Source organism: Pimephales promelas, chromosome 19, assembly GCF_988280905.1.
Source record: "Pimephales promelas chromosome 19, fPimPro1.hap1.1, whole genome shotgun sequence".
Taxonomy (NCBI): Eukaryota; Metazoa; Chordata; class Actinopteri; order Cypriniformes; family Leuciscidae; genus Pimephales; species Pimephales promelas.
The window spans coordinates 5,625,166-5,747,061 of NC_142787.1; the positions used below are offsets into that span (position 1 = coordinate 5,625,166).

Genomic DNA, 121,896 nt, shown 5'->3' on the forward strand with positions numbered 1-121,896 from the left:
AACGTCAGTTGACTTTTTGGGATGAGACTGTGTTAGTCTGGGGGGTTAGTGCGCGTGCACATGAATGGTGTGTGTGTGTGTGAAGGAGCAGCGAAGCATCAGAGGGAAGTTTGAAAAATTACCGACACACGACCAAAGAGACGTCGTTCTGAGGAACAAATTAAAAAGAAGAAGGAGTCGGATAAAGAATGTGCGAAGTTACGAATTTACATCGGTAGCAAAGCTTTTAAACGATGGCGAGAACTCCGGCGGCAGAAGGGCTTCCAGTCCGACAGGTGGGTAACGTTAAATTGTTTTTTTTTTCTTCTAAATTGACGCTTATGTTCGCCAAACCCACACAAGGATATAATTAGCTAGAACTATGCACGTTTACAATTATTTCAGGAAGCACGGAAGGGAGGGGGAGGGGGAGGAGATGAGATGCGGAGGAGGGAGGGTCTAGCTCCGATTTGTTTGAAAATATTCGAACGTCAACACCCAGGATCGCTTTGAGAACCTTTAACCACCCATTAATATTTAGTGTTTCACACCTGAGAAAGACAAAGACCCTCCCCTAATGGCCCTATTAGGTGATATCATTATGAGGAGCCTTGCACAAAGAATGACGAAATTAAAAAAAAGTATTTTAGATTATTTGGATTTATTTAGATTTATTGATTTAGCTGGCGCTTTTATCCAAAGCAACTTAGAATTGCTATATATGTCAGAGTTGCACGCCTCTGGAGCAACAAGGGGTTAAGTGTCTTGCTCAGGTACACATTGGAGACTCACAGTGGATTCGAATGCGGGTCTCTCACACCAAAGGCATGTGTCGTATCCACTGCGCCAACACCACCCAATACAACATAACACAACATAATCCAAAGATACACAACACATGACACAAAAGCACATTAGTAAACACACTGATCTAAAGACAGAGACTTGGTCAGTCACACACCTTTGTGCCATTCTGGAAACACTGTAGGCTACATACCTGTAGTCTCCAAGGTGTTTGATTTTTTACTTTACCATGTTCATAAACAGAGACTCTGTGGATGTTTAAGTCAGCAAGACTCATCAGTGGCATCTGGTCCCTTTAAAAAATATTTTTTAGAACCCCCCCCACCTGTTAACAAACTCGCAGCCCGTGCAGAGAACATTTACTGAAACAATCGAGACGCTCCAAACTATGAAACATTATTCTTACCATATTATACATATCTACATGTGAGCAGATATCCACAAACACAGTATTTAACAGCAAACATTAACCTAAAAAATTATATGATAATAATAGTGTCCTACTAGGGATGTCCCGATACCACTTTTTCACTTCCGATACAGATATCGATGCCGCAGCTTTGTCTTTTGCCGACACGACAGCATAACATGACAGCATAACAAGGGTCCCTACATTCAAACCGAAGCATTGAGAACTTTGTTAGTGTCCAAACAGTTTAATAAGAAGATATTATACACACAGTCAACTTCGCGAATACAGGAAGAAGCCATCTTTGAAAAATAGTCTCTACCAGTCGATCTACGAGCGCCGATCCAAGTGCGCTGAACTGTGCAGAATCTCATATAGTCCGTTGTTTCCAGAAGAAACACAAACACAAACCGTTTACTTCAATATATACTACTGTTCGCTTCAATATATACTACTCTTCAATATAGACTACTGTTCGCGCTCACCTTATCACATCTTACCAGCGCACTTGGATCGGCGTTCGTAGATCGACTGGTTGAGACTATTTTTCCAAGATGGCTTCTTCCTGTATTTGCGAAGTTGACTGTGTGTATAAAATACCTGCTTATTAAACTGTTTGGACACTAACAAAGTTCTCAATGCTTCGGTTTGAATGTAGGGACCCTTGTTATGCTGTTGTGTTAGTGTGGGGCTATTTTGAGCCTTTAGTGGTAATAACAAACGATTTTTATTTGTCATTACTCTATGCCCTATATACTAGCATTATACTAGCGTTATAGGCTAAACTGTTTTTAGAGATAAAACTATTTACATTCGGCAATCATGAAAACAAATCTCAGATAACGGTTGACTAGGTAACAATGTGTAATTAGACTAAAGGTTCATTTTGCGCCGGAGTTGTCCTTTAAAGCTAGCTAGCTACCAAACAGGTTTAAAGTTAAAACAATTTAAACAGCAGCATTCTACATTGTAAATACCAGTACAGTTTTTTAAAATCAAGTAAAATTTCAATAACTGTGTGTTGAACTGATTATCACTCTAGTGCGTGTTAAACACTATCTACTTAATACAGATAGCTTCATTATAAAGATAAACAACAAATCCCCCAAATATATGATCATAATCTATGACAAAAATGCTATTATAAACTAGATTAGTGAATAATACATATTGCTCTTTGTATTGTTGTAAAATACATTCATGAAAAACAAGATAACAAAAATGAAAAAGATAATTATTTTAGATATAGCCAAGGCTACTATAAAATTGAGAAATGTTTTAAGTGTATTGCACAGCTATTTAATGAGGCAGCAACATTAATAATTATTAATGTTAATAAGCTTTAATTGTATCACTGCATTATGATATGAAAGGCTCAGAACAGTGCGGCACAAAGCGCTAATGCGCATCCCGAGCGGACAATGATGCGCTTGAAGCCACGTGGAGTTACAGGGCGCAGCCATAAGTATGCAGTATGCACGCAGCGTGTCGAGTTCGCATTGAAAAGTTCAAAGCACAAAGGAAATACATATTGATGGACAGTGTATTATGCAGTATCTATCTATGCAGTCGTTTATTGAGTCTTTTCTTGTAACAGTTTTAAATTTCAGTTACTGTGCGCGTGAAGAACAATTAGTGCTCTGACTCTAGTGTTGTGATCTAACTGACAGCGTCCGACACCCGGTAGAGAGTAACACGATTGAGTTACAGCAATTAAGTCCTGCAATATACAGTTGTTTTATGCAAAAACATAGGCCTTTATCTACAGATAAAGTAAAATAGTATTAACATTGGATCATCTTGAAGATAGTTTCATCATTGACTGTAACCGAACGTGACACGGTGTCTGAATGCTGAATGGAGAATGTCTGTCAGCCTCGAGAGGGAAAAGTTTAATGACTTAAATATTAATTTCTGTCACACGTAATGGCTTCAGAACACTTATAATAGAGTGCACGAAAACGCTATGGTACTTTAGAATGTTTTTGTGCCTTTTGTGGGGCTTAACAATAACACATAATAGTATATCGGATTTGGATCGGCCTCGTCTGATCGATACCCGATCCCGCAAAAATGGCAGTATCGGAGTCGATACCGATCCTGAGTATCGGATCGGGACATCCCTAACTTAAAAATCGTTCTCATAATCAAATTGTGATCTTCTAATTCTTCTGAGGTAAATCCAAGGTAAACAGCACAGCACAAACAACTCGATGAAAAGCAGAGCAGGACTGAAGTCACTGAACCTTTGTTTTGAGATGATGAGGGCGGTAACAGCTCTGCGTTCATACGCGTGGCGCATTTGCATATGAACAGCTCGTGCGTGTGTGGGCGTGGTCACATTACCGTAAGTATGTTTCCCATGGTCCGGAGCAGTGTTTCCCAACCCTGTTCCTGGCGGCACACCAACACTGTGCGTATTCTTTGTCTCGCTAATCAAACACACCTGATTTAACTCATCAGCTAATTAACCCATCTGATTATGAGCTGATGAGTTGAATCAGGTGTGTTTGATACGGGAGACAAAGAATACGCGCAGTGTTGGTGTGCCGCCAGGAACAGGTTTGGGAAACACTGGTCAGGAGAACCATCAGATGTACCTGCCAATGACCACTGGTTCTAGGGCAGGGGCCAGTTCATCATCAGAAGAGGAAGGCTGATGCTCGGCACTCCGTTCCACCTCCGCACAAACCAGCCCGACCAGAAGGTCTGGCTTTTTACAATACATTCGGCTTTGACTGTCCTGCAAAAAGTTAAAGCTTGTTAACCCTAATAAGTTAACCCTTGTTATTGATTGCCTCCAAATGCCAACCAATTATAGAACTGCACCCACTTTTCATGCCTCACATTTATCTATGTGTAGTTCCACAGAGCCTGGTAAGGTTGGCGATCCCCCTCCAACTCTGCTCCTTGATGATGACCCAGTGTATGTTGGGCAATAAATCCTGAATTCGTCCTAAGATCGTCAACCACCCAGATCAGAGTGGACGGATCATCCATGGTGTCAGGTGTCCACTTTTTCTTCACTCCAGGGCTTTAGATGGTTTAAATGTTAAAATGTGATCGTTTTTTGATAATGTGAAAGTTAAAATTGGTTCATATGTGCATTGTGTTCAGGTTGTTTTGGTACCTGGCTGGCACATGTACTCCAATAACCAATCAGGTTTGATTCTGCCCTCCTTACCTCTACTTTCCCCAAATATGCGTCCATCAGTTGTACAACAGTGTTAAATGTACATCAAGTGTTAAAGCACAAATTTGAAGCGGTCAATAGCCGATTATTTTAATAGACAGAGTGAGGAGAGAGGAGACAGAGGAAGGACCATCAAGAGATCACAAAGGTGAAGTTGCAAGCAGGCCAGCAGGGAGACTGGGACAGCAATGGCTAACACAGTACCAGTGGTTGCGGGGATGCCATGCTGTTTATCTACTGGGATCAATCTGGCCCAGCAATTGCAGGCAACTCAAAACTTGTAACTGGGTAAATTTTGTTTAAGCTGGAATCTATAAAGATGCTCAATGACAGTAGAAAACACAAAACCTGCAGAGACCAGTGTATCACCCAAAGTTCTGAGCCTCTCTCCACTTCCTTCCAATGGGTAGATGACAGTAATCAGTCAGCGGAGCAAAGTGAAATGATTTTAAAATTCAACAAAAGGCCTACAACTTTAACAAAAGAAGAGCTACCATTCGCAAAATTTAAATCACAACATAACATATAAACCCGACCAATGTCAATAACATGGCCTGCGCCCAGATAATCTGTGTAATCTTGGACAACCACTTAAATAATTGCCTTCTCATCCAATCATTTATTATATATGGTGAAACAGACGTCTCCACCAAAGAATGTGAGATGTTCGTTATTTCCAATGGACCTTCAAATATTCATATTGAGGTTGAACATGTACATATAGAAGGTAAGGGGTTTCCATATAATGATAATGATGATGTTAGGTTTTAATGTTTTAAACATTAAAGGAGCATTTCACCCATTTCAACATTGAAAGTGGGTCATATATGTTGTCGAAATGTAAAAGAAATTTTGAATTTGGTGCCGTCTTGACCCGAGAAAAGATAGAAAAGAACTTTAGGGTGCATTTGTATGCACGACAACAACTTCCACATTGCACAGCTCCTCAAGCCACTCCCACTAATCCAGAAAAGCGCAAACATCAGAGAAATCACTCTTCCGTCTACAAGGCAAGCTGCCACCAGAGTTTGAAATTCATTTCACACAAAATTTCGAGTTAATTGGCTGTGGTGAGCAGGACGAGGCTGAGGGATGTGAGAGGACAAACGCGAGGCCGGAGGCATGAGTGCTAATGAATGACACCTGTGAGACGCACCGATCTTGTATCTCTCACAGAGGAGCGGAATCATTGAATGAGGAGCAACGACTGTGCAGATCGAGAGAGGAACAGGCCTGATTTTATGTTGTGTTTTGTCTCTGTTGTGTGTGGCCAGCAATCCTCTGTGAGGGCTTCTACTGTAGTTTTGTATTTGTTTATTTTATTAAACTATTTAAATGTTCGCCGGTTCCCGCCTCCTTCTTAACACAACAAACCCTGTTACATTGGCAAATTCATTAGTGAATTATTCCTTGTTTGTATTTCTTACTGGGATGTTCAGTCAGAACATATGCAGTGCGAAACTAGGATGGTTCACATCACAACACAATGTGTGCTCACAGTTCTGTCACAAGTCCGCAGTGACGCTGCTGACGTAACATGCTGCTGACGTTTATCTGGTGCGTCCGCGTATTCGGATTCAAATAAATATGGCTGCGCAAAAAAATACAAGTCTTCCTCCGTGTCGAAATCCTTAGACATGTTTGCAAAGATTGCTTTGTACAGCGTGCGTCTCCCTCAGACAGTAACCGAAGCTCGGACGCACCAGATAACACGCCAGCAGCGTTTTACGTCAGCAGCGTCACTGAACGCGGATTGACTACAGAACCGTAAAAGAATAAAATGCTGAATAAAGACGTAGTTTTGTTATTTTTGGACCAAAATGTATTTTTGATGCTTCAAAACATTGTAACTAACCCAATGATGTCACATGGACTACTTTGATGATGTCTTTATTTCCTTTCTGGACAAGGACAGTATTCCGTGTATAAGTTTTCAATGGAGGGACAGAAAGCTCTCGGGCTAAATTTAAAATATCTTAAACTGTGTTCCGAAGATGAACGGAGGTCTTAAAGGCTTGGAACGACATGTGTCATTGATGATATCATTTTCATTTACTTACCCTTTAAATTAATTCACAATTACCAGGGAGTCACATGACATTTTAACCAAGCTGACTTAAAGCGGCGCTGCACAGACCGTTCGTTTTATGACAAACGACTTCGGGAGCGATTCAAAAGCATATGGAGCAGTCCACTTTAAGTAGAACAAGTCTTTTGAAATTAGTCATAGCCATGTGTTTCCTGTTCCTGTCTTGTTCATGTGTCATGTTTTCATTGGTTTATTGTCTTATCTTGTTACCAGTTTGGTTTTGCCATTGGTTGTTTGTTTATATCATGTGAATACCCATTGTCTTGTTTTTAAGCCCTCAGGTTTGCCATGTGTCTTTGTCGTGCAATGAAGAACGTTTGATATTCCATTTTCCACAAATCAGGTTAGGGGGTTGATTGCGATTTCACTTTTTTCATTTTAAATAGTGTGTAATGTTGCTGTTAGTGCATGAACAGTATCTGCAAAGTTGCAGCGCTGAAAGTTCAGTGTAAGCAGAGATATCGTCTTTTAAAAATCGGGAAGTTAAATGCCTACAAAAACGACTCGATTGGGACTCCAGCTGGGTTGTAGACATCACTAACCCATACATTTACATCAACCCTCCCTCCGGGAATAAGCAAAAAAGGGCTTGCGCATATTTCTACGGCTTGTCGAGTGTGTTATGTTCATCCAGCTGTCAGGTCTTCTGTGTTCGAGCTTCCCACAGACGCTGTACTTCGTCAACAATGGATACAATTTATGTTTGATTATGTTCCTGAAAATGACTAATTTAGCTCTCTGTGCTGCACATTTTACGGAAGACAGCTTCCAGAATCTCCACGAATTCAACACCGGATTCAACAAGAAACTGTTACTAACATGAAGCAGTTCCAACTTTAAAACCAGAGGCAGCAGTTGTTGGGCCACAACCTGTAAGTAGGCTAAGACTTCATCATTTTAAAATGTATTTGCATGTATAATTCCAGACGTAGCCTTGTGTTTTATTTTTTCAAATGCCAGCGCTGGCTTTATATCCACTAGGCTACTAGTTATGCTATTTTGTGTCTACGACAAACGTGTAAAAACATTATGGACCTGAATTTTGTATAAGTACTAATGTTTTAAACGTATTTTTCATGTATATATACTTCATCAAGTTATTTTCAATTTGATCAAGAACGTAAACTAATGCCAACGCTGTTTGAGTATAACATTAGTAGCCAGTCAGTTTTGTTGTCAGTCAGATGCTATTGTTTTAAACAAACGTGTATAAAGTTAAAAAATGTAGCAAATTATTCAGAAACGTTTAGTAAGAGCCGTGTGTGGTGAGGTTCTGTGTACTCTCTTCATCGCCGCTTTCTTGGCCTGATTCTGCCTCAAACCAATACTGCAGTTCGACAACATTATTTACATCTGGACTGGAGCGCAGGCACATTTCGCCTGTAAAGGTAATGGGCGTTAATCTTCCGGACAACATGAGCGACAGTTTAGCCAATCACCACACACCAGCCAAAACTAACCAATCTGAGCCCACTGCCTGTTTCTGAGGGAGTGGTTTCATAGAATCAGGAAGTCAACCACTCGTTCAGGGGACAGAGGAGAGCGCCCCCATGATTGTACTTTGTTTTTTGTTTTTTTGGATTCTGTTCATGGTTTGATTCACGTCCTTGGATAAATAAACTGCACTTGGGTTCACTTTAACATCGTCTTTGTCTGCTTCATTGCCAAGCTAAAGTCATTAGGTTCTATATCAATTTGTTTTCTGTTGGCACCACATGCATTTGATTTTCTAAGTAATAACAAAGTCCTTTCAGGCAAGTCATGCCACTCGGCCACCATTTTGGCAACGCCTCCGGGCAGCTATTTCTCTAGATTCCGGGAGATTTTAACTAATTTGCGGGCATCAGCGAGCCTCTATCAGTCTGCAGGAGACACCCAGAACTTCTAGGAGACTTGGGATTTGTTATATTTACACAACGCACACATACACTGCATATCAAATCTGCCGCCTTTTCAAACAGTATCGTATTTAAATGTTTCCCAGCTTGACCGTTAAAAGCAGACAATTGGCTGTCCAGCGGGAGGGGTGGGGCATTTGCATACAACTGCCATCTTTGGTGTTACGGGTTTTCCCTTAAGGATTGAGGAAGTGGCATGTCTCTATATAAATAGTCTCCGGTAACAATTAAAAAAGATAAGGTTTTTCTTTTTGAGAATGTCTTCTTTTTGATTAAGCTTTTAATTCATTACGATATAAGGACGGTTGTATCACTGTCACATTGTTCACTTTTGGGTGAACTATTCATTAGACATCTTTCACCCAGCACACCATCATCCTCAACCGAAGACCATTTTGCAATTATTTATAGCTGCCTGCCCAAATGTAACAAAATTTGCAGAATTTTTTAAAGGGGCTGTGCTTATTAATGACCCATGTTTGCAGATAGAGAAGGGTGTCGTTGGATCAGTAATGACAATGTCTCACACAATAACCTGAAGGCTCTGTGCTCCCTGGTGCTACTTCACAGAGTCAAAGAACAGTGTGATTTCTTCTAGTTGGCCCCTGGAGATGGTTTGTATGCTTTTTCTCTCCAACGGCATAATTAAACATCCACATGCCCACGCCACACCCCATAATGAAGTTGTTTGCATGGGGGGAGTGAATCTACCCTGTCTCTTCATCTTAGAACACCTTCCCATTTTCTCTACATTAGACTCTGTCTTCTTTACCTTTTATATATTGGCGTATGTGGGGTCTGATGTAGCCCATCTGTCAGTGCTGGTAAAAGTCAGCAAAGAGATGAATGTGTAAAATTCCTTGCTACATGTGGACTGCTAACATAAAATTCAAAATGACATTCAACGATAATCTGGAGCTCAGATGGTCTTCAGATGCAGTCAAAGTATGATGTAACAGGAGTCTCATTATTAGCCAAGCAACAGTATGGCTGTTGAATTCTGTGAGTTTAAGAAAAACTTTCAAGGGTAAGTAAATGTGAAATTTTGTATTGGATAAACTGACGTGGTGGAAAAAAATACTGGGTAATAATTGAATTCTCTACTCTAGGTATGTTCTTCGGATTAACAACCATACTGCTCTTGCCGCAGTATATAGACTATTACGTATGCAAATATTCAACTGACCTACAATACTACAATGCAGCTTACAACAAGAGTGCACAGCATACAAAACTTTTTAGCACAATGCAAAGCTCTTGGCATGATCCTCCATATCCTGTGTGGTGGATTAACCGGAAGTTCAAATAAATTAAGGGTCAGAGAGAATTGCATTGTGGGTTACATTATTCTAAGCATTATCCTATGATGTAAACTGCTCATTTTGACAGATATTCTGTGTAGAAGATCATCTACTACATGTGCTTACTATGCACGAAATGCACAGCATCAGCAGGAACAGTACAGACACTACTTTTTTTCCTCTTTAAGGGGGTCATATGCACCAGACGAGAAGCGCAGAACCAATTGGTTGTTGATTTATTTCCAGCAATATATTGATTTATGTTGCACACAATGTTAGCCGATTTAATCTCCAAGTTTGTCTTTTCATACACTGCTAAATTACATATAAAACACATAGGCTGTACTCAGGCATCAATAAATGGAAGAAAATACGTTTTGTTTCATTTTTTGTTGTTTTAGGAAAGCAAAGTGTTTATTCAGTAGTAAAACACACTGCGGTTTCATGCATTTTCCAATTTGATCATTTTTAGCCTATGCTATTTTTAAAGAAAATCGCATTGTAATTTAATTTTTAGGACACTTTTGGTACATTCATCAGTTGTCCAATCTAAAATCTGAATCCAGAAGCAAAGCGTGAACTACGGATGTTATTCTTCTTTCCCCTCATATCCTACAGCAATCTGGGAACTTTACGCTGTAATACTGTGTCTGACGCCATACGAGTTAAATTTCAAAATCTTTGCAGTCGCACATTTACTTAACTGAATAGTTTATTATAGTAGCCTGCGTCGAATTCAACATGCAATAAAACACGCGAGTTTATTTACATTAAACGGAGCCCTTGTGCGCATGTCGCTTTCTCTTTACTCAACAACAGTCTAAAGTCTCACATTTTTTCGATTATCTTTTTAAGCAGATGTGGACTGATACGCGGACACTGGACAGCTGTTACTCGTTTTATCCCAAGATAGAGATGGTGTATAACCATATTTTTTTCTCAATTCGCTTGTATTTCGGTTTTATCCCGTAGACGTGCCCTTTGCCCCTATATTTACGGACTGAACTGCGCCACCCTGAATGCTTCTCTCTCACAGTCTTCATCTCTCCGTCGTTTGTTCCATGCATGCATATATCTGTCAAGAGATTTTCGTATAGTCTGTTCAGCTCGTTATGACGCGCATGCAAAAGTTGCGTTATAATATACGAAAGTTGCAGCGCTCGCTCAGCTCTCGCGACCGCTAGTGTGCATTAGCTAGCGCAGTCGACCCCTAATCAAACTCTTTAGTAGCCTACAAATATGCTTTTTATCCGCGGTTGACAGTATGTATACAGTGTCGTCGGTTTAAAATGACATCGAGGGAATGACATACGCCAGTGTTCACACAGCGTTTCTGTTTTAACCGCATCCAACTGTCCGAAGCGGCTGAATTTGTATGTTCGGTGACACTTTTGACATTAGCATCAGCTCGTTTGTTGATTCGGCGCGGATTTGATTAAGCTTTTATTGTGATTTGTATTCGAATGGCTGAATAGGGGTAACTTGTACTGGAGTTTTGTGTGTGTGTGTGTGTGTGTGTGTGTGTGTGTGTGTGTGTGTGTGTGTGTGCGCGCGCGCGCGTGTTTTAGGGGCGTTTACCGTGTTGAAGCTAGCAGAAGCTTTTTGACGGGTAGATCACGGGCTGTCGGGAGTTTGACAAGCTGCTTATGTAATGCTGGCGATTCCTCGCTCGACCTCAAAAGACGAAGAACAACAACGAGTATTCAGAGCGCGGCCAAGTTTATTTTGTGATACGACTTGTGTGCGTCGTCATAACGGCGCATTTAGTTGTTTTTGCGACTCGCTGCTGTTGAAATAGTGTCGAAGCTGCAGCTCGTCCTGTTAAATCTATTGACCATGCGGGAAGTTAAACGAGAAACTATTGTGAACGTCACCTAAACGCACGGACAGCTTTGGACTTGTATATGCATTTTTCGTCATAAATCTGTAAAGGTAAGTCTGTCTCACTCTCATGTACTTGGGTACGGGGTCATATTTGCTTTCCGTGCGTGGTGAATGCAGAGTGCATTTTTCTTAAATGCACATACCCTCTGCATATTTTTCTTGTTTTAATGACTTAAATTTCGAATAACAAACCATATAGCTGCTCTAATAGCTCTATATAGCCTATATGTTTCAAAGCTTCTCTTGCTGCCTTGAAAATTTGCGTCATTTGACCACTCCAGGCCTTTTTACGTTTTTTTTTAACACCCAATCCTTAAAATTGTTTTAAATTATCGTTTTGTAATTTACTACTGGCATTCTGTTTTATATTAATTTATGTTTAGCTAGCTTTAATTTACACTAAAGGGGTTTGTCAGACTGAAGTTCATTTTGGGTGCAGTGTTAAGTTCAACTGACAGGTGGCAGCACTGCGGTGCATCGACTAATGCAGTTGGAGGATTTGTATGAGTTTTAATGTCTCTACGTGCCTGAAGCCTTCATTATCTGAGCAAACAATCGCCTCATCAAGCTCCATTTTGTGGGATGAGTTTAAATGCTTTGCTGTAGTTTTATGAAACTGCATTTATTACTTCTGTAATGCGGACTATTGTTACAAATAAGTTGTCAGGAGAAATTACGTGTACAAGGGTCAAAACAACTTGATGTTTTGCTGAAAAGTCTTTAAAATCTGCATAACCAATTCCTTATATCACCTCAAGAGAGCTTTTGTGGCAGAATACGCATTGAAATGTAGTTTCATAGTTTCATTCTCTTTGGAGCTGAGAGGAACTTCATGTGGGAGTCCAGTCCAGACGTACGATTCAAAGTCTGAATATTATTTTCTGAATAAATGCATTATCAAATAACTTTGGGGGCCTTACACCAGCTTTATGTTAAGTGCTATGTAAAATATTATAATTTATTAACAATTCCTGCTCTATTTTATATGTAAACATATTGTAACTTTTTATCAAATTAACTGAGGTTTGCCCTTTTCTTCTCTCTGTCTATACAACAGGATTGAGATATGGATCGTGGACTGAAACGCAGCAGTAACAATACTGATAATTTAACTTTTGGGGAATGTATTGAGAGAGGCCTTGTTCCAGAAATTGGTGTCAATGCACCCGCTTTAAGTACATCAAAAGATTTCTCAAACGGACTGAGTGGTAGTGACGCTCAAAGAAGCCTGTCTATGGTAGATCCATCCTTTATGGGACGTAACACACAAGAACCAGATGTCAAAGTATTTAAACCCTTCAGAATGCAGCACCAGCAAAAGGCAAAAGAGCCCCTAAGTCTCAACATTGGCGAGAACTTTTCACTCTTGGACGAGAGCATTGCGGACTTAAATCGTGACTCTGACATCCAGGCTCTGGACGCTTTTAAAGTGAAAATGGAGGAGCTGTCCCCCACGGAGAAAGAGAGGCTGGACTTTCCACCCTATGGCCAAATGGAGAAGGAAATGGCGGGTCACGAGAGGGTCATTGGAGACAACACCATGGACATCCTAAAGGATCTGGACTTACCTGACTCACTCACTGACCTGAATGAGTTCTATGTGACAGATGAGACTGCCTTTCTCTCATCGCTGGCAGTGGATGATGCCCTGTTGGCAGAAAGCAACTTGATGAAGGATACCAGCCCTGTTGTCACTGGCAACAGTGCAGCGTGCACAAATGTGAACGGCACAGGGAAACGGCAGCAGATGGTGGAAGCCAGTGTCAACATGCCGGTCATAAAAACGGAGAAAGAGACAGACTTTATCCAGCTTTGCACACCGGGTGTTATCAAACAGGAAAGTGAGAGGCGGAGCTACTGTCAGATGTCAGGGATGGGTGGGTCTCACGGTGGGCCCACCGCGTTGGGAGATATGGGCAGCTCGGGATACCACTATGGAGGCAACACCTCCTCAGCTGCGAGTTTACCCGATCAGAAACCTCCGTTCGGCCTGTTTGCTCACTTACCCAGCTTTAGTGACGGCTGGGGTAGAGGAAATGGATATGGAGATTCATCTGGGATGCAGAGAGCCAATGAGACAGTACTTCCGTCCACCTATCCATTCAGCAGGTAGGATTGACCGTAAAAGGCAGCTTTATGATTATGAACGATGCTATGGATAGATAGTGAATAATTACATCTAAAATGAAATGAGGCTGAGGTTGTGCACCTCATTTAGCATATTTGCCTGTTTTAACACAAGGTTTTCCTACGCTCATGGAACTTATGGAAATGTCCCAGGCCTGAGAAAGATATGGAAAAGAATCCAATCTTTTCTGTAGTTATGCTGAGCTGTAAGAGATTTAATCAACTGGAATGTTGTGGCTTTTATGGGAAGTCCTGCGCTATAATATGGCTCATATTGACAAAATCCAGTTTGCGTTTTAAAACTGTGATTTCCAGACTTGTATGGAAATGAATACAATTTTCACAAGTCCAAACGTTTTTATGGTGAATATACACTGGCTAAAACCAAAAGTAGCATTTTGTGGGTGTCTTTTCAATAAATTGATTCAATTATTCATGATCCAGACAAGAGTGATGGCAATGTGGAGTCTGCCAGACTCATTTGCCTGGTAGTATTCTTTAAAAAACTGGCTACACAATTTCTCGTAACTGCATGATATTTGATAAAGCTGATGTTTGCAGCTTTAATTAGTTTGAACAGAGCAAGTGCTGGTCGGTTTCTTCTTCCAGGAGCCCATGAGTGTGTATCTGAATTGGCGCGTTGCCTGCCCTAAGCAAACACAGGGGCTTTGTGGAGCTCTCTTCGGCCCAGGACGGCACACACGCACACCTCTTCTTGTTTCAGGAGGCTTTAAGCTTCAATAAAATCATCGAGTGGAACACTATTGCTGTTGCTGGAGTTTGTGAAATTGTTTTCCTGTGTTCGTGGAGAGGACCAGAAGCTACGAGTCAATATGACTTAATATTCCCTGAGTAAATATGAAATTGATTAAATAAATAGTGGTGTTATGGCCAACCCTTCTACTTGGGTGTAAATGTATACGCTCTGGCAGATCCTAAAAGATAATCTGATCTGATCAGATTGATTTGTAAAGGTAAAGCGTGAAAAGAAGAAACTTTTTCCCCCATCCAACTTGATCCTCTCATTTGTGCAAGAAAAACCTTAACTTTTCCCATTGGCTGTCCTGAATGTTAACCTGGCAGTCTGGTTGGGAAAGCCAAAGTAGAGATATCTGGGTCAACATGATTCTGCCACTAAACCAACTTGGACTGTAGTTCTGTTAGGGGAAACGTATCAGTGTTGGTCTCATCTGACTCGTTTTTTTTTTTTTATGGATATCTTAGATATTTTTGCAGTTTTTACTTATTACTTACACTGCAATTTCAGTTGAAACAGACAGACTCCTTAGGTGTGCTATTTTGCTGTTGATTTTCATAGACTTTGTTCTTATGAAGACGTTTCACAAAATTAAAATCTGAAAATCTCCCCGACGTTCCTTGATTAATTGCTTTTAAAACGTAACCAGCAGTGATGCCTGCATTATAGCCTAACATTTGTGAACTGAATTACGATTGGTCTTACACCAGTTTGTGTGCTGAATTGTTATTATCGGTTGTCTTTCTTGCATATTCAACCATTTATAGCTGTCTTTACACACTGATTGATTGATACTTTATTTATCCCAAGGGAAATTTAAGGCATCCAGTAGCTTAGAAAACAGATTTCCACAAATATCACACATACAAAATAAATAATAAATAATACTAATAATACTAAAATACATGCATACTAAAATTTCTTAAAATTCCTAATAATATTAACTATGACTATTGATATTGGCTTTCGGCTATCAGCTGGCTATTAATCAATTAGAACAGTACATGACAGAATAAATAATACGCTAGAGAACTGCACGTTTTGTGTGCAGCAACAAAAACAAGACATGCTCTGACTGTCATGACAACAGCAAAGTGACTCTGATGTGACTTTCATTAACACAGAGCCCAAAAACTCAAACTATTCTTTCAGTGGCTTGTAAGCACTAGTATTTTGTTCAGGAAATCTAAGTATGTTTTTTAATGTTATGTTAATCGTGTTACCTAAGAAAACCCACCAAGACAATTTTGGTTTTTGTGAACATTTTAACTTTTTTAGTTATTAGTTCTTTTTAGTCTAAGTCTTAATTTGTTGATCTTGTAGACATTTTTGCTGCATTTTTGCTGAGTTTGCTTCGGATGATTTTACCATTCGTGCGGGTTTGTTTTGCTGGAGGTCAGGGATTGTGTTTTGCTTTCGCTGTAGTTTTTAACTCAATATAAGGCTAAGTATACATTAATCATGATACATTTGTTTAAAAACGGAATCTGTCCACATTAGCGTTTTCCAAAAGTGTCCCATCCACACTGAAACGTCGGAAAACACTAAATTAACCCTAGCTCACTGAGATGATACAGATGGAAGTCATGGAACAGACGTAATGAAGTTATCACGCTAATCTACGCTAGAGAATAGCATGCTATTAATGCTACTTCTATGTATAGCACTTTGAATTACCATGGTGTATGAAATGTGCTATACAAATAAACTTGCCTTGGCTTGCCTATTCTTCTGGCAGAATCATTTTATTTAGCAAAATATTTCACCATCCACTGTTTCATCCAGGTCTCACTTAGTCACCATGAAACTGGTCTCATGGAAAGAAAACGGAGAGAAAAATGTGCGTTTTCAAATAAAAACGTATCAGTGTGGAGAAGCCCAATGCTAAAAGTACTGATACCGCCAATACAGTTTAAATAGCTAATAGCCTTCAGTTTACATCACATTCATGGATCATTTTCTCATTGAAATTAGAGGTAATTTGGCACTTGCTATTAGTTGGAATAAATACAATTTTCTTTCCTGGTTTCCAGATGAGTCAGCAATATTTTTGTTCCATTTTCCTTGGAAGAGGAAGTCTTTACACGTTATTACTGTCAAAGTACAATTTGGAATATTTGTGGAAAAAAATACATCACATCCAAATGCTAAATGGTAGGTGTGTGGCGGCCAGATGTACTAGTTATTAACAAAGACATCTTGGTTTCATGGTTACGGTTTAATGTTTTATATTAGCCTATCCAGTTCAATTCAATGTATCATCATGACTGCATTGTTCCTTCGAAACATGAGTCTTGCTCATGAGCAGTGTGTTTTTCGAGTTAAACATGTCTTGAGAGCTTTTCCACTCATTTCAGTTGCATTCTGTGTGAACTTTTTAGTGCTGTGTGGCACTTTAATTTCTGGGGTGTCGATGCCAAAACTGCTGACAGTTTTCATGTTTACGCAATACTGTACATAACACTGTCTCTTGGAGATTTGATCTAATAAGAACCAGCTTAAAGGGATACTTTTTTTGGAAATACGCTCATTTTACAACTCCCCCAGAGTTAAACTGTTGAGTTTTACCTTTTTTTAATCCATTCAGCCGGTCTGGTGCACTTCAATGATGTATGCTAAGCTATGCTAAAAGTGGTACCGCCAGAACCGGAGATCGGCTGAATGGATTCAAAAAAGGTAAAACTCAACAGTTTAACTCTGGGGGAGTTGTAAAATGAGCATATTTCCAAAAAAAAGTGGAGTATCCCTTTAATAGATGCACTTTTGTGAGCCGTCAGGTTCTTTTGCTTTATATTGTGCCTATAAACACAATACTGTTTTGCTTCTAATTGCTGATGCAGTTTATATTATATTTAATATATATCAGCCCCTTATATTTGTTTTATCAATGTTTAAGTATTACACACTTTTCTTTACAGACACTTATGCTTTTTCGTTGCTTTGAATAATAAAAAATAAGATTTGAACATTAAGTAAAAATATAAAAAAAAATAAATGAACAGGACAAAAAGTTGTTCAGGAAATAACTTTTTGGAGTGCTTAAGTGGTTACAAAACTCTTCAGAAAGAGTCATAATAATTGTACATTTGCAGTGTGCAGCAAGAAAACTTGCTCTAATGTTTAAAACAGTAATCTCTTTAAACGGTGCCAGTGTTTGACTTAGACTTAGTTTTGTTAACTTTAGCGGTTTCCTAAATCACACATTTGATAATCTTTAATACCAACATCTGTTTTCTTAGGTTTGTCTCAACTTGTCTTCTAATCTGAGAATCAATGGAATTTCCAACAGCAGGCCTTAATACTAGTCGCTCTTTCTCATACTTCAGCAGAAAGAAATATCTTGTCCATACCGGTCTATTCTGCTCTCTTTCCTGTGGGCAACATACCGGCAAGTTTGTTGCTTCCCTTCACGTTGAAGCGTTAAATTTGGATATTAATTTCCACCAGATTGAAGTTCTCTGGAAAGGTCAAAGACAGTCTAGGTCTTCTGGGAAGGAGTCAAACAGTAGTTTATAATTGTTGGAGATCTAGTAAATAAATATCTAGGAATGGATCAGTGTAAATAATATCTCTGCATCTGATAATAATTTGTCAAATTTGACAGGGTTATAAACCCTAGGGTATAGCCTACCTTGCAGGTCTACCAAAATCAATGTTTTCATTTACCATTGGTGGAAACTAAGACAAACGATTTTTAAATCAGTATATTGACAGAAAACTGATTGAACTTATTTTTTAATTAATCAAATACTATTTAGTTCAAAAAGACATTTCAGGTTGCGTTTGCAACCCGGTTCCCTGAGTAGGGGAAGGAGACGCTGCTGCGTCTTGGTGTTGACGCTGTGAGGAACGCCATCAGCATGACTGATGTCTGAAGCTGGTGTAATAATCACACCAGTATTCATTTGCAGCCGGGAGACTGTGACGTCACACGCCAATATAAAAGGGTGCCCGAGCTACGCGTCACCAACTCAAGACAGTCTCATTCGCCTTCTCCGGGATCAGGTTTGTTTACGTGGAGCTTTGAGCCTTTGACGCTTTGTCTTGGTGTTGACGCTATGGGGAACCAATTCTCACTTTGCTATGCTGAAAGAATCCCTGCCTCACTAAGCTGTGAATAATGAGCGTCACGTTTCGCAACATACCCCCACTGACTCTCTTCATTTCTCTTCTACAGGGTGCATTCGTAGATTACAGCCCTCCATGACAACCCATGGGATTTCTAAATCAAGTATTCCTTGTCCCAGTTTTTGATCATTCTGAAAGTTTATCATTTATAAATAGCTTCTAGTGTCTTTTGCTGTTTTCATGTCTTTCACCTAGAATTTATTTTAGCACATTTTTGAAATTCTCATTTTTGTGTCACTTGTTTATTTGATTTGATATACATATAATATAGAGTAAAATTTTATTATTAAAAAAGTTATTTTATTATTATTAATAATATTATTAGTATTTTCTAATTATTTTTGGCCTTTTTTATTTCTGTTTGATAGAAACTATGCGGGAGGTGACATTAATTATACGGGGATGGGATCAGAAAATGAGCCGTCTGTGTAACTGATCAACAAGTTCTTTCAGACATATCATTCTTTATTCAATACTCATTAATTTATGTACTCTGGGAAATACCCACCATATTTTACGGCCTAAAAGAATGTGAGTACTGGTCTGAGTTTTTTTTTAATTTGGATTAAATTCTGGTGATTATTATTATTGTCCATTTAAACAATTATTGATGCACTATTTAATTTTTTATACACGTATATTGCGATCTTGATTCAAACACCTACGCAATATTGTTCCTAAATGACAATGTTTTGGTCTGGTCTTCCAGTGTCTGGTCTTCGTTTCCTGTTTACACTTCTGGGCTTCGGGGTCTATACGACCCCAACAATTGATTGAGTAATTGTACAAAAATATACATTTTTAATCATACAAATATATCTTTTTTTTAATTTTTTATTTTTTTACTTCTAATATATTCATTAATGCTGTGTTTTTGGAGATATACTGTAAAGTACTTTTGTATCCATATACCACACTAATCCTCAACTACACCATTAGCTTGCATATGAAATATTATTTTTTATGATACATTGCATTTATGCTCTAGTACTAGGCCTTCATTTCTGTGTAAAATTTTCCGATTTATGCCAGATTTTTTTGACGCATGAAGAAAATATATTTAGTTTTTTTTCACATTTCCCATTCGTTTCAATGTGGGGTCATATTGACCCCAAAGACCAGAAATGTAAAAAAAATTTTTTACATACCTTCAGAATCAAGCCCAGTTTTTTTGTGTATATAGATAATGTATGAAAAGTCACAAAATCTTATTCCACTGAGATGAAGGGAACTTTTTTTTTGTTAAGTAAAGTCGATTGGGGTCGTATAGACCCCATGACCCGATTGAGGGCTACATCTTTGACAAGTACAATCACAGCGCACTGTGTTCACGCTGCCACTGAGCCAGAGAGAGAAGTTTTATGTATGAAACAAACAGTTGTCTTTTCAACCACACAGAATTGTTATTTCTGTGTTAAAATCATTTCAATTAACACAGAAGTACTGAGATAAAAGTTAATAGTTTGGATATAAACGCTGATCTATGGGTCTATGGTAGCCTGACTTCGTCATACTCATATTCTATTCAGAATGCGAGTCTGATACTGCTCCATAGGGTTTTGATTATGAGGCGTGTCTTAATCGAACCAGGAATAAAAAACTACTCTGCACTCCATTGGATAGACCTACAACCAATCAGAGCAACGCAGTAAGTGAACTGTACGCACTACGCACTCTGGAGTATTTAAAAGAAAAGAAAAATGAGTGTTAACGACCTTTGCAGGTGTTGCAAAAAGATTCGTGGAGTACTCGAAAAACTTTTTTGAACGAAATAGAAAATGTGAATGTATATACGAACAAGTTAGATCTTGACAGTAAAGACAACAAATCTGCTCGTATTTGTTGGACCTGTCTCAACTCTATAACACGGTTGTGGCGTGACTTGACTGATTTTAATAAATGGAGAGATGACGAAAGCCACCAGGCTGAAGAAGCGTATTCATTTGAGTCTTCAGAGAAAAGAGACTGGGAGCCAAATTGATGTTTTAATTATGTATTTAATGATGATTTAAATACAAAACGATCGGTAGCATCATCTAATGATTTATTTTAAAAAATACAATGCTTATTAGGAGTACAGTGACTACCAGTATGTGCCACATGCGAGTAGTTTAACAAAGCGTCACCATTGTTTGATGCAGCGATGACTTTGACGGTGATGCCTATTCCGGTTCCTTCTTTTACTTGGTCTTCCATGAGTGCTACCAAAGGAGAAACCACAATGACAACTGGGTTTTCATTGCGTCCCATCTTCCGACCATTGGAGCCAGGTGATAAATTAAACTTTTGCCGAATCCTGTAGGAAAGACGGCAAACACATCTTAACGATCAACAAATGCCTCATGCAGTTCTCTGTTCGTCTTTTAAAATTAATGCGCTGTCGATTTCTTTTACAACAGACACGATAGCGGAATCCATACATCTCAGTTCTCCAGCGGTAGCCATCTTTGTAATCCAGTTTCAACCCAAGCGATCTTTGATGACGTGATGATTACGTAACTGCAGATCATCTGACCTTCATCGTATAAAGCCCGCCCTGGCAATTTGATTGGCCCGACCATTTTTTTACTGATCATAATTACTCCTCAAATCCAGACCGAACTGGATTTCGCGGGTTTGCGCCGGCATCCAGGCTTGGTCTATGGTATACTCTCAGAAAAAAAGTTCAAAGCTGTCACTGGGGCAGTACCCTAAGGTACAAAAGCAAAAAAGGTACATCTCTGAGTCTGTACCTTAATTACCCCCAAATGGTAGTCAATATTACCTTAAAGGTACATATAAGTACCTTTTAGCTTTTGTACCTTATGTGGTACTGCCCCAGTGACTGCTTTGTACCTTTTTTCAAAATAGCAGTAACGCTTCAAATAAAGATTGTATCATTACATGGCAACACCAGTAGTTGGCGACAAATGACGTAAAAAAAGGTATTTGTTCGTCCAAGAGATTCGTTCAAAAATGCTGATTCATCCACTAAGGAAACAAAACAAGTGAGTCAATAAATCATTCATTCAAAAATGATTAAAAGCAAAAATCAAATGAATTATTTTGTTTAGTTGTCTTTTCAGAATCATGGGAGAATCGCAATCTCTATTTTTTCTTATCGTGATTCTCAGTTGAATTGTGCAGCTCTGATACATGTACTTAACAGTGCATCTTAATTTAAAAGGACTGCTTGATATTTCAAAACACTGTAGTGCATATGGTTAAAACAGATTTGTTATTATTGGGTTTTCTCCAGAAACTGTAGCTTCAGTTTTTATTTAATAATCATACATGTCCTGTGTGAATCTGAATAGCTTGTATTGGGGCTTAGTAGGGCAATACTTTTCTGCTGAGCTGATTTCTTGGAACAGATTGTTTGATGCAAAGCTTTCTAAAAAGCTTTAGTGTACAGTAGAACATGACAAAGGGAAATGGTTCGGTTTTCGGAGCAGTGGAATGTGGGTGACTTTGGTGCCAGCAACAAACACACATCCTTTTTTTTGACTGCCTTTCTCACCCAATTTGTTCAATGCAGTACTTATTAAGCAAGAATAGAGCCATCAGTAGGCCATGTGCAGAACATGCACTTAATTTTTTTTTTGCAAATGCAATCTGTTATGTAATGCAATGGCTTCTGAGCAGCACTATGACAAGAATAGCAAGAGAGATCGAATTCCGCATTTATATGTCCATTGTTCCTCTTAGCATTATGAAAAAACACATTTTTATTTAAATTCTCAATGGATTATTTATACCCTAGTGTGCAAAGTGCGCTCCCTTTATAATCACTGAATAGCTGTTACTCATGTTATTTCTACACAATGAATCAGATACTGTCAAAGTGGTCAGTTTGTTATATCAAGGGTATCATCAATATTAGGGTTGGGAATTAATTGCCAGATGCCCTATGAAACGATATCATCACTACTTAAAGGAGTAGCTCACTTTTGAAAAAAACTTTTGCTGATAATTTACTCACGCCCATGTCATCCAAGATGTCCATGTCTTTCTTTCTTCAGTCGAAAAGAAATTAAGGTTTTTGATGAAAACATTCCAGCATTTTTCTCCATATAATGGACTTCAATGGGAACCAAACGGTTCAAGGTCCAAAAGACAGTTTCAGTGCAAAGTGCAAACTGTTCAAAGGGCTTTAAACGAGCAGATGAATAAGGGTCTTATCAAGCGAAACGTTCGCTCATTTAATAAATAAATAACAAAGTTAACGTTTTATAAGCTCAAATGTCCGCCTTGCTCTGTTCTGTGATGACGTTCATCCATTCAATATTTTAAATAACCAACAACAGCATTAAATTCTGGTTAGTGCCGAATTGAGTTAGTGTCACTGTAGATGGATTCATAGAAAGAGAATTACTGAACGTGAGCCGCAGTCAGACAAATCAGTTTAATGCCGACCAAATACCAGAGGCAATACGAAACGCAAAGACCTGTAAAATCATGTTTTAAAGAAGATTGGCTTTAGTAAGTGGTGGAAATAACCACAGCACAGAAACAAAACTCTGTGACATTTACAATTACAGACCAACCACTCAAAATACCTCCGTTATAGAGGAGTGTGTGGGTTTATGGGATGTTTAGATAACTATAGAAGAATTCTCATGTTCATGTTTTTATTTTATTTTTTTTAATTTAGGTATTTAGATCTGTTTAAATTTGCTCAAACGAGGTCTGTTGCCAACAATTGACAACATTGAATTGAATTTTATATTAGTCATATGAAAATAATTTAAATGTCCTGCATGCGATTTTTTTAATTTTTATTTTTTTAAATGTTTTCTTTTTATTATTATTTCTTGGTAAATGTGCTTCATTTAGTAATTTCTAAATAAACTGCTTGTTGTCAAAAAATATGATTTAATATCACCAAGTTAGATCAAGGGTCGAATCAATTAGCAATAGCACATTAAAGTTAAACGTTTCAACTAGGGATGTCCCGATACCACTTTTCACTTCCGATACCGATGCCGCACCTTTGGCTTTTGCCGATACCGATATTAGTCCGATATTTTTTTTTTCGTGGTCCGACGTGCCGTATACGGCCCACAGGGTGGTTTATAGGTTTAACTTTGTGAAAGACAAAACAAACACAAAAGTAAACATAATACATATCTTTGGAAAGCTGAGAAACTCGTGATTCGAACGACGTAAACCATTTTAAGATACAATCAACACAGCGGGCACAATCTGTCTCTTTGTCAGACCACCAACAGCCAAAACAAACCAACACAAACTGGAAGAAACTCACCAATTAGCCATCTGTTAGTCCACATTCCAACAAAAATGGTTTGGTTTCACTGTAAAGCGTCCATACAATCCAATTTGAAGAAGTTTTTAGTCCAAAACAATTGTATATATGAATAAACATCCATGGAATGTAAATAGTAGCATTTCGCATTAGCCGACAGCGCTATCACAACTTCGACGCACTAATGCTACGTTCACACCGGACGCGAATAGGGCGTCAGGCGCGAATGATTTCAATGTTAAGTCAATGCAAGAAAAATTCCTGCGGTGCGAATGAGGCGTGGAGCGCGGCGCGGAAGACGCGAATACGCCTCATTCGCGCGTCAAGTTGGCGCGAATGGAGCGTTGTGCATTCACGCGTTTGACGCGAATTCGCGTCTGCCGCCCGAGTTGAAAAATCTGAACTTTGGCGTGAATTCGCGCCGCGTTAACCAATCAGGAGCCTAGCTGCTTGCTCACGTGGTGAAGTGTCTGGATGTTTCAATAAATTATTTTGTTAATATGACTAAATGCATGGTGGGATTATGCACAACAAAGCAAATGTTTCATCACTTAAAACATTATTTCTATATGGAGACATGTTCATTTTGTATTGAATGTTATTCATTCCATATCTAGAAATAGTGTTATGTTGTAAAGACAGACATCCCAAGTCTCCCGGAAGTTCCGGGAGTCTCCCGCATATTGATAGCGTCTCCCTGATGCCCGCAAATTAGTTCAAATCTCCCGGAATCTAGAGCGAGACATACTGCGCGCATAACATACATAGCGCGCTATATATATATATATCAACATATGTGCATAAATTCGTGTCTGGACGTGAGAGAGAGAAAAAAAATCACAGGACAGGTTAATAACTTTTGAAGGCTGGCTCTATTTATTATCAAAACAAAAATAAATGACAGCTAGATTAGATGGATGAGGGGCCGGGCGAGGGTGATCCTCGCTCAGATGCGGGACAACAGGTCATCAAACTGGGCGCGTGACAGGCGGAAGTACCGCTGACAGCGGCCGTCATCCAGCGCAGCTCCTGGAGCGAGCAAATGGTGAAACTCGCCAAACGGTTCGGCTCCGAAGGGTCCGGTGGACACAAATATACGGCGACGATGATCCCCACGCCGCTGTTCTGCTATCCAGAGTAAATACAGAGCGGTAACTCTCTTGATGAATGCTCGGTCGACATAAAAACAATGACCGCCAACGGATTTTGATTCTGACGCGCGTCACGCGCGTAAATTTCGCTTCAAACTTTACGCGCGCCAGTTTCGCTCTCTCTTTGAGTGACAGTTTATCTATCCAGTTGCAATAGAGAATGAAATGACGCTATTTTCTGATAGCCAATGAATTTCTGAAAAGACTGAAATGCAGCTTTTGTGGAATCATCCGATTACATTAGAATCCGTGCGCAAAAGCGAGAGTGATTCTCTGCGCGCGTGTGCTTAAACACAACAATCATCACGTGACAGGCTGCGCCGCTAAACTGGATATCGCTCATATTTTTTTCTCCCCTCCGATCTCCGATCTAGCGTTCTGGGCCGGTATCGGCGCGATACCGATGCCGTGGATCGGATCGGGACATCCCTAGTTTCAACCTTATGATGTAACCACCTTTTGTGTGAACGTGCCCTGTACATGTCAGGTGTAAAACGTGTTTTTGCTCAGGTGGCCAAAATGTTTGCCCAATATAGAAAAGTTTTACTCAGCAAGAAAAAAAAAATAGAGGGAACATTGCTGATCGGGTAAGCTATACGGTCATGGTTTTTTGGTGATAAAAAGAGTAGCCAGAACATTCTTTAAACAAAAAATCACCTCAAAAGTGGAAGATAAAGTCACAAGGGTTTGGATTAAGTGTCATTTCTGTGTGAACTATTCCTTTAAGACCTGCGTTCTGGCTCTGCTTTTTAAGTGGGAGTCCTTGGCCTGGTTTCCTCGATGTGATTGGAGGAGGAGTCGAGCTGTACTGTACGTGGGCTTGGTGCCAGCTGGACTACAGTTGCAACTTCGCCCTCGAGCTCCGTGAATTCCTCCCCTCTCTCTGTTTGTTTTGAGTTTTCCAGAAGCTCGGGATGGATTTATTCTCGGGTGCCGAGTTATTGCACTCTGTGGAATGAAGTTCTCGAATCCTGTGGAAATCTCATCCATACTTTCATGGCAAACTCATTGAATTGTGGTTTGTTATTTACACACAATCGGTGTGTGTGCGTGTGTGTGTGTGTGTGTGTTTCCACCCCCATATGTAAAACCCAATCTGAAGATTAGTGCTTTGACAGATGTCCTCTGCTCTAAGTCAGGAAATGTACAGCAGGATATGGTTGTGAAAGAGAGAACATTCGAGAGGTGTTAATTAAAATTCAAATTAAAAACTTTTTTTCATGAAAAGTGGTCCAGTTTGAAACCACAATCAATAATAATAAGGATAATAATCGATCTGATAGACATTGTTATTTTTTTTTTTTATCAGTAAACAAAAAATGAGCCTTGAACATAAACATTTGCCTTCTCTGTTAGGCATTTCTTTTCCCTTATTTCACGTTTTGAATACAGTATGACCTTCCAGGGCACCTTAAGCTCTGTTGGCATCTGTGTGGATTTACTGGATAAAACTGCATGGTTTATCCGTATAGTGAATTACCTTTGCCATTATTAAATGCCATGAGTCTGCCTCTTCGTGTTTGCTAGAAGGAAAGCATGACTGAGAGAGCAACAGTAGTTAAGGAGGCGGGGCTTAGCAGTGGATGACACGTTATTATAAAGACATGCCTTCCTTTCAATGGGATTTTCACTGTTTTTTTTTTTTCTTTTCCACAACCGTACACAGATTTAGACCGGTTGAAAAATATTTAAGAACACATAACCAAGGTCCATGTGAAGCAGAACACCGATTGAATGTATATTTGAAATAATAAATGATTCCATTGCAGAAGCATCTCTTAATAAGCAACTAATGAAATCTCTCTCTCTTTCATACAGAGTGTTATTTCTCTTGCTCTCTGTCCATTTGTCTTTTAGGCCTCTGCTTATTCTGTGGCCTCTTTCACATGCAATTATTGTCAATGTTCTGTCCTGTCCTGGTCAATTTTGCACTGCTGCAGTGATTTTTATGAACATCTCGCTCGCGTCCATGACCTCTGACTGCGAAGAGCAACATTTAGCGCCGAATTACACTCCACTTAGCTTCGTTGTGTTTTTTTTTTTTCCACCACTAAATGAGACATGTTTTTCTCTGCAAAATTAGTTTTCCTCTTTTGGATCAAAAGGAGAAACTAGATTACCTGCATCGAAAAAGTACATCTTTGACTGAAAAGAGAAAAGTAAAATGTTGCCTTGCTTAAAAAGAAATAAAACACTTTTATCTGTCTTGTTTTTTATTTATTTAAAATTTGTAAAGGGGTGGTTGATTGCGATTTCACTTTTTTCATTTTAAATAGTGTGTAATGTTGCGGTTGGTGCATGAACACTATCTGCAAAGTTGCAGCGCTGAAAGTTCAATGTAAGCAGAGATATCGTCTTTTAAAAATCAGGAAGTTTAATGCCTACAAAAACGACTCGATTGGGACTACAGCTGGGTTTTAGACGTCACTAACCCATTCATTTGCATCAACCCTCCCTCCGGAAAATGCAAAAAAGGGCTTGCGCATATTTCTACGGCTCGTCGAGTGTTATGTTCATCCAGCTGTCAGGTCTTCTGTGTTCGAGCTTCCCACAGACGCTGTAATTCGTCAACAATGGATGAAATTTATGTTTGATTATGTTCCTGAAAATGACGATCGTAATTTAGATCTCTGTGCTGCGCATTTTACGGAAGACAGCTTCCAGAATCTCCACAAATTCAATGCCGGATTCAACAAGAAACTGTTACTAAAACATGAAGCAGTTCCAACTTTAAAACCAGAGGCAGCAGTTGTTGGGCCACAACCTGTAAGTAGGCTAAGACTTCATCATTTTACATGTATTTGCATGTATAATTTCAGACATAATGTTTTAGTTTTATCAAATGCCAGCGCTGGCTTTATATCCACTAGGCTACTAGTTATGCTATTTTGTGTCTACGACAAATGAGTACAAACATTTTGGACCTGAATTTTGTATATGTACTAATGTTGTAAATGTATTTTTCATGTATAAATACTTTATGGTGTTAATTTTTTATTTGATCAAGAACATAAACCAGTGTCAACTAGGGATGGGCATTCGATTAAATTTCCTTAGTCGATCGTCGGAAGAATTAACGATCGACTATCGATTAATCATTAATATTTTCACTTTTTATAAATTAAAAATGCAATGAAAATACAACAAAGCGTGTTTTTCCTCGATTAGATCTTTATTACAAGATTATCAACTTGTGGAAGTTAAACTGGGCGTTCGGTTAGGCTAAATTTGAAGATATGCGCGGCGGTGCTCTAACGCAACTGAAACTGCAGCTGCGAGTTGGCCCTTGTGAGGCCCTCGTGAGACCCTCGTTTGTTTCAAAATAATAAATAATAATAAAAATAACTTAACCAAAAACATAATAACATTTAGATCTGACAGGTTTTGTCAACATGTAACTCAATCAAGGCACGGAGTCGAGAAAAGGTGAGAGAGATTAGCCTACCTGACAATCAGTTAGGCTAGGCTACTTTAAGCGTCATAAAAAATAACTTGCATACAACCTCTGCTCCAGTCTACTGATTTTTATTGAGAAAGATAAGCATGTTGATGACATGATCTGGGGTCAGACGCGACCGCAACCTGCATGGTGACAGTCAAGCCTTGTTTACACTTTCGCCTGGCTCGATCAGCGCGAGTCTCTGCAGACTGTGCGCGCACCTCCCCAAATGGACGAGGTGTTTATATTTATACTTATTTTTGCCGCGCGCACCTTCACGCTCGTGCGGACGCGTCGAGTGTAAACAAATGCTTCAGTCCAGCCGCTGAAAACACCGCTCTGATGAGGGGACTGACGTTACCGGGATGCACAGGTACCTCCGCGCTAACATGACCAGCCTGGGGAACACGTTCACTTTCCACTCACACTACGCAACGCAGCAGCATTAGTTTAATGATAATCGATAACAAATTAACGCGATCGACGAAATTCATAATGATCAATAATCGATCGTCGATTAATCATGCCCATCCCTAGTGCCAGCGCTGTTTGTGTATATAGTAGCCAGTTAGTTCGATGCTATTTTGTGTAAGACAAACGTATATAAAGTTAAAAAAAAAATAAATATAGGCAAATTACCATTCAGAAGCGTTTTGTAAGAGCCGTGTGTGGTGAGGTTCTGCTTGTCTCTCTTCATTGCCGCTTTCTGGGTCTGATTCTGGATCATACTGATACTGCAGTATCGACACCATACATTTGACAGGAACACACATGCACGTTTCGCCCGTAAATTTAATGGGCGTTCAGTATCCGGATAATGTGCACTACTCAGTTTAGCCAATCACAACACACCGGCCCAGACTAACCAATCTGAGCCAACTGCCTGTTCCTGAGGGAGTGGTTTCATAGACTCAGGAAGTCAACCGATCTTTCAAATAACAAAGAGGAGACAGCGGCTTACAATAAAGGTGAAATTTATGAAAATTAAGACTTTTAAAAAAAAAAAGGAAAAAACACAAATACATGTTATATTGCACCCCTATAAACACAACCATGCAGAGAAAAAAGCAGTAAACCACTCCTTTAAACATAATTAAAACAGTAAGCAATTGAGAAACAAAAATGTGTAATTTTATACAAGTAGGGCTTTTAAAAATATATACTGTATATATATTGGGTATTATTATTAGTATGCCCCTGCCTGATTCGTTCTTGTTTAAAGTATAAAATTAATAACGTTTTTGCTTAGAAACAATTTTCAACAAGGAAATAAAAAACTAAACATAAAATCCTAAGATATATTCGTGATATAAAGTATTATTTTACAGAACTGCCTCTGAAGTAAATCTCTCTTCTTTAAAGGTTATTTAAATAAAAATGACTGAAATGAGACAGATTGCAAATTTCGAAAAATGACGTTTGAATAGCTGAAAACAGATCTACGAGCTGTACAACTATATGTGTAAGAGCACCAGTTATTGATAATGCAGGTTTCCACTGATGCATTGGTTGCCATGGTGAAGCTCAGGGTCTTGTGAACGTTCATGTTTACCTCTGACTTCCTGTCTGTTCGTGACTTTTATGTGGTCATCACCCTAGCTGGTGTGAAACTTCCATGAATGACACACACTACCACCTCAATGTCTGTTTCACACCATGATAAGCATTTGGCATATGCGTGAGACTCTTCAGTTTGATAATGGAGTTGCTGCAGTTTGTCTTGTCTTTTGTTTTAGATTTTTCTACTCGTATTTCAGATTGTTTTTCGAAACACACAGATATACTGCACTGAAATGATGAGACAGTGAACTGAAATGTACAATATTTGATTTTATGTACATCACTAGTTCAAGGTTTGGTATTCTTACGTTTTTGCTTAATGTAGACTTTCTGTTTTAGGGTAATTTGCTTACATTTCCTGGTTAAGTTTGTAATTTCTGTGCAACTAGTGTCACCAAACAAAGAATAAAAAGGATTTTAAAACATCAGCTTAACCCTGGTGTTTTTCGGCCATTTTAGACAGAACAACAACAAAAAAAGTTCATCGGAATGGTGTGGACTTAAAATGGTGTGGGCTAAATGGGCTACTTAGACTGGTGTGGGCTAAATGGCCGTAAAAAAAAACATAGTCACACTTGTGTTGTTCGTGGTCAAAAATGACCGCCATAGGAAATGATTGAAAATATGAAAAAAGATTGCTTTTTTTGTGGTACAATCTACAAATCAGCCATTAAAATATCAAGACTGTAAAATCCACATACACTCCACCCATTCCCAAACATAAATGAACTGGTGTGACTGTAACACAAAGCAAGTTTTTACAAATGCGTGAAATAAATAAATAATTCAGCCAAAATACAGTATTAAAAAATGACTCTAGTACAAAAAAGACACACTCACTTACACATACTCACAGACACACACCCAACACATTATTATACACACACAAATGATGAACTGGTGTGCCTGTAACAATGGCAAAATTGAGGCAGAAGAAATTGTTTGAAATCAATCAGGTTGATAAAGCATTCCTGTTTAAATGTTATGTGTAACAAAAGGTCTTTCTCTGTCTCTGTGACAAAAAGTAGTCTTAAAAAAAAAAAAATCTAAATATCCAAATCCACAAACTAATAAAAGTGTCTAAAACCAGTAATAGCATTTATAAGCCTCTTTATATAGAGCTATATAGGAATCTAGTGCTTATATTTTAATTAATTGTTATATATTCATGTCTATATTTTAACATGAAAGACAGCTTTGATTTTTTTTCAATGGGAAAATATTGATAATTACTGCATGTATATTAACTCTTTCCCCGCCAGCGTTTTAAAAAAAAGTTGCCAGCCACCGCCAGGGTTTTTGACGATTTTCGCTAAATTTTAATGCCCCGCTGAATATTTTCTTCCATGAATATATGAAGATGATATATATATAAATAAAGATCTGAGCCTCTGCTTTTAGGCAAAAAAAAAAAACGTTTTTATTTTATCTTCATTTGTTCTTTTTTTCTTATTGCCTCTTGAACAGAGGTAGGTTTTGTCAAAAACACAACATTTTGGACAAAAAACTGAGAAAAAGGTATTTTTATCAAACAAGTGCATTTAAAAGCAGAATACATTCAGATGTTGTTTCCTTCATATATAAAACTTTCCAAAATAAATTAAAAACATAAATAAATGTAAAATATATCAAATTTCCCAGGATGTAAGGGAAATGTAACTTTTGCAATAAAACTTCTGCCTCTGCCTCTCTGTGTTCTACCTGTGAATAATGAATAATTGGAATTACAATTAACAGGCCTAGACACACACACACACACACACACACATACATATTACAATGTGGTAAATGTGCACAAAGAGAGAAATAATTTGACAATTACACCTTCATATTTAGACAGCCACACATAAATGCCTGCACACACACACATAAATATTATAGTGTCATAATATTATACGATCTATCTGCGGCACGTCCATGGCTAGAACTTTCTGTGACAACATGTGCATCTCTCTCACTGACTACTTCGTCCCGATCAGATTCAGAATTATCAAATAAAGAGTGATCGGACTCCGAGTCCATTAACCTCCAGTACTTCAGCCATATACCTCTGCATTGTCTGTCTGATACATTCTCACTACTCCACTGTTTGAGACGATTGCAATCTGTTTCTCTAAACAAAGAGTTGCGCAATCATTCAGGACATGCGCGCGGGTCTTCCTTACCGTATACCACCTAAAACACGGATACCCGGAAAATTCCGTGTTTGGCGGGGATGCGTTTTTTCATTAAACCCGGAAAATTCCGTGTTTGGCGGGGAAAGAGTTAAAGGGATTCTATGCAGTTATTTTAGCTTAAGTGAACAGCTTCAGAGTTATTGAAATGGTTATTTGACTTCTTTCGGTTTGAATGGTTGCCGTCTTTATACAAACAAATAAAACATATTCGGGTAACTCTAGTAGAGCATTCATTTTGTTTGTTTGTTAAATAAGAGGAGATCTGAAATGTGTTTTTGAAATCAAGTGACCAAAGTGCTCGTTGCCGTTGCGATCAGAGGTGCGGATACAGTGTTCTGTTGTGACGCGCAATCTTCACACGGACGCGCGCCTCAATCCATTGCGGAGACTTGGGAGACTCTCTATATTTGTTACGGTGAAATTAAGAAACAAAACTTAATGCAAAAAAATCAAAACAAAACAAAACAAAAAGTGTCCCTGCGTGAAATACAACCACTAGTAAACCAACATGACTTTTGCGTAAACACACGCCACTTTCAAGTCAAGTGGCGTGTTATCTATACACATTTTGAGCTATCCGCGTGTATGCATGTATGTCTACGCCTTTAAATGTCCGAATGATTCCGCGTGTATGTACACGCCGTTAAATGTCAGAGCGAAATGAAGCAAAATGTAGATCTACATCTGGGGAGCGATATTTTTTTTCCTAGGATGGTAGGGAAAGGCTCATAAATGGTATTAACCCCAGTGACGGGTAGGTTTAGGGACGGGGTTGGGATAAGGCATATATTTTTATATACTGTGATGTAACGTTAAATTAACGGCGTTCATAAACACGCTGAAAAGCGATTATGCGTGTTGATAGCAAGCCATAAATGGAAATACAAATTTGCGTGTCATACATACGCCATTTCATTAGATCAGTCTGAATAAACAATCGGTTTTAAGGAAAATAAACTATACAACTAGTAGGGATTAGAACCCAAAACCTCTGACACGCTTGGCAGAAGTTCTGCCCGTGGACCATTAAAGTTCATGGGGATAATTGTTGGATCAGTGGCGGCTGGTGAAAAATATTGAAGTTTTGAATTTAGTAGATGTGATTTCCTGCATTCTGGTGCATTTTAGGCCTTAGGCCATGCCCTTACCTATACCAATAAAATAACTTAAACCAGTCAATACCAATGGTCAAATAATACAATAATAATAATAATAATAATAACAGTTTGACAGTTAATGATAATGAACAAGTTGCATGTTTATTATGCTCTGTGTGCTGACAGAAAAAGTGCAAACGCATAATATTGATAAATTATAATATAGGTAATACAAAAATAATAGGTAATACAACAATCTAGTTTAATCAGTCCCCAGCTGTAGACTACATATTTTTGACAAATTGACAATTGGATAATGGATAACAATTTGTTGATACTAGAGAAAGAGAGAGAGAAAAGGCTTTGAAAGAGAGGGTGGGACAACATTCTTGAGGGTAACACCCAAGTATGAGAAGAAAGTTGATTTTAACTAGTATGAAACACAGTAATCTAGCTCAGAACTTAAAAACATCAAAAAACAAAGCAAACACACAGGTATTAATATTCCTATAACTACTTTAATATCAAATGTGCGTGAAACAGTGTGTGTGAGTGAGTGAGTGAGTGACAGAGACAGACAGGTCAATTCCCACGACTAACTTTACATTATTTCCACTCGACGTCACTGGCGCTGCCATTCTGCTCTCATCTGAGGTAAAAAAAAAAATGTCCTGTGGTGCGCGTGCACGGTGCACTCGCCTAATCTCATACTGTGGGCGATATTTTCAGCGCCCCCAAACCATAAAATTTGACGACGCTGATTGGCGAAATAGAAACTTTTTTGCATAGCAACCGGGGAACCATTGGCTTAAATTCCAGCACTGTGGGGCTGAGAGAACTGGCGCCCTGAGAAGACAGCCTATTGGCTATACTACTACACCAACGTGATAAAAGTAACGAAAGTGAATGCAAATATCATTCTGGTGAGTTCAAAACACTTTTCAAAGTAAAACCATTATTAGCATATAATTAACACAGATTATTTTTCAAAATGATAAATTATAATATATATTAAAAAAACAGACAGACAGGTCGGAGGGAGGGCGGCGCCCCAGCGCCCTCTATGGGCGATCCGCCCCTGTGTTGGATCTATGTATTTAATCACCCGAAAAATTCTCACCACTAACAACATATATTAGATCTCATTAAACGACAAATTATACACAATGTACTATTGTATACTATGCAACACGCCATGTCACGCGCTGCGTGAGTGGTATTTACGAAAGTAACGTTAAATTCAAGTACTCCACAGTAGGGTTGTGCCGATAGACGATAGTATCGTGTATCGACGATAGTCTGAGATATCGCCGATGGCAGATGCCTTTGACGATATCAATACAATAATTGGCTCGTTTTACCATAATGTATTAAATTATTATTATTATTATGCCTATTATTATTATTATTATTATTATAAAGCTAGTATTGTTATTAAATTAATAGGAACTACAATTAATTTGCCTTGCCTAAATTTACAATCATCCTCATAACAATTGCAATCCTCATAACAATTGCAACAATACCGATACGCACTAAGGACTCCTCTAAGAGAATGTTTTTAAAACTGACTAAAAAACATCCCACATCAAAATTGAATTGCAAGTTGATCCATTCACAAATTATCAAGTGTGCTCGTTTTAACAGACGCAAAATTCAATTTCCTACAGATCCAAGATGAAAACGGCACCGTTGTTCGTCAGTATTTGTTTCAGTAACACATTAACAAAACGTTTAATGACACTAAAACAATACAATTACTAAATAGTATTAATAATAATATCACTAAAATAGTATTAGTTACCGTTATCATCGTCGTCTCTGAGGGAGCGCGGCGTTAATGCAGATGGCGAAAGCAGTCCGTTTTTACTTTCACTTTCAGAGATTGAGCGCGTTTACATGCGACGACGTTCTTAAACCCGATTATGCTGAATTAACTTGACAATGCATGTGGTCATGTAAACGCATTAACCCGTTTTCCTTTATCAGAGTCAAGTCATAAGTATAAGTATAAACCGATCGACTCAGCTAGACGTTTGGCCATTGGTTTCTCCCGGCATTTAAAACACATTAACCCGCGTACTTCGTGCTTACTGAAGTGCGCATGTGAAGTGCATCCAGACAGAGAGCGCAATGGTAGGGGGACACATATCGCAAACTCCGACTCTTTCTGACCCAAGAAATAAACGTGTTTTCATCTCGTGCAGAAATAGGCCCTAGTCAAAATGCTGCATGTAACGGCATGAGGATAGGCTAATGTGTCCGTAAATTTCCCGTTGACAAACAAAAGTATTAGGATCTTTTTTTACCTCACTATACCAGGAAATAACCTGATCCTATTACTAAACACTCCACCTTTGCTAACAAAATAGAAAAAAAAGATTCTCGTTTATAAAACGAAGTAGGCTAATAAAACAAGCAAATTAATGAGTAGGCTAAATAATCAAGTTAATAATCAAATAAGTTAGCCCCGCCCCCTCACGATAATATCGTGTATCGCCGATCTCACAGGCTGACGATAGGACGATATGAAAATGGAGCATATCGCCCAACACTACTCCACAGTCACTCTAGGGGTCGCTGTTTGGCAAAAACGGGATTCCTGCATAGTGCCTCTTTAATTAGTAACATAAAATGTTCTAAAAAAAAAATACAAAAGAATATATTACATTGACAATATATGTCATGTATGTAGTATATTACATTGATTTTACAGAAAAGAAAGGGTTTTGACTGTAAAAAAAAACAAGCGCGACTCACAAATGAAAAATACTAGAGGTTTAAATTGAGAAATAAAAAAAGATGTTTCATTTTGTGCTGATGAAATAAATGATTGAATGTGTGTGAAGTTTTAATTCCATTTGGCAACCCTTTGCTGTCTCCTGGATCTGCGATCTGAATTTTTCTGAGCTTTGCACCATGCAGATTTTTTTTCATCTTTCACCTCTACTGAGCCCTCAGTGGGGAAAACCCCCACATACATTTCCACTTTATCACTGTTTGTATCCTGTTATCTTAGGCTCTTTCCACCTCTTTACTGTTTCTTAGACACAAATGGAAGTGAGATCAGCTAATTGAGTTTCCTTAAGCTAGGCACTCTACCCAGCAGTCTTCAAAACTCAATCACCCCATTTATCAGAAATCATAATCAAAAGGCTGGTTTGAATGTAACACACAAGACCGCAAACCGGAGAGCAGACCGTTTACAAACGCAGACTTGCTCTCGGTTTTGACTTGCATCAACCTCTAGATTTGTGTTGGTTAGGAGTTATTTCTTTTGCAAATGTGCAAACAGGTTTTTTGTTTGTTTGTTTGTTTGTTTTTTGCTGTATAGGAGGCAAATTAACGTCATGACTGCATGTCAAATGTTATGCAATGGCAAAAACATTACTGTACATCACATCTTCTGAAATCCCATTGTGTGCAAGCTGGAAAGTCTTGCATTATTTTTACAGTAAGTGTTTCATGGTTGAGATTACAGTATTTCTTTTTGCTTCCTCATCCTGTTGAGGGTTTCATTGATCTTCATCAATGGGGTCATGAGCTGCATTTTTATATTTTATTTTATAATGTTCTCTGAGGTCCACCTATAATCAATATATTTACATCAAAAACATTCTAGTAATAAGCTAGCCTATTTTCTGTCCTGATTTGGAAGCTGTCTTTCAAACACTGTTTTGATGGGTGTTCTGCATTCAAGAGTTGGAAGTAAATGCCCACTGAAATCATTGGGTAACAGTTTTGCATATTAAAATAATTTTCACAGTTCCTGCCATTACACGAGTGGAATTGTTTTGTAAACTTTTGATGCATCAGGTTGATGAAGCTCTGAAAAATGTGAAGCATTTGCCGAGTTACATATGGTTGTGGCAAATAAAATGCAGTGTCGTGTTTGAAATAAAATTAAACGTGTTGTAATGCCTCGCTGATGACAAAAGAGAAGATGACGGTCAGTCACTAGATGATTTTATTCAGTATTACAACAGATGACGTTGCTCAAATCGATAACAAAACCAGCATTATGTGCTTTCTTCTGAATCTCATGATCCAACACATGAATGCCGAACCAGAGGAAAGAACAGCAAATCACAGCTTTCACAACTATTCACAACTAACTATTAGACAAAGCAATAGTGACACGTGGTAAAATTGTTACTCACATTTGTATGTTGCGACAATAGTGTCGGATTCAATGTAGTCATCACTGCATCATTTATTTAGAGTGTCTTTGAGAAGCTTGTGCAAAATGGTGTCTTGTTTAAAAAAAAAAAGTACAGTGAAATGAAGCGAAAAACTAAAGATTACTGTACCAGGAGCTATTTGACCCAGGAACTTTTTTCACAGGAACTTATATATATATATATATATATATATATATATATATATATATATATATATATATATATATATATGCAGTGTTTAGACTGATATAATAATGAGTTTTCACTGTGGCTGACTGTGATTTCAACTACATTGATTATCTTTGCTAGAGCTGCACGATTCTACAGAAATTGAGAATAGGGATGTACGATATTATCGGCATGATATTTAAAAATTATGCTGATATGCCTTGCCGATATGATAATTTGTTGATATACAACAATAACTTGCATGTGCAAGGAGTGCTAGTGATAAGATCATGTCAGCAGTTTGGTCATTCTTGAAGTTAACGTTTGCATTTATGGGGATTATATTCGCAGTTTTCGATTGCTGCCTTGAACTTGTGAATGTGAGTACAGAGTAATGTGCTGGTTTTGCGATACCCATCAACAGTCACTGTGTTCTCTCTTGCACCATAGACATATACGTCATAGACGTCAACTTGCGTCAAAACCGCCGCCGTCTTGGAACAGGGGTCTTGTCATAGGGAGTAGCTAGGTAACGCTGCTATTTCTGCCTTTATTTTGAATTCGTTGATGGGTGATGGGTGATTCGTTGAGTGATTTTATTTCCGTTAGACCTGTGTCTACATTGACGCTGATGCATTAAAGTGGAGGGGCTCCCCTGTTTCAAGATGGCGGCTCTATTGACGCATTCGTTCCAATAAACTGCCGTAGCCAAGGTGAATGTCTATGCTCTTGCACAAGCAGAACAGCAGCAGAAGCTTCCACCAGGTCCTAGTGCGCATCTGGTAGAATCTTATATTTAGAGTGGGGGCGCTGTGTTTGTACTAATAAATGAAGAGAAGAATACGCAAATAACTTGAAGTTACTTCTGTTTCTGAATAAATAAAGGGCTGAAAGCATGGCACGTGTAAATTAAATAATTTTTTTATACAGTTTATTAATCTGTAATCAAATTGTATCTAAAGGATAAAACTGAGTTGAAAAATATTGGATAACGGCAAACATCCAATATCGTGCATCCCTAATTGAGAATCTTGTTTTTTTTTTCAGCTAAACGAAATATAATGTAATTTACTAAATGTTCTGACAAAATGTTAATTGCTGCAGTCTATTTAAAATGTTTAATTAATCTGAAAAAAACAAAACAAAACTTTTGTATGAATGATTCAATGACTCACTCTAATACTTCTCGTTTCATTACTGGGAGAATAAGTACTTTTGAGTGTCTTGAACTAATGGTTCAATGACAAATACATATTTATCATATTTAAATGCTTCACAAACATGTGTGGAATAGTGGAAGAGTCGCTCTTTTCCATGCAATTTGTCCCAATGGATGGTTTCGAGTTGCATAAACGGCCACTCTAATGCGTCAAGCAAATATGCTTCAAATGCCATTGACCTTGTTTAATGTTATATATGTGCATTGATCAGAGTTTATGTAAATAAAAGCCTAAATTAAATTTGTTCTCATATAGAATGATCTTGCATCTTCAGAAGACTTGGATTAAACCACATGATTCATAGGGAATGCTTATGATATCTTTACAAATGTTTTAAAGTTAAAGATTTTGGTGGAATTCATTTTTTTAATTCACTTCCACTGTGTTGTGTGCTCTGACCTCTTTAGTTCGCCTACACACTGAAACACTGAGCGTTTGACAAGAAAGAATGCATAAGCTCATTGAGAACCATTCTAAATATAAATAAAATGGAAATACACTAAATTGGACCACAGACTGCTGTGATCATCAGCATTCTCTGACACACCATAGACTTGCACGCTCACAAACACGAAGATTGTAAATTATTGTCTTTTTTCCTGTCAAAATGGAGTTTGGATATATCACCGTCCAGTTTGTTTTTAGCAATGCAGTGAACGTAGGCAACCTGATTAAAACAGTAGTCATGAGCCATGATTAAATTACCAATAATTCTCCAGCACCACCATCAAGTTCTGTTTAATATTTGTGACAAATATGTATTTTCATTTAGGCAAGATGACACGTTTTAGGCCTAGTTCTAATTACTGTTATAAAAATGGCAAATTGATTGATGTTTTCTTAAGTTTAGTTGTTATTAGGGCTGCCCCTTAAAGGCCGGGACACACCAATCAAGTTGAATCAACTTAACTCCACAACTACATAAATGTGCCCACTAACCATTCAGAAACGTCCAGTTGCATTCTAAAAGTTGTAACTTCTTCCTTAGTCTATCCATCAGTGTCCGAGTCCAGTTTGAACATGTAAAGCCTGGAACACACCAAGCCGACGGCTGAAATTGGTCCTCGTCAACTTCGTTTCGGCCGATTCGACATGTCGGACCATCGGTGAAAGAGCAAACTCTGATTGGCTGTTCAGCTTAGTGAACGAGTCAGTGCATGAGAATAATAGCAAAACAGCGACCAAAGAAGTCAAAACGGTTCACTAAGGCTGTTCATATGTTACGAGTGTTCCTTGGCGAATATTTCAATATTAACATGAGCAGAGTGGAATAAAGTTATTGTTAAAGGTGCTCTAAGCGATGTCACACGTTTTTTAGGCCAAAACAGCAAACATCTCCTCACTATCCGCTAGCTGCCTGTCCCCTAAACACACTGTAAAAAACGCGGTCTATGCAGGCAACCCAGGCTCCACAAATGGCAACAAAGACAAACTGCAACAAACCCGCTCCACAAAACATAAAAAACTGTTCCAGCCAATAACTGACAAGAAGGCCCTGGGGGTGAGGTTTGGGGGGGTCGGTGCGCGGTTGAGGAGGAGGGAGGGTCTATCTAGCCTCCGTTTTGTTTGAAAATACTTTAAACGTCAACAAGAAGTCACGTCACCCGACATCTCTTAGAGCACGTTTAAAGATATTGTTTAGCAGGATTGATATTCAAAACTGTAAACGCACACTGCTTTTGTCCTGTAGGGTAGGTTTCCCTTTTTGAATGATAAATATAGACAAATATATCTGCAGAAATAGACAGACCCCGACGCGAGGCGACAACTAGGGTTGGGTATCGAGAATCGAGTATCGATTGGAACCGAGATTAACTTTTCGTTTTTCCCGGAATCGTTCAAAAGTTAAAATTTCGATTCCTAGTTTCGATATTCACAGTCCGGCGAGCGGAAGAAGAAACCGCTGAACAACACCAACGAAGAAGGGTCTACCGGAAGTGTTGGCATAACCACGCGAGTCGAACATGAGTACCTTACGTCGGCGATCCAAAGTGTGCCTTCACTTTTCTAAAAATAACGAAATCTCGGCAAAATGCTAAATTTGTGACAAAAGGAGTATTTTTACAGAGGGAGTATTTCCTTCAGAAAGGATTATTTCCTTCAGAAAGGCCGTTGGTTAGCAAGGTTAGTTAAACTTTTTTGACCCTGCCTCTTAAAAGAATCTGAATCGAGAATCGTTAGGAACCGGAATCGAAACAAGGAATCGGAATCGGAATCAGAATCGTTCAAATTCAAACGATACCCAAACCTAGCGACAACACAGTCGGCTTTCATCAGCGCTAGGCGTCGGCTTGGTGTGTTCCAGGCTTAGGTCCGAACACAGCTACTGGCAATTTCTGACATTTTTGCTACGTGACATTTTCTAGTTTTGTTGTTTCCGGAGTATCCGAAGCACTAGCTGTAAAGGCTCCGCCCTCTTCAGGCTAATTTCCATTTAAAGGGACACACAAACAGCTCTATTTTGCTCATACCCACAAGGCAAATTTGACAAGCAATAACAAATGATCTGGGTATTTTGAGATGAAAGTTCAGGCACATTCTGGAGACTTCAGAGACGTCTCTGACGTCATCTTGTGAAAAGGGTCATAATAGGTTCCATTTAAATGAACGACTGACAGTCGACTAGGAAAATCTTTAGTCGGGGACCGCCCTGGTTATTAGGGCTGGGTAATAAATATCGATTTCTCGATATTAATCGATTCTCATTTTTACAAACCGATATCGATTCTTAAATCTCAAGAATCGATTAGTCATCCTGTTTCGTTTGAATGAATGAGACATTGTATCGCGGCTGCGCGCATCCAACAAATCACAATAATCTTTGTCCTTTGTTACTATTGATATGAAACAAAGTCTCAATTTTCAAATTACGTCCATTTTCTTTAGAAATTCAAAGACATAAATAGCGTTTTGCCGTTTTGGCGCTGTGGCGTGAGATCGCTCTGGCGCAGCTCCAGAGAAGCAGCAGCGCTGATCTCTCTTCCGGGTTAATAATACCAGTCACAGCGCGAAATAAACATGAATGAGCATCTGAAAGTGTGTTAAAGATAGAGTACAACTTATCGAAATCCGTATCATGTCACATTGATTCGCTCAAACTGCGTTTCATCCGTGGAAAGACGTCAATTAAACAACTTGTAATCAATGTCATGTATCGTCATATTTACCTCAGAAAACCCACATAAACTCGTTAGTCCACACTCGTTAGTGTTCTTCAATATTTAATGCATATTTGAATAAATCTTTTATGACACGTTTTTATGACATCCACCATTTAAATGTTTATATTTCATATAATCTTCTTATTATAAAAATAAATAAAAGTGTAATTTAAGTGTTTCTATAGCTATAAAACAGTTAATGATTACCTTCATATTAGGCTAATGAAGCCTAGTAGGCTACAACTAGACTATATATATAGACCATAGTTTACAGCATTTAAGAGATTTGATTCCCTTGAGAAAAATTGCCATTTATTGTAACTGATATCCAAAATAATCAATATTGAATCGAATCGAATCGTAATCGAAATCGAATCGAATTGCAAGCTTGTGAATCAAAATCGAATCGAATTGTGAAATTTGTCTCAATACCCAGCCCTACTGGTTATTATGTTAAATGTGATCACATATTAAAATCTGTCATTCTGTAAAGAGAAGCTGATTTGATTTAGAATAAGCGCAATACATTTGCATGCTTTTGTCAAAAGATTAAAAAAATACTAGCCAGAGTGTGTAGAGGGTTGATTTGTGTTTAAACGTCAGCCTTATGGGTTTGAAACGACATGAGTTAAAGATGACAATTTTCATTTTTTGAGCGATCTAACTGTTTAAAACCACAATGTCATCCACTGGTGAGTTGGGCTAATTGTCATTACCACGAGGAAAAAAAATGAGAAATAAACTGAATCCAAAAATTGCTTTGATGGCATGCGCCGGATAAATTTATAGTAACTGTTCTGCAAGCTTGTTCCAGCAGAAGCTTTGACTCAGTTTTTCTTTCCTTTCGGTTGTTTCGTTTGAGCGTGTGCCGCCTCACGGGTGGGTAGAGATGGTGGGTGGAAGTAAAGCATGCCATGTACAAATGAAGAGTGATGCATCCTCCACAGAGGTGACCTCTTTTCTATTTCCTCTTGTACTGACCTGTCACTATAGACATCCTTTTCATGATTTCATTTTAAATGTTTCACAGAGGTGGAATGTTGCAATATCTCATTAATGGCTTTGAGGTTTATCAGCATGTTGTTGTGCCTTTACAAACACATGTTGATTACAGGTGTGTAAATGCTTCCATCTGAGGATATAGACTTCCTGCGTTTTACTGCCTTTCCTGAGGGCCTGCCAGGTGGACTGCTCGAGACGGATGATGCTCAGGTTGTTTACAGCAGGCAAATGCTTAACAAATAAAAGACAAATGGTGGTGAAGAACCTTTTTCATTTGTGTCTTTCAAGTAAGGACAGATGCTTGTCCAGCTCTAGAATGAAAGTTGGAGTACTAAGGGTTGTTAGAGTTTTGAAAAATCATATATTTGTTGGGTTTTTGTTTTCAATGTCTCCGACCCAGTCTGTTTGCTGGCTTTCATGTCTGCAATGCGCTTTTTTCCTGCCATCTTGAAACCCCGGAGGGTCGAAAATACTTTTTGTATAATATTTGACTAAAACACCGATAGACATTCCGACATGAAACACACATTTCAAAGTGGAATAAATGGCTGTAGTATTGTTTTTAGGTGACACAAGTATGTGAACTTGCCACGTTTCCTAAATATCTCCAAACATGGAATTTATATGCTTTAGCGCAGCCAAAAAATGACATACAGCACTTTTAATTTTATTTCCACAAAATGTGTTGTCAAATATTCTGCTCTGTGCTTTGAAGGATTTGTTGCCAGACTAATATTGTGTTTTTAGCATTACTAAATCCAAAATGACTACAGGAAAAAATATAAATTTTATGCTATAAAATTAAGTATGACAAAAAATTCAAGCTTCACTAATAAAATGTTAATATTATTAATAAAATTATAATTATATTGCAGACAAGAAAATGTATGTATTCCCGTCATGCTCATTGTTTTCAAATATCTTATTAGCTTTCACTTACTCCTTGTTAACATGATTTTTTTTTTATGAACTTTTTGTTGTAACTTTAATGATTGGACATTAGAAGTTCTTTCTCCACCATGTACACAATTAGTTCAGTTTACTTAATTTTATTATGAAAACTTGTTGCCTTAATTTCATTAAGTAAGCATAACTTAATTGCATCAAATTATTTTTACTTAATCAATTTAAGTTTTGTCAACTTAAATCTGTCTGTGATCTGAGGAAGTGTACTCCCAGAGTGCATTGCGGCATGAATAAATTAATTGATTCTTTTTTCTATTTTTGGCTTTTTACCATTACAATTTTATTTGCTATCGTTATTGGGGTTATACTTACAAGATAACGCAAAAAAATAAATAAATAAAAATAACGGTCAATTAAATAAATCATTAAAAAAATGGTCAAGGAATGTTTACAAGGTTTTTCTGAGTAATGAAGGCATAGCATGCAAACTAAGCAATTTTAAGTAAGTTCAACAAATTATTGGACATTAAGTAAAGTTAACAAAATTTTTTTTAGTAAGTTCAACGAATTATTAGACATTAAGTAAAGTTAACAAAAAATGTCATCGTCAAATCAAGAACAATGTTAGATTTTACAATCTCTATACCAATGTGGTTCACACGACAGCGGTGAGAACATGTTACTAGGGTTTAGGAAACCGTTATGACTAACTAGGTATTTTCTCCACAATGTGACAATGGTGGTTAACAGGTGAGATATGTTGTACAGGAAACACTCCAGCATCAACTGTTTGCTAAACCAATAGCAGATGGAATGTTTGGAATATTACACTTATAATTGTAGTTTCAGTTTTAGCAATATACGAAAATATTTATAATTTACTCCCCCCCTCTACTCGTTTTTCTGAACAATTTGCTGTTCAGATTAGTATTAACCTTGAATAATTTACTAACATGACTATTCTCTGAAAAAGTGTTTCTGATCCCCCTTTCTCCCTCCTTTTTGTTGACCTAACCTAGATTGAAAGCTTTGAACATTGATTTGTTCATAAGCTAGGATTTGAAGAGCACCAAAGCATTTACTTTTATTTTTTTCTAAGCTAGAAACCAACAGCTACAGAAATCCCCCGAAACGTGGAGGAATAAAAGCGAATGGTAATCTGAGTCCGGCAGCTTTAATGTCAAATGTGTACAAACAATGTGTTCCCATTAGCTCCGCTGTAGATGTAATGTTCTAAATGAAGGCTAATCACATAAAAGCGGACAAGGAAATGGCAGCGTCCACTGACTCCCTAGCCATCCGTCTGCTTTAACTGTGAGGACGTGTCGGGTGTTAATCGAATTGGCTTCTTTGCACCCAATCCATGAATTCTTTTATTGCTGCCCTGTGGGACTGAAAAGCAGCATCATTTGAGCATTAACCCTGCAATCTGGATGGATAGAAGTGTCACCACAACACACTGAAACGTCCTTGAAAATGCCAGAGCTTGCATTTTTTGGGGAATGTGAGAAAACGGTCATATCTAGCTTTGTTTTACTTGAATAACCTTGAGGTTTCAGGAAGGTGTTTGGTAGGTAAAATTCCGTCACGACTAGCTGTCGACTGGCCCGTCGCGCTGCCCTTGGCCTGCCTCGTGTCGTACTGCAGATATTTGTGTCTGTCAAGACTCTAAAATGGAAGCCGAAGCCATTTTGCAAAGAAGCCTTAGCTGTCTTTGCCTCTTGTTTATCTCTTACTGTTATACATCGTTTTAACATGATTCTACACATGTGTGCCATGACTCACATGAAACTGTGGACTTTCTATAGTGATAGCGGTGTAGTGCAGTGACAGGCTAAAGATGACATAAGCACTGGCCCACTGCTGTATTCAACATGTTGCTTGGCTAAAAAGCAGTCAATATGGGGTGTCTAAAATGTGTAAAGCATAGTTTTTTAACCCATTGCCTGTTTGAAATACATTATGCAATGTACTTAAAATAAATATCCTGCAATTGTACTTTTGGTATACTAAATTGAGATACTTAAAGTCTTCTACATTAGAACAACTAATTTTGAACTTCATGTACTAAAAATATACTATGTATATTTGATTGGGCTAAAATGGAACCATTGAAAATATACTTTAGGTACACTTTACATATTTTACATTTAAAGACTGATATTATACAGTGATCACACTATCCTCCTTAATGGTGATATTAAAACACATTTTAACCTGCATCGTGCAATAAAGAAATACTCCAAATAAAGTTGAATTATAATATTTCAATAAGTCTCAAGTGATTTTTAATGGATTTGTAGTATGCTTAGTATGAAAGAAATGTATTTTGGTATAGTTTTTTTGTGATGACTAGATTTTTCAAAGAAATGTACTGCTTATTTTTGGCACAATATTTTATAAAAATGCAATTTTAAGTGTATTTTTCAGATATAGATTTAAATATGGCACTCAGAAATGGCCATAATAATGGCCGAAATAAACCAAATTAACCGTCAAATTGTCCTAAGGTTGTATACTTGAATGCCAGTTTTTTTTTTTTTTTTTACCAGTTAATATAACTCAGTATTATCACAAATGAAAAAGAGAGCCTTTAGCAAGTCAACTAGCAAATCAGAAAGATGGAATCTTGTCTGTTTTTTTTTTTATTTTTTATTTTATTTGTACACACTACTTTTTTTTTTCTAAGTTGTGTGTGTGTAAAACAGATGACATACTCTGGGTTTGGGCTGAATTCAGAGCGCTAAGCCTTCTCTCAGACAACACAACAACAAATACACGTTTTATACTACACCTGATTATATTTAAGTGTGAACTCATGAAAGATTTTCCTGTTACATTTTACAGGACCATTTCACTCTTTCTACTTCAAAATTCCATGTTTAGTTCTATGCAACACTTGTTTCTTTTTACTAGCAGTTTCCAGGTGAAAATTTGATTTTCATTTTTTTTTTCTTTGCACCATGTGTGGTTAACACAGGGCATAGATACAGTATGTATGATTCACTTTAATAATATCATGTCTGTTCACTTAATGTAGAACAAAGCTTTTTCACATATACGAAGGACAACAGCATCCAGCCATCGCTTGAAGAGATTGATCCATATAGGTCTAAAATAGTTTAGCAAGTGCAAGTTCAGATGGTACTCCGTAATGAGTCCAAATGATATTTTTGAACATAAATGCTGTGAAGGAAACAGAAAGCTCATTCTTCAGTGTTCCAGACCCAAACGGGATGCACAAAAGGGACACTGTGGGATTGTTGTCATGCCCACTGCATTTAAATTCTTTTATATTCTCGATCAAGCGTTGTTGAGATTGTTGTTAAAAAAACAAAAAAAGTTGTTAACTTAAAAAAAAATAAAGTAACTAGCTGCAGAGCATTTTTGAGTTTACTCAACTTAAGTGGTTAAAGTTGTACCATATCAATTTTAAAGTTCACTGAAACTATTGAGTTTTTTGAAAATTGAATAGGTTTAAGAAATGAGTAGGCACTAATATAGGCCTGAAGTTCAGTAAATTCAAGAAAGCTTTGCAGCTGGTTGCCTTTTTTATATATATCTTTTAATTTATAGCTTTAAATCTTATATCCAATTTTCCCACCCAGATTCTTGTATGGCCCTGTTAATGTTAGTAAGAATCCAAATGCAGGGATTACAAACCATACTTTAAATACAATGCAAAAGACTGTCATCATTCCAGAAAATGTTTTTGACAATTCTGCAAAATTGCACATTTTCTGTCAGCGTGAGGTACAGGAATATGAATGTGGTGTCCTATCATGAAGATGAAATACAAAAACCTATATCCTATGAAAGACCTTTTAACCTCTCATCTTGCAATGCTTGCAAGTGCTGGCATAATACAACATATATAATTTTAAAGTGCTGGAGTAACACAATTGTTCTTAAAGCAGTACTTTTCCATTCTCTTTGCTTTGGTATTACACTTGTTGTATGTATTTGTGCTGGCAGCTGAAATCAGACTGATCACTGAGAAAGATTCAACTAATATTGTTCTATACATTTTTGCCATCGCCTTTTGTCTCCTGCTTTCTACTCTTTCCCTGTCTCTTGGCTGATAGAAGAGTTAGTTGATTAGTTTTAGATAACAGACACAACTGTTATCTTGTGACAGGATCTAGTGAAGGATCGCAGGTAGGAGTCTCCAGTATATGCTAATAACACGCATCTTACCAGGCTTTTCCTCATAAACAAAGGTAGACCTTTGTGACACATTGGAGGTCTGAAAGGCAGAAAAACAAAGCACAAATTATAAGCATTTGGAATACAACCAGAAGCATGGGACTAGCTTGACAAAGATGCCACTATTTTACCTTTAACCCTAATGGCATCAGTTTTGCCATATCACTTTGAGCTTTTGTCCTAGAGAACAAGCTGATCCAAACCACCTTCACAGGATCGATTTGCAGATCGATTGCATTCACCGACATTACACATTAAAAGAAAAGTAAAGTCCAAAAAGTCCGAAAGCTCTCGAATTTGATCAAAAATATCTTTTGTGTTCCGAAGACTGAATGAACGAATGTCTTACTGGTTTGGAACGACATTAGTAATTATTGACAGAATTGTTATTTTTGGGTGAACTAACCCTTTAACAGTGAGAATTAAGTATACACAAGTTGATTAATGTTTAAAAAATCTTCTTTAAGATTTACAAACTCTCCTGATCTTCCACAAAATCATTACTGGCTATTGTTATAGGGCATCAGTCGAAAGAGGTTCTTCGTCAACTATCTCCTCCCTTCTCAGTGAGAATATCAGTTCCATTTTTGAGTTGTGTCTTCATCAAATCTTCCTGTAGTGCAATCTCTTTCCTTTGTAGGGAATCATTTGTCTGCCCAACTGTGTTGTCTCGAGGTATTTTACCTCACATTTTGCTTTCTTCATGCGTCTAGAATTTTTGTTTTGCTCTTTTCTGGTTTACAGCGACCTCAGAGCAACCTGGCAGTAGTTCCCAACCTTATATTTGATGCTCATCATAGTTTACCTGATCCTAAGCCTGGATACTTTTCAATACTTCGATACTTTTCAATCAATACAGCAGACACACTGACTATATAGCCTAACTCTTGCCTGTTTGGATAAGCTTTGAATGGAAAAAATTCCCTTGGTATTGTGAGCAGTGTTTTATCTTCTTGAAAATTCTCATTCCCTTTGGCAAGCCGCAACTCGACATCATAAGATAACCTAGAAATCTGGAAAGTGGAGAAATTTCACGTTGTCTGACAGTCACAGAAGGTGAACTCTGGTTTGAGCTATTGGATGGGGATGATACTGGTAGTGTCTAAATAGGTAATGGAGACCTCTGAATCTGGTTCTCCGAGTACTTTCTAAAGTATCTTCAGCATCTGGTAGAAGCTCTGCTATTTAGGTCAAGTTACAGAGTTTATTTTCGAACTCAGGATCCTCACATGAATCAGAAAGGCACCCTTGATTTCAAACCTTTCTTCAAGAATTCTTTTCAAGTGTTCGACTAAAGTGAGATGTTTCAAAATATCCAACTTCCTAATATTATCACATATTCTGTAAAAACAGACTAAGGTGAGTGTAATGTTTTTTTTATTTTTTTTTTATTTTGGTTGTCACTTACCACACCTTTGAAATGGGTGTGCTTGGTCTCAAATTGGTCTGATTGTTCAGAGCTTGACTTGACTTGGCCCAAAGCAATGAAGTGTGCAAGTGTGGATAGTGCTTCACATAGAGGTGTTTTGGTCTCAATTTCATGTTTTGGAATGTGTCCGTCGAGTAGCTGTCGATGTTCTAAAAGAGTATAGGTTTGGCTTCTGAGAACTCCACTGTCTTTCAAGTCCATTTCCCAAATTTCCCAAGGTAATAGTAATGTGTAGCAATGCCCAATTCTCATGCCCATTTCCACCTATGGTTTTCTTTGAAAAGCTGGACTGGGAAATTACTGGGGGCCTGTTTACTTGGGGAGTCATTGTAAGGAAAGGACTTAATACAGTTGTTCAGAGTAAAATGTGTTGAGTTCTTTCACGCTAATTGATAACTAGAATAGAACAATTCCATAAGATGTGTCATGTTGGACATCTGGTGGGAACCCAGTCATTGGGGGAATGAGCTCATGGTGGTTTTTCAGTTAATCTATATTGGAGTTGTACTGTTCAACAGTTCAAAATCCTCAATGTAGACACCAACTGCAGTGCAATCACTTTGAACACCTAAACGTTGGTTTTGCTTTTAATACTGCCTATAGTATGAGTAGATGTGTTCTGTTCTGTTAACTCCTCCTTACAAAAACAGCTCTTTTCCAAGACATATGCTCTGTTGAGTAACACTTCAACAACTGAGACATTCACGAGTGTTTTGGTGTAGCCTATCAAAATGGTACTCCAAGGAATCAATTAAAGATCTCTTTAAAATAAGCATTCCTTCTATAATCAGTTGAGAGTGTACCCTTCTTTGTAGTGGCTGTATTAACAGGATTTGTTTTATGCACTTCAGCTGATATCAATTCAGCAAGCCCCTCTGCCAATGACTCACCAGTGTGGCGTTTGTATTTTCTTAAAATATCCCTGATCGTATGTTTTGCTGGATACCCAGGCAGCGAAAAGGTATCACTCATCCAACTTACTGTAATATTTCCTGAGTTACACTTTTTGAAACATGCAAAATTCTCTGCATATAAAGGATCAATGATGCAAGTTTACGCTCTAGCCCTGTGAAGTCCAGAAAGGAATTACAGAAACGGTGCTATCGGTAACATTTGACTAGCCTGGTTTCTATTACAGATTTGCACAAAACCTTTGCGAAATATCAAGGTCTTGATAAATTGTCATTTCTTTGTTTAGAATCCTGTGATGCTTTTGTCTTTGAGTTATGAGTTTAATAAATAACTCTGTCTAGTCTTCTGTACAAACACAGTGTGTCATATTTAACGAATGATCGACTTTTACGTACATCAGGTGACCTGTAAATGCAAAAAAAAAAAAAGAGATCTGTTTCCCATTGCAGTTTTGCAAAATATTCCTTTTTGAATTGCCTGAAAAACCATCTCATCTGAGCATATTTTCAAATCACAATTTCAATTTTGCGCAATTGTAATGGTAATGGAAGCGCGGCTACTGTGGATTTGGCATAGGATCTTTGGTCTCTTCTTACCATGGCTCTTCATTGCTTTCTAAAGGGGTTTTATTAAAGTCAAGTGAACAAGTCTGTAATAAATTAAGACCAGCTACACCCATTACAAGCATAGATTAATACAATATAATAAAGTTACAAATAATGTAAGGTATAACAGTACTCTGGTACAGAAATGTAATAAGGACATAACAAGTAAGTAAGATAAAACTAGTGTGTTCAGTGTGTAAATTAAATATAGATTAATATGTAAGCTGTGTGTTGTGGTTTGATTAACATTAAAGGGATACTCCACTTTTTTTGGAAATAGGCTCATTTTACAATTCCCCCAGAGTTAAACGGTTGAGTTTTACCGTTTTTGAATCCATTCAGCCGATCTCCGGTTCTGGCGGTACCACTTTTAGCATAGCTTAGCATACATCATTGAAGTGCACAAGACCATTAGCATTTCTCTCATAAAAATTACCAAAGTGTTTCGATATTTTTCCTATTTAAAACTTGACTCTTCTATAGTTACATCGTGCACTAAGACAGACGAAAAATTGCGATTAAAGGGGTGATGAACTGAGAAATCAAATTTTCCTTGAGCTTTTGACATCTAAGAGGTCATCATATTATAAGAATATCCTGTAAGTTTGAGAACTGAAAACATCATTGTTAGTCCAATAAAAGCTTTTATTGACACCAGCCTCTGAAAACGTCCTGTTTTTAAAAGTGGGAAACTATGACGTCGAAGGAGTTAAAACACCACCCCCGCAGAAGAAGATCAATGCCTACTTCAACACGGCCGGTTTAGCCCCGCCCACCGATTCGCGCATTACACGCATAGCTAAGTAGCCTAACATGCCTAGCTCGTGATGACAAACCGGATCGTTCTACCGAGCAATACAGAATATTTTGCAGTGCCTGGTTGTGGAAGACAGTCGCTGCATAAGCTTCCTCTGGATTCCAATAGGACTGCATGGATAAACTTTATTTTTAATGACGTTCCAGCTGATGAGGGTAAATCATCGTCGTCTGTTCGCTTCATTTCACTGAGGATTGTTTTGTAAACAAGACTGGATTTGCAGACGATTAAGAGTAAAGAACGGTGCTGTGCCGTCTATATTGATCTGACAGGAATTGTGCAACACACGGACTCTGGGTCGAACATGTGGGCGAATCTGGTTGCCATTTTACAACATTGGACGTTTTCCCCCACTTGCACCGACGGGTGAGTTAAACTCATTATAATATGCAAAACTGTCATCCATTTGCAACAGTGGGCGTTTATTTCCAAGTCTTCAGTGCGACACGCCCATAAAAACCGACCGTTTTTCAGGAAGGCTCACAACTTGGATACAAAATAGCCTATTACTTATTCATTTTGATGTTTTTGAATGCAAAAACCAAGCGAACGTCATAAATTGACCTCAGACAACAATATAATACAATTTACAAAAGCCAGTTCATGACCCCTTTAAAGTTGCGATTTTCTAGGCTTATATGGCTAGGAACTATACTCTCATTCCTGTGTAATAATCAAGACACTTTACTGCCGTACCATGAGTGCAGCAGGCGTAATGACTACACAAACTTAGTCCCGGTCATGTTGGAAGCTGAGCACTATTATCAGGCGCTGCGTCATAACATTACGCCTGCTGCACTCATGGTACGACAGTGAAGTTTCCTGATTATACGCAGGAATGAGAGTATAGTTTCTAGTCATATCAGCCTAGAAAATCACAACTTTAAATTTTCCGTCGGTCTTACAGTAGTGCACAATGTAACTATAGAAGATTCAAGTTTTAAACAGGAAAAATATCAAAACACTTTGGTCAATTTTTTTCTGAGAAATGCTAATGATCTTGTGCACTTCAATGATGTATGCTAAGCAATGCTAAAAGTGGTACCGCCAGAACTGGAGATCGGCTGAATGGATTCAAAAACGGTAAAATCATGATCAAAAACTGACATGAATGCGATTTCTGCACCGGACAGCATGACAAAATCAAAACAGTAATGAACAAAATTAAAACATATACATATTATTGTATTGATTGACACTCTAACCGTATGTGTTTATACATGCCTTTCCAATTTTAGCATGTTATTGAACTATGAAGATTGCTAACTAGCTGTCTGAGCTCATTTGAAAATATAACCACATGCTTTAGAATGAGTTTTTTCGCCAGCGTGGTTGAAGAACCGACAACAGACTGTATGCTCAATGACAGGAACTTAAACACTTGAATGAAGAAATTAAAATATTGAGTTTTCCCAACTTCATTTGTTTACATTCATTGGACATAAAAAAAAATCGTTTCTATAAGACTCAACACTGTTCAAAAATGTGTCCACTTGGATTTGAATTATAAACTGAGCTAACAATTTGCAAATTGGATTTTGTTTTACAGTGAATAAACCTGTGAAGGTAATGCACAACTGTTATTAGGTCACACTGTGCGTTAATGAATGACAAATGGTGTCATATTTAGCTAGCAGCCATTATTTTTCCAGCATGAGAGCTCTTTGTTCTGTTGGCAACCTCTGTGGAAATTAGTGGTAATGAGTAGCATGGCAAGTTTGGCTAATCACGCTTTATTTGCCAAAGCGAAAGAACATACAGTAACACATGCAAACGTCAACATGAGTGGAAGTAGACATTCTTTTCTCTTGAGAGTTCTGTATTGGCTGCTATTATTGGGAATTTGTTTAGCTAACTAGACTACTGAAGCATGGTATATTGGTAGCAATCATGCACCTCAAACTCTAATTGCAACGGCAAGGTCATGGGTTCGATTCACAAGGAATTCATGTGCTGATTTACCTTGCTTAAATGCAAAGTAAGTCATTTGGATGAAAGCATCTGCCAATGCAGAAATGTAAATTTTGATTATTGTCCGGAACTAGATTGATTAATGTTTGTTATTATTAATTGTATCGGTCAATATTGTATATCTACTGAACAGTATTGCATGTGTAATTTGTGCATTTTCATTTCCCTTATTTTTGCACTGATTTTCTTCTCCATCATCTAATGCTGCACAATCAATTGCATTTAATTGGTAACATTTCACGATATGATTCTCGTCGTTAACATTAGTTGACTAGTTAACATGAAGTAACAATGAACAATATTTGAACATGTACTAATAGGCCTACGTTTGTTAAAGGGTTAGTTCACCCAAAAAATGAAAATTCTGTCAGTATTTACTCACCTTCGTTCATCTTCGGAACACAAATTAAGATATTTAAGCGCTACTGCATACAGTCCGTAGGCTTCTTGAGGGACTGGCTCTTGCTGTCCCCGAAAAGTCATTAAAGACATCGTTAAAATAGTCCAAGTGACTACAATGGCTCAATCTTAAGTTTATCAAACGACGAGAACACTTTTGTGCGCAAAAAAACAACAAAAATAACGATTTTATTTCAACTATTCGTTTATTTCTCCCTCTGCGCGAGTCAGGTTACTAGTTTAATAGCGTAAGCTTCTGTTATTGTACGTCACACGCATCACACACGCATGACCAGCGTCGGCCAATTGTGAGCCTACGTGTGACGTAGCTCTACGCAATCACACTACGTTAACTGACTAGAGGCCCATGGAGAAGGAAGTGAATAGTTGAAATAAAGTCGTTATTTTTGTTGTTTTTTTGCGCACAAAAGTGTTCTCGTCGTTTGATAAACTTAAGATTGAGCCCCTGTAGTCACTTGGACTATTTTAACGATGTCTTTAATGACTTTCGGGGACAGCAAGAGCCAGTCCCTCAAGAAGCCTACGGACTGTATGCAGGAGCGATCTTAATATCTTAAATATCTTAATTTGTGTTCCGAAAATGAACGAAGGTCTTATGGGGTTGGAACAACATGAGGGTGAGTAAATACTGACCGAATTTTCATTTTTGGGTGTACTAACCCTTTAAATCAATAAAAAATCTGCTAAGGGGTAATTGAATGTATCAAATGTAAAAGATTTATCATATTTTATTAGAAAATTAAACAACATTTTATCTAATTTTGGTAACTGGCTTTTAACCTTTTAAACAACTGAGAAAATAGGAATCAAACTATATTTTACATTTTATAAAAAACCACCTGTAAAATGTGTAATATGTATATTACATCACCATGTGAGAGTCAAATTGGACGACTACAGGGACTCATCTGAAGATCACTCATTTAACAGTTCATCATTGACAAAATGATGAAAATAAAATCAGTCAAGAATAGAATATTATTGCAAATATTCAAATCCGGACTGAGAATGTGTAGTTTGTGCATAGACAATGTCCGTCAAAACAAACACGTTGAATGATGTTCACTACTAACATAGCAAACTTTTTCAATTGGCTTTATGCCCAGCTGCACTACTTCCTGAACTTCAGCCAGCTCCTTGTTTCCTGTCAGCCATTATTGGACAAATTGATTAATCCAGGTGTGCTTGACCTCAGTAGTCATGGCAACAATAATCAGAAACACCTGAATTAATCAAGTTTGCCCAATAATGGCAGACTGGAAACAAGGAGCTGGCTGAAGTTCAGGAAGTAGGGCAACTGTGCATAAAGCCAATTGGATTAGCGCTTATTCCCTTTAGCATGCAGTGTGAAGGATTTCACTCAGTTCCCTGATCATTCCCATTCAATTTTAGTGAGTGAAGAACAAATTATGCTCACATTACGTATTACGCTCGTTATCGTCCCTGAAGCTGCTCAGGCCGCCATTTTGTTTGGTTTTTGGCTAATTATAAAATGTGCTGGAGATGCTTTGTATGTTTTTTGCTCTACAGAATGAAGAAGTTTATTTCTTTGCTTAAATAAAATACATGTAACTGTAACGTAACTGCTGAATGTAAGTCAGTCGCAAATTCATTGATGTTTAAAATCGAGTGTTTTTAATGCACAAAGTTGTTTTATGGAAAATAACTTTTAAAATCCTCCTTTTTCGTCCACTGAAAAAGTAACAGCATAAAGGATCGAAACAACATGAGAGTATTTTATTGTGGATGAACTCTTTCTTTAAATATTCATAACAGTGGCTTCATTTCCAGTCCAGAAATCTATTATTTGTTAAATCAGTTAACAGAAGCACCATTTATGGCACTATGGCTCCTTGTCCAAGAAAAACGATTTACCATAAGCGTACAAAGAGAGATGATAGAAAATTTGTTTCTTTCTAGACTTTATGTTGGTGGGTAAATTGGATAATCCCATGATCCATGTGGGCTTCTTTTTTTAATTTTCATGTGTTGCAGGATTGGCTCAGCTCAAGCTTTGCAAGTCCAGTCATAGTATTAAAGTCCCTATGAAATCAAAATTGACCATACTTACTTTGTTTGCCTAATGCCGAGTTCAGACTGCATGATTTTGGCCACGATTTTGGCTCGCCGACAGGTTTTGAGAAATCGCCGACAAATGCCCGAAATCACAGGCAAATCGGCGCTCGTTCACGCGAGTGACAATCACGCAGTGTGAATGAACAAAGACGCGAACTGAGAGAATCACCGACGAGTCGCCGACGCCCGTGAGATATTTGGCATGCTAAATATCTGGACCTGTCGGCGATTCAAAATCCTGCTGTGTGAAAAGTGTTTTGACTGAAAACTACATCGGCGATCACCGGCAGCCAGTGAGAGAGCAAGATACAGAGCAGCAGGGAGTTCGGGGAGGAGTTATAGATCACATATCAACATGATATGGCATTGTTTCAACAAAAAAAGCTTCTTCTCGGTCTATTTGGACACAATAAATGGAAGAAAAATTAGTAGAAATTTGGCAGGAGCACTCGTGTCTGTTTCACCAGCTGTACCACAACCGGGTCGAAAAAAAAAGTCTCACGTGAGAACTCCGGTCTTGCACGTGTGGTGTCGCGCGTTGTTTCCTTTTCATATCTCACGCGTGTTTGTTGTGAAATGTAGTTTGCGTGCAGCGTGCTAGACAGAGTCTGTCGGCGATTTTTCTAAAGTCATGCAGTGTGAAACCTTCTGTCACCGATCAATCGTCCAGTGTGAACACAGCAGCGACTGAATGCTGGCCAAGATAGTCATGCAGTGTGAAAAGAGCAGCGACCTGACTACTTTGAAAATCGTGCAGTCTGAAAGAGCCATAAATTGATCGTTTTGTGGTGAACAATTCATACATGCAAGTCAATCCACACAAAAAAAAATTTTGGCTTCGTAATCTTTAATCAAATTTTGAAAATGCCCCTCCCCTCTGCATTGGAGGACCTTGCCCGATGACGTAGGCTTTACGGTTTGGGTGTCTCCTTAAAGGGTTAGTTCACCCAAAAATGAAAATTCTGTCAGTATTTACTCACCCTCATGTTGTTCCAACCCCGTAAGACCTTCGTTCATCTTCGGAACATGAATTAAGATATTTAAGATATTAAGATCGCTCCTGCATACAGTCCGTAGGCTTCTTGAGGGACTGGCTCTTGCTGTCCCCGAAAAGTCATTAAAGACATCGTTAAAATAGTCCAAGTGACTACAGGGGCTCAATCTTAAGTTTATCAAACGGCGAGAACACTTTTGTGCGCAAAAAAACAAACAAAAATAACGACTTTATTTCAACTATTCACTTCCTTCTCCATGGGCCTCTAGTCAGTTAACGTAGTGTGATTGCGTAGAGCTACGTCACACGTAGGCTCACTATTGGCCGACGCTGGTCATGTGTGTGTGATGCGTGTGACGTACAATAACAGAAGCTTACGCTATTAAACTAGTAACCTGACTCGCGCAGAGGGAGAAATAAACGAATAGTTGAAATAAAGTCGTTATTTTTGTTGTTTTTTTGCGCACAAAAGTGTTCTCGTCGTTTGATAAACTTAAGATTGAGCCCCTGTAGTCACTTGAAAAACACCCATTTTTCTAGATCCAATCAGGTGCTAGTTGGAAAAAAAAGCCACGCCCACTATTTTGCCTCATTTAGTATTCCGTTTCTCTCGGAAATACGTCACAACACTGGAGAAAAGTCGTTTGCAACTTCAGGTTGACGGGGACTTTAATTTAGATAGTATACAAGCACCTCAGAGCTGGAGCAAAAGTAAAGGGGGGAAGAGAGGCCAGGGCTCTGTAGTCTCTCCGATACACTCTTTCAGTGAGACTCGTGAGAACTCTTTTCACTCAAAGGGCCAAAGAGCTGATGTCTTCTCCTCAGGGCAAGTCAAATGTTAGGCCCTTCCCTCTGCCAGGACACATGTGATAAGGATGTGACATCGGCTAAACTACAGTGAACATTGCACCCAGGGCTCTACATTTTTGTTAAGGAGCATTCATGACCATTTTTAAAGGCAGAGACTGAGTTCATTTGTTTCAAGAGTGCAATATTAATGTGTTACAATATACAAATGCATGCACATTGAAAACAAACTAGAGAACTGTAGGATGTACAGGGTATACGTGGCCCTACAGGACAAGCAATGTGAAGGATGGATGGATGGATTCAGCCAGGACTTGAATGCAATTATTAAACTTTAAAAGACTATGATTTAATACAATAAATGTTACCAAGTAAAAGTGCTACACTGTTGCACATTTCATACACTCCAGCTTCAGAACAGTGTGCATTCAGTGGATACCACACTTTTATGATTGGTTGTGATCTACTGTTAATCAATTATGATAATGCTGTATGGGGTTCACATTTTAATATGTTGTAGATGGTTGTCTTTTGAATCAAGTCCATCTTTGTGAATGAGAAGCTGGAAGTAAATCATTGAAATGTCAAAATAAGAGTCCTGGTGAATTTCTGGCTTTCTTAAGTCGAGTTTTATGCACTTTTTTTTTTATATTTCTGGTTATTATTGGTATTTAGTTACACTATAAATTATGTTTGGCATTTAACTGTACATAAACCCGGTTACACTTTATTTTAAAGTGACATAATTATTCTTACTTAGATAAATACTGAGTAAAATGAACCCTCTGGTGCCGGCGCGTTTTGCTCATTTTTTTTTCACATAGCAGAAAAATAGACTTGAAATACTCCCATCATTTCTAGTCATACAGACTTAAGAAATGTGACAAAATTAACTGTTAAATGACTATACTTTATGTGCCCACTTACAATCAAAATAAAACATTGTGCTTTTGTAAAATAAAGAAAATACACAGGGTGTGCTTTCTGCCTCTCCATCTCCATGAATTTTTTTTTTTTTTTTTTTTTTTTGGAGCACATCTCAAAACTTAAACAAAACTCAGTGAATACTAATCAGCTAGGCATGAGCTACTGTATATATCGTTATATTTTAAGTGTGTACTTTTAAATGATTTTTTTTAAACTAAAATAAATATTCTCTACTTTAAAAAAAATAATACATTATAAGACAAATAAGAAAAAAATATTATTTTCTTTTTCAAGATGTTTCCAACTTTAACTTCTAACTTCTATAGAATGGCCCATATAACCTATTTGACCAGGATTTGTTTCCAGACTAAAAATGTGCATTTGACTTTAATTTATATTTAGTTTTGAATGCATGCATACATACATACATACACATACATAAACACACACACATAGAGTTGCTAAATGCCAAATAGTGTAATTGTGTAAAAGTGTAATTTCACTTGTGCCATTAATATGTTTATAAGCAACTGAAAGAAAGCACAAATGTCAGAGCATGTCAAAACATCTCAAGGACCCCAAAAACACCTTAGACCCCCGTTAATTAGCTACATGTACTTACTCTAGAGTTATGGTTAGGGATAGGTTTTGTTTCCGGGTTAGTTACTTGTTATTATGAGTAATTTACTGTTATTACTATAGCATGTACTGTAGTAACGTGTAACTACGTCACCCTAAAATAAAGCTTTACCTAAACTCTTGTAGCTTCTCTCTGGGCTACCCCATCACAGTGAAGAAAGACTAAGAACATTGCACAACATTTTCAATATAATCACAATAATTCTCTTTTTAAAAACATATTTTTAAAAGTGTTGTATTAGCAATATCCATTATCAATTGACCTCTACTTATTGATATAAAACAGATTTTTAAATTCAATTTTGGTTAACCTATAGGATTTATTTTTCTTACTTTTCTTCATTTTTTTGTGTGTGCAATTTTGTTATACTTTCTTATTTAGTGTCACAAACATGTGAAGTACGTTGTGGAATGCATGTACAAAATGTTGACGCGCAATTTGACCCGCAATTTCATGCTTGACCACAGCTGCACAGACCCAAAACATTAAGAATAAAAAAAAACAATGTATATTTCTATGTCAGTTTCTCACATACCCTCTGAGGGCATTTCAATTTACATTTTTGCATTTGTCAGACACTTTTAATAAATGTAAAATATCAAATAAATGTACACTATTAAAGTAGTACATTTTTATAAGTTCAAGAATGATAATTTCGCTGGGAATCGAAAACATGATTTTCCCCTTCCTATTTTTTACTTCAAAAATAGAATACCATTTTGGGTCATTTTGGCAACACAGCTCTGGGAATACACACAGGAAATTGCAACAGTAATAGGAAAAGGCAAAAAAAAATAATATATATATATATATATATATATATATATAATTATATATATATATATAAGAAAGAACACCCAAAATTGATAAAAATATAGGCAAAAAGCAATGTAGGTTTTTTTTTTTTAATGTGGGTGAGAAAAGGTGCAGGAAAGAATGTAGACTCAAACTCGTTTTTTTTACAGTCTATTAAACAAAATTGTGTTTTAAAAGTTTAACCAACTATGTTTAGAGCAAATTTAACCAGTGATTTTTTTTTTTTTTTTTTTTTTTTTTTTTTGAGTGCCACCAAGAAACACACAATCTGTAAATCAATTTACTCCTTTCAGGGATTGTAACAATGTATTTCAGTGAATCGACAGGTTTTTAACCTCTCAGTTCAATATGTTTGTAATAACTCAATTATAAGCACTCTCAAGAGCTATTCCGGCTTGTTCAGTTCCAGCTCATCACACACCGTTCGGGTGATTTGAGTTTGAAAGAAAAACACTCAAGACAAAACCTCCGTTTTTAAAAGACCATGCAGTCCTCGCTAAAGTCAGTTTTCTCTTATGGGATTCCATGTGCAATAAGTGGCAAGTTTGGTTCAGGCACCACTTTTTCAGTTTGACTTCCTCCACTTTTTCAGTTTCAGTTCTTCCACTTTTCAGCTCAGAACGGCCACCAATCCAGTTTTAAAAGAATATGCTCTTCGCTGCAGTCAGTTTCAAAGTTCTCTAACCTCTCCGCTTGGATAACCATTATTCTAGAACCGCTATAAAACCAAACCAATCCCTGTTACTTAATTAATTATATTAAGTTTATCTCTTTAAAGCTGCTTTGAAAGAGTCTACATTGTTAAAAGCACTTTATAAATGAGGATGACTTGGCTTGATTAGGTTTCTTCTATTTTTTACACATATTCCTGTCGCGAAACAAGAAGAGGTGAAGACTTAAGCCTGTTTTATGCTTCTGCGTCGAATCGACGGCGTACCCCCGCAGACCCCTATCCGTCGACGCGAACCCCTCTCCGACCCCTCCGCCGTAGCTCGACGTGCACCTCCAAAAATTTGTAACTACGCGTCGAGGCAACGCAGACAGCAAGGGCTTTGATTGGTCAGATTAAACATAATTTCAGTAGTGTAGCTTTTCCGATTTCCCCCTCCTGTTATAGCGCTATTTTTAACATTTGCACCCTCGTTCTTTTAATTATAACACTCTTAAAGAAAGTAACGTTAAATAAAGAATTAAACTAAAAATAAACAGTTTTTTTATTTCATTGTTAATATATATGTCTATATTCTTTTCTTTCTTACTCGCAATAAACTTCGATCAATCAATAAATCAACGTTTGTTTTGAAACACAGTTTGTTGTTTATTTTCAATACAATGTTTGAACATTGTGAACACGGTTAACACGGTTACATCATTGATAATACAGTACTAACCAAGTCTGCCACGGGACACATTATCCTGCATAGCACAGTTCCATGTGGAGACTGAAAAAATCCTTCAAGTCATTCCGAACAGGTATCGTTATGGCAGCTCGGGTGGAACCTTTATTTTATTGTCTATGGGTGGAACGGGCCCTGGACATCCGTGTTGATTCTGTGGGGATTTGTGTCGTCTTGTTATTCAATGTCGATTAGCTCCAGCTGGCAGCTGCAACAACATTATCTCTCTTTCGCTTGCGGCGCACGGAACCAAAGAGATTCGCCAACCCCCCCTAGCGTTCTGGCGGCGAAATGCACCGCGAAGCACCACCTCACGCAGAAGTATAAAACGGCCACGACGCCGTAGTAGTGACGACGTAGCTACGCCGTGGAGTTGACGCAGAAGCATAATGAGGCCTTTAGGCTCAATCCCAATTTACCCCTTGGCCCTACCCCTTGTTTTCGAGTGTACCCCTTAAAATAGAGTTACAAGGGCCAAGGGGTTGAAATATTCCCCTACGAAATGGAACAGCTTTTCATGAATCTGATACGTCATCAGTTGTCGGCGATGGCTCTGCTGTTACAGAGTTTAACAGGATTTCTTCATGACAACAACTGACAATCAGCGCAGCTGGTCTTAACTTTGAATAAACATGATGATAACATCCCTTCCTCGAAATATGTGCCGTTCCGATCGGAATGGTAATTTATTATACCATTTTTTAATTTAAATGACTATAGTGTTATTATAAGAGTAAATAAAGTGTGTGGTGGAATCATCTGACGCTAATTTTAAATGTTTAAGTTATCTACTTGCGAAGCCATCTCGCCGGTGATTTGCGATGCATTCTGTGAACTTTCTCGTAGCCCTCCGTTTGGAGTGTGCCTCTGAAAAATCTCCTGCCCAATAATATTCCAATTTCACACACATTTCCACTTGCAAATGCGAAATGCTCGCACTGCACTTCACAGCCAATGGAGCTGTGATTAATGGGAATTTTGTGTAGCAACATGACTGTTATGAAACTTGCCTTTCCTGTTGGATGAACACTCTTGGCGATAACAACCCCTCCGTTTCTCATGTTTTATTTATCACTTACCCGCAATATTCAATGACTTACTTTCGAGAATGAAGAGAAAGGGGTCCTGCAGAAGGACTCTCAAATTGTAATGGGGGTTTTGGAATTGAAGTTCTTGGTGTAATAGTTGTTAAATGTTAAGTCAAGTCAAGTCACATTTATTTATATAGCGCTTTTCACAATACAGATTGTATCAAAGCAGCTTCACAGTGATAACATGAAAGTAGTACAACACAGATCAACAACATTGCTAAACACTAAATATCCCCAACTGAGCAAGGCAACAGTGGCAAGGAACCAAAACTCCATCAGATTGGATGGAGAAAAAACCTTGGGAGAACCCAGGCTCAGTCAGGGGCCAGTTCTCCTCTGGCTTACATTCATATAAATATTAAATATAAATATTGTTTATGTATAAAACGGCGCCATAACATATCGCAGGCGTTGAGTGGTCTCTTCACAGGCGTTGGAACATTCTCAAATGTTCTATTAATTTAGCAAAAATCGGTTGGTTAAGCCGGGGATTGCTTCGATCCGACACTTTGCCTCAGGCGAAAGGCTAATGTGACTATAATTTATTAAACGCATGCCTTCTACTTGTGTCTAATACTTCAGAGCATTGTGTTTGAGAGGAGAAGCGAATCTGTAAAGGCAGCAACTGTATGCCACATGTCGGATCAAATTACCCAAATAATCATTTGGTGGTTTTGGTACATGTTTATCCCGGGACGATATTTCTGGATCTCTGGATGTCCCAGGTCATGAGGAGTGTGTGTGAGCGGCTGTATCGCTGCTAGTGTGTACTTGGTTCTGGGAGATAAGTATCTTTTGCGGCAGGAAATATCTCCCAAAAATAAATACTGAAGCGCCTTGTATACGAACTGGGGATCACATGAAATACAAACCCGTTCTGCTCGCATTTGGGTGAATAGTTTGCATTTTTCTTTAACCTCAGTCAGATAATCATGACAAGAATCATATCCTCTTAATGGACACAAACAAAAGATAAGATTATTCTCAAATGCTTAAAGACATAAATGATGATCCTTGAATCAGTACATAATCATATTGTTGCACGTTATACTGTAACAATTGACTTGTAAAGACTCAAATTGACTCGAATAGTTCATAATTAGAACTAAATCAGCAAACTTTTTGCTTGGTGACATTTTATTTATTTATTTAATGACCATGCTATAAACTATATAGGCCAGTATAATATTCATTGTATATGAGTACCATCATATCTTTCAACTTTAAGGTATACCATAGATTATTAAAATCTTAGGCACTTTTGATCAACAACAAATTGGAATTGAAACATGTCTACATCATCCCAAATGTGCAATTTAAATGTTTGTATGCAACTGTTTTTATTTGAAGGTCGATTATTATATCTGAAAATGGATTTGGACCATTGTTCACTGTAACCTTTATTTTTTATAGTAATGTAGTTATTGAAGAGATTAGTTGAAAGAATGTATTCCTTCTATAACGAAACAAATAAAATTTAAATCAAAACGAATCAAGAGCTTGTGAATCAGAATCGAACCGATTTGTGAAATTTGTGTCAATACCAAGCCCAGATAAAGTGATTAGATCACAAGATATTGATATACAATCCCATGATCATGTCTATTGAATAAGTTGTAATATTTACCAAGGATGTGACAGTTATTGGCATTATTGATATAAAAGATAATGAAAGAAAACAGAAATCAAAGTAAATATTAATTGATAGCAGAACATTTTATTCTACATCGTTCCTATTCAAGCTGTAATTTGTTCAAAAAGTGCATTATTTAATTTTTTTACAGATAGCATTAGCATTAGCATTTCTCTGAAAACGTTTCAATCTTCGCCATATCCACCACAGAAAATTGCAAGATCAATATATAATTTACACTGCTACAAATGAATTGAAGTAGTGAGAGTGTGAGAGTGTTTATTTTCTAAAATTCTACACACAAAGTGTCCATTGAAAAAACAAACAAACACATGTACTACCATAGTGGCCTACATTCAGCCCTCAGACCCTTACTATTAGAACGCATTGAAGCATTTTAGTCTGGAAAATGATTCGGAGCTTTCCGGAGGCACAAGTGAACTTGCATTTATTTCACCATCAGTGGTGCCAAAACACTTTAGTAGTTCACATTAAAAGTGTTTAGGTAGCTCAGTGCTAGGTCATGATCATATCTTTTTTCTGCTCGGCCTGCAAACAAGTAGGCGGCAACTAATTGCTGAGGTCAGTGAACTACATTCTCATAATGTGGAGCTGTGTGTGTTTGTGCCGAGAAGGTCTCGGATTCTCAAAGGGCTGTTGTGTAAGCAGAGAGTGGAAGGAAATACATCAAGAAGAAGAGGGACAGTCACACTCCACCTGCTGGATGGAGCTCAAATCGACATCTCAGAAATCCTGCAGGGGAAAACCAACAAACCCTGCAGGCACACGTTGGATTTGGCAGCGGTTGACTATAACTCTCAGTGTTGGAGGCTCGATTACGCCACAGCAGAGTATTACCGCCCGCAATCCAGCAAAAAATATACTACACGGTGCAGAAAATGACATTTGGTACAAACACATGTTGTTTAATGAAGTACTATACCCCAACCACATTGGATGAGCTGTTGCAGAATTTATTCTGCTGTTGAAAAATATATTATTATTAATAATATAAATATATATGGGTTGATTAACCCAAATCTCTCTTTAAAAAATAAATAAATAAAATCTTATTACACCATGTTTTGGTATAATCCATTGAATTAAATCCTGAATTATTTGGAACTTGATTTTTGTATTAGTGCAAAAAACGTGCAATACGTGTTGCAGTACTTGTTTATTATTTTATGTTATCGCTGACATAACTTTGTTTAAAATATGAACAAATAATATTAGTAGTGTGCATAAAGTGGTAATTATGGCGGTCGCGTTTTCATAATAGAACCTTTGGTTTTTAGTACCTGTTTTTCTGGTTAATTAAAATCTAATTTTGTTTCTGTCTTTATAAAGCAAAACTGACATTAATACTGCCATTACTTGTTTTACAGTTTAAAGGAAATTTTAATACGGTTAATGGTTTATGAAATTGGATAATATTAATAGATTATGAAAAAAAAGTACAGACAAATATTCTTAAAGGGTAATGACATTTTTTGAGAACGTACAGGCTGCACATCGCTGAAAACACTTTCTTTTCACTTTTCTGGGTTTAAAACGAAACAACGTCAAGGAATGTGAGGTAGAAGCGTACTTTCGGAGTGTGTGATTGGCTGCCGGCACGATTCTTCGTCAGCATTTATTCATGAGAATGAACTCTTTTGACCCAATCACTGCGCTGTATTACGCATGTGATCTCATTTCAGTGGAGGAACATGACATGTTGACTTTTGCGTAAACATACACGCCACTTTCAAGTCAAGTGGCGTGTTATCTATATGCATTTTGAGCTATCCGCGTGCGTGTATGTTTACGCCATTAAATGTCTGAGTGATTCCGCGTTAAATGTTCGAGCGAAACGAAGCAAAATGTGGATCTACATCTGGGGAGCGATATTTTTTTTCCTAGGATGGTAGGGGAAGACTCATAAATGGTATTAACCCCAGTGACGGGTAGGTTTAGGGACGGGGTTGGGGTAGGTCATATATTTACAGTATATATACAGTAATGTAACGTTAAGTCAATAAACACGCTGAAAAACGATTATGGAATTGGCGTGTCATACATATGCCATTTCATGAGATCAGGAAGAACGCCATAATGATTGAAACAACACTCAAATCAACGCGGATCGTATAGATCATTTATGGACCGTAGCAAGCATGTTTCAAGTTTTTATGGGTATATTTAATATGCTCTAGTGCTTTAAACATGAACCAGAACCGCATATCCACACACATTTAATCACATCTTTTTCAAATGAAATATATATGTGCAATGAAGTGTGCATTGGGTGTGTTTTTTTTGGGTTGATTTCAAATATCAATAGTATTCAACAGCGATTTTGAAAAATCATTTACTATTTTTACAAATCTTACTCTTTTTATTTGTATCTATCTTATTTATATTTGCTACTGTCGAATGACTGAGCCTATTCAAACTGTCACTGACATCTTGTGCATGACAAATAAACTTGACACTTGAAACTAGATCTATCAGATTATGCTGTGTTCGCCACTGGACAAAATAGTGTTGTCTCTGAGGCATGGTGCAAACATGTTACTCGCGGTGAAACAAGAAGTTCAAACAACAATTCTGTGTTGGGCTATCTTTAGTTTAGTGTTCTGTCAATAAAAGACTCCAAACAGTTGCTCACCTGTCTTTTTAAACACAATATATTCTTTCCTGACTTTCCATGGTTTCTACGGAAGTAAAATTGCAAATTAAGGAAAGCACGGATATGACATTGATAGGCGACGCGATGACACGGACATTACACTGGTTAAAATAGCTAATTTCTCTGGATTTAAACACTGTTGGAAACATTTGTGATAATGTAAGTACACAAGTCAACAACATATATAACATTGGATATTTTTAATTTTAAAATCTTACATATTGTGCCTTGTAAGATTTGTTGTATGACTGAGTTTATTCTTTTTCTTACTATTGCTGCCAATTTGGAAACAAACAATAATGCAACCTGTAACCCGCGTTTTTCCAACCTTATACCCGCGAAAGTGCACTGGAACGGCAGTTAAACTCGTACTAGATCCATGTACTCCCAGTTACGAGCTCTGACGTCACATAGCCCGCCAAACCATACAAAACAACAATGGCTGCCCCTACGGATGCAGTGTTTTAAGACAATATAATGTTGACTAGTTTTCAGTCCATTGAGTGCAAGGATAAATTAATACCAAACACATTTTCAAAGAGCTTATCTTGTCTTATGCGGCGTTTTTCCTTCTCAGTTTCCTTCAAATAAACAAGTAGTAAACTCTTTTGGCGACAGAAATTATTACAAATGCACATAAGCCCCGTAAGGTCCACTATGCTGGTTTGTTTACATCTACAGTAGCTACCACAATTCCTTGCGGTTAGGTAGTTTGGTGGGACTGAAAATCAGGTAGTTTGGCGTGACGAAAAGTCACGAGTCGTGGTTTGAAGTCGTGATTTACGTGCTCAAAAACCTGCCTAGAGCACAGCATAAGTATTTTTGAAATGTACATCTTAGCCATACACAAATTTGCTGGGAAATAAGTGTTGTGACTGGACTTCCTAAAACTAATTGGATACTGCTGGTTTAAGCAAGTAGATCTCCAAAAGCTCCAAAATCTTTGAATCTCCTCAAAAATCATTAGGCACAGTCGTCTGATTGATAACCATTTGTAACTCACAGGGAGTACAAAAGGTTTAGAGGAAACAATTACTCATACTACATGTCAGTTAAACTGAATTGCAGTTTAGCGGGAGTAATTTTGGCTAACATGAAAGAGCCTGCCTCACCGGTTTATGAGCGGTATCATCTTTCTGGTGACCCCTACTACTCTAACTTTAGGTCCGACTTGTTGGGCTTGAGAATACAAGCGTTCTTATGAGCTAAACATGGGGCTGGTATTACAGTACTCTGAAACCTGAAACCATTATTGCAATTGGTCTCGTTTTTTTAAATAAGTGTGAAGGTATTACTTGCAACAATGCATTTCTCTGCTCCGAATAGCCTGTCAATCGGCTGACATACAGCTTAATGCATTCATGCAGATGGGAGCTAAATATGGCAGCTTGCGGCATGTTGGCTAACCCGTCAGACAGTTCTGGTTACCTGAGAAGGTGTCCGGCATTTGTAATACCAAAAAGCAGATCATCAAAGCGGTAAACCAGCACAAATGAAGCTGTATCTGGAGAGTGAAATTGCTCTAACAGATGTTGATGATCAGTGGCACTATTCCGCCAATGATTATTAGCTGTCCTGAGCATCTCCTGCCAGATAATGAATGGTGTTAACCCTCAGATGGCATCATGTTGAACGCTGGAATAGAACGCATCTGAAAACACAAGGCATCATACACTTGCCGACTTTGGAAATGCCACTGACTGGGCATACACTTAACAGGGGCCTTATGACATCAGTTTTATTTGAATTTTACTGGTTTCTGTTTAAATGTTTTAAATTAAATTCAGGAATCAATAATCCTGAAATCATGACATTTCTAAAATTTAGCAACAATTTATCAAAATTGTAACACTTTTATTATGTTAGGGCCCCGATGAAATCTGATCTGAAATCTGAAACCATTTCAACGTTTTGATTTATATATATATATAATTATTTAATTAATTCAGTTTAGAACTCAAAAACAACATTCATTCATTGAGGAAATATATTATCAGTATATATATATATATATGAAGAGCTCTTTTCCAAAACGCGTTAAACGACATTTAAAAAAAAAATGAGTTTGTCGTGTCATTCTGCTGTGGACAGAACCCTTTCACTGCTCTATCAACGTTTCATGCCGAATCGCTATATTTCCTTGTTTAAAATGTACTGCAAGATACAGTTTCTTTCCAAACCACGATAAGCACCAGCCCTGTTTTTAGCCTAAACACGATAAATCCTCAAATTCAATGAGCGCTCTACACAATCCAGCACGGCGGCACTCTGAACAGAGGTTTATTATGTTCATTCATTCCTCAAAATGAGTCCTTGTTTTCTAGTCAACTAGTAGTAGATCATTTAAGCCATTTGTATTATCAGTAATCACATATATTGATTTAATTAAATGGGAGAGAAACCATATGAGCGTTTTTAATTGCATATTCCGCATCTCAACGTATGCATAAAGCTTGCCACAAAGAACCGGCAAAAGTAATGATTATGCATGAAACATTTGAATTGTTTATTAATAAACTAGTGTTTTCTGTCAGTGTCAGCAACAAAGATAAAGTTGATGATGCTTACTCGCCATCTTCGCAGTGAACGCGCATAGAGAAACGCATACTTCGAATTAGCCGACATACGCAGAGAGTTGCCAATTTATTTTAGTTTTTAATTGTTTTGTTTAAAAGTAGATATTTAAAGCTTTCTGTAGCTTAGTTCTCAGGCCTGTGTGAGGCAAGCATCGCGGTGTTTCGGTTCATATTATGAGACGTGCTCCGGTTCACCTGCGCGCCTCTGTGTCCTGATTATATTGTCTGATATTTACTTCTAATGTATTAATCCAGTCAATTTGTCGATGAAACATTTATTAAAATGAAGATACAATTTATATGAAACGAAATTTACAAGCTTTCTACAAAACAAAACTTAATAAGTGGTCAAAATCATGTCTGACGCACTCCAAATATTTTCCGATATTGGGCAGCTTTTGAATTTTGATCCTATCTTACTAATCTCATGCGGTTCCCTTTTCATAGCCTACTCAACATAGATGAAATAATAAAAATAAGTAATGTAATATTATTAAAAACAAATGTGAAATGTTTATTTTTTTTTTTGTTTTGTTTTTAACTTATATTTAAGCGTCATGCTGCTCCGCTTTGCTCACATGTTATGTAGCCTGTGTGTGTGTGTGTGCATGTGCTGGAGGGGTGCCCATCCCTTTTTTGAATATCGTTATCATATATTGATCATTTTTAATAATTCGTTTTTTTCATGCATATGTTGAAATTGGTATTAATAATTTGTTTTTTTCATGCATATGTTGAAATTGGTATATTTGTTTGAGGTTTATTTCGATTTATAGCGTTTTGGAAAAAAATAAAATTAACTTTTAAATTATCATTAACAATATTGTTGTTTGATTTAATAATTATTGTTCAAAATGTTCAGACTGAACCAATAAAACATTTAAACAGGATAATTTGAATATTCACAAAATGTGTGGGTCTAGGTAAAAAATGTAGTTTTCCTGAAAACTATTGAAATGGATTTATAGCGTTTTGGAAAAGAGCTCTTCATATATATATACGGGGCTCCAGACTGCGACCAAATGGTCGCATTTTGCGACCAAAATTTGAGAGTGTGCGACTGAATTTTACATCCAGTCGCACATGTGCGACTAGTAAATTTGCCGCACGTTAAACGCATGGTAGCGTGGAAGGGGCGCGTCAATGAATCCGTGACAAGAATAGCGCGATTAAACGTCTGTGGGAAGGAGACGGAGACAAATATCACAACCTGATGTGCGTCTGAGCAATCAGCGATCTATCGACTCGTTAGTCGTTACCTAGCAGCGAATGCAAACAAAATGAAAGTGGAACGAAAATACGCCACTCATAGGACCGTGGAGCAGCAGCAGCGATCCGAACCATTGACGGTAAAATAAAGCCCGGAACTTGCCAGTCGCGGGCCGATCTCGCTCACGCAACACTGTTAATAGGAGATCCAGTGAAGAAATCCATTGAATTCGCCTCAGAATTAATAACATCAACACCACGAGATCCAGTGAGAAACACTCCGATTCGGCGCATAGTTCTGTTATAAACCATATCAGATCAAACAGCGCTGACGTGGAAATCAGGAGAAACACTTATAGAGGCTTTCAGTCCACAAATCAGCCTAACAGAACCATGGATTTAGGCTAATGTAGTAAGTTAACTCTAACCATAAATATGATAATGTGTAAGAAAATCAAATGCTTACAAGTAGCCTACACATCTTTTCCCAGCACTTCAATAATATCATATATAAATGTTTTATTTTTTTGTATTTTTAATGTGATTACCAACACATTTTTTGTTCATCCTTTAAAAATTGTCCTAAAAAGAAAAATTTTGAGATGTTGGAAAACTCTTATTTAAACACTTAAAAAAATAATAATACCATTGTAAACAGTAGGATGTTTATTGGCTATTTTCACTCCATATACATATTTTCACTACTTTTATTAATTAATATTAAGACATTATAAATGATAATAACTAAAGTTAATTTCATCTACACCCTAAATTAAGCTTAGTGATTTATTTTCAGCACCAGTGCTACCAGATTTTTTTTTTGTAGAACTCGCTGTGAGTTCTCATTTGAGGTGATGCTGCCCTCAACTTTGAGTCTGAAACCCTGTGAACTTAAAACAAAACAGCATATCATAATGTTAAGTCTATTTATTATTAAAGAATTTGTCAGTATTACAGTTATTTTGGGGGAAATTTGAATAATTGCATTGCAAGCTGATTTAAGGTGTGCCCCTAAATTTTTTTAGCTTGCGCTCCTAAAATTTTCAGTTAGGGGCAACAGCGCTCCTAGTAAAAAAAGTTAGTCTGGAGCCCTGATATATATATGAAGAGTTCAGATGCAAAAGCATATGAGTGCCATTTGAAATTTTCTTCTAAAATGATCATTTTTATCAAGCTTGTATATTTAAGTTCAGTGATTTCACTTAAATGGCAATGAAGATTACCTATTAATTGTCATTTAAGTGAAATTACTGAACTTAAATATACAAGCTTGATAAAAATGGTCATTTTAGAAGAAAATTTCAAATGGCATTTAGAGGCTTTTGCATCTGAACTCTTCATATATATAAACAGCTCAGAGAATACAAACATCCGTGACAACATATTAGCTCACATTATGGAACAAACACGTGTATAAATTTGCTATTATTTTAAAATCGACTCAAAATATCTGATGTCCTACGACTGGGATGGAATCAAAAGTTTATTTTGTCAGGAAACAAGTTAGGGAAAAAAATCCAGAAATAGTTGCCAATATTTGCCAAAGCCATATAATCTTTGCAAGATATGTTTTGTTGGATTGCTTTTACGTGTTATCGAGTTCAGATTCCTTCCAGTTCAAGCATGCCCTTCTTAGTTAGGATACAACATGCACCTTGCCCAGGGCTTCAAACTAACATTTGAGAGCAGTAGCACCGGTGCCACTAGTTTCTACAGATACTAATCATATTACGTTTATGTAAATGCACATTTGACTGCAAAGCACTGAGTTTGAGTTGAGATGCAGATCAAATTTTTGTTTGCCACGAAGTGTTAGTTTTCCTACTTATTGAGTTGAAACCTTTAATTATGGGAACAATCTTTGAAGGATGAACAAATTATGTTTTGGTCATCACATTAAAATAACTTTTAAATTGAATTATGGGATAACATTTAGAAATGTGATAAAATTAGAATTTGAAGTCTGTAAAGGTTGTACGATCCTTGAAAATAATGTTTTTGCCACAATACCATGGTTACAGTTAATGCTACTACATTAAATCCATTGTGAATGTTGGTTATTTGTGGACTGAAAAGCATTCTATAACTTGTTTGTTTCGCTCATGACATGTTTCTCACGATTTCCACGTTGGCACTGCTTATTTTGATATCTATCTATGGTTTATAACAGATAATTCTGCACTGTTTTAATGCTTTTCACTTGATCTCGCTTCAGTGTTATTAAGTGTTCAAACACTTTCTCACTTGATCTCCCAGCTCTGTGTAGTAAACGGCGACAGAGATCAGCTTGTGTTGCGCTTTGTTAGTAAACTTTTGTTTTTTATGTGCACAATCGAATTTCTTGTTTCTTTTGGTGCAAATGGACTATGTGCACGTTAGCATATGCTAGTTCCGGCTGCGAAACCGATATGGGGTGTCTAGTTTCCGGTAGCCTGATGGACGACGTAGAGGATGTATGTTTCTCCAGATGTCTTGAACATTTGCCGAATATTACAGTCGATTATGTTCATCGACTGGCTAATGATTTTCCTCCAGCTCCCCAGAGCAAGAGAGAAGGGGTTTAAATATTACATTTCTCAGTATTTGCATCATTTTGAAGGGAACGTTAAGTCACAACAACATCCATGCTCAGACTGATCTCATGAAATTGCTTATGTATGACACGTATCACGTATTTTTGGCATGCTATCAACACGCATAATCTCTTTTCAGCGTGTTTATGAATACCGTTGACTTAACGTTATTATTGTATATGTATATATACACACAGTGTATATATATATATATAGCATATGACCTACCTTAACCCCAACCTACCCGTCACTCCTACCATCCTAGGAAAAAATAAATATCGCTCCCCAGATGTAGATCTACATTTTGTTTTGTTTCGCTCGGACATTTGACGGCGTGTACATACGCGGTACACGTGGAATCACTCGGACATTAATGTTGCCATGCTACGTGCTCAAGCTATGCGATTAATGTACTCCATACATTATAAAATGCGAAATCATGCGTTAGAAAGTGCATTTTCCAGAACAGTTTGTGTTGGCCATTGTTGTTTTGTTTATGATGTTCAGAGGCTATGTTGTTGACAACCACTATCGTCATATAGATCAGTGTTGACAACCACTATACATGTCATACAGGGACTCAGGGAGTAAAGGTATCCGACGTTGGTTCGTTCGTTATCAAGTTAGGCTGTTTAACACATATTAGGCTGTTCACACATATTTCTAAACAGGTCTCCCTTTCAAAATAGGTTCTAAACCCAGGGGCTTCTCCTGGTTAAAGGGTATAATATAATAAATAATTAGTAGCCTAAAAACTAGTTGTCATGGATACGCAACGCTCCACTCTGTGAAGCGACTGCTTGGGTGCGGTGACAAAATGTGAAATATCGTTTACTTTTCACAATGCAGCAGCGCCTGGCTCCACCCAAATATGAGTGAAAACTGTGTTGGTTGACTTGACAATGAACAAACGAACATAGTTTTAGACAAATATATTTAGATAGCTAAGCTTTAGATAGCCGGTCCACTGATGTAGGATGTAAACAACGGCAACCGGAACCGAAGTACCCAACATCCGCCCTCAAGGCGGAAGTTAGCATTTTTCTCGTGCACATAGTCAATTCATTTGTGACTTCATAATTGCAGGCTACATTAAACCAAATATTAAATACTTTACTGTTAGGTGGCGACTTAAAGTCCAATGTGAAATATGGTCTTTTGTTGATTGTATTAGAAAAGCTATTTAATTTAATTTGAAATGTCTTCAACTTTTTTTCTTTGTATTCTTTTTTCCTCTTTGTCCAGGCCTGAAGTGAGCAGTTCCAATCCGTCCGGATCAGTCAAGCCCAGCGGAAACGGCCATAAGATCTGCTTGGTGTGCTCAGATGAGGCCTCTGGATGTCATTATGGTGTGCTCACCTGTGGCAGCTGCAAGGTTTTCTTCAAAAGAGCCGTAGAGGGTAAGCCTGCAGAACTTAAACTTACTACTTCATCTTCCTTTTTGATGGCACTGGGCTGATAAATGCGTTGATTCTCATTTTATTATACAGTGAACAACAAATAAATTGCATGTAATCAGGTTGTCCTGTTGAATACATTGTGAGTACCGTATAATGGCTGATAAAATTATGGCACATGGAAATTTAGTTTTGATGATTTTCGTCCATGTCTGTTTGGCCATCTACACTCACCTAAAGGATTATTAGGAACACCTGTTCAATTTCTCATTAATGCAATTATCCAAACAACCAATCACATTGCAGTTGCTTCAATGCATTTTGGGATGTGGTCCTGGTCAAGACAATCTCCTGAACTGCAAACTGAATGTCAGAATGGGAAAGAAAGGTGATTTAAGCAATTTTGAGCGTGGCATGGTTGTTGGTGCCAGACGAGCTGGTCTGAGTATTTCACAATCTGCTCAGTTACTGGGATTTTTCACACACAACAATTTCTAGGGTTTACAAAGAAAGGTGTGAAAGGGAAAAACATCCAGTATGCGGCAGTCCTGTGGGCGAAAATGCCTTGTTGATGCTAGAGGTCAGAGGAGAATGGGCCGACCGATTCAAGCTGATAGAAGAGCAACTTTGACTAAAATAACCACTCGTTACAACCGAGATATGCAGCAAAGCATTTGTGAAGCCACAACACGCACAACCTTGAGGCGGATGGGCTACAACAGCAGAAAACCCCACCGGGTACCACTCATCTCCTCTACAAATAGGAAAAAGAGGCTAAAATTTTCAAGAGCTCACCAAAATTGGATAGTTGAAGAAGTCAGAATTTGGCGTAAACAGAATGAGAACATGGATCCATCATGCCTTGTTACCACTGTGCAGGCTGGTGGTGGTGGTGTAATGGTGTGGGGGATGTTTTCTTGGCACACTTTAGGCCCCTTAGTGCCAATTGGGCATCGTTTAAATGCCACGGCCTACCTGAGCATCGTTTCAGACCATGTCCATCCATTTATGGCCACAATGTACCCATCCTGTGATGGCTACTTCCAGCAGGATAATGCACCATGTCACAATACTTGAATCATTTCAAATTGGTTTCTTGAACATGACAATGAGTTCACTGAACTAAAATGGCCCCCACAGTCACCAGATCTCAACCCAATAGAGCATCTTTGGGATGTGGTGGAACGGGAGCTTCGTGCCCTGGATGTACATCCCACAAATCTCCATCAACTGCAAGATGCTATCTTATCAATATGGGCCAACATTTCTAAAGAATGCTTTCAGCACCTTGTTGAATAAATGCCACGTAGAATTAAGGCAGTTCTGAAGGCGAAAGGGGGTCAAACACAGTATTAGTATGGTGTTCCTAATAATCCTTTAGGTGAGTGTATATGTTAAAAGTGTGATTTATTTTTGGAATGTACACAAAATCTTTATTTATAGCACAAGGCCCATTGATATTTAATTTTCTAACCTCTAGTTTATATAGGAAATACATGAAATAGTACGTAGCGAATGCGCAGACAATTGATGAAATTAAATGATCATATATTTAATGCATTATTTATTGAAAGTAAAATAATACAATCATTAGTGATATTATTTTATATTGTCTGTTGAGTGTGCATTTAATATGTGTGCATTAATTCTGATATTGCAAGGTGTGGATTTTATTATTGTGATCCTTTTGTAAATCACTCAATATGTGGTCATAGCAGTAAATAGCTATTTCCAGCTTGTGTTTGAAAGCATGAGTAGTTCAAAAGTCTAAAATCATTAGGAAACAAAATTTGGGAGAAATAAAAAATTCCACAAGTGGAATCGAATGTCATTCAGCATGATTTGAGAAGGTTCTGAAGGGTATTTTTTCTGTGCTTTAATGAAAGCAGGGACTTCTGATCTTTAGTACAATGTAGTTCACATGGTCAGGGTCAGAATTATTGACCTAGAAACAGTGGAGAATCTGAAATATTTCTCATTTACTCAGACTTCTGAACCACTGCTTTTTCCCCCTAATAGAGTCACCTACACTGTGTTCTGATCATGACCTTAATCTATATCCTTTGAGTCATTTATTTGGGATCTACTCCATCAATCACAGTTTCTCTAAACCTCAGGTTGGCCTCAATTAATCACAGGGGGAAAAAAAAAATGTGTAAAACATTGTCAAATCGTGGTTTCCTGTGAAGGTGTTACCTTGACATAAAATAGTTCTTTAAAGTTGTAACACAGATTGTGTCTAGAAAAAGAGCATGCAGCAATAAAGCATGTGTGCTTGGCTACCTGACAAAATACCCTACTGTTTAAACACATGCTCCATCCGAATACTGAACTACAGGGCACCTGCATAATATCCACTACAATATCTTTGGCTTTATCCATTATCCATTCTCTGAAGAGCACAAAATAGAGTTCCAGAAATAAAATACAATTCATTTTCTCCACAAATTAGATTACTTATAAACCTTTCAGAACAGACCTTCCAGGTTGAAGAGATGGTGTTTCTGTTGAAACTATGTACACAAGTCAAAGTCATTTCAGTTACAACAACAACAGTGGAGAACCGCATTACCCATAATCCTGAAGAAAAACCCATCAATTAGAAAAGTATTTGCATCTGAATTATAAACGGTAAAAAGGATGGATGACGCACCTTCACTATCTTCCAGTGTAGAAAAGCCACCCGGAAAAAGTCTGTTGGTGCATCAGTAACTACTTCGCTCAGAGAACATGTCAATCTCAGCTGTCAATCATGACATCACACTCCCATTTTTTATAGCATTAAATAATTAACTAAAACCAAACTTGTTAAAAAGTATGATTTAAAAACTACCCGAATGACATAAACTATCTTTGGAATACACGTATTCAGGTAAATTTTACAGTATGCTAACATCACAGACAATGGCAGGTCTGGCATAATGTCAATAACACATCTATAAATGACTTACAGTTTCTTTACAACTATTGAGGTAAACATGCCTAAAGTACAGAAAAAAGGTACCGTTGGGTATATATTGCGCCGTGGCGTGGAGAAGGCAGAGGTGGTGGTGAAGGAATGGTAAGAGCTGGCAGACAAGACCCTGGAGGCGATGATGGTGGAAGTTGCCAGGTGGTAGAGATCCAGAGCACAGCAGGGATTGACAGCCCACGACAGAGTCTCAGGAGGGAGGAATTGCAAGTTTACATAGTGGCTGATGACATCCGTCGAACGCCCAACAGAGATGGAGCCGATATCAGGGAATCCCATGGTGCAGACGGAGAGCTGATGGACCTGAGTGACAACGCCGGCACTAGAGACAAAAGTGCAGTTGCAGTGACGAGTATCTGAGGTGGAGCTAGAGTGCCCGAGGCGGGGGGGGAAGAAGGAACCCGCTGAAGGTGTAGGGGTGGAGAGACCGAGCGCAGCTTACAAGTCCATGGCGCAGGCAGAGTGACGACTGAATCCGGGACAATGGAACCCGGTGGAGCCGTAAGGCCGAGGGTCTCTGGTGGAGCCAAGGGTGGGAAAAGCCTTATGGTGCGTTTACACTGGACGCGAATAGCGTGTCAGGCGCAAGTGATTTCAAAGTTAAGTCAATGCAAAGACGCGTTACGCGCATAAAAAATTCCTGCAGCGCGAATTAGGCGTAGAGCGTGGCGCAGTAGATACGAATACGCCTCATTCGCCTGTCAAGTTTGCACGAATGGTGCGAATTGAGCGTCTGCCGCGTTAAACGTAAATGATTAGTGCTATTTGTGCATTCACGCGTTTGACGCAAATTCGCGCCTGCCGCTCGAGTTGAAAAATCTGAACTTTGGCGTCAATTCGCGCCGTGTTAACCAATCAGGAGCCTAGCTGCTTGCTCACGTGGTGAAGTGTCTGGATGCTTCAATAAATTATTTTGTAATATGACTAAATGCCTGGTGTGGTTCTAATGCACATCAAAGCAAATATTTTATCACTTAAACTTTATTTCAATATACGAGACGTATATATACGTATATGTTCAGTTTGTATTGAATGTTATTTACTCAATATCTAGATTATATGAAATATTATTATAATGTAAAGATAATCAACATACATGTGCATAAGTTTGTGTCTGGACGTGAGAGAGAAAAAAATCACACGACAGGTTACCTTTTGGAGGCTGGCTCTATTTATCATTAAAACAAAAATAAATGATTTTTAAGAATAAGTGATCCTCGCTCCGATGCGGGACAACAGGTCATCAAACTGGGCGCGGGACAGGCGGAAGTACCACTGACAGCGGCCGACATCCAGGCGCAGCTCCTGGAGCGAGCAAATGGTGAAACTCGTCAAACGGTTCGCCTCTGAAGGGTCTGGTGGACACAAATATGGCGACGATGATCCCCAAGCCTCTGTTCTGCTCTCCAGAGCAAATACAGAGCGGTGACTCTCTCGATGAATGCTCGAATAACATTAAAAAAGATGGCCGCCAACGGGTTTCGATTTCTGTCGCGCAATGCGTGTAAATTTTGCTTCAAACTTTTGTTTTTACACGCGTAAATTTCGCTCTTGACTTGCGAATGGATTCAAAGTGAACTCACAGTTAGAGGACTCTAACAAAGTAGGGCTGAACGATTATGGAAAATAATCTAATTGCGATTTTTTTTTACCAATATTGCGATTGCGATTTAATATGCGATTAAAAAAAAAGTTATTTACCTTCTGTGTTAGTCGACAAAGACAAGCAATAAATCATTGTACAGTAGGGATGGGAATCTTTAGGCAGCTCATGATCCGATTTATTAATTAATCTTAATAACACTTAAAATATGTATTTAATTATATGTGTAAAAACACATACTTAAAAAAAATTTATTAAACCAATGTTAAGAATTTTAAATAGGCTTTATAAAATAATATATCTTCAAAATATAAAAGCTAGTAAATAAAGAGAAACAAAAAAAGCATTACTAGCAATAAAGAAAGAGTGGTCTCAGTATTTAAAAGTAGGCTGTCTGAATGTTTGAACTGGAGTGATTTTCCCCCTCAGTTTAGATGTGATAAGCTGCATTCACACTAATGCACATATCTCTTGAAATTGTAAATGTGGTTTGTCCTGTTGGTTTAAGAACTGACCGTGTTTACATTAATTTCGTGTCATAAAAGCATTTTGACATGCAAGTTTATGCACATTTAACCAATGAGTTATTGAAATTCTCTGAATCGATCCAGGATTGTTGGGGAGAGAATAAATAACACAATATCACATACATTACAAAATAAACTGTTCTTTTCTGAAGAACAGATGCTTGATCTTGCAGACTGCTCCCGCGTGTCACGTGACCACTGTAATCGCAGCTCTTGCGATTACAAAATCGCGTTTCATCATATCGCGATTTTATCACAAATGCAATTAATCGTTCAGCCCTATAACAAAGTCTCCATGGTACTGGGTTCTGGGTCTGGCTGTAGTCTGGATTGAGGGTAGGTGCTCAGGATGTTGGTAATTTGCCCTGATTCAATACAATTACTTGATGGTCTCGTCGTCAAAAGGAGCACTGACGGCGAGGCTGCAAAACTCCACTGTAAAGTCCATCATTTCCAGTCTTCTCCGGGCCAATACAGTCAATTTAGCTGCATAATCAATTCTGTCACGATGTGTTGCAGGCAAATACACAGATGATGGTGAAGTTTGATCACAAAGTTTTAATAAATAATACACATAGCCACAGAACAAAAGGTTGGTGCAAACACTCTTTACACAGTAGTGATGGGTGATTCATGAACGATCCGTTCATTTCATCTGACACATGACAAATGAACAAAAGACTCATAAGGATGCATTATTATGATTTCTTAAAGGGACAGTTCACTTTGAAATTAATTTTTGATATGTTTTAGCTTACCTCAAGGGCATCCAAGATGCAGGTGTCTTTGTTTCCACAGTATTTTCAATTTTGACATTTTTCAGTCAAACCGTTGTTGTTGGCTAAGGGGGTCCTCCAAAGTTCATGCACAGAGAAGTCAAAATTAAACATGATTTAATGACTCGTAAATGTAAGTACACATTGATGGCCTAAGACACGAAACGAGCGGTTTGTGTGAGAAAACGAACAGTATTTATATCGTTTTTACCTCTTGTAATCATAGCCATGACAAAATGATCTGACGGCACGGGTGCTTCGGTCTGCGCATGCGCCGGAAGTGATCGCTTGTGCGCCTACGTCACTCTTTGTTTATACAGAGATTTCGGAAGTTTTACCTTTCACTAAACATATTTAGATACATGGGAAACTGGATATAATTTCGGTATATCTAAATATGTTTAGTAAAAGGTAAAACTTCCGAAATCTCCATGTAAATATTGAGTGACGTCACACGCAAGCGATCACTTCCGGCGTAACATTGAACTGATTCAGTTCGGTTCAGTTGGACAACTGATTCAGATCACTTGGACGTCACTGTGATTACACGAGGTAAAAACGATATAAATACTCTTCGTTTTCTCACAAAAACCGCTCGTTTCGTGTCTTAGGCCATCAATGTGTACTTACATTTACGAGTCATTAAATCATGTTTCATTTTGACTTCTCTGTGCATGCTCTTTGGTGGACCCCCTTAGCCTCAAAGTGAACTATCCCTTTAATTCAAAATATGATCAAGATTGCATTGGTGGATGTGTTCAGGGAATTTGTCTGATAAAAGTTTAACATTTAAAGCCACTCAATCATGAACGAAATGACTTGAATAAAAATTCTTTCATTTTGATGAAAGAGATAGAACGATAGAGAGTCTGTAAAATGATCCGAACTCCCCATCACTATTGCACAGACAAAACCAGACATTAAACAAAAGAAAAGGACTGCCTTAAGTAGTAGTTCAAACAAGGTAAATAAATGAAATATAGCTGAACTAAAATAATGAATCATATCAGTAACCATGTTAAAACCATGTGGGTGTGTTTCCCACCACTAAAGTGTGTTGGGAAAGTCAAAGGAAACCAGAAAACTAAAGATATAGAAACTTAAAGTCGGTGAAAACGAAACTAAGATAAAAGCAAGTGAATATCTGTAACTGTTGCACAGTGTTTTAGCATTTAGTGTGACTAATTGTGTGGACACTGTTTGACGGTGGTGGTTTTGTAAAACGACTGGTTTTGTGGCGAGAAGGGCTTTTCATGCAAAAATAACAGATATGAATGTGTCCTGCATAGAGGATTCTTCATATTGTAAAATGCATAGTTGTAGCTAAACTGAAATGAATAACTTTTACTAACCAACATCATTTGTTGTCAAAGTGTCAGTATGAACTGAGCTGTGTTTTCAGCACTTGATACATTTATATCTGTTATTTTTTGTTTTTCTTCCCTGATTTCTTCGGTTGCTCTGGCAATGGTGAAGGATGGAGAGCGCGACAAAACACAGATGGTAAATAAATTCACTTTAAATAATGCTTTTGCTAACAGTCGCCCCCTACAGTGCACCTGAGCTTAAATGCTTTTGTCTTCGTAGTAGTTATACTGGTACGGTGAAGCTCAATCCTTGGAGCGGGAAAAGAAAGCACCTACAAGGAAGGTGCTTTCTTTGTTTTCTTTGTTTTTTTTTTTTGCTTTCTTGTCAAGCACTGTCAGAAATGAAGGGTTAGCTAGACTCATTTTTACCTTTATCAGGGCATTTTTCATTCGAACCAAATAATAACATATATTTTCATTATTGGCCGTAATTATGGCTCAGTTATGGCCATTATATGTAAAATCTAGTTCAAGTAGCTGACAATAATGCACATGATATCATAACACAATGAACACTTGAAATATATATTTGGCGGGCACATGTGTTTGATTACATCAATCTACTAACCTCTATGTTAATGAATATTTTCTTAATGTTTGAATTTTTAAAAGTTGATTATGATTTTTCCTCAAAAGCCACGTTATGTTAGCTAGAACAGCACTTGTCTCTGTTACAGTTCATATTTATTTAGGACATATTTGTCACTATGTTATTCAACCCAAGTTGATTTCTGATTCTGCTCACAGGCATGTTAACTGCGCTAGTTTTTACAATCTAGTTTGCACTTGACTTGATTTTGCTTGCATCACAGTAGAGTTGCTGTATAGTATGAGTGCATTTGCATTGATCAGTTTTGTTGATGTGTCTTTACTATGACTAATGGGAAGACATTTGAGTCAGAGTGCTAAAGCCTGCTAAACATGTTTGAGGCATTATTGTTTTATTTGAACAGTTAATGAAAAGAGGATGTGGGGTGTCAAGCCGTGTTCTGGGAAATGAGGATAAAGCTAAATTGTTTTTTGATCACTTTTCCTCATCTGTTTCGTTGAAAGGCAGACAGAAATGGATTTCCAAGCTCTATTTGTCAGGGGAAAAATATGCTTAATAAATATGCTTGCATAAAAAATAAAAAAAAATGCTTAATCAAAGATATATTATGTCAAGTTTTCTCAATCTCCTCTATGCAGATGTAATATAAATACAATTGTCACTACTTATTTTCATGCATGCTTCCCATAATGTTTTTAAAAAACACACACAGCATCAAACATATGTAGCATATAGTACATGCAAATAGAAATTGCAAATTGCTCATTATTAAATATAATGTAAAAACAACTATTAGAGAACATTATGTTTAGCTTCTTATTAGATTGTCACACAAAAACTTCCCTGCAATGTTATAGTTAGAGAGAAATAGAACAAAGAGACACATAAACTGTTTTTAAATAGCAGTATATACTTGGCATTTGGATGCTTTGAAATGCTTCAAAATGAACAATTCTGTAAGTCGTTGGATGGCATGTTCTCCACTCCAAATGGAGGGATCCTCAAAGGTCTTTGGCTGAGTGCTTGGCAGTAGATTGGTAGAGGTGGCCTTTAATTACTCATCTGTTTTGGCTTAAAAGTCTGTAATAATTCCAAGCATGTCTGAATTAAAGCTTTCAGAAGTTTGTAGAAATGAATAAAGATGCGACCGTTATGTTCTCATAATGTGTACTGCATGTGCTGGAATGGCTTTTTACAGGGATGCTTCAACCGAAACTATAAATTGTATCATAACACACCTTTGTCATCGACATACCTTCAGGTCTTCCAACCCGGTGTTATTTCTTTAAGAAGAATTGTATTATTTTTTTATTATTTCAATGAAACACAAATGCAGAATATCTTCATCATTTCATTTTTATTCACAGTGTTACATACTCATATTTGATTGTCAATGTCAGCATTTAACTATGAGGGTCTTTCGCACCGGGTAGTTCCAGGAACTAGAACCCTGAGAACCAATGGATCCCTTAGGAACGTTTTCTTGGTTGCATTCGCACCGCCAGTAGGAACTCGGAAAGTGATGTAAGCCTCGCTTGTTGTGACTTTTATTTGTATAGCACGGCGGACCTTTATTTTGACAACGCTGAGAACGCCAGCCAGAGCCTGAGCAAACAAACAGTGCTCGTATTCTCAGTGTTCATTAGTTTACAATCTGTCTAACAGTCCTTTCTAATATGTTATTAGACAGAACTGTTATACATAGAAAGTACACAGTAATGAAAAGTGTTTGCTAGCTTTTGCTCGATTCCCTCAAAGTTGCGTTGGATTTTCTTCATAGGTAAAGGTTAAGAGGTCCATCTATCAATGTTTTCCATGTTCGTAGAGTTAAAGGTAGAAAATGCAAGATTTATTCGCCACCAGAGGTCGCTAACCTCTTACAATAACAAAGGCGTATATTAATGACGTATATTCTGCATTAAGCGAAATTATGGATCTTGTCGTCAAGCTGATGGATCTTTTTTGGATGAGTGAATACAGTGATGTTTTTAACATGACCGTGGTGTGAAGCAGTCCGCGATTGCTAGACGTATACCACGTATACTACGGAAACCGTGGGTAACGTGGATATGACGCCATTGACTCACCCCTGCTCACACGCCCCGTTTCCTTGGTTAAAATCACAATTTTCTCACAATTTACAATAGGGCTGTCAACCTTCCTCTATAATACTATTCGAATTCCATTCCTTATTTTATGTAATAGTCGAATAATATTCAAATATTAAATGCTCAAATTTATCCTATTATTAATATTTACGTCATTACACATTCTTATGGATCGTCAATGCCACTATAGCCTGTGGTTGTTGTTACACGTTCGGCCCACTAGAGGGACATCTAACATTACTACAATAAATGTGTTTTTGCAAAACCGAAAAATCCGATCTTCAATTCCCGCGCTATATACAGATGTAATGAAGTACACGTCACCGAAAGCAACAGATTTGAGCTGCATTTTATTGATCATCGGCTAATTTCAAAATCAGCAAAGACAGCAATAAGGGAGAGCGGCAACAGCCCTGGTAATATCATTTCATTCCTTTACTTTTAATGAAGATGGTAGTGTTAAGCGTCTGCGACTTACTTTCACTTTGATTTGCGATAGATTACGGCGCGTTGGCTTGATGAATAGGGGCTCAGATCGGAGTCTCCCGCATATTGATAGCGTCTCCCTGATGGCCGCAAATTAGTTAAAATCTCCCAGAATCCGCGCATAACATACATAGCGCGGGAGTGAACGAAACCTTGCGAATGTGCCTCGCGAAAGCTAGTCCTGCGCTCTCCTATTGTTAATAAGAAAGCGATAAGGGGCCGTTTACACCTGGTCACTTCGGAAGTATATATTTATTTTTAAATATATATAAAAGCAATATTCGAATAGTAACTTTAGCATTCGAATGGTATTGATTTTTTTTAATATTCGAATTATATTCGAATTTCGGATCCAACAGCCCTAATTTACAAATAGTTGGAAACATTTGGGATATTGTAAGTAATCAACTACACAAAATAAATAACATTGGCCTAGTGGTTTTTGGATATTTTCCTGCAAAAATCCTGCATATTGGACCTTTAATTTCTGGAGTAAATACATAGGATATGTAATCTGTGTGATAACCAATCGGCCAATCAGCGTACACTAACTTCACGGATAGCTCCTATAGTGCTGGTTTAGACCCGACTCTGAAGTAGTTAAATTAGTTCCTCCAAATGGAGTTTCTAGAGCTAAAATCTTTCCTAGTTCCTGCGGTGCGAACACGCCAAGATCCGGGAACTTCCGCCAATAGTTCTAGTCTAGTCATGTCACCTTTATTTATTTAGCACTTTTTTACAATACAGATTGTTTCAAAGCAGCTTTACAGAGATAAGAGGAAAATCATTTTGTAATAATATTGTTAAATATAAAATAAAATGTCCCTAACTAAGCAAGCCAAAGGCGGAAAAGGCGACAGAACTCCATCATTTCTAGCAACTATGAAAAGGTTCCTCTGATGCGAAAGCCCCTTTAGTTAGTTTTGCTTTTGCTTTTAAGACACTTAATCGGTGTGTCGTTTTTCCGGATTGTTTCTGATCCTTCAGTGAAATAAGTTCAATCTTCAATTGAATTTACTTATGGAGGTGGGGTCATGGCCGTAGCTAGCTATGAGGTCACCTAGGTCATTTTTTTTACATTCAAAAATAAAATGTCAAGCTCTCTGAATGATTAATTAGCCGTATTTAAACCACCTCATATGAGTGTTTGCAATTCATTTGGCTGCGAGAAGCGCAGTGAACGGGGCTTGAGAGCGCGTTGTGAATGAGGGCGCGAGTGCAGCCTCCATGTTGCCAGATCCACCTAATGGAAAGGTGCAGTAATCTCCTGGACCGGTTTTTCTGATTTAATGATACACTTTAGGAAGTTATTAAAGTGGAAAGTTGCATGTTAGGGTTAGTGACATATTAATCTTATTTCCAAAACACAAGCTTTGAACTAATCGGATTATTATTTTTTTGTTTTGCTTGTTTTCCGTAGCAATATCTGGCAACATTTTACTGTTGGCGTTAATAAAAGAAAAAGAAACAAAAGCTTATAGACAAACTGCAATTGCATAAAGCTACCACATTCGGTAAGACAAACGCAATGATCATCGTGATTATCTGTAAGAAATGTAGGCTATAACACTATCAAAAACAATAGCATTATACAGATCTGTATGTTACAGAATGAAGTTTGCCAAATAACCTTACTGGCCAGCTGGAAGACGGGGCTCATGCCAGTTAAAGCAGTGTTTCTCAACTAGCAATCTATTCAGCCAGCATATTTGTGTTTGATCTGTATGAATTACAGAAATATTAGACTTTGCTAGACCTACTTTTATTCTATATTTCTTTGCACAAAACTCTCCAGAAAGTGCCATTTAATGGTTTATTGGACAAAAAAAAAATCCCGGGGGAGCATACCCCCGACCCTCTCTTGAGAGACTACCCCACACATAATTAAATCCACATTTAACCCCTATATATATATATATATATATATGGCAAATTCCTTAAAAAAAAGGAACGATTGTACGCACAATTGTGTACCCAACACCCCGGACCTCACTAATTTTCAGACCCTGGTTACAGCCTTGGGTGGGGTGATGCTATAACCCCAAACATCAGAGGTGTTCATTGTAATTGTAATTCTTTTTTTCCAGGGCAGCACAACTATCTCTGCGCTGGAAGGAATGATTGCATTATCGACAAGATAAGGAGGAAAAACTGCCCAGCATGCCGCTTCCGCAAGTGTCTTCAGGCCGGCATGAATCTGGAAGGTGAGGATGCTCTGATGGATTGATGAGCGGTTGTCATGTGGCTCACTTGAGTGATTTATATGACCTTTATATACCACAGCTCTGGAGCGCAAACCAGCAAGTAGCTAGTTTCTCAAAAATGATTGAACTGCTTCGAAGGGAAAAACTCAATTTTAATATGGGACACTTTTCGCATCAATGATCGAGAAGTGTCATCAAAAAATCCAGTTCCAGTATTTCTTTTAAACAAATACGCATTTTTATTTTCAGTGCACGTCCTTAAAGGAGAACTCCGGCGCAAAATGAACCTTTGGTCTAATTACACATTTTTACCTAGTCGACCGTTATCTGAGATTTGTTTTCATGATTGCCGAATGTAAAGAGTTTTATCTCTAAAAACATTTTAGCCTATAACGCTAGTATATAGGGCATAGAGTAATGACAAATAAAAATCGCTTGTTATTACCACTAACAAGGCTCAAAATAGCCCCACACTAACACGGTAGCATAATAAGGGTCCCTACATTCAAACCGAAGCATTGCGAACTTTGTCAGTGTCCATAGAGTTTAATAAGAAGATATTTTATACACACAGTCAACTTCGCGAATACAGGAAGAAGCCATCTTTGAAAAATAGTCTCTACCAGTCGATCTACGAACGCCGATCCAAGTGCGCTGGTGAGATGTGAATAAGGTGATAAGGTGAGCGCGAAAAGTAGTCTACATGTACATATTGAAGAGAAGAAAATGGTTTGTGTTTGTGTTTCTTCCGGAAACAACGGACCGTATGAGATTCTGCACAGTTCAGCGCACTTGGATTGGCGTTCGTAGATCGACTGGTAGAGACTATTTTTCAAAGATGGCTTCTTCCTGTATTCGCGAAGTTGACTGTGTGTATAAAACATCTTATTAAACTGTTTGGACACTGACAAAGTTCTCAATGCTTCGGTTTGAATGTAGGGACCCTTATTATGCTACCGTGTTAGTGTGGGGCTATTTTGAGCCTTGTTAGTGGTAATAACAAGCGATTTTTAATTGTCATTACTCTCTGCCCTATATACTAGCGTTAGATAAAACTATTTACATTCGGCAATCATGAAAACAAATTTCAGATAACGGTTGACTAGGTAACAATGTGTAATTAGACCAAAGGTTCATTTTGCGCCAGAGTTCTCCTTTAAGTAGGTGGTAGAAAACACGATGAGACCAAGGACTGTGTGTGCGGATTTTTCTTTCATGCGCTCATTCAAGTTCTAAAATGGCCAGAAAGCTTTAAGAAGGCAGCAGTGCCTCATTGACAGCGTGCTGATGTACTTCACAGATATTGGACTGGATTCATCCATCTCTGTGGAAGCCTTTAAAATGATGGGTGATTTATTTGCGTGAAGCACCAAACAGGAGAGAAAAAAAAGACCTTGATGCAGGAGCTGCTAACTAAATCTGGGGTTCTACCAGAGAGGCTTTTAGTTGCCATAGAAACATTTATGGCAGAAAATTTAGAAAGTGGGACGAAATGACATTGTGCTTGATGGTAAGCTCACAATCAACAACAGTGATTTTACGAGACAAAACCTTCAAAAGGCGTTCGCACATCAAAACACACAAGCGTTCTTGTCTCTTTTTATTTAGCCTATGTGCTAAAACTTGAAAGATTCACCGGAATATTCCTTCATATACTGTAGGAACGTAATTGTATGAATTCACAATAAATGACTAAAAAGCAAATGCTAATTTTTATTTTGTAGTCATTACGTCACTTGAGAACATTGTCTTTAATATAGAACATCTGGATTTGTTGATTTTAATTAGCTTTGAAAGAGGGCTTTTTCTTTTGGTTTCATGACATTCATATGTGTGTGTGTGAGTGTGTATGTTGTTCAGACCGGTTTATATAAAACAAATTCTGCAATAAATATGTTCTAAGTTTAAATCATACATTATTATAATATTTTTGTTGTCCAATATGTCCAAAGGACAGTTCTTTATTTACCTGTGGCTGCAAAAAAGTTATTTTATCATACCCAATTTCTCTAACAATGTCAAAATCCATTATGATTTTCGACACTTCAGCCACTGATAGCAGTTATTAATGCAGTTATGGAGAGAGAAAGAGATTATGCGCATGTGAATTACTGTGAGTCTCAATGGTGTCATACTAAAAGCGAAACTGCACGTTCATCTTCTCCAAGAACAGGATCGTCATTACTTTGCCAAATGTGTGCATACTGTATGTGTGTGTGTGTGTGTTTGAGTGGGAGAGAGAGTGGGTGAAAGAGAGTATGCTTTCCGTACATGGTCAAACGTAATTTTCTTGCAAAATCCCCCCCAAAAACATGGAAATAATTAGGTTTGATCCTATTGTTTTACAGCATTTATTTAGTTGGTCAGTTTTGAAGATGCAAACGTTTTTCAGCAATGATTGTTCTTAGAACTGGCACATGTGGTTTAAACTAGATCTTTCATCTTTGAGATCCTTGTCACTGAATCATTTACAAAACCTGAACAGCAACAGAAGATATGAGAATGAATTTCCCAAAGGCTGTATAAAGATAAGTCTGTTTAGTCATGTAAGTGTCTGCATTTAAATCCCAAGAATCGATGTTGTTGATTCATTAACTGGAAACAACACAGTCTGTGTTGTTTCCAGTTAATGAAATGACCAAAGCTTCGTATCGCGCCTTCAATCGCAATAAGCTTTGTGCTAGTTACTTCTGGTGTAAAATAAAGTCTCAGCTTTTAAATTCTGTCATTTTTTATTGTGAAATTCAAACAATTGTGGCGCTCTTTAAAGGACTAGTTCACTTTTGAAAAAAACTTTTGCTGATAATTTACTCACCCCCATGTCATCCAAGATGTCCATGTCTTTCTTTCCTCAGTCGAAAAGAAATTAAGGTTTTTGATGAAAACATTCCAGGATTTTTCTCCATATAATGGACTTCAATGGGAACCGGATGGTTCAGGTCCAAAAGATAGTGTTAATAACAGTTTCAGATGCAGCTTCAAATGTCTTTAAACGACACCAGACGATGAATAAGGGTCTTATCATGCGAAACGATCGGTTATTTCAAAACTTATTCCAAAAATGTAACTTTTCTAAGGACAAATGCTAGCCTTTCTCCATTCTGTGAGGCGCGTTTGCAACGTCACGTAGTACGTAATTACGTTCAAAAGGTCACGGGCGACGTAGCCAGAAGTACAGAGTCGGAGTGTTTACAAGTTGAACGCATAGGCTGAACGTGAAAACTATCTCAAACGCCGTTTACAAAAAAGGAATTAAAAGGTAAAACAACGATGTCGGACGATTTTGATTCTGTACTTCCGGCTACGTCGCCCGTGACCTTTTGAACGTAATTACATATTACGTGACGTTACAAACGCGCCTCACAGAATAGAGCAAGGCTAGCATTTGTCCTTAGAAAAGTTACATTTTTGGAGTAAGCTTTGAAAGAACCGATCGTTTCGCATGATAAGACCCTTATTCTGATATCGTTTAAAGACATTTGAAGCTGCATCTAAAACTGTTATTAACACTATCTTTTGGACCTTGAACCATCCGGTTCCCATTGAAGTCCATTATATGGAGAAAAATCCTGGAATGTTTTCATCAAAAACCTAAATTTCTTTTCGACTGAGGAAAGAAAGACATGGACATCTTAGATGACATGGGGGTGAGTAAATTATCAGCAAAAGTTTTTTCAAAAGTGAACTAATCCTTTAATGTGGTGCGTACACATCGCATAGCAGTTTAAGCGAAGCGGCAGAACGGAGCTCACATGAACAAATAAACTCTTCCGCATTACTACTAGTTACAGCAACAACAACAAAAAAAACATGAACGGACATCAAAAGGTATGTTAAATGATACAGTGCAACTTACAGAATCTGTATTATGTCTCATGTAATCGCGCAGTCAGTGTTTCAATCACGAAAGTCAATAAAATCAATAAAATGACGCTTTTCCACTGCATGGTACGGTACGGCTCGGTATGGCTCACTTGTGGCGCTTTACCACTGCATGGTACAGTACGGTACGGCTCGCTTTGGCTCGCTTTAAATGGTACCTGGTCTGTTGAGGTTCCAAGCGTACCGTACCGGTACTAAAATGTGACGTGAAACACTGCAGATCACTGATTGGTCCGACAGAATCGTCACTACTTGCGTTATTGTATTTGCGACCAATAGACATCGTCACGAGAAACCAAACCCGTTAGATTTAAATAGCCAGAAACAGCCACCGCTGTTATCAGTCTATAATCCCAACCCACTTTAAAGCGGTACTAACTGCAGTGGAAAAGCAACCGAGCTAAAGCCAACCGAGCCCTGCCGCGTCGAGCCGAGTCGTACCACGCAGTGGAAAAGCGAAGCGAGCCGAACCGTGCCGCGCCGAACCGTACTGAGTCGTACCAGCAGTGGGAAAGCGCCAAAACAGCTTGTAGGCAATTTCTGCATTCATGACATGTTGTAATTACCGTAAATCAAGCTCTGTATGCTTTCGAATCGCTCTCGCGGTACTTTGCTGTCATACACCGATCTGTCAGCACAGCGCCGCCTCAAGTCGAACGCATCTTAAATCTGCAGTGATCAGGTGTTACAGCGGCCACGCGGCACAATTCATTGCTATCGGAAAACTACAAGTTGTAATTACAAGTTCTACAAGCATGTGACAGCTTTTTACAGTTCAGAATCGCTACGGTAATTACGACATGGAGTGAACGCACCTAATGTCATGTAACGTCACATTTACCTCAGGAAAGCCATTCAATGTTCAAAAACTCATTAATCAGCTAGAAAAATGAACATAGAGAGGAGCATGCTAAATATATGCATTATATTGCATATTTGTTGTAATTTTATTTAAACTATTCTTTAATATTTAATTGTGTTTGAATAAATGATTGACATTTTTATTGCAGCCACCGTTTAAATGTTTATATATATATGAGTAGAAGCACAATTATTTCATTAAAAATGTATTATTAAATCTTTGTTAAAAAACAAACTTTCTTTATGTGTAAATGTCTAAATGTAAGTATACAAATCAATTAATTTAACCCTCAATATTATAGTGATGTACCCTGTATAGTTTACAGCATTAGTTGGGAGATATTTTTTGCCATGTACTGTACTGAAATCGTATTGAATCGCAAGCTTGTGAATTGAAATCGCATCGAATCATGAAATTTGTGCATATTGAACATTCAGATTAAATAGTTTTTTTTAAGATCAATATCTTCATTGATTCATTAATATGCACATTTCTCTCTTTTATTTCAGCTCGAAAAAACAAGAAACTAATGCGGTTGCGGGGACATTCATCCTCAAGTGAGCAGGTACCCACTCTGCCCGAAGAGAACATGTGCTCGCTGGTGCCCAAGGCCATGCCCCAGCTGGTGCCCACCATGCTGTCCCTGCTCAAAGCCATTGAGCCGGAGATCATTTACTCTGGATACGACAGCACCATCCCGGACACCTCCACCCGCCTCATGACGACACTGAACCGCTTGGGTGGCCGTCAAGTCGTCTCTGCAGTCAAGTGGGCCAAAGCCCTTCCTGGTGAGCCCTCAGAATTACCCATACCTTATATCATGCCAGAACTAGTGCTGTCAACTCAATTAATCACATCTAACATAAATGTGATACACACTCACCTAAAGGATTATTAGGAACACCTGTTCAATTTATCATTAATGTAATTATCTAATCAACCAATCACATGGCAGTTGCTTCAATGCGTTTAGGGTTGTGGTCCTGGTCTCCAAACTGAATGTCAGAATGGGAAAAAAGGTGATTTAAGCAATTTTGAGCGTGGCATGGTTGTTGGTGCCAGACGGGCCGGTCTGAGTATTTCACAATCTGCTCAGTTACTGGGATTTTCACACACAACCATTTCTAGGGTTTACAAAGAATGGTGTGAAAATGGAAAAAAACATCCAGTATGCAGCAGTCCTGTGGGCGAAAATGCCTTGTTGATGCTAGAGGTCAGAGGACAATGGGCCGACCGATTCAAGCTGATAGAAGAGCAACTTTGACTGAAATAACCACTCGTTACAACCGAGGTATGCAGCAAAGCATTTGTGAAGCCACAACACACACAACCTTGAGGCGGATGGGCTACAACAGCAGAAGACCCCACCGGGTACCTCTCATCTCCACTACAAATAGGAAAGAGAGGCTACAATTTGCAAGAGCTAATTAGAATTGGACAGTTGAAGACTGGAGAAATGTTGCCTGGTCTGAGTCTCGATTTCTGTAGAGACATTCAGATGGTAGAGTCAGAATTTGGCGTAAACAGAATGAGAACATGGATCCATCATGCCTTGTTACCACTGTGCAGGCTGGTGGTGGTGGTGTAATGGTGTGGGGGATGTTTTCTTGGCACACTTTAGGCCCCTTAGTGCCAATTGGGCATCGTTTAAATGCCACGGCCTACCTGAGCATCGTTTCTGACCATGTCCACCCCTTTATGGCCACCATGTACCCATCCTCTGATGGCTACTTCCAGCAGGATATGTCATGCAACATGCACCATGTCACAAAACTTGAATCATTTCAAATTGGTTTCTTGAACATGACAATGAGTTCACTGTACTAAAATGGCCCCCACATTCACCAGATCTAAACCCAACAGAGCATCTTTGGGATGTGGTGGAACGGGAGCTTCGTGCCCTGGATGTGCATCCCACAAATCTCCATCAACTGCAAGATGCTATCCTATCAATATGGGCCAACATTTCTAAAGAATGCTTTCAGCACCTTGTTGAATCAATGCCACGTAGAATTAAGGCAGTTCTGAAGGTGAAACAGGGTCAAGCACAGAATTAATAATCCTAATAATCCTTTAGGTGAGTGTATTTTCAAATGAATGGGCTACTAAAATGGTGAAACTCATCACAGGCCAAAGGCGTGAGAAAAGAAGCACATGATATTCTCTGCTCTGGCAGTGTGTCATGGGCTTATTGGGCAAAAATGCTTGTGGAAGAGGATTAACAAAAAAAACAAAAAAAAACACATAGTTGAGCAAACTCATTTCGAGCTGTACATCCCCTTTAAAGGGACATATAGAAGAAAACATTATACTATAGCCATTTTAGCATTCTGACAACACAATTATTTTTTATATGACGTGATGGTCAAGTATGGTAACCCACACTCAGAATTTGTCCTCTGCATTTAACCCATTCAACTTAGTTCACACACATTAGTAGTGAGTAGTGCACACACACACACACAGAGAGAAATGGGCAGCCATTCATTGCGGCGCCTGGGGAGCGATTGGGGGTTTAATGCCTTGCTCAAGAACAGCTGATCATTCCCTGCCAGTATCTAGATTCAAACCCGTAACCTTCGGGTTACCAATCTCTATCCATTAGGCCACGGCTTGAAAACACGACACGTGGAAGTTCAAAGATGATGATTTTTCTCTGTTTCCTTATGTGTTGTGTATATCTGGCTCTGAAGATTATTTCATTTAATTGAATCTGACATTTTATGCAACAATGGTTTCACGAACAATTTACGCAAATTTGTTCTGCTCCAGTTTCATGAATAAAAGCCCAGTGTCTTTGGAGGATTTTGATGTCAGGAAAGATTTGGTTTTGATTTTAGTGCCATCAAAATCATGTCAAAATCAGAACAAAGATGTAATTATGAAGTTGCTTCAGAGAGATCTGAAGCAAGAGCAATCGTATAATATTGTACAGGCTAAATCTCAAAAACAAAGTGTAATTCAAACCATTTTACATTTAGGCCCTTCCGTGATTCTTTGCAGCTCTTTGCTTTAGCTGTTTTGCTTGTGTAGGACTCTTGAATTGGTGTTTTTAAAAGTGTATACTTCCTATAGAGTTAACGTCCCTGTCATATTCAGGCTTCAGAAACCTGCACTTGGATGACCAGATGACACTGTTGCAGTGCTCCTGGCTCTTCCTCATGTCCTTCAGCTTGGGCTGGCGATCCTACCAGCAGTGTGATGGAGGCATGCTGTGTTTCGCTCCAGATCTCGTCATCAATGAGTGAGCTCACCTTTACTACCTACTGTTGGAATCTTTTGGCTTTCAATGACAGGTTATGTGTTTTTCAACACAGATTGTTCCCATTTTTAAACTTCCAGACCATAAGTCAGGTATTTTTCTCTATCGGTTATCAGATTTTTCTTTTTTTGTCTTAGACTTCTGTTTAATGATGAAAACCCCTAGACCTGTCTTGTAAGTGTTATATGTGCTCTATTTCAGTGTAAGTGTTTCCTTTGGGTTTTTCTTAATGAAAATCTAGGTCTTTTGATATCTGAATAATGAGCAAAGCAGAGCTGTGCACTGGCTTTTGAGATGTTATCTCTGGTCCTAGAGGGAGGGAAATGTAAATTTAATAGGATAAAGAACGTGGTGTGTGAATATTCAATCCATTGAACTTCGCATAAGTCAGCAAATCGTCAACTACTTCTTTCTCAGACATGCTTATTGTGCCTAAGAGCCTAGAAGCATTATTGCTTATAAATATTACTATTTGCATTACTAAAAACTAGGGCTGGGTAAAAAAATATTGATTTCTCGATATTAATCGATTCATATTTTTGCGAAACGATATCGATTCTTAAATCTCAAGAATCGATTAGTCATTTGTTTTCATTTGATGAATGAATGGAACATTGTAGCGCGCATCAATAATCATTGTGCTTTGTGACTATTATTATGAAATAAAGTCTCAAATTTCGAATTAAGTCAATTTTCTTACGAACGTTTTGTCGCTCTGGCGTGCGTGAGATCACTCTGGATCTCATCGAAATCCATGTTACGTGGTATCGCTCAATCAGTGTTTCATCCGTGGAAAGACGTCAGTTAAACGTCACAATTTACCTCAGTAAAACCATATGAGAAAACATAAATTTATTCAGTTAGCCAGCTAGAAAAATTTTGCAAAATATATGCGCCATATTACATATTCATTATAAATGTTACTGTTCTGTCTTCAATATTTAATGCATGTTTAATGACAGCCACCATTTAAATGTTTATATTTCATATAACTTTCTTATTATAAAAATAAATAAAAGTCTAATTTAAGTGTTATTATGGCTATTACACCTTCAACATTATAGTAGGCTACAACTGACTCCCATAGTTTACAGCGTTAGTTAAGAGGTTTTGGGTTTCCTTGAAAAAATTTGCCATATATTGTACCTGATATCCCAAATAATCTACATTGAATTGAATCGAAATCGAATCGAATTCCAAGCTTGTGAATCAAAATCGAATCCAATTGTGAAATACCCAGTCCTACTAAAATCAGATACAAAAAATATGTAAAAGTCTATTCCCATTGTCAATAAATCCAATTAAACCTGTATAATTTCACAGGCATGCTGCTTTATGTCCATGTCAAAGATAAAATTAGCGGATGTTAGAATAAATATCTAGACAATCACGGGAGTGCACATGGCACAAGGAACAAGCCATGTGCTCACAACAAACAGGACTATAACACCAGCCTACTATAACAGTGCCTGAGCTCCGTCACCAAACCAAGGCGTAAACCAGACAGAAGTGACAGAACCCTGACACATATTTTCCATGTTCACAGCAGCGTGTCTCTGTATCAATACGCTGAAGCGTAGAAGATCTTGTCCGCCAAGACCAAATACATTAACACTGCCATGATAAAACCATTTCAAATTGTCATGATTGTCTGCCATGATGTTTGGCCTTCTCTCTCCCTCTCTCTCTTTGGTGCTGTGAAATGCTTTTAGAATATAAATATGTGTGTGTTAAAGGGAGAGGATGAAACTGCCCTACATGGGTGACCAGTGTAACCAGATGCTGAAGATTGCCAGTGAGCTGGTCCGGCTGCAGGTGTCCTACGACGAGTATCTCTGCATGAAAGTGCTTCTCCTCCTCAGTACAGGTACTGTAGTCCACCAGCTGTCATCAGAATTCACAAGTATCTCACACTTGCAGTGACCTCAAAAAGTATTTCGAGACACAAGTCTTGACAAAGTTATTGATTTTAAAGAAAGCACATATTTCAAAATTTTGTGGTTTCAAATTATAAAACAATGTATAATTGTTTAACCAGACAACAGTGGACCGTGATGAAATGCACCTGTGGATACTTTCCTAGGATGCCTGTGTAAGGTGAATTAATGCAGTCATGTGACTTCAGTGTCAAAATAGATTTTGAGGCCAATGTTTTACTGTCCTATGAAGATTTTCCATAGTATATTGGTTATATGGTGGCACTATTTTACACTGTCTTGCACAGTGTGTCTTACACGCGCCCCCTTCTGTCCAGAATAAAAAATCTGTTACGGTTGACATTTTCTACCGCGGTAACGATATGCATAATAGCCATAATATTCAATGGCCGTTAGAGAAACTGCAGCCAGTTTCATGCTTGTTCTTGGTGCGCAGGCTCGCACACTCGTTGGCCGCTGCTTACTAATGGCTGCCTTACAGATATGAGCCCAAGTAGACGTGATGTCACATTTTGTGAATTTTCACGCCAATTCGGACCCAACGACTCCACACAAAATTGAGCCTACAGGTTGAGAGAGGCAACCATGGTGGACAGTCAAGGTGTCATTCTTTCTATTACATTGTGGTTGGCTCCTAAATATACAAATGGAAGACTCTATCTTAAATATTTTAAATATTAAAATAAAGTAAAAACCTACACATAGCCCCTTTAAAATATAATGTTTTAAAAACATTAAAAAATAGTAACTTTATTAGGTCTATAGACAGCTAAAAACAAACAAATATGAAACAAACAATAAATAACGAGTTGCATTATGGAATTGTGTCGGGCTTTCACCGTGAGGTTGAACACTGAGTGTGGACTCATATAAACACTGAAGCAGTGAAGTTAATGAGATAATTAACTGAATAATTGAGTGATGATTGAGCATCATTGAAGACACCTGATGTTAAAAGATAATTCCGGTATTTAACACCTTGAGTCTATTTTGTAGTTTGTTTTGAATGAAATAGAGTGGTGGACTAAAGGCGGGCGTACACGGTACGAATTCTGATGGTCGGAAGATCGTATGTCCAGGCACACGTTACGAGTGAGTTTATCCAAAAATCGTACGGAGGCAGTGATATACGGCACGATTTTACGACCTGCTAAATTCCGAAGAAATCGCTCGAAGTTCCGCCCTAAAAACTCGAATAACTGCATATAAAATATTGATTCAAGCCGTGATTATTTTTCTATATGCTCGTTTTCAGCACCGGGAAAAGGACGTCCGGTCACCCTTGTGTGTGTGTGTGTGTGTGTGTGTGTGTGTGTGTGTGTGTGTGAATGAGTTAAAAAACGTAGTTACGGTTGGCTACACATTCATAAATAAAATTTCAAGCTCTCTTTAATTAGCCGTTTAATCCACCTCATGTGTGAGAGTTTGCAATTCATTTTGCTGCGAGAAGCTATCGCCGTGAACGGGGATTGAGTGAGCTTGAGCGCGTTGTGAGTGAGGGCGCGGGTGCCAGATCCCGTGTTGTCAGATCCACATAATGGAAAGGTGACAGTATCTGGACTCGTTTTTTGGATTAATGTCACACTTTAGGAAGTTATTAAAGTGGTTCCTAATATATTTATCTTATTTTCAAAACACAAGCTTTGAACTTATTTTGGATATTTATATAATTTCTTTGTTTTTGTTAGTTTTTGCTTGTTTTTCGTAGCAATATCTGGCAACATTGTTCTGTCGGCATTAATAAAAAAAGCTTAGGCTGCAGACAAACTGTAATTGCTTTTAGGAACATGCAAACGTAATGATCATCGTAATGTGAGAATCTGTAAGAAATGTATAGCACTATCAAAAACAATATCATAGCCTACAGTTGTTTCAGAATGAAATATGCCAAATACTGGCCAGTAGGAACACAGCAGATGCTGTTTAGTTAACCTTTCACAAAGTCATCATGAAAACATTAATTAAAGCAGTGTTTCTAGTAGTCCACACCATTTTCGTCTTTCTTCTCTGGATTTCCTAAGCTGCTGATTGGTCAAATTCAGATAGATTGACAAATCGGCTCATTCAACCGCATACACCTCACGAATGCAAGCCGACAGCTCCCGAACTTTTTCGACATGCTTAAAAATTATCGGAAGGTCGAGAGGTGCTCGGCTCAGCTCGTATCTTCCTCGCACACGATACGAGCCGCGACATGCGAGCATAACCGATTTACACGCGATTTCCCCCGAGTGAAAAAAATCATCGGCGAGCTCGTAAAACAGCAAAAAATCGCACCGTGTACGCCCGCCTTTAGACATTTTGACAATGGGTCTTGTCTCGACTTTTTGACTTTTTTAGAATCGCCTTTGACAGCTTTAGCCTGGCTGTCTATGGGCATGCACAAACATGTCCTTAAAACAACCCTTAACGTTCATTTTCAAAACTGTGCAACTGACCGAGTGGTTGGTGGTGTTCGTTGATGATTAAAAACAAATATATCGGCGCAATGTATGCTTTCAATCCGTGTTGTTTGCCTTTGTGGAACTATTTATTCAGATACCTCACAACCGCGTATAAACTTCCGCTCGATATTTGAGTCTGAAGCGTTAGCACACTCCCGATCACTTGATGGCGACAACCAGGACGCAGTTGCTCTGCTCACGCTAGTCTTTTGAGAGATGGAGAACCGAGCGAAAAGACTACAACCAAATGTAAACAGACCCCTTTCCTTTTCCGGTAGCTAGCGCAGTAATATCAACGAGCACTGAGTCCTCCAGCAGACATCAATGCGATTTTTAAAAAATCACAAATAAAAAACGACAGAAATGGTATTTCGCTACGCTACTTGTTTCAGAACATCAACGAACACCACCAACCACTCGGTGAGTTGCACAGTTTTGAAAATGAACGTTAAGGGTTGTTTTATGGACATGTTTGCCCATAGACAGCCAGTCTAAAGCTGTCACAGGCGATTCTAAAAAAGTCAAAAAGTCGAGACAGGACCCATTGTCGAAATTTCTAAGTCCACCACTGTATTTCATTCAAAATAAACTACAAAATAGACTCAAGGTGTTAAATACCGGAATTATCCTTTAACAAGCAGAATCACTGAAGGAGAAAACCGGAATTTTAAGTCACCTTTATGGTGATCAGTGTTTGAGTTAGTTGGGCTCTTGACCCTTTAATCATTAACTTTAGATTTAGTTTGGCTGTTGTACTTGAGTTTTAACAGCCAGATGAACAAAGAAAAGTGTGATTCGATGGTGTTGGTTGTGTTTTAACGTAATCATTATTTAACAATCATTTAACCTGAATCACTGAACCTGAATTTCTGAGTTAGGTTTACTTTGCTAATTACAGTTGCACTGTCCTTGTATGACATCATAGTTTTGACTTTTTCAATGAAACTAAATGATGCATAAATAAATTATTTGTGTTGGCACACACAGGCATCGAGAATTAGCGTGTGAATCACAGCAATGGTGACGTGAACGTAAGCTCATAATTTATTCATGCAGCAATGCATGATTGGAGCCATGAATGAGTTGTGATTGGTGGCACCCAGAATGCACTACTACATGCTTTATAATTGTCACCATTGTTGAGATTCACATGCTGATTCTTGATGTCTTTGTGTCTAAAATAGTTTGAAAACAAAAGTTTTTTTTAGTATATGAGACGTGAAAAATAACGATTTGGATTACGTTGTAAAAGTAAATAATGCTTGTTTAAACACAACCAACACAACCTGATGAACTTTTCTATTTGTTTATCTGGCTGTTATAACTCACATACAGCAGCCAAACAAATTTTAAAGTTAATGATTTAAGGGTCAAGCGCCCAACTAAAGCAAACACTGATCTCCACAATGGTGACTTAAAATGACAGTTTTCTCCTTCAGTGATTCTGCTTGTTAACATCAGGTGGCTTCAATAATGTTCAATCATCACACAATTATTCACTTAATTACCGGAGGATTCTTTTTCTTGGGAAAAAGAAGGCTCCCTTTACCATGCCCTTTCCAATGCTTTCACTCGCCAAAACGAATCATAAAACTAACGTTCATACGGTATTCATTAACCAGTGTAAAGTATTTGTGAAAGTTAAGTAAAGTCAAGTTGTACTAGTGAGCTCATTCGTGTGTAACAGACATGAATGTGATTGGCTAAAATATTATTTAGAGTATATTTATTTAAATATAATGCTGTAATCAAGACTTTCCATTATTAGTTCATCTAGGCTGCTGTAATAGTAAAAACTAGTCTAGATTTCAAAAGTATTACATCCACATGTAATACTTATTTCATATGCAACAGTGTTACCCAATCACAGCAGTGGACGTTTACATTGAAGAGAAGCTTGAAGAGAATTTTTTTTTTATCTCCTTGTATGTTTTCCCTGTCTCAACTTGAGCCGTCTGATCGTATGACGTCACACGGACGGACATCCCTCCCATGACTGGACAATAAATCATTCACACAATGTTCTGGTCTGCATGTTCATTTATAGATCAGTTCGTCCATTCGTGCGCAGGAAAGACTGTTTAAGGGCTGTGGGTCTTTTCTATGGCCTCTGCTTTTTCCATGTGACCACATTTTTAATAGCAATAAAACCAACTTATCTGATCGTAGTCATGGTAACCTAGAGCCTTCTTGCCCTTGTTGGGGGGGATGAGACCATATATCTCACAGTGAGATTTAAAGATCATTTGTATATAACAAATAATTGTGTCTGATTTGTCTCAGTCGTTACACCAATCACGCCAATGTGCTGGCTGGCTTTAGCATATCATTAGCAGTGAACTAGCAGGGGAGTCTTTGTTTAGCCAGGTTGTCCCGCGATATTTTAAAAAAATATGAAAAATCAGGTAGATTTAGCTAAATAACCCAGGTGATAACTAGACACCAGTGCTGAATTTAACATGCACATAGTAAGGTTATATGAGAATAATGTAGAAGGAATGCTTTGCATGCTTGCATTCTTTTTTACTTTCAGTACCGTTTTAAACATAGTTTGCAATAGTTTATACTGCTATAATTCAGTAAATATGTTGACAAACAGTCATTATTTCCAATGAGCCTCAGATCTCTCTATGTTAAAGTCCTGCTTTCTTATATGATTAGAGATCAGGATACAATTCCACCAAGACTATCAACGTCGGCTGCGTTTTGCATAGCACATTGTGTTTGCCTGGGCTGGAATCCAGCATCCCTGGGCCTCAAATCCCTGGCTGATACGCCATTTATCCGAACGCCTCAGGGACACTGCTTTCCATACTTTCCCTTGATTTGTATGTGAGCCGGTAGGATCGCTGCAAGAGGAACCCTCACATATGGTGCAGTCTATTTTAATGAGCTTTATGGTGTGTCTCAGCACAAAGGTGTATATACATATAACATGAAGATTGATGTGCAGATTTTAAAGGATTAGTTCACTTTTAAAAAAAACTTTTGCTAATAATTTACTCACCCCCATGTCATCCAAGATGTCCACGTCTTTCTTTCTTCAGTCGAAAAGAAATTAAGGTTTTTGATGAAAACATTCCAGGATTTTCTCCGTATAATGGACTTCAATGGGAACCAAACGGTTCAAGGTCCAAATGAGAGTTTCAGTGCAGCTTCAAAGGGCTTTAAGCGACACCAGACGATGAATATCTAGCGAAACGATCGCTCATTTAAAAAATAAATAAAAAAGTTTTAGTTTTATAAGCACAAATGCTCACCTTGCTCTGTTCTGTGATGCACGTTCGTGACTCTCCTGTTCGAACTCATCAAAATGAACAAATCTTTTTTGGAGTCATGACTCGAAAGGTCCTAGATAAGACCGTATTCATCGTCTGGAATCGTCTAAAGCCCTTTGAACAGTTTGCACTGAAACTCTCATTTGGACCTTGAACCGTTTGGTTCCCAGTCAAGTGCATTATATGGAGAAAATTCTGGAATGTTTTCATCAAAAACCTTAATTTCTTTTCGACTGAAGAAAGAAAGACGTGGACATCTTGGATGACATGGGGGTGAGTAAATCATCAGCAAAAGTTTTTTTAAAAGGTGAACTACTCCTTTAAAGGGATACTCCACCTTTTTTGGAAATAGGCTCATTTTACAACTCCCCCAACACCGTTTTCGAATCAATTCAGCAGATTTTCTGATATTTAGAAGAATATCAGTAACCAGACAGTTTCTGGTCTCATTGACTACCATAGTATATTTTTTTCTACTATGGAAGTCAATGACACCAGAAACTGTCTGGTTACAGATATTCTTCTAAATATCAGAAAATCTGCTGAATTGATTCGAAAACGGTGTTGGGGGAGTTGTAAAATGAGCCTATTTCCAAAAGAAGTGGAGTATCCCTTTAAGTCAGTATGGTCAATTCTGAAAAATATGGTTAATATGCCCCTAGTGAAATGCTCTGTCATGGCGTTCCTGAGTGTGAATACTAATAGATCCCTTAGCATTGGCATTTGTTTAATTTAATGACATAATGACTTACACACTTTGCAACTCCTTGGAATATTTTCCTGATTAAAAGGCAATAATGTAATATTGACGTCTAATCCTGACCCCATCTGTTTTCACAGTACCAAAGGATGGCCTTAAAAGCCAAGCTGTGTTTGATGAAATCCGCATGTCGTACATCAAGGAGCTGGGAAAAGCCATTGTTAAACGAGAGGAGAACTCCAGCCAGAACTGGCAGAGGTTCTACCAGCTGACTAAGCTTTTGGACACCATGCAGGAGGTAAGAGGGCATCTCTTACAATCAGCAAATGCAAACAAGAGACATTATTGGCACTATTATCATCCATAACTTGCATGAACTCGCTTCATGCAAGTTATGGAACCATGTGGTCGGCACATTGCAAATGTTTGGCCTACATACTTATTGCTAGAGGTAGGGGACTCGAGTCACATGACTTGATACGAGTCGCAAATTTAAGGACTTGATAGATTTATAATTATAAATATGTATTATAAAAAATATTATTGATATTACGGTATAAATGTAAAATTAAGGAAGTTAAGCAAGTCGTGGCCAATATAAACTCGAGGCTACTTGTTTCTTGTTTGGTACTGTGACTTGACTTGACCCTTAGCAGGACTCGACTTGAGTTGACTTGACCCTTAGCAGGACTCGACTTGACATGCTTGGTTTGTCTGCACTATGACTTGAGAATTACTCGAGACTTGATAGTAGGAACTAGAGACTTACTTTGCGACTTAAACACATGTGACTTGCTCCCAACCTCAGGATTAGTTCACTTCAAAATTATTTAATATTAATGTAGGCTACATGTATAATTATAGATCATTTTACAAGATGTAAACAACTCTGGTCCAGAAACACTTTCTGTTTCAGTTTGTAACTGTTGTCTTTATTTCACATGTAAAGAAAACATCTTAAAGATGTTTGTTTAACTTTTTGATTCAGTTTTATATGTTCTGTTGGTTATATTTTATCCCAGCTTTTATGTAGTGTTAAAAAAACTGAAACAGGAAGTGCTTCTGGACCAGTGTTGTTTACGTCTTGCAACATGGTCTATAATGTCATTATAAAATATATAGTGGTTTATATAGACACTATAAATGCATTCGAAAATTATACATTTTCCACTTTAAAAAAATCGTTCCGTGCATAGCCTAGATCTACACGTCCCCTGAACCCCCATGATAAAGATGGCTCTGCGGAGGTGGATGACTTCTCAATTTAGACACACACACGCACACCTCTGAAGGGATAGAAAGTCCTCGGGACTTGGTACCGCATCACTCGCAAGACGCGACTTGGATTGGTTGTCAACAAGGCGAAGTCCACCATTCTCCACAAATATTTGAAGCACACACTATAGTTTAGATCATAGACTGTTTAGATGTGTCCGTGGTTGATGGCAAACCAACCGTCAGCATCGCGGGGAAACATATTCAACGCACTCGGACTTTGCACCATGAAAACAAACACTTGCGTCCCATGTTTGTCTCTCTCATCTACTACGCGATATCACAGTTTGACATGTTTGTTGTTGGAAAGATCCACGTGGTGTCATGAATAATTAAGAGACTGAGTCTTCTCAAAGGATATGAAAACTCACCGATGAGTAGGGTTGGGTATCGTTTGAATTTGAACGATTCTGATTCCGATTCCTTGTTTCGATTCCGGTTCCTAACGATTCTCGATTCCGATTCTTTTAAGAGGCAGGGTCAAAAAAGTTTAGCTAACCTTGCTAACCAACGGTCTTTCTGAAGGAAATAATCCTTTCTGAAGGATATACTCCTGTCACAAATACTCCTTTTGTCACAAATTTTGCATTTTGCCGAGATTTCGTTATTTTTAGAAAAGTGAAGCCACACTTTGGACCGCTGACGTAAGCTACTAATGTTCGACTCGCGCGGTTATGCCAACACTTCCGGTAGACGCTTCTTCGTTGGTGTTGTTCAGCGGTTTCTTCTTCCGCTCGGCGGACTGTGAATATCGAAACTAGGAATCGAAATTTTAACTTTTGAACGATTCCGGGAAAAACGAAAAGTTAGTACCGGTTCCAATCGATACTCGATTCTCGATACCCAACCCTACCGATGACTCATCAAAAAACAAAAACAAAAACTCCAATTTAACCATTTTAACCGTACCATTAAATCTAACAGATGCTAACATTGTCTTCAATGGTGTTCAACACACATACCAATGTTAAAATCTCAGAAAATTTGGTTTGGGGTTTCATGATCCTTTAAGATTCTGATGGTACTTTCTTTCCTTTACATGACTGTGATAGGTTAATAGTGGCTTTTTACTCTCTTTATGAGCGAGTCTTTCAACCAACACATTCAAAAACGCTGATTCATTCAGGAACAAAACAAAAGAGCTGTGATTATCTGGAATTTTAAAACCACCTCACATGACTCAACCGACAAGCAATGCGCCTTCGGGGAAACTGAACGCCGAGAATACTTTAAAAAGTTTGCCTTTTAATTATTAGACAGAACTGTGACTGAAAACTACAGAAGACGGTTTTCTTAGCGCTATCAAAATAAAAGTCCCGCTTACAACACGTAACAGCACAACAGAAAAATTTGTCGTCAGCCTTGACGATATATCGTTCAACCACTACTTGTGAATGTCCACACCTTAGCCAGTTATTGTGATTTTTTTTTTTTACACATATCATAAATTAGATGAACTTTTACTACCTAAACAAACCAAAACATTCATAAAAATCTCATATTAAATGGACTTATTGACCTTAACAGACAGTCATGAGGGTCTTCTCTTCATGATGATATCGGGACATTTTTGAGGACACGTGCTGCATTGTTAGTGCCATGTATGTAAAAGCTCTATTGAAATGCTATTTCTGTCCACAGATGGTGGAAGGGCTTCTGGACTTCTGTTTCTACACGTTTGTGAATAAATCTCTGAGCGTGGAGTTTCCTGAGATGTTGGCAGAGATCATCAGCCATCAGCTACCAAAATTTAAAGACGGGAGTGTCAAGCCTCTTCTGTTCCATCAGAAATGACTGCCTTAGATCATAACAATGCCTTAACGCCACCCTTCCCTTACCAGCGCCAGTCCAACCTGCCCGCTTGCCCCCAAACATCCTGAATGAATCGAGCAATCGCTTCTGCTCGGTTCTCAGAGAGGCGAGATAGGTGAAGTTCGCTCTTCACACATGTTTGTGGAGCAGGACAAAGGACAAAGCAGAGTCATGTACTCGGAGCAGACGGAATATGACTTTCAGAAAGACTTAGTGATATTTTCTCTTTTTTTGCATGTACACTGCTGAAATGTTTACAAAGGTATATCAAAAAAAGGGAAATGTGCCTTTTTTGCGCTTCGCGAAATCAATTTCAGACATTTCTCAGGCTAACGCAATGACTTGGCATACACACTTTGTGTCGACGACTCCCATTCGTCACGTCTGTTTTCTCGTCAAAGATGGTTCTCTATATGGCGGCAGCAGAACGGTCCTCTGAGGCGCTCAAAAGTTTGAAGCTGCCCATGAAACATGAGACCCTTTTTTGTTTTCCACCGTGGAAATCCACATATGATAATTCAACTCAAATCGACATCTGTTCCATGACTGGCAGCAAATACTAAGTTGTTTCTTTGTTTTTTAAAATAGTTCACCCAAAAATGAAAATTCTTCCATTGTTTCCTCGCCCTCGTGTTGTTCCAAACGTGTATGCCTTGGTTTACTCCATGGAGCACAAAAGGAGAAATTCGAAAAAAAAAAAAAATTCCTGATCAAAAAACACTAAAGCGCCATAAATGTATTGTTAAAGTGTCTCATATACCACTCATGTTGTGTGTTTCATGTTTCCCGAATTCATAAGATAGCATGGTGGAATGAGCAAACCTAATGCCTGGTTCAGATTACTCGGTTTTAGCCAGATTTTGGCGCAATCCGTTTGACGTAGGGTGTCGTGGGGATTCGTAAACGACAAAGATTCGATCGCATCATCTCGTATAGTGTGTCATAGTGGGCGACAACCTACGATGCTTTACGACATCACGACAAAAAGACTAGCATGTTTAATTTTTTTAACGGTCGTCCACGACGGGTTCCGTCACATGTATGAGGTTGACCAATAGAAGCACAGAAGTACATTTCCGTACTTTCAAAAAAGGCGAAACGAAAGAGAGACGATGGTGCTAACGTTAAAACTTAAAGTAAAAATATATAAGAAAACAATATTTTACCTTTTTTTTATATTTGACCTTTTTTAATATTTTACCAAGTTCTCTTTGGAGGATTGACAGCCCATACTGTCCTCTTCGAGCAATCCAGGAACGTGTCCATTGTCGGGTTTCTTTCTTTTTTTCTGAACGCAGTACAGCCAATACAACTCTCACCGCTTCATCCGTTTATTTACGTTCGTTTCCGGAAGTCACTCGCTACTAGTTTCGCCTTCTCGATGACATCACGTGCGCAATAAAGACGGGATGCGATGACTGGTCAGGAAGCAACGTGTAGTCTTGACATGTGTCTTGTCCACGACACAAGATTTTAGGAGTCAAAACTGCGTAATCTGACACAGTGACTATCGTAACGGACAAAAAAAAGTCGTGTAATCTGATCCAGGCATAAATTTAAGTCTTTATTCACTGAAAATGTACCACTTCGATTAGAACCAGACCAGTCCGATTCATAAACAAATCATTCATTCGTGAATTTGAATCATTCACGAATGATTGTGTTCCAGGAAATTAAGCAATTCATATGGAAGTAACATGAGGCTGAGAATATAGATATTTTAAAAAACTAACTTATTTCACTACATTTTAAAATGGAAATACGTAATAGTATCTCAATTATACTAAAATAACACTGACAAAAAAAAAAAGATTTTTCTTTGGGTGAACTTTTTATTTAACTGAAAGTTAAACATATTATATAATTAATCAAGTTTTTATGTTAATTATTAGCTCAGGATCACGTAAAATAAATAATCCTCAGCACTTGGTAAGTCTGGGAGTCGGCGGATAATTCAGGGTTATTTAGTCAAATTCCTGTCCAAATTCAGATTAGCATATCCCAGCATTCCCCTCCTCTCGAACTGTGGTCTGTTCATGTCTTTGTGTGAATGTTTGTGCGTTTGTTTAAGTGCGTCTCGGACACCTCGGATTATTTGTGACCGCTTGATTTTGTTAACATCAGAACAAAAGGAACATTAGTTGTTCTCGTGCTCGAGTGTGTGTTTCCTCGCTGTTAAGTGTGTTACTGCGCTTTCATTACTAGCCGAAAGGAATAATTCACTCAAAAATGAAAAATCTGTCATTATTTACTCATCATTATGTTGTTCCGAACTCATGCTGTTATTTTTCTGTCGCTATTGAAAAGTGGCGTGTGAAGCTTCTTCGAAATGACTTACGGGCTCGGAACGGCACGAAGGTGAGTAAACAGTGACAGAAAAGACATTTTTGGGTGAAATATTTCAACTGAACATTCAAAGATTGAAAAAATAATACAACTAGATTTGGTCATTGAACCAGATTCCGCCACTATGGTCATGTACAGTATTAAAACTCTCATGGTGAGCAGAGTGTTAAAGGTTCATTTGCAGTAACTTAGCCGAGTGTCGTCACCCGGCGCACGTCACAGAACCCAGTGTGTGTTGTAGTGTTCGGTGTGTTACCAAGCTCATTTCCAACAGCTTCATTAATGTGACACGAAATCGAAATGTACGCGGTAAAAATCCCAATCACATATTTTAGCGTATTTTACGAGACTATTTTTTTACAAATTCCTCGCTAGGTTTGTGAGATGACGCATTTTCTAATTGTTTCACAATATGCCTTGCAAAGGGAGTTTGTGAGCCATAAACCAGAGGTTTGAAAAAAGCTGAAGTGTCTAAAAAAAATGTTTTGTTTGTTTGGTAATCATTGATCATTTTTAAAAGTAACTAAAACGAAAGTATAATTACACAGATACACTTTGATATACACGTCATTTTACAACAAAATTTTAATACATGAAGTTGTATTGCTTTTTTGTGTCAAGAACTGTATTGCAGATGTTATATGTAAATGTAAATTCTATAAATCTATAGGGAATACATGAGTAATCACTGTTTTAAAGAATGAGAGCTTAAAGGTAGAAGTCGGGGGTTGCGAGTATAGTTTGTATAGTGCAACAGAGTGACCAAAGCAACGCATATTTTAAAAAATAAAATAAAACGAGAGAGAAAAAGAAATATTTAAAGCAGTTACATTTTACAGTAGCACTTACTACCCAAATCTAGTACTTTATTTTATCCTTTTCTATTTCTTTTATAAAGATTTAGGCTTTGGTCTCATGCATAATGCTGTAAATTTAACTAGTAAAAAAAATAATAATAATAATAATAATAATGAAATATAAATAAAGCTGTGTGTAAAAGTAATGTATCAGAGCCTGAGAATTTGCACTACCCTAATACTGGCTTGACATAGTATATTTTGTACAAAATTTCATGCAAATACTATCTTTAAAGATTAAGGGCAAATCATATTTCACTGGTATATGGCTTTCATTAAAGTCTTTTTTTTTCTTTTTTTTTGCATTTGCATTTCAGTTATACGTAAAAGTAATCCAATGTAAAGGATATACAATGTCTATTTGTTTGAAAAATAGTTTTGTATGATTTCTGTATTACACCTCTCCTGTAGTCAATGTCGATCATTACACATATTTGATTAAATGTTGGATAAAATTTGTTCAAAAGGAGGTCTGTGTGTTTTTATAAGGAGGTCTGTGTGAGATTATTATTGTGCTACAGTATTTTTCCCCATTTTATCTGAATTTTGACACAAATCTACACTTGGTACCAATTGTATTTTACGGAAGCCCTGAACCGCAACCTAAAAAAAAAACAAAGGCAGTAAAAAAAAAAAAAAAATCTAGCATTTCGAGATTAAAGTCGAAATGTTTCGAGATTAAAGTCGAAATGTTTCGAGCCTTGTGGATCCCAATCAGTGGATCCTGCACAATCCAATCACGTTTGAGAGGGAAACAACAATTTGAGGGTTTCCGAGATTTTTCTTATTTCCTTTTTTTTTTTTTTTTTTTTTTTAGAAGTAGTTACTTTTTACTCATGGTTATGGATAGAAATGTATTGGAGTAAAGAGTACAATATTTCACTCTCAAATATACTTGAGTAAAGTCATGAGTACTCCCCAAAAATGATACTCGAGTAAAGTACAGATCCTTCAAAATTGTACTTAAGTACTGTACTCATAACCTGCTTTCTGGAATACCCCACTTTTGAAAACGTGTAGATGTCACGGTTTAAACCCCCTCAAACGTGAAACTTACACTTAAACTGAAACTTACCATCACGACCTATTGGTTTTCATTAAACCGAGAAAAATGGAATTTTGTTTTATTGACGATCACTGAGAAATGGTCTATTATTTAAAATGCAAAAAACATTTATTATTTTCAAGGTGAACAGGATTCATTTGCCTCGATCCACGGCGAAAAAAACGTCTAAATGTCACATTTTTAATATAGCAGCCTAAATAGTCCACTTTGGTAGATGTGTAGATGTCACGGTTTAACCCCCAAACGTGAAACTTACACGTTTGCGTTAACACGCTCCAGTGGAGAGCAGTGGCGTATCCAGGACATTTTTTGGGGGGTGGCCAAGATGGGACACAAAGCTAGAGTGGGGTGGCCATGGCATAGCGAAGTTAAATGCGATACGCAGCCGACCATGGATCAAATCCCGGTCCTTTGCTGCATGTCACATCCTCTCTCTCTCCCATGATTTCCTTTCTCATAACTGTCAAATAAAAGTGTCTATCCTGTTAAAAACAGTCCAAAAACAGTCCAGTCCAATTTTTTCTACGGGTCGAAATTTTGATTTTCGATATCTCAGCTCTGGAAAGGTCTAGAGCCTCCATTGTTGCACTCAGAGTTTTGAGAAGATTGGGGATACTTAATTTTTCGCCCCCCTCCCAAAAAAAACGTAAGGGGTAACACTGTCGTTTTTTTTTCGGGTCGAAATTTAGATTTTTGATATCTCAGCTCTGGAACGGTCTAGAGCCTCCATTGTTGCACTCAGGTCTAAGTCTCATGGCCCTCTATCAGAATCCAGAGTTTTGAGAAGATTGGGGATACTTCATTTTTCGCCCAAAAAAAAAAAACGTAAGGGGTAACACTGTCGTTGTTTTTTTCTGGTCGAAATTTTGAATTTCGATATCTCAGCTCTGGAAGGGTCTAGAGCCTCCATTGTTGCACTCAGGTCTAAGTCTCATGGCCCTCTATCAGAATCCAGAATTTTGACAAGATTAGGGATACTTAATTTTTCACCCAAAAAAAAAAAACCGTAAGGGGTAACACTGTCGTTTTTTTTACGGGTCGAAATTTTGATTTTCGATATCTCAGCTCTGGAAGGGTCTAGAGCAGTCATTCCCAAAGTCGGGGTCCCGACCCACACGTGGGTCGCGGGAGATTTTGTCTGGGTCGCCAAGTCGAGCACTATTTTTCAGTGTGTTGTAGGCTACTCTCTAGATATGGGCTATTCAATTGGCGGCCCGCGGGCCAAGTGCGGCCCGCCAATCATCTCCATACGGCCGAGGGCACCCCAACCTCCCTCTCCTCCTATTTTCTGGTGGTGCCGCGCGGCTAAATTTGGTTAGATATGCGCGTGGACGCAGTGGCGCGTGCAGCTGGATGACTATACGCACGCACTGTGTGTGTACCATGAGCACTCCGACTGACCTGAGAGAAAAGTTTACAGTCCGAATATTTCAGCAGTTTTTATGCGTGTCCCGTATTTCTGTCGACTGAACCAGCGATAATAATCATTCGTTGGTTTGATTATTTCCTTTCCATGAATTGGCCATTGGCCAAACGCGCGTGCATAACGGTCTGAAACGATTCGGATTTTTTTCACCTCAAGCGGTTTCTCGGTCAGTAACAACAAATAGAGAACAAAATAGCGCTGGTTTCAGTCGTTTCACTAGTTTACTTTGAACTAGGCAGCACGGCCCAGTGGATAACGGAACGCAAAGTTTAAGGAGTTGCGTTTACTCCCGGTCCCGGACACTATTATTAAACAACGTTGCGCGACATCCTTTAAGAAGCGTCGGACACGTACTCCTCTCTCTTACAAACCACACATCACTCAATGATTTTAACTAGTTTTAAATCGGATGAAACAGTCTTAACATTCCCAACACTACTGATGAGAAAAATAGAAGAAACATGAATAAAGTTAGAAGACTAAATGCCCTATTCACCCCCCTTACAAACATTTACCATGTAATAGCCTGAATGTAATAATTTACCATGGTTTGGGCATAAATGTGGAATATTTATATTGAATGCTATGTTATAGTCATTTATATTGCCTTAGATTTATTAGGGGGGTAGAGGAATATGTATTTAATCGTGTGTGTAGTTTTTTTTTTTTTTTTTTGTGCCTGTTTAGGCATTTTTATGCAGTGGTAGTGAGCCATGCATGGTTACAAAGTCTCAGTGTCAGAATATTTTAATTTAAGCCTATAATAATTATTATAGTAAATTATGTACACTGTAACTATGAGAATATGAAAACAATGAGATGCCCTGTCAACTTTTCCTTTCTCATTTCACCTCTGCATATTGTCAACAACAGGTTAAACAAAAAAAGTGCTTTGTCAAATATCTGTATCTCTTTTAAATAGTTAACTGGAAGCTTAAAAAATGACCTTAAAAAATTGTGATACATATTTTGTTAATGCATAAATTCTCTTCGTGATATATGAACTATATGGGCCTAATGCTTTTTGGGTCACAAGGATTTATCGACTTTAAAATGTGGGTCGCCAGAAAAAAAGTTTGGGAAACACTGGTCTAGAGCCTCCATTGTTGCACTCCGGTCTAAGTCTCATGGCCCTCTATCAGAATCCAGAGTTTTGAGAAGATTGGGGATACTTAATTTTTCGCCCAAAAAAAAAAAACATAAGGGGTAACACTGTCGTTTTTTTTTTCGGGTCGAAATTTTGATTTTCGATATCTCAGCTCTGGAAGGGTCTAGAGCCTCCATTGTTGCACTCAGGTCTAAGTCTCATGGCCCTCTATCAGAATCGAGAGTTTTGAGAAGATTAGGGATACTTAATTTTTCGCCCAAAAAAAAAAAACGTAAGGGGTAACACTGTCGTTTTTTTTACGGGTCGAAATTTTGATTTTCGATATCTCAGCTCTGGAAGGGTCTAGAGCCTCCATTGTTGCACTCAGGTCTAAGTCTCATGGCCATCTATCAGAATCCAGAGTTTTGAGAAAATTGGGGATACTCAATTTTTCGCCCCAAAAAATAAAACGTAAGGAGTAACACTGTCGTTTTTTTTTTCTGGTCGAAATTTTGAGTTTCGACATCTCAGCTCTGGAAGGGTCTAGAGCCTCCATTGTTGCACTCAGGTCTAAGTCTCATGGCCCTCTATCAGAATCGAGAGTTTTGAGAAGATTAGGGATACTTAATTTTTCGCCCAAAAAAAAAAAACGTAAGGGGTAACACTGTCGTTTTTTTTACGGGTCGAAATTTTGATTTTCGATATCTCAGCTCTGGAAGGGTCTAGAGCCTCCATTGTTGCACTCAGGTCTAAGTCTCATGGCCATCTATCAGAATCCAGAGTTTTGAGAAAATTGGGGATACTCAATTTTTCGCCCAAAAAAAAAACGTAAGGGGTAACACTGTCGTTTTTTTTTTTGGGTCGAAATTTAGATTTTCGATATCTCAGCTCTGGAAGGGGCTAGAGCCTCCATTTTTGCACTCAGGTTTAAGTCTCATGGCCCTCTATCAGAATCCAGAGTTTTGAGAAGATTGGAGAAACTTCATTATTCGCCCGACAAAAAACAAAAACGAAAGGGGTACCACTGTCGTTTTTTTTTTCTGGTCGAAATTTTGGATTTCGATATCTCAGCTCTGGAAGGGTCTAGAGCCTCCATTGTTGCACTCAGGTCTAAGTCTCATGGCCCTCTATCAGAATCCAGAGTTTTGGGAAGATTGGAGAAACTTAATTTTTCGCCCAAAAAAAAAACGTAAGGGGTACCACTGTCGTTTTTTTTTCGGGACGAATTTTTGAGTTTCGATATCTCAGCTCTGGAAGGGGCTAGAGCCTCCATTTTTGCACTCAGGTCTAAGTCTCATGGCCCTCTATCAGAATCCAGAGTTTTGGGAAGATTGGAGAAACTTAATTTTTCGCCCGAAAAAAAAAACGTAAGGGGTACCACTGTCGTTTTTTTTTCGGGACAAATTTTTGAGTTTCGATATCTCAGCTCTGGAAGGGGCTAGAGCCTCCATTTTTGCACTCAGGTCTAAGTCTCATGGCCCTCTATCAGAATCCAGAGTTTTGGGAAGATTGGAGAAACTTAATTTTTCGCCCAAAAAAAAAACGTAAGGGGTACCACTGTCGTTTTTTTTTCGGGACGAATTTTTGAGTTTCGATATCTCAGCTCTGGAAGGGGCTAGAGCCTCCATTTTTGCACTCAGGTCTAAGTCTCATGGCCCTCTATCAGAATCCAGAGTTTTGGGAAGATTGGAGAAACTTAATTTTTCGCCCGAAAAAAAAAACGTAAGGGGTACCACTGTCGTTTTTTTTTCGGGACAAATTTTTGAGTTTCGATATCTCAGCTCTGGAAGGGGCTAGAGCCTCCATTTTTGCACTCAGGTCTAAGTCTCATGGCCCTCTATCAGAATCCAGAGTTTTGGGAAGATTGGAGAAACTTAATTTTTCGCCCAAAAAAAAAAAACGTAAGGGGTACCACTGTCGTTTTTTTTTTCGGGCCGAATTTTTGAGTTTCGATATCTCAGCTCTGGAAGGGGCTAGAGCCTCCATTTTTGCACTCAGGTCTAAGTCTCATGGCCCTCTATCAGAATCCAGAGTTTTGGGAAGATTGGAGAAACTTAATTTTTCGCCCAAAAAAAAAACGTAAGGGGTACCACTGTCGTTTTTTTTTTCGGGAGGAATTTTTGAGTTTCGATATCTCAGCTCTGGAAGGGGCTAGAGCCTCCATTTTTGCACTCAGGTCTAAGTCTCATGGCCCTCTATCAGAATCCAGAGTTTTGGGAAGATTGGAGAAACTTAATTTTTCGCCCAAAAAAAAAACGTAAGGGGTACCACTGTCGTTTTTTTTTTCAGGCCGAATTTTTGAGTTTCGATATCTCAGCTCTGGAAGGGGCTAGAGCCTCCATTTTTGCACTCAGGTCTAAGTCTCATGGCCCTCTATCAGAATCCAGGGTTTTTGGAAGATTGGAGAAACTTAATTTTTCACCCAAAAAAAAAAAACGTAAGGGGTACCACTGTCGTTTTTTTTTTCGGGAGGAATTTTTGAGTTTCGATATCTCAGCTCTGGAAGGGGCTAGAGCCTCCATTTTTGCACTCAGGTCTAAGTCTCATGGGCCTCTATCAGAATCCAGAGTTTTGGGAAGATTGGAGAAACTTAATTTTTCGCCCAAAAAAAAAAACCGTAAGGGGTACCACTGTCGTTTTTTTTTTCGGGCCAAATTTTTGAGTTTCGATATCTCAGCTCTGGAAGGGGCTAGAGCTTCCATTTTTGCACTCAGGTCTAAGTCTCATGGCCCTCTATCAGAATCCAGAGTTTTGGGAAGATTGGAGAAACGTAATTTTTCGCCCGAAAAAAAAACGTAAGGGGTACCACTGTCGTTTTTTTTTCGGGAGGAATTTTTGAGTTTCGATATCTCCGCTCTGGAAGGGGCTAGAGCCTCCATTTTTGCACTCAGGTCTAAGTCTCATGGCCCTCTATCAGAATCCAGAGTTTTGGGAAGATTGGAGAAACTTAATTTTTCGCCCAAAAAAAAACGTAAGGGGTACCACTGTCGTTTTTTTTTCGGGCCGAATTTTTGAGTTTCGATATCTCAGCTCTGGAAGGGGCTAGGGCCTCCATTTTTGCACTCAGGTCTAAGTCTCATGGCCCTCTATCAGAATCCAGAGTTTTGGGAAGATTGGAGAAACTTAATTTTTCGCCCAAAAAAAAAAACGTAAGGGGTACCACTGTCGTTTTTTTTTTTCGGGCCGAATTTTTGAGTTTCGATATCTCAGCTCTTGAAGGGTCTAGAGCCTCCATTTTTGCACTCAGGTCTAAGTCTCATGGCCCTCTATCAGAATCCAGAGTTTTGGGAAGATTGGAGAAACTTAATTTTTCGCCCGAAAAAAAAAAACGTAAGGGGTACCACTGTCGTTTTTTTTTCGGGAGGAACTTTTGAGTTTCGATATCTCAGCTCTGGAAGGGGCTAGAGCCTCCATTTTTGCACTCAGGTCTAAGTCTCATGGCCCTCTATCAGAATCCAGAGTTTTGGGAAGATTGGAGAAACTAAATTTTTCGCCCAAAAAAAAAAAACGTAAGGGGTACCACTGTCGTTTTTTTTTTCGGGCCGAATTTTTGAGTTTTGATATCTCAGCTCTGGAAGGGGCTAGAGCCTCCATTTTTGCAATCAGGTCTAAGTCTCATGGCCCTCTATCAGAATCCAGAGTTTTGGGAAGATTGGAGAAACGTAATTTTTCGCCCAAAAAAAAAAAACGTAAGGGGTACCACTGTCGGTTTTTTTTTTCGGGCCGAATTTTTGAGTTTCGATATCTCAGCTCTGGAAGGGGCTAGAGCCTCCATTTTTGCACTCAGGTCTAAGTATCATGGCCCTCTATCAGAATCGAGAGTTTTGGGAAGATTGGAGAAACTTAATTTTTCGCCCGAAAAAAAAAAACGTAAGGGGTAACACTGTCGTTTTTTTTTTCGGGAGGAATTTTTGAGTTTTGATATCTCAGCTCTGGAAGGGGCTAGAGCCTCCATTTTTGCACTCAGGTCTAAGTCTCATGGCCCTCTATCAGAATCCAGAGTTTTGTGAAGATTGGAGAAACTTAATTTTTCGCCCAAAAAAAAACAAAACGTAAGGGGTACCACTGTCGTTTTTTTTTCGGGCCGAATTTTTGAGTTTCGATATCTCAGCTCTGGAAGGGGCTAGAGCCTCCATTTTTGCACTCAGGTCTAAGTCTCATGGCCCTCTATCAGAATCCAGAGTTTTGGGAAGATTGGAGAAACTTAATTTTTCGCCCAAAAAAAAAAAACGTAAGGGGTACCACTGTCGTTTTTTTTTCGGGCCGAATTTTTGAGTTTCGATATCTCAGCTCTGGAAGGGGCTAGAGCCTCCATTTTTGCACTCAGGTCTAAGTCTCATGGGCCTCTATCAGAATCCAGAGTTTTGGGAAGATTGGAGAAACTTAATTTTTCGCCCAAAAAAAAAAACATAAGGGGTACAACTGTCGTTTTTTTTTCGGGCCAAATTTTTGAGTTTCGATATCTCAGCTCTGGAAGGGGCTAGAGCCTCCATTTTTGCACTCAGGTCTAAGTCTCATGGCCCTCTATCAGAATCCAGAGTTTTGGGAAGATTGGAGAAACTTAATTTTTCGCCCAAAAAAAAAAAACGTAAGGGGTACCACTGTCGTTTTTTTTTCGGGCCGAATTTTTGAGTTTCGATATCTCAGCTCTGGAAGGGGCTAGAGCCTCCATTTTTGCACTCAGGTCTAAGTCTCATGGCCCTCTATCAGAATCCAGAGTTTTGGGAATATTGGAGAAACTTAATTTTTCGCCCAAAAAAAAAAACGTAAGGGGTACCACTGTCGTTTTTTTTTTTCGGGCCGAATTTTTGAGTTTCGATATCTCAGCTCTGGAAGGGGCTAGAGCCTCCATTTTTGCACTCAGGTTTAAGTCTCATGGCCCTCTATCAGAATCCAGAGTTTTGGGAAGATTGGAGAAACTTAATTTTTCGCCCAAAAAAAAAAAACGTAAGGGGTACCACTGTCGTTTTTTTTTTTCGGGCCGAATTTTTGAGTTTCGATATCTCAGCTCTGGAAGGGGCTAGAGCCTCCATTTTTGCACTCAGGTCTAAGTCTCATGGCCCTCTATCAGAATCCAGAGTTTTGGGAAGATTGGAGAAACTTAATTTTTCGCCCAAAAAAAAAAACCGTAAGGGGTACCACTGTCGGTTTTTTTTCGGGCCGAATTTTTGAGTTTCGATATCTCAGCTCTGGAAGGGGCTAGAGCCTCCATTTTTGCACTCAGGTCTAAGTCTCGTGGCCCTCTATCAGAATCCAGAGTTTTTGGAAGATTGGAGAAACTTAATTTTTCGCCCAAAAAAAAAAAACGTAAGGGGTACCACTGTCGTTTTTTTTTTCGGGCCGAATTTTTGAGTTTCGATATCTCAGCTCTGGAAGGGGCTAGATCCTCCATTTTTGCACTCAGGTCTAAGTCTCATGGCCCTCTATCAGAATCCAGAGTTTTTGGGAAGATTGGAGAAACTTAATTTTTCGCCCGAAAAAAAAAAACGTAAGGGGTACCACTGTCGTTTTTTTTTCGGGAGGAATTTTTGAGTTTCGATATCTCAGCTCTGGAAGGGGCTAGAGCCTCCATTTTTGCACTCAGGTCTAAGTCTCATGACCCTCTATCAGAATCCAGAGTTTTGGGAAGATTGGAGAAACTTAATTTTTCGCCCAAAAAAAAAAAAAACGTAAGGGGTACCACTGTCGGTTTTTTTTTTCGGGCCGAATTTTTGAGTTTCGATATCTCAGCTCTGGAAGGGGCTAGAGCCTCCATTTTTGCACTCAGGTCTAAGTATCATGGCCCTCTATCAGAATCAAGAGTTTTGGGAAGATTGGAGAAACTTAATTTTTCGCCCGAAAAAAAAAAAACGTAAGGGGTAACACTGTCGTTTTTTTTTCGGGAGGAATTTTTGAGTTTCGATATCTCAGCTCTGGAAGGGGCTAGAGCCTCCATTTTTGCACTCAGGTCTAAGTCTCATGGCCCTCTATCAGAATCCAGAGTTTTGGGAAGATTGGAGAAACTTAATTTTTCGCCCAAAAAAAAAAAAAAACGAAAGGGGTACCACTGTCGGTTTTTTTTTTCGCGCCGAATTTTTGAGTTTCGATATCTCAGCTCTGGAAGGGGCTAGAGCCTCCATTTTTGCACTCAGGTCTAAGTATCATGGCCCTCTATCAGAAACGAGAGTTTTGGGAAGATTGGAGAAACTTAATTTTTCGCCCGAAAAAAAAAAAAACGTAAGGGGTAACACTGTCGTTTTTTTTTCGGGAGGAATTTTTGAGTTTCGATATCTCAGCTCTGGAAGGGGCTAGAGCCTCCATTTTTGCACTCAGGTCTAAGTCTCATGGCCCTCTATCAGAATCCAGAGATTTGTGAAGATTGGAGAAACTTAATTTTTCGCCGAAAAAAAAAAAAAACGTAAGGGGTACCAATGTCGTTTTTTTTTCGGGTCGAATTTTTGACTTTCGATATCTCATCTCTGGAAGGGGCTAGAGCCTCCATTTTTGCACTCAGGTCTAAGTCTCATGGGCCTCTATCAGAATCCAGAGTTTTGGGAAGATTGGAGAAACTAAATTATTCGCACAAAAAAAAAAAACGTAAGGGGTACCACTGTCGTTTTTTTTTCGGGCCAAATTTTTGAGTTTCGATATCTCAGCTCTGGAAGGGGCTAGAGCTTCCATTTTTGCACTCAGGTCTAAGTCTCATGGCCCCCTATCAGAATCCAGAGTTTTGGGAAGATTGGAGAAACTTAATTTTTCGCCCAAAAAAAAAAAACGTAAGGGGTATCACTGTCGTTTTTTTTTTTCGGGCCGAATTTTTGAGTTTCGATATCTCAGCTCTGGAAGGGGCTAGAGCCTCCATTTTTGCACTCAGGTCTAAGTCTCATGGGCCTCTATCAGAATCCAGAGTTTTGGGAAGATTGGAGAAACTTAATTTTTCGCACAAAAAAAAAAAACGTAAGGGGTACCACTGTCGTTTTTTTTTCGGGCCAAATTTTTGAGTTTCGATATCTCTGGAAGGGGCTAGAGCCTCCATTTTTGCACTCAGGTCTAAGTCTCATGGCCCTCTATCAGATTCCAGAGTTTTGGGAAGATTGGAGAAACTTAATTTTTCGCCCAAAAAAAAAAAACGTAAGGGGTACCACTGTCGTTTTTTTTTTCGGGCCGAATTTTTGAGTTTCGATATCTCAGCTCTGGAAGGGGCTAGAGCCTCCATTTTTGCACTCAGGTCTAAGTCTCATGGGCCTCTATCAGAATCCAGAGTTTTGGGAAGATTGGAGAAACGTAATTTTTCGCCAAAAAAAAAAACCGTAAGGGGTACCACTGTCGTTTTTTTTTCGGGCCAAATTTTTGAGTTTCGATATCTCAGCTCTGGAAGGGGCTAGAGCCTCCATTTTTGCACTCAGGTCTAAGTCTCATGGCCCCCTATCAGAATCCAGAGTTTTGGGAAGATTGGAGAAACTTAATTTTTCGCCCAAAAAAAAAAACGTAAGGGGTACCACTGTCGTTTTTTTTTCGGGCCGAATTTTTGAGTTTCGATATCTCAGCTCTGGAAGGGGCTAGAGCCTCCATTTTTGCACTCAGGTCTAAGTCTTATGGCCCTGTATCAGAATCCAGAGTTTTGGGAAGATTGGAGAAACTTAATTTTTCGCCCAAAAAAAAAAAACGTAAGGGGTACCACTGTCGTTTTTTTTTCGGGCCAAATTTTTGAGTTTCGATATCTCAGCTCTGGAAGGGGCTAGAGCCTCCATTTTTGCACTCAGGTCTAAGTCTCATGGCCCTCTATCAGAATCCAGAGTTTTGGGAAGATTGGAGAAACTTAATTTTTCGCCCAAAAAAAAAAAACTTAAGGGGTACCACTGTCGGTTTTTTTTTTCGGGCCGAATTTTTGAGTTTCGATATCTCAGCTCTGGAAGGGGCTAGAGCCTCCATTTTTGCACTCAGGTCTAAGTCTCATGGCCCTCTATCAGAATCCAGAGTTTTTGGAAGATTGGAGAAACTTAATTTTTCGCCCAAAAAAAAAAACGTAAGGGGTACCACTGTCG

The 121,896-nt window shown here is 38.2% G+C and overlaps 1 protein-coding gene across 2 annotated transcripts; it reads left to right on the plus strand.

Moving 5' to 3' along the window:
- The first annotated feature begins 11,190 nt into the window (after positions 1–11,190).
- On the plus strand, positions 11,191–110,759 carry LOC120461924 (glucocorticoid receptor). Of its 2 annotated transcripts, XM_039650253.2 has the most exons (10): positions 11,191–11,605; positions 12,615–13,666; positions 74,895–75,049; positions 82,400–82,426; positions 87,522–87,638; positions 92,892–93,170; positions 95,482–95,626; positions 97,381–97,511; positions 104,144–104,301; positions 106,920–110,759. In XM_039650253.2, the coding sequence occupies exons 2-10, from the start codon at positions 12,624–12,626 to the stop codon at positions 107,070–107,072; spliced, it is 2,208 nt and encodes a 735-aa protein (XP_039506187.1). In that variant the 5' UTR covers positions 11,191–11,605; positions 12,615–12,623; the 3' UTR covers positions 107,073–110,759. The 2 variants fall into 2 exon arrangements, with proteins under 2 accessions (XP_039506187.1, XP_039506189.1); XM_039650255.2 differs by lacking the exon at positions 82,400–82,426.
- The last annotated feature ends 11,137 nt before the right edge of the window (positions 110,760–121,896 follow it).

Coding starts and splice junctions, on each gene's coding strand:
- LOC120461924 (XM_039650253.2), top strand. CDS start 12,624: ATGGATCGTGGACTGAAACGCAGCAGTAACAATACTGATAATTTAACT. Junction 13,667..74,894: donor TCCACCTATCCATTCAGCAG/GTAGGATTGACC, acceptor CTCTTTGTCCAG/GCCTGAAGTGAGCAGTTCCA. Junction 75,050..82,399: donor CTTCAAAAGAGCCGTAGAGG/GTAAGCCTGCAG, acceptor GCAATGGTGAAG/GATGGAGAGCGCGACAAAAC.